Source organism: Hesperophylax consimilis, chromosome 19, assembly GCF_061612785.1.
Source record: "Hesperophylax consimilis isolate HC1 chromosome 19, BYU_Hcon_1.0, whole genome shotgun sequence".
Taxonomy (NCBI): Eukaryota; Metazoa; Arthropoda; class Insecta; order Trichoptera; family Limnephilidae; genus Hesperophylax; species Hesperophylax consimilis.
Window position 1 is genome coordinate 10,968,771 of NC_142854.1, and position 144,179 is coordinate 11,112,949.

Consider the following 144,179-nt stretch of genomic DNA (forward strand, 5'->3'; position numbering starts at 1 on the left):
AGTCCTCCATCACAACACAAGCAACATTTTCAATTTACTGTGGTGGTAGTAGGAAATTTTCAAATATTGTCAGGTTATTCGTAACCTGGGAATGTTTGTCTTTCTTTTTAAAAAATATTAAAAAAATATATATGGGTGTGTGCGTATATGGGTGATGTTCCATCGTATCAACACTTCAAAGAAGCTTTTATCGTTATTATCCGTGTCAGTTTATTTTTCAGGTTTCCACATCGTAGGTACAAAAGAATTGATCACAAATTCAATAAATGCTACTATAACATCAGGGATGAGTCATTTAGATACCTACTCGCTTGTACCTAGATTACACACAGTCGGCAATACCTTAACACGCAGTGCCTATTGTATTTAATTGCGAGGAATATATGTAGATACACAAAGAATTTAATGTCTTCAATAAAAAATATGGTATATTATACTACAAAACTTAATGGTTCTTTGTTTCCGGTACTTGACGGCTACACCAAAACTAAACGCAGAAAACCACATGAATCTATTATACTGAAATACTGGCAATAATGGATTACCGCGCGCAATACAATCATCACGTCTGCCCTGATGCTGTCCGAAACTTTTAAAAAAGGAGGACGATAAATATAAATGTACTACTGTTTTTTATATGATCAAATTATATTTATTCCTATTTCGCTATACCTTCCTAATATATGTATACGTCTCCTAATATGTTGGTAAGAGCCCTATTTGGGCGTATACAATAAAACCTATAAATAAGTAAGAATAGATCTAATTGGCCCGGTAATTGGTACGGTAAAAGTGCATGCCCTATTTTTGTACAAGACAGTTTTCAGGCGCATAAAAGGTTGAAGGAACCATTAATATCAGGCCAGATTCTAAATTATGAGATCGTACCTACATCAGAAATATTAGTCTATATCAAACATATATATTATAAAAAGAAAGCCGTGTTTCCCTACCCGCCTAATTTTCTTCATAACTAGCCACTGCCACCCACTGGTGGTTATTATGGTATATAATAGCTCTTGGTGTCACATCGAAAGTAAAAGAGTTTGGTGGGGGTGGCTGAGCGTGGGTGGGAGCGGGTGACACAAATGTGGTTTCTTAACCGCGAATGCTTCAGATTATTTCAGGACGGGCCCGCTGACTTGGAAGGTTCTAGACAGTTCATGAAGGTTCTCGAAAACTCTAGAAGGTTCTGGAAGGAGAAACTTCAAGAATGTTCTATAAGGTTCCAAACTGAGTTGTGTAGTTTGTTGGTGAGTCTAGAAGGTTCCGAAAAGTTCGTGAATGCTCTTGAAAGTTCTGGAAAGAGCTACAGCAACGCGTGGAGGGGTACAGTTAGTATTATCTAAATTATCAACTTTATATAGCGCCGTTTTGTGATAAAATCCTTCAAGGCTCAAGGGAAATAATTATTTGAATAAACTCACAGAGACCATAAAAACAGCCAGAAAATCATAGCCGTACATAAAAAATAAACAATTTTACCCCTGAATAGATTCTTCATTCTATAGATAAGTATATAAAACTTAACTCTGGATTTATGGTCAAAATACCCATGCTGAATAATTATTGTTTCTTTTATAATTGCTAAAAACACTTCTGTGGCGTGATTCTAATTTATATTCTCGTAAAATAAATAATTTTGCACATGCCACCATTTAACCAAAAATATGACATAAAATATAAATAAAATAAAATATAAATATAAACAAATGGTTTTTTCGTTTGGATAAACAAGGGTTTTTAATCAATAGTTTTATCAAATATCTAGTAAATGCTATAAAATATTTTTAAAAAACATGTTATTAAAGAATTTTATTTTTCATTAATTTACAGGCAACTTTGTCAATTTTTTGTTAGTCAATAGTAATTATTAAAAAAATGCGATAATTACTGCGTTAATATAATTACATATTAAATTAAAAATAAACATCGTAAAATAAACGTTAGTTTGTTCGAAATTTAAAAATTTTATACGATAAATTTGTGTTCCAACATAAGTCGATAGTTTGTAATCTCTATAATGAATAATATAAAACCAAGTCGCTATCCGCGTCTGTTTTTGATAGAGTTTTCACTATCATTTAGAAAATTTCTTCCGGAAGGTTTGTGTGTATAAAATATTCATATTATATTTATAGAAAGTAGAGAAAAGTCGATGTTTTATAATCAAGTCGTAAAAAATATCTTTTCGGGCGCTTACATTAGTAACGCTTGCTAAACCTTACGAGATACATCAAATAATGTATTACAGAATTTAACATCTTAAAAAGGCATACAGAAAAGTCTTTGACGGTTTATATCTTCTATCTTCTAAGCAAAACCCCCAGCAATACCGGGTATACGTCAGATAGATTAAATTGAAAAACCGTCAAAATGTTTTTTTGTAATTTTTATTTTAAATTTCATCATATTTACCCCCCACAAATTATTTACCAAATTTGCGTCTAAATTCACGAAATATCAATTTATTTTATCGCCAATATTTTATAATTGCAAAAACATATATTGTCTTCAATAATTAAATATAACAATGTAAGGTTTTAATCATTAAGTTATTCCAAAAATAAAATTAAAATAATGTACCTACCTCCTAATCAAAACAAAATTAATGCATGTAAATATTTGTTGACTTTCAAGAAAAATATATCAATTTCGGTGTATTTTAGCCAAGATTTGATGTATTTTTTTTAAAAGATAAAGTTTAGACGCAACATGATCTCTTCAAAAATTGTCTATAGTGAATTGTGCATTTTAGGGTGCAATCAAATTAACATGACATTGGGCTAATCTGTTTTAGCAATGGGGTACTACATGTATACAAGTGACATATCTTTGGCTAGAACGGTTTGATTTTTTTGTGAAATTGTTAGGTTAGTTTTTCAAATAATAACGCAGGTGTAGGCAGAAAGGATGGGACCCCACATAATTCCATTTTGTATTGTGTGCATACGTCGTCTAATACAGTGTTCCGCAAAGCGTGTGCCGCGGCACACTGGTGTACCGTGGTCATCAATTGGTGTGCCGCGGAAAAAAATCAAGGTACTGTGAAGATAATAAGAAAGCAAATGGGAGCAGATGAGGGATAATATCAGTCACTTCTGTTTCATACAGAAGTATGATGGCTTTCTAGCGGAAAAGTGCTTTTTGATTTACGAGCTAAAAATGAGTCCCAGACGTTTTTAGAGGCCCAGGGTTCAAATTTTGCTTCTGTGTTTAAAAAAGAAGAATAGGTAGTAAATCTTGCATATCTGGCGGACATATTCGCTCATTTAAATGAGCTTAACAGAAAAATGCAAGGCAGGAATTCTTATATTTTAACGTCTTCGAGCAAATATGAAAGCTTTCGCGCTAAGTTGGTATTATTGATCAGCCACGCTGTCAATGGTAGTAATGAATTGTTTTCAAATGTCATGGCTTTCGATTCAGAAACAAAGTGCAGGCTTTGATAGTAAAACACTTGGAGCTATTAGCAGAAAAAATGAACTGTTATTGAAGTGAAACTTCTTTACGCGCGTCATGCAATTTCGAGGACCGGAGTAAAACCGACTCATGACCGAAACGAAAATGCGGGTACCCCCACCACCGATTAAAGTTCATTTGATCTAGTCAAAGTTTTGAAGTAACATATAAATGCTTCTTAGCTCATCCCGACAACTGGCGTTGGTGGTGTAATGGTCAGCATAGTTGCCTTCCAAGCAGTTGATCCGAGTTCGATTCTCGGCCATCGCACATTATTTTTTTGTTTTTAACGCCTTTTTCATTCAATATCTTATTTTTTAGTAGGTCAGAACATTTTTTAAAAGAAAATAATATTGCAAAATAATAAAAACACTTATCTCACTGTGATAAAACATTACTCCGCTAGAGCGCGCTTTGCGTTATTGTGTTGGATTAAAATTATTATCTAATCCGTATATTATGATAATTGTATTACATTTATTTAATTAATTTATTTATTTTGATAATATGTAATAATTTACAGAAAAAAAATTAAAACTATCTCCCTCTGATAAAATATCCGTTCGCTAGAGCGCACTACGCGATCTTGTGTGGGATTCTATTTCTGTACATTGTACATTATTTTTAAAAATATATTATATTTTGGGTGTGATGTAGGTAACATTATAAAACATAACAAGCTCTCATATTTTCAGAACCTACATAATATAATCAATTTATGCGGCTTTGCTTACAGTTGGTGCTCAGCGTGGTTGGCTTTCAATCAGTTAAGCGAGGTTCGATTCTCGGCTGTGGCATTTTTGAAGTGAAACCTTGTTGAGGTGGGGGAGCCGCTCACGAACGTTCTCTCTCTTCTCTTCTTTCCTCTCTCTCAGACACCAGCGAACTGCGCCACGCCAAGCATCAGCTGAAACTAGAAGTTTCACTTCTGTCTTGCGTAGGCTTGACACACCCACTTTTTTTTCCTAAGTGTGACCTATAACCTATGGATTGGGTACGAAATCCACTCTCGGATAACATTTCCCTTGGACACTTACCGATAAACGAGCAGGAATAATTCATAGAGTTAAAAACTGATCGGACATTAAAACTAAAATTTTCCAAAGTAGAGCTAGCACATTTTTGGCTGCATATAAAAAATGAGTATCCACTGCTTTCAAAGCATGCTGTTAAAATATATATCCATTTGCCACAACCTACTTTTGCGAATTGGGATTTTCAACTCTTACTAATATTAAATCGAAAAAAAGAGAACGCATGAGGACAATCAATGAAGAGATGAGAGCAGCCTTATCAACGATTGCTCCAAATTTTGATCTCCTGTGCTCAGTTTCAACAGGCTCACATTTCTCACTAAATATCTTTTGATATTAGGTATATTGATTTTAGTAATAAATAAATATTAAATAAAAAAAATTCTTTGGTGTACCTCTAAAATTTCTTGATTTGATAGGTGTACCTTGAACTCAAAAAGTTTGCGGAACACTGGTCTAATACACATTGTAATCATAATCCAATAGTTGGAATCATCGCTATAATCATACTGAAAATGTATCTCACTACTGAAGCAATTATTTTATGTTTATTTTTCGGAATAACTTTATTGAGTAAAACCTCAAATTGTAATATTTAAATATTGAAGACAATATTAGTGATTTCTAAACGAAAATCTGAAACAGAAAAATCAGAAAAGGAAACAATATTTAATGAAAAAAACCTACACTTAGTAAGACACCACTTTATTTTTGAATTAATAACAATAGCCAACCGGGTTTCGCTTGTCCCAAGCTTCATCAGGACTAAATATCAACTAAAAAGTTGATATTTAGTCCTGATGAAGCTTGGGACAAGCGAAACCCGGTTGGCTATTGTTATTAATTCAAAAATAAAGTGGTGTCTTACTAAGTGTATGTTTTTTTCATTCAATATGTCACACCCCAAAGTATTTGCTTCCTTCGGAAACAATATTTAATTATCTTCAATATTTAATTATTTTATGTTTTCTGTTGGCAAGCCAATAAATAAATAAATTGTGTTATATCAACTCTTGCTTGACATGACCATACTCAATTCCTAAAAAGTCTCAACGTAATCTAATAAACTAAAACGAGTCATGTACCTAATGAAGTCCATCAAAAACATTTTCCCTTTAAAAATACTCAGATCCATATATTTTGCACTGTGTCAATCCATTGCCACATATGGAATACTAGCTTGGGGAAGTGCTACAAGAAAGACAATTGACCCAATTCAAAAAATTCAAAAGGCGATAATTAAAATAATCCTAAAAGTACCATTCGACATAGAATCAAGCGAAATTTACCAAACATTAGAAGTCTTGTCAATAAGACAACTTTAGCCAAATCTGCATTACTACACCTCCTCCAACACAAACTCCATATTCCAATTCAACCAAAAACTTCGTTAAAAACCAGATCCTTAACAAATAAAACACTAAACATACCTATAACACACACCACACACGGACAAAGACAATTAAATACTACGCTACTAAACTGTTTAATTGTATGCCCATTACTCTGAAGCAACTACTAACTGCAAATACATCCGCAAAAATTCACAAAAAACACGTCACAGCCTGGATCAAAAACCAAGATATTTTATTTTTTCAAAACATAATAATTCCTAACCAAACATAACTAAACCATAAAAAGTGTATAATAAATAAACACGTTTTTCGAGATTTTACCAACTATTTTTTTTTTTATGTGACACCTCACAAGAGTGTCCCTGCCTGTGCAGTGTACAGACAGGGGAACTATGTCACCACCCGGTTGGGCGGCGTTGTGAGGCGGAATAAGGTAGGAAAACTATACTCACACTTACAATCCAAATATATTCACTTAATATTTATATTAATATATTTTTTTTACATATACATTATGAATATTCAATTTACAAAAACTATCAAAATTTTATGAATATTCAATTTACAAAAACCAAAAAAAAAATAATAATAATAATTAGAATTAAAACTTGTAAAAAATAAAAACTTTCTTCTACAACACATAAATACTTGTCACACCTATACATAATCACGTAAACACCTCAGCACAGGTTCTCCTAGTGAGGTGTTCACGAAACATACAATATTAATCATATACAGTTTCACCTTCTCAAACCTACCTTACACACAACATATTATTATAGTTATAAGTTTGAAATGTATCATGTACAAATATAAATAATTATGTGAACACTGTAAAAATTATATAGAAATAAATAAAATAAAATCTAAACTAACTTAAACTTTATCAACATTATTCCAGATAACACGTTATGACAGTACGTTTTTGTGATTTACTTTCTCATTTTAAACTTTACTAACTTCGGTAAACTTTTCACACTTGATTTTAACTTAAATATCTAATGGAGACAACCATTTAAGTCGGGGGTTTGAGTAAACATGCACCTAAAGGTTTTTAGGGTTTACTTTAAGTTATTTTGTAGTAGCGCGTGACAGGTCCCAATGGAAATTGTTAGAGGAGGCCTATGGCAAGAGGCAAACTGAGCTTCGGGAGAAGTTCAGAATAAAAGGCTTATTATTATTATTAAGTTGTTTTAATAATTTATGCGTATTTACAATCCTTCAAACATAAATTAGATTTTAGAAAAATGGAACTTTAATGCATCTTTTTCCACTTCCCACAACATAAATAGTTATTTCTTGTGGTAATTAAATTGAAACCAAGTGCTATTTATATATTTTTTTACGTTTTAAGAATTCGACAAGTATATCCTAATTTCTTTCAAAGTTGTACTTTAAAATATACAGACTACAAATAAATTTTGTCAATCACAAGTGCTATGAAGTTTTGCACATTGACCACGATAAGTACGTAACGTACATTCAAATTTTAATTATTTTATTGGCAGGTATGTTTTTGATGAAAACGATCAATTGACGTACTAATAAAAAATATTGAAAATGTACTTACAATTTCCAAAATGGTGCGTTGAATTTATCAGCGAAAATAATTATTGAATATTGTAGTTTGATAAGACATCCCACTTTAAACCACTACACATCACATTTGTTTGCACATCAATCGGTAACACTAAAAAAACAACTTCACAACACCATTGTAGTTTGAATTTCACTTGTTTGATTTTGTTTTACCATTTTTGATTCACATTTCATACATATATAACTTTGTCACCAGAGCGATGCCGAAAAATTTGTTTTCATTCGGACTTATAATATTATAAATAATTTATACATCTAACATTTTAATTCTTAGACGACACCATTAAACTAAAAATAATATTTCCAGGTGGCAGGAAAAAACACAAAAATAAACCAGCTGACGAAGTTTACGTGCGAACTTGACGAAAACTTTTTGGAGTGCGATTTTTTCGGCGCTTTTCTTAAATTTGAATTACGTAATCTTTTGTATAAAAAAGCCGTTTATTTATAGGCACATCTCGTTCCGCAGAACTTAGAAAAGTCAACGCAAAAATTTATTAATGACCATCGGTATAATAGAGATTCTCTGGATGTTGTCGCTTTTAAATTTAGACAGATACTGAAAGGTCTTCGTGAACGGAGCGGGAAAATCGAGTCTCGACTGCGCAAGCTCGCATATTCAGCAAGTTCTTGTTTCATTGGCCCGTCTTCACAATGCTAGGACGAGAAGAAAAGCAACAAGCTATTTTCCAATCGAACACGTTGCTTTAATTAAAGTAGTGACATCTATTTAAAAACTACCAAAGCACTTTTACACGGCGGTGACATCTATCGGAAAATATTCAAAGCATATTTATTCTACACCAATGACATCTATGAAGGGACGTTCACGTCACATTTATTTTACAACAGTTACATAACTAACTAACTAACCATCGTCTCACACTATCGTCTGACTCTTGACATGGCCCGACTCGAGTATCTGATTCACTTGATCGTGCCATGTCTTCCTCGGGCGTCCCCGACTTCTGCTACCATTCACATTTGCATCATATATCCTCCTTACACTCCTTCCTTCGCTCATTTGCTCTATATGCCCAAACCATCAATCAAGCGTCCCTTTCTTAATCTTACTCATTACGCTTACATCAGCCTGACACTCTTTGCGGATCTCCACATTCCTCACACGATCACATATGGTTTTACCACACATACGCCTCAGGGATCTCATTTTAACAGCATTCAATCTACTTCCATCCTTTCTTTGCCACTTCCATGCCTCACTTCCATACATCAGGGTAGGTACCAGCACTCCATTGTGGACTGCTAACTTCGCTTTTTTGGACAACTTAGAGGAAATGTTCAAAGCACATTTTACAGAACTTCAGAGACATAATGAAATAATGTTAAAAGCACGTATTTTTTATTGCAGTGATGTCTGTAAGAATATGGTGAAAGTGTAATTTTCAATTTCCGTCTCCAGACACACTAGCAAATAAAACTGCAGAAGAGTTATAATACCCCCAACTTCTGACATTTCCCATACATTCTGACGGCAGTGTGCTATACTAGCGCCTTCTAGCGGCACGAGTTGTGTGGCTTGGTTTACATTCATATGTTTTAATGGATTTTATGCTTAGATGAATTAAAAGCGAAGATAGATTACTGAGACAATGCGCGTGGTTGCACTTAACTGGGTCCAGTAGACAAGCTGGTGATGTACTGCGTTTAGTATCGCACATACGCACTTGTGAATTTCAACTAATTCAACTAATTTCAACGAAAGGCAACTAATTTCAGACCTCTGTGCTAGTTATTAACTCTTGACAGGTCAATATGCTAAACAAAACTTTTATAACCAAGTGGGTCTTCCGACGACCCCATGCATTTTTCTGTCTTATGGGCTTTTAAACTGTAGAAATCCGAATTATTCAGTCAATTATTAATGGTAACTTATGTATTTGCGAAGAAATACGTAAAATACCAAAATGATATTTCAAGTATTTTGGGTACTACCTACTCCCCCACTTGGCTGCGGTTTAGTAAACTTGTTTTATTTATTAGCTTTTAAAAAAAATCTTATCTCCATATCTTCCAACGGTTAAATCACATACTCTTTAGTTTATTCGTTTTTTTACACGCATTTTAATGACTGTATGCATGTACGGTCGGTTCCATGCTAACTCAACACAGTGACTATTCAACACACTTTTAAAAAGTGATATAAAGTCATTAAAAACCATGAAAAAAATAATTTATCCTAACCTACTTAAACCAGTTAATAACGTTTTTTTATTTTTCGGAATAACTTTACTCAGTAAAACCTCAAATTGTAATATTTAAATATTGAAGACAATATCAGTGATTTCTAAACGAAAATCTGAAACAGAAAAATCAGAAAAGGAAACGGTCACATCTGGGACTCGAACCCAGGACCCTTGTCTATCCGGGACAGTGCTCTACCAACTGAGCTAATGGGACCCTATTCCCCTCGGTCACTTTTAACTGTATGTCATACTTCGAATAAGAACTACTAACATTGTCTTCATTTTTTCACCGCACATTTTTATTGGCAACTATCTTTATGTATGATCGCAAGATTCAACCCGAACTAAATGCAATCCAGACAGCGTCTTTTTAGATAAACCTATCTTATTTTTTATTTTTAATGTGCGACATCTGTTGACTTTTCTGCAAGTCTAGAATGAATATTTATTTTTCGGAATAACTTTATTTAGTAAAACCTCATATTGTAATATTTAAATATTGAAGACAATATTAGTGATTTCTAAACGAAAATCTGAAACAGAAAAATCAGAAAAGGAAACGGTCACATCTGGGACTCGAACCCAGGACCCTTGTCTTTCCGGGACAGTGCTCTACCAACTGAGCTAATGGGACCCTATTCCCCTTCGATTATTCGAAGTATGATACAGTTAAAAGTGACCGAGGGGAATAGGGTCCCATTAGCTCAGTTGGTAGAGCACTGTCCCGGAAAGACAAGGGTCCTGGGTTCGAGTCCCAGATGTGACCGTTTCCTTTTCTGATTTTTCTGTTTCAGATTTTCGTTTAGAAATCACTAATATTCTCTTCAATATTTAAATAATGTTTTTGTTTCATCACTTTACATGACTTTATATAACTTTTTAAAGATGAGATGAATTATAATTTTGATGATTTATCTGGTCACCGTACGGTCATACCTGATATGTATATTATACTTTTATTTTATTTATTTTATTTATTTTATTTATTTTATTTATTTTATTTATTTATTTATTAAACGCCATAAAAGGCTTTTACAGTAATGTGATACATTATATTATAAGTTCACAGTGATACATAGGCGAATATTAGTATTAAATTGAAGAACACAACAATATGTATTTAAAACGACATTGAATGTGATACAGCTGAAATTTTCTTAAGGCATAGAATGCTACAATAATAGAAAACACTTCATTTAAACAGGATAAAATATACAGAAAAGGTGACTTGCCAAAAGATATAATCTAGCAAAGTATTATAGTAGCGCAAATAGTAGTGAGTTTATTGTTACTTTGATTTATTTACCATTTTAAGTACTATTATTTAAATTCAATATTAATTACAGCGTTGGTATTTTGCCATAACTTATTAGGTTTTTTTTTATAGATACAACAGACGTTATTTTTCTTATTTTTTTAAACTTCTGTTTTATATCTTCGGTTATAACTGAGGAATCAATTTTTGTGTGCTCAGCGTGCAAATGCACATTTCATACTAGCCTGTGGGGGTATCACGGAGAACAGTTACCGTAAGACTCACTCTGGAAAGGCGGCACTACTTAAGGCGATGCACTACGTCGTTTAATATTTTAAATTGAGCCGCTATCAATAACAACCCTTACGTAGATGGCGATAAGGTTTAAATTCCCGCTTAACCCATCCGCCAGTTTTGATTTATGCAAAAAAAAAACATGGCCAAAAAGTGCCTTTTATTTTATTTTGTGGATGTTCAGGCATAAATATTTTTTTTTCGATCATTTTATAAATAACTTAATTTGCCACATTATACAATAAAATCATAACCGAAAATGGGTTTGTAAGTAGGAGATTTTGAACTTTAAAGCAGTTTTCATAGGCCTATACATTATTTTTTTCTGGGCTTTCAAAAAGAATTATATAAAAAAAATACTCGATTGTTTCAAAGGTTAAGATGTATTCTACTCGCAGTATTTAATTAAAGCATCTGGAACATTTCTAGGCGATTAAATTTTCAAACAAAAAAAAACATGATTTTGCATTACCACGTATGACATCGCCTTTAATGTAAACAATGGAAAAAACACGAAAACACCTGTGGGAGTTTCGAGCGTAGCAGAGACAATCAGCGGTAACGAAAATTTGGAGGCAGTCAAAAAAATAAACAATTAAGGACCGATGACCACCGCACAGGCCCAGAAAAACTTGGAAGATATGCAAGGGCTAGTCTTGGATAAGACGTCTAATCTCGAAAGTAAACAAAATGACATCTTGGAACAAAAAAGAAAATTCTAAAAAGCATTCAATTCATGAGTGCACAATACAAGGACTTCCTAGGCAATATTAATGTGCTGGAGAACTGTCTTGAAACACAGGAGCGGGCTAGGCAAACAACTTAGAAATCAGAGGCATCCCGGAAAATAAAGGAAAAATACTTCAAGACGTGAGTTTTAACATTTGCCAAAAAACTAAGTCTAACATCCAAATCAAAGACGCTATTCATCGTGCAACAAAAATAAATAATATTCATCCGAGAGAAATTATGGTCAAACTCAAATCGAATATAGCTAAAGAACAGCTGATAGAGGATGTGAAATCATGCAACAAAAACAACCCGAATTTAGAAGACAAACTAAATACCGCAAACATTGGAATTTCTGGACCGATTTCGAGGATCTACGTTTCCGAGCAACTAACATTTCGTGGCAAACAATTATTTTGGAAAACGAGGCAAGCAGCGAAAACCAAAGGTTTTCGATTCACGTGGTCGAAGGCCTGTCTGGTGTATATTACATGAGATACGGGTACTAATGCAATCTGGATATCTGATGAAGACAAGCTTGTAGCTTTGTGATACAATTATTGAAATAATAACACTAACGAGGTATGTTCCGTCTCGCTCGTTTCCAGGTATATGCAATAAATCAATAACTCGGCAAGGCATCGAATTAATCAGTCTCCTTTATATTATTAACCAAGTTTTAAAACGATTAGCGTTAATTAAATATTTCACTACACAAAGTAGGTACGAGCACTCCCCATATTGATCATTTATACTTAGTATTTTGTTACCATTTACATATCGTCGGCTTAGAGTGTAAACCTGCTAACGGCCAAATATGTAACTTTACAGGAGAGACAAAAAACGTTGTTAAAAAAAAAATTAATTTTAAGAAACGGTTCTAATACAGTATTGTGTATTTTTTTATTCTTTATAATATAAATCAAAAGAAGAGTTATTAAATTCAGTATTTATTTAATAACTAACCCATTTGTGATAAAACAGGTTTTCGTAGTGCAGTAACATTATTAATAAAGGATTTGGCAGTTTTTCACTCTTAATATTAAACTACTTCATTTTTTTTAAAATTATAAGTAATGTTTCTAAATACAACGTTTTGTTAATATAGATTAGGAACACCTTTTTTCGGTCTCAATATTATAATATTGATAGATTCTATAACTTTGGAAAATTACCACATAATTTAATTCTAAAATTAAATGCTCTATTATAATAGCTTCTGTTAATCACAAAATTTGTCTCTTATCAAAAAAATATTGAACTCTTAATATTTTACTCTCTAACATAAAGTAACAGTTACACGTTGAAAGTTTGTAACCTGAATATTTCTAAAATAAAATCAAAATAAATCACATTACAAACCAGTCAGTCTCAATTATTAATAATACGAGTAGTGACTAGTCATGAAGTAAATTATCATAATAATAACGAGTCTTCAGTTAAAATGCTTTTTAAATATTGCAAGTCTTCAAAATTCCTTTTTGTAATTTTTATTTTTGTTTGAAAGTGATTTCTAAGGGAATCAAAAGGCTATGCAATTACAGTCGGTGATTTTCTTTGCGGTAGTATTTTCCATACATCAGTGAATCTCAATTTAAAAAATACGTCACCGTTTGGAGTGTACTGAAGAGCTGTAATATCAGTAACTTTAGCGTCACATTTACCACCTCCAGGAAGAATGCTTTTTAAAAAATTTACTTCATCAAAGCTTTTGAAAAAAGTATGGTTTAAGTAAGTTACATCATAAGGTCTAGGGTTTTTCCTTGCCAACCTGCAAATAGATATATACTCCGCAGGAACATTGATGTTTTTAATTTTTCGAAGAAAACTTCTTCGGAAAGGTTTTCACTTTGTGATGGCATTATTTATTTTAGTAAAAAGACAAATAACTTTGTTTACATCACTTTATTTGTACACAATCAACATGTTTCGTGAACAATGTTCACTTCCGTATACGTTTGATCCTGAAGAAGTGAACATTGTTCACGAAACATGTTGATTGTGTACAAATAAAGTGATGTAAACAAAGTTATTTGCCTTTTTATTAAAATTGATGTTTTTGTCTCTAAGAGGAATGTATGCTGTCCGCTTCCATTTGTGTGTGCCCAACTTCTAGAAATTCTTGTTCTATGATTATGTTGTGGTTTATAGCCGACAATAGAAATGCATTAGACGTTACACAATTCCTGTTTTGATACGTGCAACCATCGCTATAAACAATGATTTTATTTGGTTTTGCTTGTCCATTTCGTCGTAAAACCTTGTTCTCAATTCAACTGACCCATATACTTGCAAACTCTTTCGAGTTTAAACCTCCTTCGGTTTCATTCCATTATTAGCAATAGCCATCTTTGTTCTTAAAATTAAGGCAAGATTGTGTATTTGGAGCTTTGTTCTATAGTATAAACTACCCTTTTTTATTTGGGAGCCATCAGAACCGCCTGCAAGTCAACCGTAAACACACTTTCTTCAGCTTTATCTTTTTCTTTTTCTGCTCGAGCTTCTTCTTTTTTAAAAAAAATACGTACCTTTGCAATATCTCAATCCTCAAACCTCCGTTTGCACAAATAACACCGAATTATGTCATTATTTGTAAGAGCACGCGCGCTGTCATCGAAAACTCTATACAGAATGGCGGTTAAGATGGACTTAGCAGCAGACTTTTGACGCCATGGATTTGGCAGTTTTACTTATCACGCGTTTTTGCCATTTTTAAGCCAAAACTGACACTAGTTGTTTTTCCTAGCTTGTGTATTTTTTTTCTCTTTCGAATGGTATAATAAACGTAAAAACAGTCAAAATGGATTTAGCAGGTTTACACTCTAAGCCGACGATATAATAAATTGTTATTACGATGATTCTACGACTTTAAAAATTCAGCATTATATTATCAAATCACTGTCAATTTATTTACATACTCACCTATCTATGCAACTACTTTGGGAATAGTTTTTAATTTTAATAATTGGTTATTGGTACACTGTTAACTTGTGATATTGGTAACCATTCTGGTATTTTCTGTATGATAAATATTATTGATGATCGGTATAAAATTTTTTTTAAAACCTATATTTGGGGCTCTTACAGTCTAAGAATGATACATCAGAACATAAGGAGCATATCTAAACCTGACGATTTCCTAAATTTTCTCTATCAATTTAATACCTCATTCTATGTCATAATTTTATCTGAATGCCGGATAATAATAGATTTTAATTTTAAAAATATGTTATTGGTACACTGTTACTCTGTGATATCGGTAACCATTCAGGTATTTTCTGTAACATGAATATTATTGATGATGTGAATAAAATAAAAAGTATAATTGGGGCTCTTACCGTCTAAGAATTATACATCAGAACATAAGGAGCATTCTTTTTTAGTAGTTGGAAAAAAATATAATAGCGTTGATAATATTATGTTAAATTTTATTTTTTATCTTCCAAAAGGCTATTTTATACGAAAGATGTAGATCTAAAGTCACTTTTTATTTCAAGTTTAAAAATGTTATTTTTGTTCCTATTAACTTGATCTTCATTGTTGTTATTATTTAAATTTAAATTTACGAATCTTTTGCGGGGTTTTATTTCGATTACTGTAAAATAATGTTTAGCCATTTAATAAATAAAAATTTTAAATTTTAAAATTGGAAATTCATATGTCATACGGCGTATATTCTGGTCTAGTAATGTGTAATTTCTATCACCTAAGAAATTCTAAAAATATAGTACTATAGGTTTCATAATAATATGTTTTATACTGATTTATAAATGTGGAAATTCTAACTATACAATTGTAAATAATAATAATAATAATAATAATTTATTATCTTTTTTTGTGTAATGTTCTAAATGTTCTCCAAAATGCCCTGGAAAGAATCTCAGACTTGTGATGTCCCGAAATAAACCATTCATCTGTTCTGAATGCAATTACTAATGTTATCCAAATTGACCCTGGTAATAAATTACATCTTTGCGATTCTTTCAAGGATAAAGAAACCATCCTGTCACTTCGAATGCAATCAACAATGTTCTCAAAATTTGTTTTGACAGCATCGCCATTCAATTGTAAGAATATTATGTAGGTACTAAATACACAATTTGGCTGTCCTGAAACGGGAATCCTTCCCAGTTGGACAGACAAAGGTTCATTTTGTTTTGTATTGTTTGTAATTTTTATATATATATATATATATATAAAATATAAGAGATAAAATAATAAAAAAAATAAAAGATATATTCTTCAAATACTCTTCTCGGTAAGAATGGACGCCTAATAATTTGGTTAACTAAAATGGGTCAATCATCTCACAGAACTTCAGCTATGTATATAGTCCGCACTTCTTGAGGACCAGCTCAAATTACAAATTAAATCTAGTGGGCACTATTTGATCAAATAAGCGGGAAATCCACAATTCGAGATCTCGACCTGTTGGCAGTTCTAAGTTTTGTTTTGATGGCCCTCTGACACTTCTATCGTACAAGCCAAAACCTACAAAGATGGTTTAGCTTTTATCTTCTTGTGATGAAAATGCAATAATTAATAATTCAAGTGGCAAACCAGACATGATTCATTTCTACAACCAAACAAAAGGAGGAGTAGAGTCATTTGATCAAATGTGCTCCTCAGTGTCGTGCAGCCGCAAAACTAATAGATGGTCAATAGATGTATTCTTTAACATGGCTTTTGTCAATTCTGCTGTAATTTATGGCCACAACATGATCAAATAAACACTCAAACAAAAATAATTCATTTAACAACTGCGTACAGATTCGGTCAAGCCTTGGATGGAGATGAGACTTGAAACTCCTATTTAAAAGTATAAGCCAAATTCTCTCGCAAAACCTACTGATTCAGGTAATAAACTTCAGGCAGGAGAACCAGATCCAAAAAACGTAAATACTGCGCTTTTTGATGCTAAAAAAAAGAGAATGTCGAAATTAGTGATATATAGGTATATTTATCAGATATATTTATATTATGCTGTAAGTGCAAAAAGTCAGTATGTTCTGAGCACAAAGTTGATGTCCGTGTAGATTGCTCTAAAATTATAGCCACTAATTAAAAGTATGATTACTTTTAATGTTTGCCCTAAGGATAAGAAATTAATGTTAAAAAATATTAGATTATTTAAAAAAAAAAATGTATGTTCAAGTTGATTTTTAAGAAGATGATTTTTTGTTTGAATATAAGCATTAAGGTGGAAACACATTATTAAAACCCGACGCGACCCGATGAAACGCGATGCGTGTTGAGTCGAATCAAATGTATTGTTTTCTATAGACCAGAATCACACTATGAACATCCGACGCGGCGCCATGCGCGCACACGCCACACAGTGGGCTGAAAATCGCCTTTCATTTTTTTTTTTTTTAATATTTACTCCACACAGGAGGCCCTGAAGAAAATAATTTCCCTCTGGGCCTATGTCATCTTTAGGGATGCTGTGTGGAGGGTCTTTTTTTGGAGAGGAAGGAGTGAACATGGGTCTTGAAGAGTCCCATGTTGTAGGAGGGAGGAAACACAGAGGCCGGCAGTTCGTTCCACAGCCGAGCTGTTGAACTTAAGAACGAATCGTAGAAGCGACCCGTTCTCATGTGACAAGTGTCAACTGTGTACAAATGTTGGGCGCGCGTTTGGCGTGTATCCCGACTACGCACCGGTGCCGAAGGGATCAATGACGCTAGTTCCTCAGAGCATCTTCCATTGTAATACCGATAGAACAAGGACAGCATACCTACCTGACGCCTGTGCTCTAAAGATTGCAGTCCGTTTGTTAAGATTGGGGAATCTATCAAACGGACCGCCCGTTTCTGCACAGAGTCAAGGGTTTTTTTCAGGTATTTTGGGGCTCCAGACCAGAGATGGCTGCCAAATTCGACAGTAGGGCGCACTTGCGATTTGTACAGGGTGAGCAGTTGTGTACTATTAAAGTATCTGCGGGCCCTGTACAGTACGCCCAGCTTCTGAGAGGCCAACTTTACTCTGGCTTCGATGGAGCCCCCGTACCTGAGCTGGTCACTTATAGTTATACCAAGCATATCAATGGAAGGCCTGTTCGGAAGATTGCTTCCGTTGAAGGAGACTAGATTATCATTTGGATCCCTTTTAGACGTAATCAGACAGGATTGGGTCTTTGAAACATTAAATTCGACGAGATTATTTTTACCCCAGGAGGAAATACTCTCGAGATAACCGTCCATTCTCTGCTTCAAAGCCCTCCGAGCCGTTGGAGTTTGTGTGCCCTTTGGGGGCTTGTCAAACAAAAAGCTATCATGAACTGTACTGTCATCCGCGTAACAATGAATCGGTGCACATGTCAAAAGGTCATTGATGTGCAACAAAAACAAAGTCGGAGACAGAACCGATCCCTGTGGGACGCCAGCATTTATGGAGTGCGAGGAAGAGGTGAAACCGTCAGCAACCGCCTGAATCGACCTATCCCTTAAAAAGTCAGCAATCCACGTACACAGGGATGCGGGAAGTCCGTAAGAATGCAATTTGTTGACAAGTCCTCGGTGCCAGACCCGGTCAAAGGCCTTGGATATGTCTAGTGCGACCGTTTGGGTCTCACCGTGACGTTCCAGGCACCGCCCCCAAACATGCGTCACATACGCGAGAAGATCACCGTACGAGCGGTTCCGCCGGAATCCGTATTGACGGTCGTTGATAATTTTGTTCTTCTCGAGGTATGTGAGCAGTTTGTCGTTGATCACACGTTCCATCACTTTGGACAGAACTGATGTGATCGCTATGGGGCGGTAGTTGGCCGGGTTGGAGCGGTCACCTTTCTTGGGAATAGGGTGAATTACCGCTTTTTTCCAACCAGAGGGCACAGTGCCACACTTCAGGGACATTTTGAAGAGCTTTGTCAAAACTGGAACTATTTCCGCAGCACACCTCTGCAATACCAGGGCAGGTATTCCATCAGGTCCACTAGCTTTGTTAATATCGAGCCCCCGTATGACGTGGAGTACATCCCGATGCCGGATCCTCAGCTTTTTCATATAGAAGCCGCAGTGAGGAACCGACGGCGGAACAGCACCCCCGTCGTCGAGGGTCGAGTTTTCCGCAAACATTTTCCCTAATAAGTTAGCCTTTTCGGTGGCGGTGTTTGCTAGTGAGCCGTCAGGTCTGGTAAGAGGTGGCAAACTGGGTTTGCAAAAATTTCGACCTATTGAGCCCGCAAGCGACCAGAATGCTCTGCTGCCATGCGGGCAGGCAGCCAGCTTTTTGCTGATCTGCAGGTCGTGTTCGAATTTTGACCTATTGATGATTCTCTTGCATTCCTTTGCTGATTTGTTGTATGCTGATCTGCTTTCGGGCGTTCGAGATGTGTTGTAGGCTCGGTAAGCCGCGTTTTTTCGTCGAACTGCTTCGGAGCATTGTCGACTGAACCACGGTTTTGAGCCCACACCAGTTTCTTTAGTAGTCGATTGTATGAAGCCATCCATCGCCGATTTGATGACTTCACCAATCTCCTGGGCACATCTTGAAGGGTCCGAAGTCCGAAAACAAACAGCTGACCACGGAAAAGCGTTGAAATGGGCCCGCATACCGAACCAATCTGCTGACCTATAGTGCCACACTTTTCTCCTCAGCCTCTCATTGGTTGGTCTGAGGCTAACGGGGATTGATGTCGTCACTAGGCAGTGGTCAGATGATCCCAGAGGCGCTGTGACGTCAATCTTATAACCGTGTGGCACAGTAGTTAAGAATAGGTCTAACAGATTGGAGCGGTGAGTCTGGACATCAGGAACCCTTGTAGGCTCCTGAACCAATTGCTCTAATCCGTAGCAAATGGCAAAGGATTCCGCCTGTCGGCCAGCCGAGTCCGTTGGGCCTGAGAACTTCAACCATAGTTCGTTATGAACGTTGAAGTCCCCCAGAACAACAAACTCGGCCGAAGGGTAGCGGGGCAAGAGATCATCAATAGTATCGCTCAAATGTTTGAAGAGCTCGGAAGTGTCTGATTCGCTATGGTTCGGTGAGCGGTATAGACATGCGTAGAATCTTGCCGTACTGGCAAGATTGACGCGCACCCACATTACGTCGAATCTGGAGTTTTCCAGACTCAATAGTCGCACACAGTTGACGTCAGCTCGACTATAGAGGCAGACTCCTCCTTTCAGTCGGAATTTGCTTGCGAGGGTAAAGCCCGGGCAGTCCAGATAGGAGGAGTCTGGCGGCTCGGCTATCTGAGTTTCGGATAGGAAAAGAAGGTTGGGACGTTGGGACAAAAGATGGTGATGGACGGAATTTAAATTTGTGTGCAGGCCGCGAATGTTGGCAAAATTTACCAACAGTTTTGGCCCGCACCGGGGACGCCTGCTACTCGCCGCTGTAACGATGTTAAAATTGTTGTGTTGTATGTTCATGAATTTTATTTTTTTTTTATAAGGGTAGGAGGTGAAAGGAAAGGTCTGGAAAGGAAAGGTATGAGGGGTGGGTAGGAATCTGGGGTTCAGGCTGTCCAGGAGTGATGAGCGTTTGGTTCCAGCCCACCCACTGCGGTGCTAGGCGATAGGCTGGGAGAGTCCGGCTGGAGAGGGCATCCAATGCGCCCCAAACGCTGCTGCTGGGTCCCCTCCGGTCACGAACCGGCACAACAGCAGTGGCGGGGTTTTTTCACTCGCTGATGGGGCAGCCCACCCTTAGTCGTGAGCCTGAGGGTCGGGCCCCTGTACTATCGAGCGGCCCGGACAGCGGTAACCGGTTGTAAAGGGTCTCCCTCAACCAGCATCTCCCAACCGGCCCGCCACGCAGAAGGTGGGCCGACGCACCCGCCACCAAGACCTGGGCAAACCTTAACCCATGAACCCGGGCACCCCTGCTAAGTCACCAAACGTAGCGAACCACTTGGGGTGACCTGTGGCAGAGGTGTTGGTAATCCAATAAATGGTTCCCAGGGCGGCGGTACCCATTCCCGCCTACCAAATTGAGTCTCTATGTCTCATAGACATAGAGACTTGAATTTTCAAGGGTATATTTTTTGGCTAGAAATGGATTCTGCTGATCATTACTATGCTATAAAATGTCGTACGAAGCAATTGCGTGTACAAATGAAGGAGTTATAATTTTTTTAAGAAAAATTTGTATGGCGCTGACATTAAAAATGAGGCTATCTCTTGAATCATAAGGTTGGCCGTTCTATCCTTACACACAGATAATACTACTATTTATTTGTATTTTTTGACATACTTCATATTGTGGCGCAAGGTGCGATTTTTTTTTTTAAATCCTAAAGTGGAAAAAAATACTTTTTTTTGTTGATGATTCATTTTAATGCTTAAATGCTTTACATAAATGCTTTGTCTAGTTTACAATATTTTATTTACACTGCAAGCCAAAACACTGTGCACAGTGGGCTGAAAATCGCCTTTCATAGACATAGAGACTTGAATTTTCAAGTGTATTTTTTTTGGCTAGAAATGGATTCTGCTGATCATTAATATGCTATAAAATTTTGTATGAAGCAATTGCGTGTACAAATGAAGGAGTCATCATTTTTTAAAGAAAAATTTGTATGGAACTGAGATTAAAAATGAGGCTATCTCTGGAATCATAAGGTTGACCATTATATCCTTACACACAAATATCGCACCTCCGGTGCTAAACTGTCACTTATGCAAATAATGTAATTTTTCAGGAGAAGCGTTTGAAAATTCGACATCCTATTATAATGTATAGTTCTTCTTGTCTAAAAAATGAACTAGTAATTATTTAAACTACAACTTTAAACTTCATATCAAACTAAAAGCAAACGTCTCACAACTTTGTAATAAAAAAATATAAACATTTTAAATTTACAACCCTCCCAGAAGTGACATTATGGCACTAGAAAACAATTTACCAGGCAATTATGTCATAACAATCAAAACACGATATCATACTTTTCTAAAGTTTTATTAATTAAAATATCAAAGCAGTATAACAAACTTTCTTAATTCTACATATAGAACTTTACTATTAATCAGACTTTTTAATATCAGTCTTCTTACCATTTTACGAACGGTTTTCAGCGACGTTTCATATTAAATCAGTCATTGGTCACGTATGGTTCCTATTTAAATACTATAATTACGCAATTAACAACAGTATCAAATAAATACAATTTCTTTTACTTATTATTATTATTTTAATTAGCATTAATTTTGTACTAATTGGGTACTCTTAAAAAAACAAAAACCTTAAATTTATTGTCACATTCCCAGGAAAATCAGGGAGTCTTTAACGATGTGGTTTCAATAAACTTGTTTTCCCTGCAAGTGGAAATGTGACTTTATAGAATGTTAGAAGCACAAAAAATTAAATGAGATCATTATAGAAACTTTCATAGTATCTTGGTATGATATTTGCCTCCACTGATTGCAATAAATCACGCTTTTTGCGTTCTGTAATTGGTATTTTTGAAGTGTATGCTTGCTTGAAGGGAATGTCATCTATTCTTTGGGCGTTGCCTCTAATTCCGCGTAAATTTTTTCCTCTTGGTTGAATTATAGCTTTTGCTTCCTCCCAGTTTTCAGTTTTGTAAGTTGTTCGATATTGGTTATTTTCACAATTCTTTGTGAATTTAATGCATTTAATATCACAAGTTTTGATTACATCTCCGTTTAAATTTTTGCTATATTGAACTTCATGTTTTCCTCAAGTGACTTCAAATCAAAGAAATCATCGTAATTCATTTCTTTTACCACAAATGGTTTACCAGTCTTCTTCGCCCCACGAATCAGGAACATTGTTACAATTGTTAATCGAACGAAAACTTTATACCATAAAACATAAGGGTTGGGGAAACAATGTCACTACGTACACAAGTATCTTTATTATTTCATGTCACAACCAACTTAAGTGTTGTTATTGCACCAAAATCATAAAAATGAATTATCACAATTACCTTAGTGGCGTTGTAGCTCCAGGAGTCTGCTATTCGTGCGGGGTGCCGCGCGCAACTAACCAATCAAACGTTGTTTCTCCCAGTGGAGGTTAGATTTGCACCAAAACCATAACGACATAACTACCCTCACGCGGAAATTATACGCAATACACAAACGACGATGACACACCAAGTAAACATCATTCTTTGTAATATACCCGAAAGCACTGAAACGACTGCGGCCAACAAATTAATAGATGACAAAAACAAGGTAACGGTTTTAATCTCTGCTCTCGATGATACCGCAAACCGTGATATGCTACGTGTTTACCGCATTGGAAAACCAAGTGTTGAAAAACCAAGGTCCCTTAAAATAGAATTCAATAACTCCACAACATCCAGAACATTACTAAGTAAACGTCATCTTTTAAAAAACAACACAAGGATATACCCCGATGCTACAATTTTTCAACAAAAACATCTAAAAAATCTAAGAGAAGAACTGGAAAAACGAAGGACAAATGGCGAAAATGATATTACTATAAAATATGTAAACGGAAACCCTAAAATAGTGCAAACACCGCCAAAAAACGATGCAAACTCAAGATATACTACCAGAACGCGCGGGGACTACGCACCAAATTAAATGAACTACGTTCTACAATATCGCTACACCATTACGACGTATATGTGCTGACAGAAACTTGGCTCGACTCGGAAATAAAATCAACAGAACTCGGACTCAACAACTACAAAATTTTTCGCTGCGATAGAAACTCTAAATCCAGTTCCAAAACAAGGGGAGGCGGAGTACTAATTGCAATAAAGAAGAAATTGATGTCAAGAAAACTCAAAACAAAAAATAATACACTCGAACAACTATTTGTACAAATTGATACCACTGTAGAAAAGGTAATAATTGCAACTTTATACACACCGCCACTATCTGATGCCGGAAACTATCGAAGCCACAGCGAAGACGTTGAAAATCTACTCTACAAATATCCTAACTCTAAAATTATTATTCTCGGGGATTACAACCTCCCTAACCTAAAATGGAAAACAAGTGATAGTGGTTTCATTGTTAATGAAAGTCAAAATGATCGTGCACGTGAGATTTTAGATATGACAAATTTTTTAAATCTTTTACAACATAACTTTATATACAACATAAATGATCGCTTACTAGATCTAGCAATATCAAATTATCCTAAATTGTTCATTGAGAAATGTAATGATCCTCTGTTACCTGTTGATAACCATCACCCCCCTCTTTATATTAAGTTAAATATATGTGGCGTCGAGCCGAAACCCGTTGAAAAAACTCTCAACTACAAAAAAGCAGATTTTGAATCTATAAATTCTCATCTTTCGCATGTCGACTGGTCTTTTTTGTCTGATGTTAATACTGACGATTCCTTAGAAAATCTATATTCAATATTCTCCACCACTATCAAATCATATGTACCACTATTTACTCCTAAAAAACATACATATCCAACTTACTTCTCATCAGAACTAATAGCCTCACTACAACAAAAAAAAATACTTCATAAAAAATTCAAAAAAACTCTGAAGAAAATCGACTATACAAATTTCAGTGAAAGTAGGAAAAAATGCAAAGATCTCTCTAAAATCTGTTATAAAACATATATAAATTCTATCGAGAACACAGCCTTAAACTCAAACAATCTCTGGAAATTTATTAAAAAAATAAACAACGACAGTACAGACTATCCTCCAGAAATGCACATGGACGACAAATACGCCAACAATACGCAAGACATTGTAAATCTTTTTTCTGACTTCTTTAAAAATGTTTATGATGATGAAACACTAGAAGAAAATATTCCTTCATACACATTCAAAAAAACCACACATTTAACAGACTGCTACATCACCGAAGAATCTTGCAAAAAAAAATTAAATTCCTTAGACATAAACAAGTCTGCAGGCCCGGACACCATCCCGCCAATTTTCCTAAAACAGTGCTCCTCCGTATTGTCTAAACCACTAACCATTTTATTTAACCACCTACTATCCTCTGGATATTTTCCCGTCTACTGGAAATCCAGCTATATTATTCCAATATTTAAAAAAGGTGACGAGACTGACATTTCAAACTATCGACCAATATGCATACAATCTGTATTACCCAAAATCTTTGAATCTTTAGTTTTGGAAGAAATATATCCTACACTAACAAAATTAATAAATGACAAACAACATGGCTTCATTAGAGGTAGATCAACTACAACAAATTTACTACTGTTTCAAAACTATATATTGGAGTCTTTTTCTAAAAATAAACAAGTTGACTGTATATATACTGATTTTTCGAAAGCCTTTGATAAAGTGTCTCACAAAGTACTGATCCAAAAACTTCATGCTATAGGAATCAGAGCAAATATGTTAAGCTGGTTAAGTAGCTACATATCTGGTAGAACTTTACTTGTTAAAATAAAATCTTTTTTATCTAAACCATTTTTGGCCACTAGTGGCGTACCGCAAGGTAGTCATCTTGGCCCAATTTTATTTATTGTTTTTATAAATGACATAGTCAACTGCTTTGAAAATGTCAATGTACTGCTATTCGCCGACGATATTAAATTATATAAAGAAATAACCTCATTAAACGACTGTCAAGTTCTTCAATCTAATATAGACATGCTAAATAAGTGGTGTTCACAAAACAATTTATATTTAAATGTAGAAAAATGCAAAATTTTGACCTTTTCCAGAAAAAAAACATCACAATTTTTTGGCTATTCAATAAATAAAACAAATTTAGAAAGAGTAAAGGAAATGCGAGATCTTGGCATAATAATGGATGAGAAACTAGACTTTACGGCCCACATTCAACAAACTGTGAATAAGGGTATGAAAACATTAGGTTTTATATTAAGAACAATTAAAAACTTTAAATCTTTACAAATCATAAAACTATTGTACATATCCCTTGTTAGAAGCCTGATAGAACATAACTCCATAGTTTGGTCACCCTTCTACAATGTACATATTCATAATGTTGAAAGAATTCAAAGAAAATTTCTACGCTTCGTCAATTTTAAACTTAACATCCCTTTAGAACACATAAATTACCAGTCATTATTGAATCATTTAAATATTCCGACATTAGAAAACAGAAGAAAAATAAACGACCTAACCTTTTTATTAAAATTATTGAACTCTAAATTCGATTGTTGTGAACTCCTGCATTTAATAAATCTACACATACCTACACGAACAACTAGGCAAATATCAACATTTTACATACATACATCTCATTCCAACTATAGTTTTCACTCTCCAATACAACGTTTACACAGTCTTGGTAACAAATACTTAAATAATATAAATGTATTTGACAATAATTTGAACTTGGCCAACTTTAAACGGAGTATGTGCGAACTATTTTTACATACTTTGTAAACTATTGTTATCAACTAATTTTATACCTTCTTATTAACATTATCGTTGATTTGGAGGATTTTGGCAAATTTTATATTTTTTGTCGCACTTATTGGCACTCTATCATACCTAATTTTTTAAACTCTTATATTTTATGTAACCTATATTTTGCTAAATCTGACATTTTTATATGTAATCTATATGTATTTTTTTTTTATATAAAATGTATAACTAAAAAAATAAAGATGTACATTATTATATGTAAAAGCCCTATGGGCGTTTAAATGAAATAAAATAAAAAAATAAAATAAAATAAAGAGGTACATCAGTTATTTTTTCTCATACTTAGATCAATTTTAACAAAACTTGCATAAGTGACAGTTTAGCACCGGAGGTGCGATATACTACTATTTATTTGTATTTTTTTGACATACTTCGTATTGTGGCGAAACTTGTTATTTTTTTTTTTAAATCCTCAATGTTAAAAAAAAAACTTTTTTATGTTGAAGATTCATTTTAATGCTTAAATGCTTTACATATGAGTATGCTTTGTCTAGTTTACAATATTTTATTTACACTGCAAGCCTAAAAGCATTTAAGCATTAAAATGAATCATCAACATTAAAAAGGGTTTTTTTAAACTTTGAGAAATTTGTATGGAACTGAGATTAAAAATGAGGCTATCTCTGGAATCATAAGGTTGACCATTATATCCTTACACAAAAATATACTACTATTTATTTGTATTTTTTTGACATACTTCGTATTGTGGCGAAACTTGTTATTTTTTTTTTAAATACTCAAAGTTAAAAAAAAAACTTTTTATGTTGAAGATTCATTTTAATGCTTAAATGCTTTACATATGAGTATGCTTTGTCTAGTTTATAATATTTTATTGACACTGCAAGCCTAAAAGCATTTAAGCATTAAAATGAATCATCAACATTAAAAAGGGTTTTTTTCAACTTTGAGGATTTAAAAAAAAAAAATCGCACCTTGCGCCACAATATGAAGTATCTCAAAAAAATACAAATAATAAGTAGTATTATCTGTGTGTAAGGATAGAACGGCCAACCTTATGATTCCAGAGATAGCCTCATTTTTAATGTCAGCGCCATACAAATTTTTCTTAAAAAAATTATAACTCCTTCATTTGTACACGCAATTGCTTAGTACGACATTTTATAGCATAGTAATGATCAGCAGAATCCATTTCTAGCAAAAAAAAATACCCTTGAAAATACAAGTCTCTATGTCTATGAAAGGCGATTTTCAGGCCACTGTGTGGCGTCGCGTGTTGGTAATGTGCACGGTGCATATCGGGTGTCGAGACGTGGCGTCGCGTCGCGTTTTAATAATGTGTTTCCTCCTTAATGATTTGTTTTGTTGTAATAAATATCTGCGATAGTAGTTTTCATTGATAAAACTGTGTTTTATTATTAGTTTATATTCCAACCTTAACTTTTCATCGAAAAATAGGGCACAAGTAGGTATATTTTGGCCTATAGGCTGTCATTTACATGTGTACGCCTCTGAGACGTATGTTAAGGCTTTTTGTACCTATAAAATAAATTAGGCTTCTAGGGTTAGCTCTAGCAAGATAAAAATATATAAAATCATAATAATGATCTTTACAAGTAAATAGTAACTAATAAAGAAACAATCGAAAATGGACCAAATGGTTTATTCAACAATGGGACAATGGGACCTAGGTCTTTTTCATATTTATGATGATAATATTGAATAACAAGGTGATCAAACCAAAATGTAAGATTTCCTGTTTTTAAGTAACAATAATAGCCATAATAAGTTATGTCCTTACATTGACCATAGTTTTATATTCAAAACAATAAGAAGTTGAATACATTTCGACATTAATATTTTAATCAAATTTACGATGGAAATTTTGGGTTGCGCCTGTTTTGAATTTTTGAACAGTTTCAAACATATAAAATATTGGATACAAACGTTCCCTTCTTACCGACACTTGACGCACAGTCGCAGTGACAGGTAGCGCTCTCGTAGCGCCGTTGCGGTAAAATTAGCAACCGAGTTGAAAGTTCCAACAGGGCACCTCCGATCGATGATATTTGTGTCGAGATATTACATTATACCAATTTTACTTTATTTTCCCTTTTCACGCGATGTTTTAAGTGTCTCGGTGAGTTCATAAAAACCAAATGATGTCTATTTTGAATAAATCAAATCTGTGTCACGATTATAGTGGAAAGTTGGGGAAAGTTTCTGTCGTTGTTTTTCAGCGTAAATGACAGAACATTTTTTAGCATATGTGTCCGAATTCTAATGTAAGTTACGTAATTTTGTTGCAGTTTAAAGGATGTCTTGGATGAAAAGGCCCCGCGGAAGCCCCGCGCCTGTAGCGGGGGCTGGCCAGTCCATTTTTAGCCCCCTTCAGGTGAGTTATTATGACATGACAACCTCTGCCCTGATAGGTTATGTTTGTTGACACATATTGCCGTTTCGCTACTCCGGTTCTAGCCCGCACTATCTGCTGACGTGCGAACGGATACAGCAAATTAAATCAACTCCGCACTTTGTGTACAATTTGATATGGAGGTCATCCTTTCGTAAATAAATTCAATCTGTTTTATTTCTGTAGTGGGCCGTGAAAATAGACCTGTCTCAGGTGACACAAGTAGAATAACTTACGTGTTTTCGGCACCATAGCATTATTTATGTTTATATTTATATAAATGGAGAAGAAAAAAGTCTAAGCAAAAATACAATCAGTTGATCCATTGACATATTTATTAGTCACAACTAAATATTTACATGTTTGGCACATCAAACATTAAAACTGCAAATCTGTTTGTGATGTCTGAAGCAGCAAAATCTCTCTTTTCTCTCTGGAATATCTATGTGAAATATTTTCAGCTTGCAGCGTTATTAACATAATAGTATTAGTAATAGAATTCTGATCTTGTTATTGATTCGTTTCCTCCTTGCTGAGGTTCGTATCCCCAGAACTACGCTGCATGGAAAGCCAAGGACCACCTAGTTCCGGGCATAACTGATACTTGTTCACTCCAACCACCTCCATCTTTTATTAATGCAGGCCGTGCTGTAGAAAATTTTATTTATTTATTTTACTGTTTATTTGTGAAAAACACTGATTCCAATAACATTTCACAACATTTACAATTACAAATAATCATATACCTACGAGTAAATTATTAAATCATCTTGTTAAAAAAATAGTTTAGTATGGTGTAGTACTAATCCCTGCTAACCTATACTAACTATACTACTAAATATAAAAAGATAAAGTAATACAATAAGATAAAGTGTAATTAGGTTAAGCAAACAATACAAGAAAGGTACTCTCATATAAATTGACTTTAAGGTTATGATGCAGTAGTCTAAGTAGTAGTTTAGTTTGGAACAAAATTCTGTAGGGATTGTGTGCATTTTTCTGAAATATGAGGAAAATCAGCACCCGGATGAGTCCTTGGTTGTATTTGTTATGCTTCTGTCACTCCTATATCTTTTGCTCATGGTGTCTTTTTGTCATGCAAATCCTACACATATTGGTGTTGGTATAGAATTCTGTTCTGATACCAACCCTAATATGTGAAAAGGCAGATTGCCAGAGGAATGATGAAGGTAGACTGAACGCAGAAGAAATAATGAATGAAGCGAATGTATAATAAAAAAACACAACTTTTTTGCCAAATTATATTTTTGTAAATTGTACCGTCCTACCAGATATATATTTATAAAAATAGTGTACAATGTCATATGTAGTGTCCCCAGAATAGCTAGTTAGATTCAGAGAAATGATTTTTTAAATGTATCCTTAACCTTTTGAACGCGTTAATTTGCTACGTTTTATCTATACCCGTACGCGGTACATATTTTCAAATACCTATGCACGCAATTAAATGTCAAATTATAGCATTCTGGCATGATTTATTGGACTATATAGACAGAACTGATTATTCTCCACAATATGAAAACAAATCCTCGTGTGTCAACACTCTTAGATGTTTATAAAAACAAAAACATAAAATTGCATACAAAGACATACCGTATCTTTTGAATGTGGTCCCGCCATTCACTCGGCGTGTGTGTACTTAGGCCACTGCGTTGATAGACACAAGTGGGACACCATGATCACTAATAATTTTTAGTTATGAAAAGTTATGAATGACATACTAGTACTAACGCCATCCGTTGACAAAAATGTAAACTAAAAGGCGCGAAGAGGCGCACTTGATTATCGATCTTTTTTTATAAGATACAATTTTATTTTTGAGAAATTCTTGTAGATGTCAGCATCGTGATAGTTCTACGAATGTCCAAGTGAGCAAGAAATACATTTATGACGAAAGAGCGCTGGAATATCGGCCGTCAAAGTTTCCGTATCAACTGTTGATTCAGCAGCGTGTGAGTATGGGCTTTTTGCCGTAACAACAGTTGATACGGCCGCGTGCAAAGAGTTAAAGATACGCAGGCGTTCGAGAGGTTAAGGATGTATCTGAAAAGAATTCAAGGCCGATGCTAGTGTATTTAACCCTAGATAACTAATCGCTCGTCGAGGCGATGACGCGCTACTCAGCGAAATTCGAAATCACCTACTTCCCCCCGCTCCCCGACCTTGACTCTTTCATTACCTTTCTAATTTGAGTAAACAGAGCAGCACGTGACGCGATTGCGGCCACACGCATACTAGGACGTGCCCTATGACCATCTCGTCGTTCGCTGGACAAAAGTTTAGTCATAACAACAATTTTTATTTTTAAGGTACATACATTCATATATTTATTGTTAATGTTGGCGAATCTTCTACAATAGAATGTTCATTATAAACCTTACTTTTGTGTCATGTAACAAGTTCCTATCTTAATTAAATATTTTTGATTTATTTCTAGTGTTTTATTGCGTAGACCACTCGACGAAAGTGTAGTTACAATGAAACAATGAAAACAGTTTAGTTATCTAGGGTTAACAAGATTGAGGAATTTATGCCTACTTTGGATTTGTAAATTTGGTTGTATGATTAATTTTATGCTCTGCTAATCAGGATTGCCATTAGATTTCACTTGTGGACCGCTTGTCTCACTTCCTTTGATAAATCATTACACATATTTTTACCATACATTCACACTGTATATAAATTCTTATCAGCTATTAATAGTTGTATAAATAGATATGTCTTATGAAATTCACAGCAGAAACATTAACTTTTCGTTTATCATCACATTAAATTGCATTATGTTTGTGTTTAAACACAGTGATTTTCTTACAGACAGATGCAAAATACTTTTATTGACACTTGTGAATATTTGAATTTCATTTCAAATTGCTGCAAAGTTTTGTTTGTTGCTTACAATAGCTTATTACAAGGCTTCAGGCACATTATCTTTGCTGAATTGTTATAACTGACAATGTGGCAGTGTTGGAATACAAATGATTTTTATTTAACAGGAGACTTTTAACAAAGCTATTATATTTTTTGTAAACAGTGCTTCTAATGCAGCGATCACACGAGGACAATACAATACCGTTTTGTCCCAGCTGCAGACCCACTGTCCTAGTGTGAACAGTAGTTTGGAAGACAGAACAATCAAGACATTGTCCCAAAGATAGACGGTCACCTATCTCTGCAGGATATTGACTTACCCCCCACCACCGAGCCCGGCCGTGTTGTCTTCGTGGCCGTATTTCAGCTTAAAAATGTCACATAAATGGAACACTACAATACATCTTGGCACAAAAGACTGATAGAAAATAATATTTTTCGTGAACTCGCTTGTATTATGTGTCATTGTGTATCCATTTTGACAGCGTTTCGCTTTTGTACTACGGTAGAGATGTTGTATTTTCCTATTGTCCTGCTCTGCACAGTCGAGGCTGTGCACGGAGCAGGGACAAGACACTATTGTATTGTCCTCATTGTGATCCCAGCATAAAGTACAATGAACCTTTATTACGGCTATTTAACAGATTTGACTAAGCGAAATCTGTTTTCCTCATTTTGAACCAACTCCAATATATATTTACAATTATAATTATGTAAATAATTCAACAAATCGAATTGAAAGGTCTTGACTTGTTTTTCGATGGAAAGCTTAATACTATTTAAGATTAAATTATTCATTAAGTTTTACATACTTAATCAATTGATTTCACTCAAAGGTCATCAAGGATTATGCTAACCATAAAGCAGAAAATCTGTTTGTTCGTTTCTGCAAAAACTATCAATTGCATAGTTTTTTCTAGGTTAATGCATATATTGTAGTGGTAAGGCTGAAGCGTAATGAGTAAGATTGAGAAAAGGACGCTTAGATGGTTTGAGCATGTAGAGCGAATGAATGAAGAAAGGAGTGTAAGGAGGATATATGAATATAATATATGAAGCGAATGTGAATGATAGAGAAGTCTGGCACGCCCAAGAAAGACATGGCAGAATCAAGTGAAGCAGATACTTAATTCGGGTCATTTCAAGAGCCGGAATAATATAAAAGTTTGTGTGAGACGATGTATTTTTATTTATTTATAAATACAAGATATTTGACATAGACATTTACAGATAATATATATATATATATATATGTATATATATATATATATTAAATCACCACACTGGGCGTCCAATACGTCCTGGGCGTTTTATGGTGACCAATGGAACAAAGTTATTTTGTTTTATGAAGTCTAGTGTAAACATATGAATTAAATACAGTCAAACTTGGTTATAATGATCACGGCAATAGTGAGTTCAGGCTTATCTACATATAATTGTTAACTGTTATAACGAGGTCGACTCAATGATATACCGAGCAAATAATTTTGCAACACAATTTCTAAATACACAAATGTGTCTTTGGGTCTCAAAAAATAGTAATTATTCTCGAAGTAAGTAGTAAGAAACAAGGGGCAGACATTTCTTATCCCGTTAGGGCCCGTTCCCACTTCCGATTCAAAAATGGAGGCGGGTCCCATTTTAAAATCGAATGCCCTAGGATGTATGGAGCTGTTCACACTTGTCCGACCATCACACTTGATCGCCAGCGCAGCGCGTCCGTTTTAAAATCGTGTCGGAACTCGCTCGCTCATAGTTTTGTATGGAGCTGTTCACACTTGTCGCCTAGTCGTTCCGGCAGAGTCCCCGCCACACCCCGACCCCTCCCCGCCCGCTCCCAGTCGCAAGGAAGCAGGCACGCTGCGTGCTTGTATTTGATTATTTTGTTAAGTAAATAAATTAAAACTATAATAAAGGATAAGGAAATAAATCCGGAAAATTTAATCCCACTGGTCGAAGAAAGAGTTGTGCTGTGGGATAAAACGACAGTAGGGTATAAAAATAATTCATTAAAATTATCGGCTTGGCGAGAAGTTTTCTGTTTATTCATGCCGGATTTTAAGAAATAGCCTTTCTTTAGGACAAATGCACTCTCTCAATTTTGTATTTTGATATGTTAAGCTCTCTGAAACTCGTTCCAGTAGATGGTTAAAGGAAGTGATAGACATTCTAAAATAACTAAAGAACTTTAGTTCATCACTTCTCAACTCACCAATTAACACTTGGAAAGTTCCCACAGAAAATCTTTCAGCTATGATTGGGTGAACTCAAAATTTTCTTTTCACTTTTTTCCTTCTTTTTAATAAGTACCACATGACAACAAGAGCTTCATCGTCGTCCATTGCGCACAATCGTCTACTGAGCAAATAAAATGTTTTGGTTGAATCGACAATTATTTTTTTTCGTAGAGTTGGATCCGATTTTAAAACGGATCCGTTTTTAAAACAGAGGTGTGAACAGGGCCATACGGCATCTGATTTTAAAACGGGAACCGCCTCCAATTTGAAGACGGAAGTGGGAACGGGCCCTTAAGGACAGATTCATATTTTAGTGGCATTACCTGTGTAAGATTTTTGGCCATGTCAACCATTGCTATCCATGGGCACAATGTAAAATTATTATAAAATCTCCGAAAATCAACGGACATTTGAGCTTCGCAAATTTGTTCCCTTTTTACGTCTTCTTTTGTATTACAACTCATTGTCAATTTTGTTTTAAAAACCAATAAATATGTTTATGAAGGTACCTAGTTACGAGTATCTACATCCCTCTGCACGGGATAAATTTATGATAGTGATGCACAACTTTTTCAGTAAAGGGGCTGCTTTGCCTATTTTTAAAATAGGCCGTTAAGCTGAGGGGGAGGGAGTTGACAGGGAAATTCAAGAGTTAAGGTTTTTGTTGGTTTTTTTTGAATTTCGTGTTACACAAACTGATTCTTAAAATTTGGTTCTATTTAGGAAATGCGGCTTAAGGCGATGCCATACGTAGTAATGTAAATCATGTGTTTTTGGTATGAAAATTTGGTCGCCTAGAAATGTTTCAGATGCTTTAATTAAATACTGCGAGTAGAATACATTTTGTCCTTTGAAATAATCGAGTATTCTTTAGACAAGTCTTTTTATAAGCCCAGAAAAAAATAATGTAAAGGCCCATGAAAACTGCTTTAAAGTTCAAAATCTCCTACTTACGAACCCATTTTCGCTTATGATTTTATTGTATAATGTGGCAAATTAAGTTATTTATAATATGATCGAAAAAAAATTAAATATTTATGCCTGAACATCCACAAAATAAAATAAAAGCACTTTTTGGCCATGTTTTTTTCTTGCATAAATCAAAACAGGCGGATGGTGTTAAGCGGGAATTTAAACCTTATCGCCATCTACGTAAGGGTTGTTATTGATAGCGGCTCAATTTAAAATATTACAGGACATAGTGCATCGCCTTATATTAACATAACTCTATAAAAAAATGTTTTCATCCAGGGTTTTCAAGAATTACACCAAAAATATAGATTTTTCTCTATAGCCAAGTGGACCGTTGGAAATTGACATGCGGGTCGCAAGAATGGGGCCGCAGGTTGTGCATCACTGGTTTGTGACAAGTAGAATTTTACAGCCGAAAACCAAAACTATCCCGCAAGCTAGTTTTTTATAACAAGCGCGATTTTACAAGCGGTAGGTACAGTACGCACAAAGTAGTGATAATAAGATAGACAATTTAGTGATACATATTCTTTTTGAAAGCCTTTAACCAGGTGATGATAGTTGTAATGCGTTGATTGTTTTGAAAAGGAAATTGAGAAGCATGAAAGAAAGTCTTCAAAACAATCATTGATAATAAATTTGTGTAATTAAAGTATATTTTTCTAATTATTTTTTTTAATGAGTAATACCTACTCTATTTTGAAAATGTACTGTACTTTTGTGAATATATTGATAGTAGAGGCAGGTAGGTAGGTATATATGACTTAAAAAAAAACCTATTTTGGATATAATGATTAACAGCTACAAGGAGCAAATTTAGTAGGCCCCCTCGTGCTCGTTATAACCATATTTGACTATACAGGGTGTATCGGCAAGTACCCGACAAACTTTAACCAGCTATTCCTTAGCACATTTGGAGTAAAAAATGTTATGGGCTCTTTGCTGTCCGGTAACATTTTTTTTCCATTAAAAACAAAAAATAAATAAAAAATCCACACTCCGTCACTGTCATTTGCATTGTTTCTCGTGTTCAACAGCTGTTATTAGCAAGTGTGTCAAAAAGTGTCCTCGCTCTTTCGTACACACTAAATAATAATAGTTAAAAATGAGACGAATGGTGCCGTGCCATTTCATTGTGATTGTAAAAGCGCGCCAACGTAGGTACGTACGTACATTATTCAACGAAACTCGAACAAAATATTGCCAGATGGGTTTTCAAACTTTGACAAAGGATAAAACATTGGTGACATGTGGTGAAAATATGAATAATAAATTTTTTATTAAAAAAAAATGTTACCGGACAGCAAAGTGCCCATAACATTTTTTACTCCAAATGTGCTAAGGAATAGCTGGTTAAAGTTTGTCGGGTACTTGCCGATACACCCTGTATACCTACATATATGCACACGCACATGAACGCGTGCATGCCTGCATACAGACATACCCACATATATATCTACACATAGTTAGTTTGTTGTATTATATTATAGAGGAAGGTTCAAACCGGTTTTCCTCAAAATAAGGAAAATACATACAAATAGGATGGTTTTTACAAATTTAAAACTGTTGGCTACATAAGTTTTCTTTCATATTGGTATGAATCACACTTTTATTGATTTTCTGTTCTGTTCAGTCTCTTGTACATATTTCAAATTGAATTAACAAATTATGGCATAACATCACAATGTTGCAAATTTGTTTTGCAAATAAAATATACTGCTTATCAGTTGTATAATAATTATTACATAAAAGCTTACTACCAATAAAAACTAGCAAATGAACAGGTGAGAATCTCACTTGGTTGTTTGGATTATACTTTTCCTTTTGTCTCTCAATATTCACTATTATTAGGGTGCCGTAGATACACCTGTTCTGAGCATTCGAAACTCTTATAATAATGTTTGTTTTTTCGTATTTTACTTCGTTGCAATAAATCACGATTTTGTCACTTGACAATACCTAAGCGATGGAATTATGCAAATTTATGTATGTTTAAGTGTTTCATGTTTGTGTTTCTATATTTAAATTTTCTTATTGTTAGCGCAGTTGTTCTGAAGCTAGTATTCAAGATATTTTAATGAATACACTGTCCCATATATTTTAAAATAGACATGAGCATAATTTTTTTTTTTCTCTAATTATCAGCCACCGTTGCCAGGAGCTCAATCCCAACCAAATCAACAACCAACCTGGATGGGTCAGCAGCCCCCTCTGCCTACACCTGCCCCGACTAGCTACCCTACTCACCCTCAACAGCAACCGCAAGAGTTCTGGCAACAGCCGCAACCCACTGCCAACTACAACAACCAACCCCAACAAACTTACTCCCAACCCAACTATCAAACCCACCAACCGCCTGTTCAGAATCAATACCCAAATGATTACTACCAGTACGACCAACAGCAGTATACCTCTCAACCGTCTTATCAACCGCAGCAGAACTTTCACACTTATCAGAACCAAGAGTATAATGCTCCGAACACAGCTCAACAACCGAGCTTCCAATCGGTACAGCAAAATCCGGCTGCGGCGGGAGCAAGACAGCAAGGAGTTCAACCCAATCAGTGGGAGACAACCGAGGCTGATCCTTGGGATTGGGGTTGGCAGGATGAAGCTAACGCTCAAGCTCAGCAAAATTCTAATCTATCTCAGCACAATTCTAATCAACCGCTGAACACGGCTCAGCAAAATTCTAATCAGCAATCAAACTTGGCTCAGCATGGTTCTAATCAGCAACCGAACATAGCTCAGCAGAATTTGAACCAGCAACCCAACCCAGTTCAGCACAATCATCAATCGCAATCGTTGCTAACCCGCACGGCCAACCCTGCTCAGCAAGGACATCAGAATATCCAGCAGGCGCCTCCGGCTAATGCCAACATTTTGGCTGACAGTTTTGCGAACACTGCAAATTCTTGGAATTGGCCTGCAGAAGAAGTGGCCCAACCTGATGCGGTTAGGGAGCCTACTCCTCAAATGCATTCGCGGAAGTCTTCTGAAGATAATGTGATGCAGAGAAATGTCCATGTGCAGAAAGCACCGAGTCCCAGGCCCGCTGATATGCCGTACCTTTCAACGGCTAGCGCATTTGCTCACGTCGATTCGGCTATTACAGAAATACCGCAAGATGATAATAAAAATATCCAATTAGATGATTCTTTCTCTATCGCTCCCGCTGTTTTGCCTGTTTCTGAACCTAACATTAAGACTTTGAACGATCGCGAAGCGTTGAAGGAGCACAATATTCCTAATTTGGCTTTGGGTCGAAGGTTTCACGCTGATAATCTAACTCCGCAGTGGTCTATTGAATCTCAACCATCACAAGATTCCAGCGATGGCATTTTGTCACATACGGAGAGCAGTAATAGAAGTGAAGATCCATCAAGGAGTTCCAATAAGAGTAGTCCCGGTTTCAACACCAATGATAATACTAATTTTAACTATGCTCAGCCAGCTGAGAATACGTGGGATCATCCTTCAGTTCACGACCCGTCGAGTTTGGGGCGTGTTCAAGATAATACTGTTAACCAAGAACTCGTCAATAGTGTAAGGACTTTAAGCATCAATAGGGAGAGTGTTTCTCCAGATAAGAGTATTAGGAATACACAAGGTGATCATGTTTTACCTCAGGCTGATTATAAGTTGCCGCCTCAAGTGTTGACTCCTCCGGTAGCAAACCTGGCGCAACCTCCCAGTAATAAGAGTCCCCAGTTACCTCCGAGCGCTGCGAGCTTCGCGCCGGCTACCACTCCTAACCAAAATCCATTCAAGAGGTCCGGGCAGCTTTCTCACAGAAATTCCAATAACCGAGTGACACCCATGCAGATGATGCCCACACCAGACAATGTCATGCCTCCGATAGATCCTCACTCTGCGCAGTCTTCGCCGTTTGCTCAGCAAGAACTGACTCCGGCCATCAGACAAAGTTCACCGAGCTTGGTGAACCCTCACAGTGTACCGGCTCCCGCCAGAAATGTACAGCAAGCCTATTCAACGGCAAACCTCGAAACTACTCCGGATAATTCAGAAAGGCCCGATATTCCGCCTCCTGTAAACTTTAGACCGATGCAGTACCCTCATCATGTACATCAGAATACGGTTGAAAACTTTGAAGTTGCTCCGAGCAACGACCGAAATGAATACTTGCAAACTGGTCATCTTTCTGACCCCGCTTACGACAACACTAACTTTGCCGACGAAGATGTATCAAGGAATGCTTTGCAAGAAAGCTACTCACCTCCCGGATTCAGGAGAATGGTTTTAGGGCAACCAGAATCTGAATTTGGACAAAACTCTAGTTTTATTAGTGATGAGCCACCTCCGGGACTTTCCAGAATGGTGCCTGGTCAGTTGACTGATTCTTCTAATCTCTATACCCAGCCCAACGATGACTACTTGGATAGACAGATCGATGGCCAAACTACTGAAAGCAGTTCTACCTACATGAACAGAGCTCCAACTGTATATAGACAGGTTGACGGACAACCTACCGGTGAAGATTCAAACTACAATCAAAACCTTTCTCTTTCTAGAAGCTCTTCCGATCGTAGACCAGTTGGTTTGGACAGAATGGTGCCAGGAGAATCTAGTAGCTTCAATGTCCCAACTTTCCAAAGCCAAAACTTTAGCAATGCTGGCGATGAGAGGGTCGTTCCAGGTTTTGGACAGAGCAATGCTTCTGAACCGAGAGAACAGAACATGGACGGATCGGACTACTCCGAAGTCGACACTAATCAAATACGAAGTGTGGTAGGAGCTGTGGAAGTTCCAGAACCTAGAAACGTAATTCTTGATAATCCATTGATTCAAAATGTCGTTTTAGAACCTGAACTTGTGCAACGTGACTTAGATATGGAAGGAGAAAACCTGCAAGATCTCAGCGCCATCTCTACGTCCGAGTTCCCAATGATCAGGGATCAAAACATGGACGGGGCTGATATCCAGGACGAACCTTCCAGCAGGACAGTGGATATTTTGGACTCTGGCTCTGAAAGACCCGGCAGTCAAAAACTGTCAGTGCCCAACAGGGAACAAGCGCAGCATTCCGAACAGAAAGACAGAAAATACCGAGATGATACGACGGGAGACGAATCGGAACGTGACCGATACAAAAACAATCGGAAAGAAAAGGAACGGCTCAAATCTTCCAAAGAAAGAGATACGAGATACGGCGACAGGAGAGACGAAAGGAGAACAGATAAAGACAGGAGAGGAGAAACAATTTCAAGAAGCGAACGAGAGAGAGGGGACGACGGATACAGAAGGGGCAACAGAGACGCAAAATATGAAACAGAAGATACAGACTATTATTCTGATAAAGATAGAAGGTAACCCATTTTTTTTTGTTATCTGTTATTTTCTTTTTACCAATCAACTTATCACAAGTTATTTTCAATCAATCAAATATTCTAATCTTGAACTACTGAATGATTATGTAATAGTCATAATTTTTGATTTTCTTTAAAATTCATTTCATTCTGGGAGCAAAACAGATTTTAAAACGATTGAAATCTGTTAAATTACTAACAAAAAATAATGTTTTTTTAAATAATAGCCACATTGAAAATGTATGCATTTTATAATAATTATAGGCCATTTAGCATTTGTCTATTGTGTTAATGTATGATATTAAATCACATGTCATTAATGAAAACGCTCACTATCGGTTATTATTTGAATACTTACTCTGTTATGTAATGCACTTGCAGTTCGGGTTGGAACAAGTGTTAGCTGGCCCCACTGGAAGCTCTTAAGCTCATGCTTGTTTTTCAATACACTTTAAGCACTTTTTGTGAATTTATCAGAACGAGCAGAAATTATGAAAAAATGATAACTCATTTCTGATACTTGAAAATGCAACTTTTTTTTATACCTGAGTACAATACATATCAGTTACTTAGGTGATTATTGCAACTGAGTCCCAAACTGTCCAGAGCCAGTGTGAATTTTGTGGCATGTTGTGGGGCTGAAGTGAGAAGTGCTGGTTACTAAACACAATTGAAACTCCCGAGCAACATTCTGACGCTGAATTGTGACTTCGTAAAAGAGACAGATAGTAATAACATTGAAATTTTTAAAATATTTTATTCTTATTCCGTTTAATTTGTTTTTAGGCGTTACCGTGAGGGATCTTACCCCTCAGGCAAACCCCCGAGACCAGAAACCTCTAGAAGAGAAGAGGACAGTCGTCGGTCTTACGACCCGTCCAGCAGGGAAGAGCGCGACGGCAGGAGGCGTAAAAACACCGACCCCAGAGATTCCAGATACGATCCGAGCGATCCGAGATACGACCCGAGAGATCCCAGGAATGACCCCAGATACGATAGCTACGAGAGTGAGAGGGACAGCACCATAAGGAGGAGAGACAGGGATAAGGAAAGATATCAGAGCAGAGAGGAGAGAGACAGAAGATACGCAAGAGATGAGAGGGGATATAATAGTTTGAGAAAGAATAGAACTGGTAGAGATGATAGAAAGAGAGGTAAGTTATTATTAAAATAACATTAAAGATTATTTTTATATGTTATTGATTAATTTTATGTATTTAAAGAACATACTTATTTAATTTGTTGATTTACCAATGAAATATCATGGAATATTAATAAAATAAACAATTTTTTTTTTTTTTAATAAAATTTATAAAAAACTTCATAGCTGAGATTTGAACCCCAATCAACGGCTTGAAGGCAACAGCGCTGACCATTTCACTACAAAGTATTGTAAGATCGGCGGCATAAATGCGTTATATGTACTGAAAATATAAGAATTATATTGTATTTTTGAGTTTTAGAATGTTTCAAATAACCAACATTTTTTTTAAAATTATTTTAATATAGATCATAGTTACATTAATACATACATATTTTGCAAAATATAATATTTAGGTTCATAATTGGTCATGTACACCTTATCAGAAAAGAGGAGCTCTTGTGCCTGATGTTATTTGACATTATATTATTATTATTTTTAAGTTTTTATTCCAGATAAAAGAAAATTACATTTTCACTTATTCAACTAGAAATAACTAAAATAAATACACTTTTTTAATTACATTACACATAAATACATAACATTACAATATTATTCACTTTCAGTGTTTTGCTGATTGAGCATAAAAATGAACTATTTTTTTTTCATTTTTAATGTTGTCTGGAAAGCAATTATATATGTTGCCCCCCTCCTAACCAATATATGGTGTATATAACCATATATAATCATTTTGTGAATGTTCTAGGTTCAAAGTGAAAATATTTTTGATTACTTTATCTTGTTTAATTTTTGTTTTATTTTTTTTATTCTTAATTGGGTATAAGTAATTCTGGACCCTTTTTATGTTATCTGTGATATTTATCTTGAGAGTTGATATAAACATTTTTAGTATATTATACAAACATTATTGTTGAGGATTCCTGATAACAAATACGAATTACTGTATATTTTATGTAGAGCAAACAATTTTAAAATACACAATTTTTATGATTTGTTGCGGACCTGATTGCTTGAGAGTATGAATCCAGCAAGTCTGTAGTTTTTGTCACAGACATGAGTTATATATATGTGTATTGTATCTACGTACAGTTAATCCCACTTAGAATTATTTTTCCTTGTAAGAGAGTTTCAGTGTATTTGTAAATAATTTTCCAGACCCCAGATACCCGCCGCGCCCTGACTCGCGGGACCCAGACCCTACCGAGGATGAGCTCAACGAGTCGACCGTGTCCAAGAGAGACCGAAGGAGTGTTGACCGAGACCGAGACGGGGATCGGAGCAGGCAACCGAGACACAGGAGAGACCGAGGATATAATCAGCAGTACTATGAGAGTGAGTTTGCCTTCAATATGAACTCTTTGCTAAAATCAGGATATTCAACAGTTATTGAAGTGAAACTTCTTTACGCGCGTTATGCAATTTCGAGGACCGGAGTAAAACCAACTCATGACCGTCATGAAAAACCGTGATCATTTCGCTATAGGAGCCTAGCCAATATTATATACCTAGTTTAGGTCACTCTCCAAACTCAGCTTCGCGGTCTAGAGGCAGAGCGCCCGATTGTCGTCGTGAAGAACCGAGGTTCGATCCCCGCTTTAACTAATTTTTTTTTTCTTTTTGTGATTTTTTTAATAATAATTTTTTTTAAAGTGATAAAATGCTCTCGTGCTGCGACTTTTCGATATTTTGACTATCTGATATTTTGGTCGAATACGTAATAACCGCGGTCTAGAGGCAGAGCGTTTGACACTCGTTATGCAGGACCCGGGTTCGAATCCCATATTTTTATATCTTTTATTTTTTTTTTATCATCGATTTGTAATAATGTAGTAAAAAATTACATAAATTGGTTAATTTACCTTTACTTTACTTTACGGTACCTATATGATATTTTGGTCGAAATATAGCTTACAAATCGAGCCGGTAGAGTCGCTCGGTATTTTGATTAATTATTTTTATTTTGAATCATTAAAATTACTAATCAAGGCCGATAACGCCGCGTCGCGCGAAATATCTCTCCTCGCGGTCTAGAGGCAGAGCGTTCGACACTCGTTATGCAGGACCCGGGTTCGAATTCCATATTTTTATAACTTTTAATTTTTTTTTTATCACAATATGCTACTTATAAATATGTCAATAGACAGAAAAAAAAGATAATGAAATGAAAAGAGAGAGAGAAGAATACTAAAAGTTTCACTTCCGTTGTGCGTAGGCTTGCCACACACTGTATTTTTTTACTAAGATAACCTTATGTTATATACGGAAAAATAACCTACTAGTGGCTCAAGAACACCAAGTAAAACTGGGTTGCTTGGTTCCTAAAACAAATCTCATTCGCTCAACGCCAATTCTGGTACATCGCTCCGAAAATATGTAATACACTGAATACCGACATAAAGTCGTACATATAATTCTAACTCCCTTTTTACTAGCCGAGTAAAACATTGGTTATTTGAAAGGGGACAAACTTTCTACAAAGACTCCTTAAACTCTTAAAACGTTTCAAAAAAATAATACATATGTATAAAAAAAAGTACTTACTCTATCACACCTTCTTTCCAATTTCTTCAATATTAGTTTTCTTTATTTCTCCCCTTACTTTTAATTTCTATATTTGCATTTAGTTTTTTTTATTCTTGTATGTTTTTATCTTAGATTTTCTTACTCTAATATTATTACTTTTTATCTGTTTCTTATTATATTTTATCGATGAAATGTTTTATGTATGACTACCACAACACGGGCATTAGCCTAGTGTAATAGTCAAAAGAAAATGTACTGCCTCATCTAAATATTTATTAAATAATAAAAAAAATAATAATATATAATAATTTAGTTAATTATATAATAAACCTTGATAGATTTTCTTCACCTTAACCATTGAAGTCAGAAGAAATGGACATGTCATCAATGGAAAATCTGAGTATATCATTTCGACAAGCTGGAGGCAAACCGCATGATAAATCTTTTTGGCGCCAGAAGAGGCATTTTGACCGTTGGTGATTTTTTTTTTTTTTCAAATATGCATGTCCAAAAAAAAATGTATTTACGTTTCATCAATGGTCACTCAGTTGAGTAACTGTTCGACCCCAACCCTGGCTCTGACTGTCCAACACTCACTGTTTTATGTTTCAGGCTGACCAAAGGTCAAAATGTCATCAACATTTTATACTCAAAGTACAATAATTCCCAATCAAATTCTGATGAGTCGTTTTGTCCGTGTTCAGGGTATGGCTACTCCATGGATCCCTACCAGCAGCAGATGTACCAACACCAGCAGCAGACCTACCAGTACTACGAGAAGCTGCGTCTCAGCAATCCGCAGGCCTATCTGGAGATCTACAATAAGTACATGGCGGGCAAGGGGCTGCCCGCCAACACCCAGCAGGACCCCAGCGGGTCTATGGCCTACGGAGACGGTATAGCTTTACTGTTCATCATCATGCATTCCAAGTATTCTCGGCTCCTTAGACATTCATTTCAAATTCTCGGGACTTCCCGTTGCAGTCCAAACTTCTTCCACGCGATCAATCAGTTTTCGTTTGAAAGACCATCATTTAGAATTGAAACATTGTTTGAGTTGGCTTTAGTCATATCAACTTATATAATTGCCTAACAGGTATACTCGTGGGAGATTCCATGCACTTTTTTATACTCCGAAAGCGAAGACTTCTGCCTATCAGAACGTGCCAATCATCAGAGCGACTCAACTGATTAATGATTCTGCATTGACCATCGACATTTTTATCGTCATTTACAGACAGTTCAGCAAATATCTTTTGATGTATGTGACAAAATAGCTAAACTTACGACCTTTTACACTTCCATGTACCTCAAGTTTGTAATCTTCTCCGTAATAAATTGTTGCATAATCGTTTTGTGGAGAGTATGAATAAATAGATAAATTAATGTAAGTACAAAAGTATTATGTATGGTGATTGATTTTTCGGATATTATGCCGTGTTGCATAATAGTTGCTTCCTGCTCCTTTAGCCAACACTTTGGACAGTCTTTCAGTGTCCATTATCAAAAGCTTCTTTGGTGTTTGTCTCCCAATCCTACATGCAATTCAAATTTAATATATGTTACAGGTTATGCATTGATGCCGGGATACGAATCAGTCTCCGTCAACCGGCTGGGAGATGAACGTGGAAGCGTACACTCCGGCCGATCATCGGCCAACGGCGAATTGAAAGAGAGGTAAGAAATTTGATAAACGCTTCGACATGCTTTTAAAAACCCACCGTGATTGTGAAATTTTTGAAAGTGAACTGTTTGTTGATGTTTTTCATCTGCACGGTTATTTTTATTTCATTTTATTCTGACTCTTAGTTCAGTACTGAGATGTTAAAAGGTGATTTGACACGAAGGACGATAAGCTCCATTTTTATTTGTTTTTACATTACTTGAAAGGTCCTCGTTAAACCTTGATTCTAGCTCTGTTTCAGCTTTATATCAAATTGTGGTGAGCTGACAAACGTAACAACACCACAGTTGTGCTTTTTTGCTAAACACAACTGGTGCAAACTATGAAATGTACCTAGAATCAGTGTTTATTGGGGACTTTTCAAATGTTAAAAAAAAAAACAAAATGGTGCTGGCTGATTGGCCATTTGATGAAAATTGTGCAATATTAACTTTAATTTGTAGACAATTCCCTATATCCTTCTCAGTACCGAGTTAATTACAAAACAAGTTCAATTCTTGTAACATTTATTTTCATTTTCAAAGAATATCATATTTTTTTGATGTTTTAGCAAACTTTCCAAATTAAAAAAAAAATTGCAGTCTCATTATTTAAATTTTGATTGCTATATTTTATAAACGTGTCATGTGCTGTCTTATATTACATTACAGTTTTTATTATTTTTGCACGGGGTTTTGAAACACGCTTATCAAGCATTATACGAGCATGTGTATTGCATGCAGCATTATATTCTAAATACATATCGTACATTGATACACCTTTCCCAAATCCTGAAAATACCCATAAAACTATAATTAATCAATCAAAGCTTGGCAAATTTTATAGCACAATTTTAGTGAAAAATACGCATGTATTCAGCGATGAGTCACCACCATGAATATGTTGGTTTAACTGCTCAGTTCTCTGGCATATTTTGTCAGAAGGTCGCAGTATTTCCGCTTTGCAATAAAATCTAATTAAATGGAATATTTCTGAACACATCCAAATATAGCTTTCTAATTTTATTATTAGAAATAAACATATAATTTTTTATATAAAGGGTTTTCCAATAAGAGTTGTTATTTTGATATTCAATCGTAAAAGATCAATGGTTTCGTTGCTTGTGTGGCACGTAGCGCCGTCTTGTTGCAAGTAAACGTTGTCCAGATCAATACCATCCAATTCCGGCCATAAAAAATCATTAATCATCTCTCGATAGCGCAATCCATTCACCGTAACTGTTGCTCCAGCCTCATTTTCGAAAAAGTAAGGTCCAATGACTCCGCCGGACCATAAACCGCACCAAACAGTCACACGGTGAGGATATAGAGGTTTTTCAACAAAAACTGGGTTTTCCGAGCCCCAGATGCGACAATTTTGCTTGTTGACGAAGCCACCGAGGTGGAAATGGGCCTCATCACTCAAGATGATTTCCATTTGATTCACTCAAGTGAATTTAAATAATTTCAATGCGTTGTTGAAGCGTGTATCGTTCCATTTTTATTAATGGCGTAGTTTCTACTTCTCAAATGTCAAAAAATGACAGCTTCAAAAGTAACATCTACCGAAATAGCGGGCTATTCAAAATAACACCTCTTATTGGAAAACCCTAATTAAATTTTTTAATGAAAACGTAAAAATGGCTCACATTTTTACTGAATTAAAATTATTGATAACGAACAAAAACAACACCTTTTATTAGACAAATGTATTATAAACGTTAAAGTCAACAAAATTTTTTGCAGTTTCATCTAAAAATACATTTTATTTCTTCTTTGGTTAACTTTTGGATTATAATATAAAGCGTGGTGTTTTCTCTTTCTAACACCGTTTATTCATGTTTCTCATCATATGAGTAAGGGAGACACAACGATTTTTATGAGACCATAAATTAGAGCGAAAAAATTTGCCAGAGGGTTAATTATAGTTTTCATGTATTTTTCTATCCACATTTTCACTTTTATTTGCAATATTTGTAGTACATATTAAGCAATTCAATAAACATCTGTTATTAATTTTGCCTACTGTATAAATATGTATACTTTATTATTATACAAATATACTGCTGTTCAATAATATATTTTACACAAGTAATAAAAATTCTTTTTACATACTGCATTTTTGTACATTAAGGTACACATAGATACTGACTGCGATGCAACTTGTAGTTGCATCACTCTTTATGCTACTCTTTAAAACTGGTTTCCGTACACGGCGCTACCAAAATTATACTGAATTTTTACATGTACAGCCGTGTAATTAATACTAAGTCAAGTGACTAGCAACGAAGATAATAATATTGGGTTTCTTTACCTTTATAATGCATTGAAAACTATCTAAAAGAAGTTTTCGGTGTTCACCCACAAGACGAAATAAATATTAATTACAGGGCATTCGTCGCCGGGAATGATGTCAAATTGATGTTTTTCCAACCTCAACTCTTACCTTCTTCGCTAAATTCTTTCTTACGTATTACGTTAAATTATAGTTATACAAACATGGATTATTTTCCCACATCCAGAACAAATTTTGCAACTAGCGTAGCGTATTGCCAGCACTGTCACTAGCGTGCAACTGACGTCAAATCTCTAGTTGACGTATCGTGTACGAAAACCAGCAAAATAGTACGGCACTCACGAGCAACACGAATGCTATGTGCACAAAACTCATGTCGCTTGTGAGTATCTCCATTTACGAATGGCCTTATAGTGTCTGCCCTTATAAGAAAGAAAATACAGTATCTCAAAATGATTTCCATGACAATTTTTATTCACTGTGTAAAATAAAATATATTATTTTGTTTGTCAATTTGTGGTTTGCGAAAGGTCAAAAACACTTTTATGGCAATGGTTAGACAATTTCAGTGCTTTCGAATTTGTTAATCGTGAATTCATTTCATCCATCCAATAAAAATATCCAACATACTTGTCTTGTCATGTTATGTCATCGCTAAAACTAAACTCCAACGTTATCTGTTCACCGTGAATGTATTATTTTCAAACGCAAACAAACTGTGTATCTCATAATACTTGTTTGAATTCATGTCAATGCAATTTTAGTGACTAAAAATGAACACAAAGTAATATTGAATTTTTAATATAATATTAAGCGTCATCACTCATGTATATAACTACCTTTTTTTTACTGTTAAATAGATATTTCAACATTGCGTAGCCTAAATTGACTTTGTAAAGCCGAAATGGATTGTGTTTACCTGGAAATTCCAGACAGAAAAAGCTGTCCAAATTTGTAGAGACAGTTGTAGAGCTTTTGTTCTTTCAAACCAATAGATTATCAGCTTTATTGTTAAGATTGGGTCCAAGTGGAGAAGGGGTGTGGTAAAGGAAAGGGCAGGAATTAAGGTTAAGGTTAAAGGGCTGGAATAGAATCATTACATTAACTCCACATGGGAGACCCTGGGGAAAATAATTTCCCTAAAGGCCTATGTCATCTCTGTGAATGCAGTGTGGAGGCTCGGAGTGATTGTGGAAAGGAAGAAGTGAACCTGGGTCTTGAAGCGACCCATGTGGTTGGAGAAAGGAAACACAGAGGCCGACAAAATCGTTCCACAGCTGAGCTATTGAACTCAAAAACAAGTCATAGAAACAACCGGTTCTCATGTGACAAATGTCAACTGGTAATGTGCACCGGTGCCAAAGGAATCAATGATGCTAGTTCCTCGGAGCATCTTCCATTGAAATACTGATAGAACAAGGACAGCATTCCCACCCGACGGCTGCGCTCTAAGATTATAATCCGTCTGTTAAGATAGGAGAATCTATCAAACGGACCGATCGTTTCTGCACAGGGTCGAGGGTTTTTTTCAAGTATTTTGGGGCTTCAGACCAGAGGTGCTGCCAAATTCATCTGTGGGGCGCATTACAGAATTAGCAGTATACTGTTAAAGTATCTGCCGGCCCTAACTTAATAACTTTGCGTACACCAAGCATATCAATGGAAGGCCTGTTGGGAAGATTGCTTTGAAGATCAGTTGAAGGAGCACCACAGGGGCACCCACGCAGTCAGAACTTTAGGCATCCTATCATCTGGAATTCTTTCTGTGTCACCAGCCCGTAACAGTCTTTGGGACCCACAGAACCTTACAATGATCTCATGATCTGCATTATAAGGTTTCAAGTTCATGTTTTTTCTTAAATTTAGTAACACTTCTACGTTAATTTAGTCGGTTTGGATAGATATCTAACATTTACCTTCAGCTAAGCAGGTGAGTTGATATTTTTGATGGAAAATTATCTATTAGTGAATACATAATATTATGTACCTTATCCATTTGCCAAAAGGTATTGTTGACCTATCTTGACCTCAATAATATTGTCCTTAGCATAATTTCACGCCGTTCATTATCCAAATACTGTTGTGTGTGTTATCCAAACCCGTCCTTGTGTAGAACGCTCCTGGACACGAGCGGCAATTATTACTATACATTCAGGCGCATTGACCCGGGCGCGGCATACCGCCTGCCCGCATCTAATCAGCGAAGGAGGGGCAGCGGGTCCATGCACAGCCTGAACACGGACCACTCCGGCAGTAGGTGGGTTACGGGGGCTTCCGTCCGAGTAATGGGACAACACTCACTCAACCGTCTTAGAAGTCTGTAGCGAGGGTATCATCCGTTTTTAGGAGATGGTTGATAAAGTTCCACTCAGAGTCAGCTATAAAACTGATGTAACTAACTAACCATCATGCCGTTTCCCTGGACGAGTGCGCAGATAGGTTAGACCTCATCACAACTCTGTTTTGGCACACTCTGCTTCAATTCAAGTATCGTCTCATACAAACTCTTCTGTTATTCTGACTAAATATGGCATGACATGACCTATCTCGAGTATTTTATGTCTTTCTCAGGCATCCCTGACTTTTTTCACCATTCACCTTCGCGTCACATATCCGCCTTTTACTCCTTTCTCCGTTCATCCACTCCACATGTCCAAACTATCTTGTCCACCACGCTTCTTCTGCCTTAAACTCTTTCAAATTATTAAATAATGACAGCCTTAGTTATTTAAACCAGAATAGAAGACAGTTTCAGAATCACCCTGTACAAATGACTCAATTTAGACATCACTTGAAATTACTCTAAATATTTTAGTGTTGCACTTTTTGATATCGCAAACCAGGGTTACTTTTTCCCTTTTTTGTGACACATGGCTTTACAGCCTCTATGGATTGCACACCCTTGCTGAATAGCTACCAGTATATTCTTCTAACCTTTCTCTATGCTACCTTTTTCCTCTCGTGACATTCCTTATCCAGTCGAATGCCAATGGGTCTCTGGAGAACAAGCGACCATTCTAATATTATCCTTGTTAGAATTATTTACAATTCGATTTTGTCCTTTATGCTTTGAAAAATGTATGAAGAATACAATCAGAATCCTTAGATTCCACTTGATGGAAAATTATCTATTAGTGAATACATAATATGTATTTGTTTTTATATATTTGATGAATTAATGACAGTTAAAAAATAATTTTCTCTTTTCTTCTCTGGCTTTAATACATAATGTACTTGTTTGAGAGATGCTGAAATATGCTAGACCATTTGCATGACAGAAGTAAGATTATTATGATTTATTTGTTAATGTACTACAATTGGGCAAATCAACAAGAGTTTTTCGATGTGAGTGTTGTTTTGTTACTCGGAATATAAAACTAGGTTTCTGAATGGATTCAAACTGGAATTGTAAATATTCATGTGTAATTGCTAGATTTTATGTAAGTTATATAATGAGTTCAATATATATTTTTTATATTTTATCATCATTGAATAATTTGTGAGCGAAAGAAAAAGGGAATAAATAAAAGATGTTTCGTATCTCGTAAATGGGTCAAAATATAAAATTATTGCTGCAACGAATATTTGATTCAACACTGTACCCAAGAAGCATATTATGGATGCAAGTCCAACACACAAAATGTTCAGGAGAGCTGAAAAACTATGCTTTTTAGCAAATCTCTAACTTCCAGAAATTTATATCAAAATGTTTGTGGATATTTCTGGTGTGTGATTTTCTAAAAAACATAGTTTTTCTTGTCTTCTTAACATTTATTTTTGAGTTGCATCTGTATGCTTCTTGTGTACAGATTTTACAAAAAAAAAGATTAGGCATACTCGTTTTGATTTTTCTTTCGCACACTGATATATCTCATTGTTTTTCTATCGCGCACAGATATATCTCATTGTTTTTCTATCGCGCACAGATATATCTCATCGTTTTTCTGATACGCTCATTTTCTAACATGTACATATTAAGTGAATCCATCCACGGACTTGAGGTTTCATTGACAATATATACTACAAACTTATAAGTTTCATATAATTTCTAATTCAAATCACATTAAAAAAAGTTGATGTTCAAACGTCAATTCTATATTGATTTATTTTTAAGTTTTGTAATATTTCTGTACATAATATTATTTTTTTTTGGCTTTTTTGAAGGTAGGATTTTTATACTGCTTTTTTTCTAGTCAGGAATATGGTTTGTATGATTAATTATTTTTTATGCTTTTCATTGCTTATTTCATTTGCATTAGCGCTGGTTGCTTTTCATTCCATTGTTATTTTGCTTTGTACAAATAAATAGTTTAAGCAAATAGAGCATTCCGCAGGAGAAGTTACATGTATTTTTGTAAAATTATTTAAAAAAAGATTTTTGTTTTATGACTTTGCATAAAACTGTTTAGTGGCTTGGAATATAAATTAATAATTTTATTAGGATTTTTTTTGCTAAATTTTATTTTTTATTCAAATAATAAAACAGTAAATTTTCTTCTTCGTTGGTGTTTTTCTGTTAGTAAATAATAATAATGGATAATGTGAAAAATAATCTAAAACTTGAAAATCTGTTTCTACGGCAATTTTCTTGCTAATTATGAGTACCTACTGCATTGCATCCACTTGAGCGATTTTTGGCATATTATGGCAAATTCCCAAAAAGTGTTCGCTTATCATGGTGTGTTAAATTTATAGAACCTAATGGGATAAACGGCGAATTCTAGGTGAATTCATTGGCTTTAAACCGCAAGCAGTTCATGTGTTTCCATGTTAATATTTTAAAGAATGTTAGTTAAATAATATGATAAATGTGTGTAAACAATCAATCGCTCGAGTGGATTTGTAAATTTTTAATCTTTTTAAAAAAAATATAATTTTTCCATTTTTCATCGTTTATTAAAAATTGTCTCTAATTAAGTTATTTTCTTGTCTAGGGATTTCAACACTGACTCAATCAACTTGGGTTTGGAAAATTCAACGGTGAAATCTGAGCGAATGACTCCGGTGAAGTTTGCAACGGCTCACATTAAGGTATATTAGATATTTTATTTCCCGTAATCACCGTAATTGTATCAGTTTCTTGCAGCTGGTTTCCTGCTGTCTCCCTCCAGTTCCTTAGCTCTCAAGTCCAAGGATGCCGCCACCTATGTTTAGGCCTCCCAAAATGCCTTCACCGTTCGAGTTTAAGTTCTGCCTAGCAATATTTTCTCGTATGCACTACACTTTGGCTATGCTTTTTAACCTTTTGAACGCGTTAATTAGCTCCGTTTTATCTATACCCGTACGCGGTACATATTTTAAAATACCTATGCACGCAATTAATTGTCAAATTATAGCATTCTGGCATGATTTATTGGACTATATAGACAGAACAGATTATTCTCCACAATATGATAACAAATCCTCGTGTGTCAACACTCTCAGATGTTTATAAAAACAAAAACATATAATTTCATACAAAGACGTACAGTGTCTTTTGAATGTGGTCCCGCCATTCACTCGGCGTGTGTGTACTTAGGCCACTGCGTTGATAGATACAAGTGGGACACCATGAGCACTTAACATTTTTAGTTATGAAAACTTTTTCTAAAACTGAACACTTAAATTTTATGTCACTCAATATAATAACAAAATTGGACTAACGCCATCCGTTGACCAAATTGTAAACTATAGCACTCGAAGGCGCAAAGAGGCTCACTTGATTATCGATGTTTTTTAATGAAATACAATTTTATTTTCGAGAAATTCTTGTAGATGTCAGCATCGTGAAAGTTCTACGAATGTTCAAGTGAGCGGGAAATAAATTTATGTCGAAAGACCGCTGGAATATCGGCATTCAAAGTTTCCGTATCAACTGTTGATACAGCCGCGTGTAAATATGGACTTTTTGCCGTAACAACAGTTGATACGGCCGCGTGCAAAGAGTTAAGGGCCCAGCACTCTTCAGTCGTAGCTTTGCGCTATTCTGATGACTGTTTTATAGCGTTTGAATTTGGTCCTTTTCAAGGATTTAGGATTAGAAATGTCTTTGGAGTTTGTGCGTCCATTTATAGTAGCATCTGTTTGCCAGGGTGGTTATTTTCCTAGCTTACGTTGTTTTACAGCTTGACAATTATTCAGTCAGAATCTATCTAAGTTATTTTACTTTTGACTCTAACGGCAAACTCTCATCTAGCCAGAACAGTTGCACCTATATAGGCTACTTATATACAGGGTGTTTCAGCATGTGCCCAACAAACTTTAATCAGTGAATCCTCACCTTATTTGGAGTACAAAATGTTTTTCTCCTGTGAGAAAATGATTTTTCACCTCCTCCCGAGTAACCTACCAATCCCCCACCCTGACCCTAACCGTCCAATTCGTACTTTATTTTTATTTATCATATTTAAACACGTTAATTCAATTCCAGGGTATCATATCATCAACAAACCTGGTGACAATAAACCCCTGCTACCCCATGGATGGACAGCCCGCTATTGTGGAGATTCTGGACCTGAACAAGATACTCATCAATGACCCAGTGCGCTGCGAGCTCACTGCCTATCCTGGCCCTCTTGTCAAAGGTTGGTTTTTGCTTTATATGCTCTATACTAGTCATTCATAATGTACAGGAAAAATGGCATTACTCATTTTTTCTTAACATTTATTTTTAATTTTGCTAAAAGTGTGTGTTTCTTCCACACAGTTTTTAATTTTGTTTTAACATGTAATAAAGAATTTCTTTGATTTGAACATTTTAAAAATGCACAAAAGCATTTTTATTTTTTTAAAGTTAAATAATTTTTCTTTGTACCACCCACAGACATATGAATATATAGACTAGAAATTAAAGATGAGGGGTAAAATCAACTGTTGAAGAACGAAGGGGGTAAAGCTGACTGTGATTCGTCAATAAATCAATCTGACAGTATATAGGCATCTCGCATTATAATATCACCATTTAGTTCTTAAAAGTAAAATCTGCTTTTGAATGAATATACATTTTTACATGGGAGCGCAAATTACTCGCCACGTTATGAACAAATTCGGCAAAATAAATTTCTTCTATTTTCAGAGTCGAATATTTCGTTTACGTATTTAGTTAAGACACTTTTATAAATGTTCATAATTTACTTCCCAGCAACCAACCAGCTTTGTGTTTCGCGTCCATCTCGATGTGATAGTATATGTTTCTACAACTGATCCATATTATACGATGTGAATAAGCTTAAAATAAAGTAAAATAATGCTTATATATGGAATGTAATACGACAATTGGGTTTATTCTCTTTTTCACATCTATTTTTACAAGTTTTCATACCACAAGCCACCATTTTGCCGTGTTATTTCGTAAAATGAACCGATGATGCCTCGACCATAGTTCGCACAAGAATGATGACGTCACGTTTTCTAAATTCACGGGAGGCCATACGCGAGCCCAGCCGGCTCCAATGGAACCGGTATGGGGAGTGGGGAATAATACGCTTTTAATCACTTAGGGTAGGTCTGCTAATATTCATATGTCTATGCATTACTCATTTTTTCTTAACATTTATTTTTAATTTTGCTAAAGGTGTGTGTTTCTTCCCTACAGTTTTTATTTAGATTTAATATGTAATAAAGAATTTCTTTGATTTGTACATTTAAAAAATACACAATAGCATTTTAATTTTTGTAAAGTTAAATAATTTTTCTTTGTACCACCTATTGTCATCAAAAATAATCCAAACGATTGCAGCTCCCTACATTTTCGTCCATAATTTCTTGGATATACTGTATATAATTTGTTATATATCCTCACAGGTGTCACTCATAAAAAAACAGTAATTGAGTACTGCGAGTCGAAGATTCGCGACGCCCTGGATTCTCTGTCCTCTCCGCTGTTTGCCCACAACCAGACCGGTCACAACGTCCACAACAGCAGCAGCCATCAAAACAACAACAGCAGCAGTCACAACAGCCACAGCGAGAGACAGCCAGTTGTGAGCGCCGCTTCTCTGCCGGCCAACGCTGATCTTGGAAGCTACGTGCTGATGTGGGAACTGCTGATTTTGCTGTTGAGGCAGAACGGGGTACGTCATATAAAATACATTTATTATTTGTTATACAAAGGTATTATGTACACAACTCTGTTTTTACATGGTCTTGGTTTTGCACACTACTCCAAGGGTTTCCAACCTTTTGGAAACCAACTACTTTTTATTAGATTCAATTCTAGATGCGACCGTGTCTTTTTCTGTTTCAAATTTTCATTAGAGAATCGCTAGTATTGTCTTCAACGATTATATATTTTAAATGAGTTATATATTTTGAAGATGTCTTAAAAACAAACACCATTTTAGAAACAATATAAAATCACCTTATTGATTCCAATAAATAAATTTGTATTATTAATTTCGCATTTTAAAACTATGGAAACATTAAATATTACAATTTGAAGTTTTACTCATTATGTATTTCCAAAAAAATAATTAAATACTTTGGAAATTTTGAAAAATTAAATAAGAAATTTCCAGTGCTTCAAGTAAACAACAAGGCTATTTCGTTCTTCCGCTAGGTTCCATGATAACTCAACACAGTGACTATTCAACACACCTTTAAAAAGTGATATAAAGTCATTAAAAACGATGAAAAAAAACAAAATTTAAACCTACCTAACCTAACCTACTTAACCCAGTTAATAAAGTTTTTGTTTCATCACTTTCCATGACTTTATATAACTTTTTAAAGTTGTGATGAATTATCATTTTGATAATTCATCCGGTCACCGTATAAACAATGTGTATAACTTTTTATGGCTGTTTATATTTTTACATACCTATTTGCCAATTGAATAAAATATACACTATGTTTATTAGGAAGACTGAAAGTGTTGACCGGTCGGTGGTTGAGTTGACATCGCGCTTGGATCCCACCCAGGCGTAGTGTGTTCAATTCCTCTGCTGGCTAAGTCCTCCATCACAACACAAGCAACATTTTCCGCTCACTGTGGTGGTAGTAGGAGATTTTCAAATATTGTCATGCTATTAGTAACACGGGAATGTTTGTCTTTCGTTTAGAAAAAAAAAGTTTTGTTGTGCAGAAGGCATTATTATTTTACGAGAACCATTCACAACAAAGGGTATTTACTAATTGGCGTTATGTTTTCAGATGGTGGTAGGCACCGACATAGCGGAACTCCTGGTGAAGAACAAGCGGCAGTTTGAGTGGCGCGGCACTGGGGCCCCGGTCAGGCACCTCAGCAGGAGGGGCAGCACCTCCTCGGTGACCAGCCGCTCAGCCGAGATGCCTGTTGAGGAGGTGCCTCCACACCAGGGAGAAACACAAGGTACAATCAAATTAATAATAATAAGTATTTATTTGGGGAGGTTAGTTCAGTCCCACTATAACCATACACCGTCTCCCTTTCTGTAATTTGCCAATAATTGAATCTGACGGTGTTCAGGCTACTTGTATTATAATATCGCTATTTAGTCTGCGAAAATAAAATCGGCTTAAGAATTTCTAATCCTTTTTACCAAACTTACCTACAAAACCCAAATCGGGTAAACTATAGTTCTTGGCTTGTTGAAAATTGAATATTTAATAATTTGAATATTTATTCACGAATAAAATTGTATACAACAAGGACATACACAAACATAAAACTAGGACGTACAATCAAATTAGGCTACCAAAGAAGGACAAAGCGAATACCCAGAATAGTATATTATATAAAGGGATGAAATACTATATCGCACTGCCGGAAAACCTTAAGTAATAATAATAATAATAATAATTGGATAATTTGTAGAGCGCCGTTTTTGTGAAAAATCACCTCAAGGGCGCTGAAGTCTGCCCCAATTGAAAAGTTCAAGATGTTGTGTAGGAGCCACATCAAGCAAGAAAAAAAAAACATAGTTTATTAATTAATTATTCATTTGTAAACTTAAATGTACAAATTACTAAAATAAAAACAATAAATAAAAAAAATAAAAATAAATATTTTATTACCCTCTTTAGCTAGACACCTTTACAAATGTGTTATAATTTACCCACCTCACTCATTTTTACCGTCGCTATGCCAGGTGGTTTGGTTAAATATTAATATTCAGATCCTGCACAGAAAAGTCTCACAGTAGACTGCCCTGCAAACCCTTGCTTTACTTTAGCGAACTTTACTTTTCTGCGTAGGACCTGGTCATTTAAATATGTGATCTTCGGCGGTCTACGTACGACTGATGTGGATGTCCATGAGTCCAACAGATTCCATACAGAGTATACATACATTTGATTATAGTATAATTTATAATAAGAGACATGAAATGAAAAAAATAAGTATGAAATAAAGCCTTTGGACTGTGGTATTTAAATTTTCAACAAACATCAAACCCAACCTAACCTAGAGACACCTAACCTAACCTAACATATTTTTAAAATAATATTTTTTCACCAAACCATTATGTAGATTTTTTTTAAAGCTTTAATAATATGAGTTTTTTAAAAAGCTTTAATAAAATGAGCTTTTTTAAAAAGCTTTAATAATATGAGATTTTTAAAAAAGCTTTAACATATAAGCTTTTTTTAATAGCTTTAATTTATAATAGCTTTAGTTATATGAGCTTTTTAAAAAGCTTTAATGATATGAGCTATTTTTAAAACTTTAATAATACAAGCATCATAATAAGTTACTATTTAGATCTGATGTTATTTAGTTTTGAAATGTTATACATAAATGTACAGTCAATTTGTTCAAAAATAAATGAATTATAATAAGTATAAGTTAGTGGCGAGGAGATGCATATGGAAGAATAATGTATTTCCACAGTGCAGTGGAACTCTCATGTAAGTTTTTCCTTTGTAACAATATCCTCGAGAAAATTGGACAAGTGCATAGTAATTTACAATGATTGTTTTCCCAGCTGACGGTGCGGAAGATTCTTCTAACGAACCCTCGCTGTCGGCCAGAAGGACGGAACGAGTGCAGCAGCCATCCTCGTTGGTCAGAAACACCGCCCGGAGGACCTCCTCCAACACCAACATCCTGGAGTCATCCTCACAGGAGAAGTACATCACCGACAGGTTCCGCGAGTACCTGCTCTTTGGCAGTGGGAAGGAAGCGCTGGGTAATTATTACACTCCCTACAGCCCAATACATACCCCAATTGGGGATTCCATGGTTCCACTGGCTCCATACAGTTGAAACCCTTCTGCGGTAATCACCCAAAAAAATTAAAAAGAGGCGAGATCATGTTTTAGGAGCGGGGAAATACAAATGCCAACAAGTCGTTCCGCAGCTAAGCTTGAAAATGATTCATAAAAATTATCTCAATTTATGCGCCAAAGTCAACTGTGTACAAAAGTGTTGTTTACTTAATGTGCCATTACAGAAGAGATTACAGTCAAACCCTCTTATAAGGTTCCCAGATAAGAGGTTCCGTTTTTCAGTCCAACAGAAATAAAACAGCTGAAGGTTTTCCCTTCTAGGATTTTTTTTCTGGTCCCCAGGGAAACATTGTATGAGAGTTTCATTGTAATCTGTTATTCATGCATGATTATAATTTGTAATTTTCCAGAATGGGCGATGAGCCACGGCCTGTGGGGTCACGCATTGTTTCTGGCGTCCAAGATGGATCGCAGGACGTACGCCAACGTCATGACGAGGTTTGCCAACGGGCTGGCCGCCAACGACCCGCTGCAGACGCTGTACCAACTGATGTCCGGACGCCAACCTGCTTCCGTTACTGTGAGTACTCAATTTGTCTTTGCACGATTTGAAATATGTAACACAGTCAACAAAGGTAATGGTGATATCCACTCTTATTTAGAATCCTAGATTTTTCCCACTTTTTTGCATACGCTATCCCATAATAGTGTGAATACAGTATGATGTGTTTAATTGTTGACATCCTGGAGTGAGTTTCATACAATAAAATCTATCTCCCATTTTCCAATACATATATTATGTACTGTATTGTTATTCTGTGGAACATGTCTCCCGTGTAAAAATAGAATTAAGTGTAGGAACTTCAAAGGAGGATTAGTATGAGTTTATTGACAAGGTTTATCAACATATTTAGTTTGCCAAGATCGTGACAAAGTTTGTTAACATCATGCATAAATACCTTTGCCAATACCTTTGCCAGCGTCCTGTACATATGGCATATGAATATGAATAAATAGTTTTGTCCTCTCAAAAACTCAATTCTATCAAGAAAGGCCACAGACATAGGAATTAATAGACGAGAAGATAATGGCGAGGGGTAAAATCAACTGTTGAAGAACGAAGGGAGTGAAGCTGACTGTGATTCGTCAATAAATCAATCTGACAGTAAATAGGCATCTCGCATTATAATATCACCATTAACTTCTTAAAAGTAAAATCTGCTTTTGAATGAATAGACATTTTTACATGGGAGCGCAAATTACTCGCCACGTTATGAACAAATTTGCGAAGTCCAAATTCGGCAAAAAAATTCGGTTCTATTTTCAGAGTCGAATATTTCGTTTAAGTATTTAGTTAAGACACTTTTATAAATGTTCATAATTTACTTCCCAGCAACCAACCAGCTTTGTGTTTCGCGTCCAGACGTTTCTCGATGTGATACATATTATACGATGTGAATATGCTTAAAATAAAGTAAAATAATGCTTATATATGGAATGTAATACGACAATTGGGTTTATTCTCTTTTTCACATCGATTTTTACAAGTTTTCATAGTACAAGTCAACATTTTGCCGTGTTATTTCGTAAAATGAACCGATGATGCCTCGACCATAGTTCGCACAAGAATGATGACGTCACGTTTTCAAATTTCACTTGAGGCCATACGCGAGCACAGCCGGCTCCAATGGAACCGGTATGGGGAGTGGGAATAATACGCTTTTAATCACTTAGGGCAGGTCTACTAATATTCATATGTCTATGAGAAAGGCGTACAAATACAAAATTGTATTGTTGATATTTCGCCAAGATCATGACGTGGTTTCCTAACATGATTATGATGACCAACATCACGCCACGTTTTGCGAATATTATAATGAGATTTTACCAACATCAAGAAACATTTTGCTAAGATCATAATTAGGTTTCCCAATATGGTGACGAGCTTTTGCCAAGAACATGATGAGGTTTCCCATCACGACAACAGGGTTTTACCAGCATCATGACACATTTTGTCAAGAAGATGATGAGGTTCAATATATTCCAACGAAGATTGATCCACTGTGATGATGAAACTTGCTCGGAAGTGGTATAATTAATGATTACATTTGTGTTGTAATAGTGTGTCCTGGATGAGAAGTGGGGAGACTGGAGACCACATCTGGCCATGATTCTATCCAACACTTCGCAAAGGCCAGAACTGGACAGAAAATCCATTACTCAACTAGGTAAGACAGTCTACATATTAACCAAACAATCCTTTGCTATCTCTTCTATTTTAGTGAAGAGAGATTCTTTAAAATTCCAACTTCTTAAAAGTAAGTTGAAATATTTTTGGTATTCCAAGAGATAACTAATTTTTATTTTATTTTACCTTCATATCTGTTGAACGGCTCTAGATTATAAATACACCTTCTTCACAACGCACCCCAATTACGAAAGCCATACTCCCCCTGATCCGGGTTATTGTACCAGTATTCACGTTAAAAATAAGTAAATTATATAGCACCATTTTATTAATTTAATCTCATAGGCGACACGCTACAATCCCGAGGTGACACCTACGGTGCCCACTTCTGTTACCTGATGTCCCGAGAGGAATTCCATCCGTCCCGCCTGCAACTCCTGGGGCTCGCACCCCCCCTGCCTGCTGCAGGACGCACTCCGTCCTATGCCATCATAATGACGGAGATATACGAGTATGCTTGCACGCTCAGTCAGGACAACTTCACCCTGGGACACTTCCAGGTAACTTATCCTAATAACATTTGAGTCGTGTAATTTCTATACCCGCTATATCAACTTTCATTGATTTGCAGAAAACCGCAAAAAAACTGTCACATCTCTAGCGTACATTAAAAATTTTTATATAATGAATTGGAGTAATAAAATTTCGAAAAGCATTTATTTTTCTAAATATGTCTAGCAATAATTAAGTAATTTCGATAAATAAAATGGATAAAATGGATTATTATCGGATTACAGCTAGTAAATATATACAAAACACATATGCTAAGATGGTACATTTTAGTAAATCGGACATTTAGATAATGGCGGACATCTTGACATTTTAGCTTGGCATTCCAAGGGTTAATATACAGATCTTATGTACTTACTGCTACCATCTGTTTTTATTTTTACCGCCATATTTGAATATCTTCGCCGCCATATTAGCTTTCTTCTGTCATAAAAAGAGAAACTAATCGACATCCATAGGGAACGGGCATTCTAACAGATTTATTGGAATTGAATGAATTTGATAAGCGTGCAAACTGATATATTATTGGCATTATCGATCTCTTATTTCAATTTTAGAATTACTATTGTTCTTGATTAATTAAAATACATGATAACAAATAATTATAAGCAATAATTAGTCGCATGAAATATCAATACAAATTAAAAAATCTCCCGAGTACAAATAAATGCCGCCAACGGGAATTGAACCCGTGCCTTCTGATGTCCGGTCAGGTGCTCTGAAACCACTGAGCTATGTCGGCTTATTTCCAACCCGCCAAATGATTCAATATGTACTAGTACCTCAATCAACAATTACTGCCGATTATATTTTTTTCACCTGTAAACAACCAAATTTATTTTTGTAGGAAAGGCTTTGTTAGTGCTAAATTTCTCACTAGATGGCGTCGAGACATATTATATCTTCATTTATTGGTGAAATATTTTTGACTTGTAAAATATTATTATTTTTTTAATTATTAACTAATGTTTACAAGACAAGGTTTTATGCAAAGCATAAAGGATAATTATGAGCAATAATTAGTCCCGTTGGGGGCATTTATTTTTACTCGGAAGATATTTTCAATTTGTATTGATATTTCAGGCAACTATTTATTGCTTATAATTATTTGTTATCCTTTATGCTATGCCTAAAACCTTGTCTTATAAACATTAGTTTATCATTAAAAAATAATAAAATATATGAATTAGGTACAGAAAATGAGTTCTGAATAGCTCAGTGGTTAGAGTGCTGTAGCAGTAATACAGATCCTGGGTTCGATTATGTGACCGTTACATTTTTATTTTATGTTTCTTGTTCTGTTTCATGTTTCGTTTAGATTTATTAGCATTATCTTCTTCTTCAATGATAAAAATATATTAAATTTTTGATGTTTATAACCTTCAAAAGTTATTCCAATAATTAATCTTGAGTAAATTTTATTTTTAAGCTTTGACTATCTATAAATAGTATAAAATAAAGTCGTTATCCGCATCTGTCTGTGCGCTTAGTTCTTCTAAACTACGCAACAGATTTTCAATAATTTTGAAATTTCTTCTGAAAGGTATGATTTGAGATTTTCACGGCCAAAAGTATTATAGTGATTTGTTTTTGGGGTATTATGCCATGTTACGCTATCTCCTTCTTTAGCCATCGTTTCGGACAGCATTGCAGTGTCCATCATCAGGGCACATCCATTACACATCTGCCCTGATGATGTACACTGCAATGCTGTCCGAAACTTTGGCTAAAGAAGGAGATAGCGTAACACGGCATAATACCCCAAAAACAATTCTTCTGAAAGGTTTATTAATACATGCACATTATATTTATTTATAGAGAGTAGAGAAACGTTAATGTTTAGTAATAAAGTCATAAAAAAATATATTTTCGGGTACTTACATTGTTAACGCTGGCTAAACCTCATGAGATACATCAAAATAAGGTACTACGGAAATGTATATCTTAAAAAGGCCTTCAGAATATCTCTTATCTTTCAAGGATTATCCCCAGTAACGTCAGCTACATGTCAGCTAGTCCTGAATAAGGAAATCTGTTTTCTTCACACTACTGCAATCACATCTAGGCACAGCGGCCCCCTGCCGTTGTTTCTACCTACAGTCGGAGGCGGTTTACTTCCGTTCCCCGCGAGCACTTAGGCCATAGGCCCATTGTACTATCTCCCATTTTACCTCATTCCCTTGCCAGTAACCCGGTCCCTTTTATGTAGTTCACCAGGGCTGTCATTGGATATGTGGCGATGTCTTCTGGTTCCACACTGTGTCTTCCCAGGTATCTGAGCCTTATTCCCAGCAGAGCGGGACATTGGCACCATAGGTGAATTGGAGTCTCTTCCTCCTCTTCACATTTCCTACAGATGTTGGTGTTTTCCACTCCCAACAGTTGCATGTGTCTCCTGAGATGGCAGTGTCCCGTTAATAGTCCTACCAGTTCCCTCAGTGAGTTTCTGTCCATATCGAGTAGTTGCCTGCTTCGGTTAGGGTCCGGTCCGTATATGAGTACTTTAGATTGCCTCATTCCGGGTGCCTTCTTCCATTCTTTCCAGTGTTGGGATTTGACCCACCTCTTGATATGTAGTTTGGTGTGGCAAGCTGCTACTCCAAAAGCATAACTTTCATTGCGATAACTCATGCAGTTTGGTCGGCACGCTTCCATCACATTTCTCTCTTTGTTTCAATTATCTATGTATGTCACTAACACGTTTGTTTTGTTTGCTGTAGTTCTACAAATATCTTCTGGCTACTCGACTGGTGGATGTGGGACTCTATGAACGCGCCCTGTTCTACATGGAGAGTATTTCCAACGTGGTGGCGCAATCACCCCACCAATACCAGACCTCCTTCGTGGAGAGAGTCTTGGAGATGGCTGACCGGTAAGATTTTTAACAATTAATTAAATTAGTAACCAATTCACATATACATACAAGTATACATACATAAAAAAAATTCTGGGAACTTATTATTTTACTAGCCTTTTTTTTTTTAAGAAAGACAAACATTCCCGGGTAACGAATAACTCGACAATATTTGAAAATCTCCTACTACCACCACCACAGTAAGCGGAAAATGTTGCTTGGGTTGTGATGGAGGACTTAGCCGGCCGAGGAATTGAACACACTACGCCTGGGTGGGTCCCAAAGGCGATGTCAACTCAACCACCGACTGGTCAATTATTTTGATCTATTTCAATAATAATGGTTCTTTTCAGGTTGAAGTACTACGACCCGGAAGAGAATGTTGGAGAACTGTTGGAGGACGCCGATCAGTACGGTGAAGGGCAGTACGGTCAAGAAGGGCATGTAGGTCAGGGAAGGACCAATGAAAAGAGTTGGGTCACCAATCTTAGGAGGGTTCTTAATGATTTGAGTGTAAGTCGAATGTTTATTTATTATAATATTGTTTATTTAAAAAAAAAATTATAGGTATGTTGCAAAGGTGTGTTCGGTGTTAAAAGTAAACCATGTAATATTGTAGATTTATTTATCGCGGCGCGGAAGGAGTAAGTTATTTTGATTAGCGCTTAGTAGACTGACTAGGTACCTTCCCGCTGTCGCTTCTCTAAGGTGCCAATACGATTCAAGTTGCACCTAAGAAAGTTCCCGAACATTCAAGTTGCTATGGCTACAAACATTGCCACCTGTAACTCTGAGCAACTGCCGAAATTTCCAGTATGTTCTATGACGGCCTAGGTACCTTAACGCTTGGCACTGTGTACTAAGTAGTACTTGACACAGTCCGACTCGAGTAGTGGCATATCACTACAGGTAAAGACTCTCAAACGAAAGATGTGAAACAAAAAGATTGTTAATTGTTTCTTTACATTGTATCTTTTTTTATGTTAGAATTTTTTACCTCACTAGGACAAGCCTGTGTTGAGTTTAATAATTTTACAAAACAATAAAAATAACATGTAGGTACCCAGTTCGTAGAAACATTAATGTTACAATATTGTCCTCGATTATAAATTGAGAGGACAATATTGTAACATTAATGTTTCTACGAACTGGGTACCTACATGGTACCTATTAAGCTAATTCCGTCGCATTTAGGAATTGAATCTAGGAACTAAGCCAATCTTGGTCTCAGCCGGTCCTGGCTTCAATTCCTAGTTGAGACCGAATCTTTTTCTGATTTTAAATTGAAATTTATTGTTTATTAATCTTTAGATTACATACTTGTATTCTCTAAAGCAAGGCTGCCCAACCTTTTTAGCAGTTGGGCGAAATTGACGATTTTGAATCACTGGCGGGCCACTGAATACCTATTTCCATGGGGGGGGGGGGGGTTGTTAGAGAATTTCTATAAAACATAATTCCCCACAAAAAAAAAACTCAATAAGTGCTCCGCACAAAATATTCCGCACACCCGAACATCATATGTGATACCCCACAGCAATTTTTCGAATTCCATAATTCCATGGGGGGGGGGGGTGGCTACAGGATTCCATTTCGACGCAAAAAATATTATGTCGAAAACCGGTGTATTTTTGTTTCAAAAGTAAGTTCAACAGGTTAGATTTTTTTCGTCGCTGATTCTCGTTCTGAGTAGCCTAAATAGCGATAAATCCGTCGTTGGCAACACTGGTGACCGCGCGCAAGCTGCATTGTTTGTTTTACCGCAGGCCCGCGACACTTTTTCAAATTGGCGGATTGGCGAGTTTTTTGAAAATGTTTCACGCGGGCCACTTATAATTCGTTCGCGGGCCACATTGTGGCCCGCGGGCCTGGGGTTGGGCAGCCTTGCTCTAAAGGCTGATCTCCCGCACTCTAAATGTTTTGTTTTTGAAACATTTAAGTACACAAAAAACCTGCGCGGAGAATGTGTATGGCCACACCCCAATGTTTCAATGTCTTGTAAAAATGTTTAGAACAAACAAAACATTTTGTGCGCAGGAGACCCGCCTTAATACACTTAGCATGTTTGTGTTACAAACATTCTTATTTCTTCTTTTTTTAAATGTATGAAAACAAACCATATTATGTTATCCCATTTCCAAAGTCACCAAATATTATGTTATTTTCTCATAGAACATATTTTTTCATACCCCTTTATTGCTACATAAATCGAAAATAATCTCACATGCTCTCTGAAATGTAAATGTTTTATTATTTGATAGACTTGTGTGTGACAAACTGTCTCTTATTAACAAAATAATATTCCTTGAATGATTGAAATAATGTGTAAACAATATCCCATGACTATCATCTAACACCATTATCGCAAATTTCAGAGTGGCGCGATCCTGCACGAACCCCAATCCTTGCAATCGCAGACCCCCGTCGAGTATGACCAACCAAACATCCAACAATCACAACATCAACAAAATCCAAACAACCCAATCTATCAACAACAGACAAGCACCAACCAACAGCAGTGGAACCAGAACTCTTTCCAACAACAACAACAACAGCAGCAGCAGTTGCAACAACCAGGTTATGATCAGTTTCAGCTCCAGCAACAGTTGAAGATACAGCAACAGCAACAATTAGAGCAACAGCAACTCTACCAGCAAGAAGACAAACTACCGGAAGGTCTAGAAACAGATGGGATCCCACAGATGTACGACCCGACGGGGCAGGGTGGCATTGTAGCCCCTTCACCCTCCTCTAACTCCTACATCCCGCCCATCTCGCAATACGGAAGCTATGGTGACCAACATCAGCTGCGGGAAGGTGAAACAGATCCTCAGAACAGCTACGGAGCTCCGGTTTCTTCATCAGACAGCGGTTATTGGAACCACGATCAGCAGCAAAATAATTACGGCTATGAGGTAGGAATTTGATTTATCTCGCATGGTTTTTTGTATTATTCATGAGATTCTGTCAAGTTTTATTGTGTCAAGTATGTACCAAATTTTACTTACTTTAATGTGAAACCGCACAAAAGTCAGTGAGACTATGGCAACCCCAATCGGGGTATGTTGTGAGGCTGAAAGAATCGGGGAAGAGGAAGGTGGGGAAGTACCTGGCTATTCAGCTCTGGTCACCAAACATGGCCAAAGCCATATAGAGTATCTTCCACTCTGGAACGTGCCGCAAATATACTATATATGATTTTAAATGAGTACATTGTGAAATAACACAAATTAATGTAATAAAATTTATTTGCGCACGCCGGGAGTTGAACCCGTGACCTCTAGCTTGAGAGCCTTACCCCTCGACCAAGGAGGCCGTCTATTTACTAAGTCTAGTGTCCAATTCATCACTGTGTTAAGAAAAACATTATTGCTTTTCTCAGGAAACTAGAAAAAATCGGGTAAACAAAAGTTCAGGCTTGTTTTCAAAATTTAATATTTTGTTACACTATTTAGTTAGACCCTTTACAAATGTGTTTGTAAGGTAGTTCGGTTGAAAATGAACATTCAGATTGTGCGCAGAAAATTGCCAAAATGTATTGCTCTGCAAACCGTTTTCTTACATTAGCGAAGTTTACTTTTCTGTGTAGCGTCGGGTTATTTTAATGAGCGCCCTTCAGCGGTCAACGTACGACTACATGACTACTGACGTAGTTTATTTGAAGCATTCTCGAACCCCCCCAGGGCCAAAAGTATGATCACGTGGTTTGTCTCCGTGGTTTTTGAGATTTTGGTCATTCAGGATTTTGCTTTCGACACATTGTCCTGCAATCAAATATAATCAAGCAAGAATTTGTACTGTATCGTTTGTATTTCTTTCAAATTAATAAATTATGGAAACCAACGTACATGGTTCAATCATTCTTATCTGCAAAGATTAGGTGATATCTGCCATGGCGTTTAATATGATCCTTGATATAATTTGTAAATTAATGAACAGTAGAATAGAAAACCTGAATGCAGAGGTTCCTAGGATTTTTTTAACATTTCCTTGTGCAAATTAATGTTTCCTTAAGTGCAACTTAAGTACAATGTTTTCAGTAGAACTTATATAATTTATAATTTGCTAGTGATTTTGCATTGCTTTTTGTTGTGAGCTTTTGTTTGTTTTAGTACATAGTTTGAAACTAGTGAAATTAATTTGAAATGCTTTCATTGTATGTAATTCAATATTGAAGGATTCGGGACCAACCCCAATTTTTCAGTTTTGAGCTTCAGTAATATGTATGTAATTTATAGAACATAGAAATGAACACAGCCTCAAAATATAGTTCATTTGTAATGCATTATCAGACTTTCTTAGTAATATGTATGTAATTTATAGAACATAGAAATGAACACAGCCTCAAAATATAGTTTATTTGTAATGCATTATCAGACTTTCTTTCGATTCGTACATGGAGATATTTACAAGCGACTTGAGCTTTGTGCGTAAGTATCCACCATACTATTTTGCTAGCGTTCATACATGACGCAACGCATCGACTATGGGTTGCACGCTACTGACAGTGCTGGTAACACGCTACGCGAGTTGAATTCGCAACTACTATTTGTTTGACAGAAATGATGTCTGAACGTGATTTGAATTCTAAATTTGTTTTATAGATGAAAAATATCCATGTTATTATAACTATAATTTGTCAGAATACGTTCGAAAGGATTTAGCAAAGAAGGCGTGGAAAGAAAAATCTATTTGACTTCATTCTCATGTAGTTCTTTAGCAGTGACAAATGCACCACAATTAACATTTATTTCGTTAATTGGATGAACCAAATCTTTAAAATATTTTTTATGCTTGTAAATATGAAGAACAATATTATTGTCTTCGTCGCTAGAGTCACTTGAATTATTTCCACGGCAGCACTTGAAGAAATGATTCAAAGTTCAGTATAATTTAGGTAGCGCAGTGTACTGAAACCAGCATTAAAGAGTAGCATATCGGTAGGCTACTTGTGGTTGCGTCATAGTCACGTAGCTTGCAAGTTTCTCTGTGTACGACGGACCTTATTTTATATCTTTTCATTTCATTTAAAGTTACATACTTAACCCTTAGTAAAATTTGGGACAAGCAAAACAATTGTTACTTTTATAGAATGTTTTTTAAGATTTTTGATTTTAGAATTTCACTCTTTGAAGTTTTAAGAAAGATTGATAATAATAGAAATAAATTATACGAGGGTTTGGTGAGAATTTATGGGGTTCTCTTATCACATAAGCAAATAGAGGGAGTGATTTTTTAGTAGATAGTGGACATATTCCTCCACATAAGTAGGATTATTACTATCATGCCCCTGGTCCTTCATTTATAACCTATCAAATATTTGTAACAATAAGGTCAATTTTGCTTTGTGCGAAATTAATGAAATATTTGTAACAATTCGAAATTCTTTCTTGAATAGATAATCAATTTCATTCGCCTGTTTGTGGCACAGGAAAGGTGTTATGTAAATTGGCGACATCTGTTTTATTTCACATCAGTGTATAGATTTATTACACTTATAGGGATTACAGTGAAACTTGCTTAACCTTTTGAACGCGTTAATTTGCTCCGTTTTATCTATACCCGTACGCGGTACATATTTTCAAATACCTATGCACGCAATTAAATGTCAAATTATAGCATTCTGGCATGATTTATTGGACTATATAGACAGAACAGATTATTCTCCACAATATGATAACAAATCCTCGTGTGTCAACACTCTTAGATGTTTATAAAAACAAAAACATAAAATTTCATACAAAGACGTACCGTATCTTTTGAATGTGGTCCCGCCAATCACTCGGCGTGTGTGTACTTAGGCCACTGCGTTGATAGACACAAGTGGGACACCATGAGCACTTATCATTTTTAGTTATGAAAACTTTTTCTAAAACTGAACACTTAAATTTTATGTCACTTAATATAATAACAAAATTGGACTAACGCCATCCGTTGACAAAATTGTAAACTATAGCACTCGAAGGCGCAAAGAGGCTCACTTGATTATCGATGTTTTTTAATGAAATACAATTTTATTTTCGAGAAATTCTTGTAGATGTCAGCATCGTGATAGTTCTACGAATGTTCAAGCGAGCGGGAAATAAATTTATGTCGAAAGACCGCTGGAATATCGGCATTCAAAGTTTCCGTATCAACAGTTGATACAGCCGCGTGTGAGTATGGACTTTTTGCCGTAACAACAGTTGATACGGCCGCGTGCAAAGAAGTTTTCATGTTTTTCGGTTCCTTGAAATTCCATACAAAAATGCTGCAAAAAACACGATTTTTTCTCACATACGAAGTTTTAGTTAAACCTGCTTCCAACCTAAGAAGTTTTTAAAGTTTGACGGTGAATCCACCAAACTAAAACTAGTGGCGAAACATTCCTGAAGATGTCCCTTTTTTCCGAAAGTCATTGAAATATAACTTTGTTATTATTATTATCTGCATTACATTTGAGTCGTATAGTTCCTATCTACGATAAGTCCACTTTCGTGAAATGTTGGCAAATTGATATTTTTTAATTACAAGGTTTTTTAAATAAAAACTAGATAATTATTTATTAAGTGGGCTTTGTTGTCAAACTACGGATGTAAATAATAAGATAAAACCATGAATTTCTTAATAGTTTAGGAGTAATTACGTAAATAATGATGGACTTATTGGCATTTGAAAATAACTGTCAAATTAATCGTATATAGGAACTCACAGCCTGTGACTTATCGGTGTTTGTTTCTCAACACCGTTGACATGTGAATGACAAGTATAGGGCCAGCAAAAAATTTGATTTAAAGGAAACGAAAATATTTAATAATTTATTTTTTTTCACAAAAGTTAGTTAAGAAAAGTGCATAGAAGAAAAATAAAATAAAATACAAATGTACTTACGTAATTTTTTTTTTCGAAGTTTTTTACAAAAAAATACGATGGATTAGAATATGTGTTTACAAAAAGAAAACCTAAAAATAATTTTTTCATTGTTTTCCTAAAAAAATAAACAAAATATTTTTTGTACTCTAAACAAAAGTAAACAATTATTGCAATATTTAAGAATTAAACAAAACCAATTTATAGAACGAAACATAATATTATTATAAAAAAGTAATTGCAGATATTTTATGATTACGATTTTTCTGTATTTATCACAAAATATTCAAAAACTATTGTGCCAATCAACTAAATTATAGAACAAAACACAACAATATTATAAAAAAGGAAATTATATAAGCAAATATTTTGTGATTACAATTTTTCTGTATCAATCACAATAAATTCAAAAGCTATTGTGCGAATAAACTAAATTATAGAACAATATATATTATTAAAATGATTAAAGAAATGTAAAAATTTTATGATGATAATATTTTTTTGTATTCATCTCGATAAATTCAAAAACAGATATTTTTTACACAAAAATCGAGGATTTTTAATTATTAATTCTTAATAAAAACTCGTGGTTTTAAACAAAACAAGTGTATTATTTTTATTAAAAAAACATTTGTTAATAGTATTGTGTACCTTACTTATTATTAGAAATAATAATAAAAAACTGTAATAAAAAATACACTTGAAAACAATAGATACAAACTTAAAAATTATTAAAAACAACTGAGCGAAGTTTTGGGATCACCCAGTAATGGCCGACTCTCAATGAATGATTCCACTCAAAATAGGAGATTTTTAAGGACCTATTACGGCTATCCACGTGTTTTTTCCAAGATTCCTTGATGATCACACGCTTTCTAGATGTATTACCCGCCACTTGAACAACATTTGTGGTTAGATCGGACATTATTTAGCTGTAAAAACGTATAAAAAGGCAGACACTTTTACAAAACAACTGCTTCAGCGGCCATGTTAGAATTTGAAAAATGCTTCCCCCCCATTGGCTGCCTGGACGAAATCTTTCTCGCTCATTGGCTGCCTAGACGAGCGGTGGACTTATCGGCTTTTGGAACATACTGCTAGGTGGATTTATCGTTGTTTGGAACTCATTGCGATTTTTAAATCCACTTTTCGTAGGATTTTACGGCCGTTTTGAACTCATTGATATTTGATTAGTGTGCTAAAGAGCCGCTAGAGTAAAACTGCATCATTAGTTCATTTTTGGAAAATAGTGGACTTATCGTAGATAGGAACTATACGACTCATTTAAAAGGTTTTAGAAGTTCTGCAATCTTTTTTCAACAGTCATAAATGTACAACTATGTTGAAGCAGATAATGCGAGTTACACAGTGGCAGCTTGAGATTTTTGTGTTTGCTATGATTGAAAAAATATGAAAGCATTGATGTTGTTGTAGCTAGAAACATTAAAGTGTTTTTAATTTAAAAATACATAATACTAATTTGAATAATTTCCAAATTTGCATCCTACTTGAGAAGTATTTTTTGTCCGGTCCCTTGGGAAACTTCTTAAGAGAGTTTCTCTGTATCTGTTTGGTGCCTTGGGAAACTTCTTAAGGGAGTTTCTCTGCATCTGTTTGGTGCCTTGGGAAACTTCTTAAGGGAGTTTCTCTGCATCTGTTTGGTGCCTTGGGAAACTTCTTAAGAGAGTTTATCTGTATCTGTTTGGTGCCTTGGGAAACTTCTTAAGAGAGTTTCTCTGTATCTGTTTGGTGCCTCGGGAAACTTCTTAAGAGAGTATCACTGTATCTGTTTGGTGCCTTTGGAAACTTCTTAAGAGAGTTTCACTGTATCTGTTTGGTGCCTTGGGAAACTTCTTAAGAGAGTTTCTCTGTATCTGTTTGGTGCCTTGGGAAACTTCTTAAGAGAGTTTTTCTGTATCTGTTTGGTGCCTCGGGAAACTTCTTAAGAGAGTTTCACTGTATCTGTTTGGCGCCTTGTAACCTTGAAGTCTTAAATGCTTGAACTATATATAAAGATAAGTGTTTCCATTCAATAACTTATCCAATGTGCGTATGTAATAACTTTATCTGTCAATACTCCTGCCCATTTGTGTTAAGGTTAGCCGACGCTAACTGCATTCTGACACTGCTGCACTCAACCCGATGCACTATTATTGTAAATAGCGTAATTGCCCTGGCCCATTGCCAACCACCGATACAGGATTTGCAAGATAAGTAATCCAAGTGCAAATATGTATGTAACATGGGGAGATTGGAACCATTAATAAAATCATTTATTTTTTAAATGTTAATTTCAAATAGGAGGAAATTATGTATTATTTTAGGATGCTGTATTGAGGGTCAAAAGAGGTGCTGGGTATGAAGGGTAATTTCAAACCTAATATGTACATACATTATTTCCATGCATTTCGGTACACCTTTTTCTGCTGAAATAATAAATTTCTCTCAAAAACTCTCAGTTAAAATCTTAGTATTATCTTTACACGTACATACTATTACCATCTCGCACTTTCCATCATGATCTACGTAGCTTTAAACTATTAATTTAATTGTTATAAAATTAAAAATCCCAAAATGTTTGTTCAATATTTTCTATTTACTTTTGAATAAGAAAACAGTGTTGAAATATTGTTATACATATTGAGATTGTGTTGACTTTGTTTATTCTAGCTTTTAAAAAAGATCTGTGTTTTTCAGTAAAATATAGTGAAATATAAAATTAACAAACACATTTATGTTTATCAAAAAAATGTTTTTCTAATTTAGTTTTCATATTTACTAGGCTAGGTATTTTTTAATGCCAAAGGGTCAGTCTTGTTTTTTCTGTATCGCTGGTTTCTATATCAACACTTCCTATGTGCCATCCCGCACCAGATGTGCAACTCGTGCATGTGATGCGACGCGCTCTTGACCCAGTTTTCACAATTTACTTTTGTGTCCTAGTTTCGTTTATTTTTAGCCATGGGATTTGATTTGATTGAGTATTTACAGTGGATTAAATTGATGGTAATGATAAACTCTTGTGTTTTGTTGTAGAAATGTATTGTTAATAATATTGTGTCTTTAACTAACCTGTGATTAAGATATCATTGACAGGGTTTTGTCAATTATTTATATTTTATTGTTGTGCTATCTCATTCCTTTAACAGTAGTTGTCCCTTTGATAAAACTCATTGGGTCTCCTGGTTCCACAATGTGTCTTCCCAGGTACAAGAGCCTTGTTCCCAACAGAGCGGGAATTGTAACCATGGGTGAATTGGAGTCTCTTCATCCTTTTCACATTGTCTGCATCTATTGGTGTTCCCAGTCCCAACAGCTTCACGTGTCTTCTGAGATAGCAGTGTTCTGTTGGTAGACCTACCAGTTCCTTCAATGTGTTTCTGTCCATATTGAGAAGTTTCCTGGTTCATCTAGGTCTGGTCCATTTATAAGATTGCCAGAATAAATTTGATGTTTATCCCACAAACAAACAAGTGCTATCTCTCATAATATTTCATCCGAATTCTTTGGCAGTATTTCAGTCCTTAATGAAGTCCACCAGCGTTATTTTTGGTGTGTGACACGATGTCTCCTGGGACACCAGCTTGGTATTAGAATCGTTGCGTAGATGAGCCTTCTTGCCATCAATTTGGGACATTGGCTCCAAGGCTCTATACGTGAATGGATGTTTCTTCATATCCTATTGATGCTTTCTAACCCCAACAGCTGAATGTAGTGCGTCTCCCGAGATGACTGTTTTTTTGTTAGTACTAGCTCCCTCAGTGAATTTCAATCCATAACGAGTAGTTTTTTTGGCTGTTTGGGCTTTGAACCATCTCTAAGTACTTCAGATTACTTCAGAGTACTTATTATTCTTTATTCCGGGTTCATAAGTTGTATGCGGCCGGCATGAACAAGAATTAAATTACTTTTTCACAGATTCTTGAACAATCATACTGTTAGGCTCTTACTCCACAGGGATAAGCTAGTATGTTGGCAGAGGTTCTTACTCATGCACATGTTTCTGACATTTTGTAAACTTGTTGGTGACGCCAGTCTCCGGTCAAAATCTTTAACACTCCAGCGTTTTAGGGTCACATATTACCGGGTGTCCATATTTTATAAAAGTGTTTTTTATCTTTTTTTTCTATCATGCGAAAATACATAATTTTTTTGATGTTATATAGAGAAATAATAATTCTTTCCAGTTTGCCTCAAATATTTATACTGGATATCATTAATAAAATCCTAGAAATAGCCAAAGTGAATAATACACAATTCGCGCCGCTATCGTAACAATCGGTTTACCTTTAAAAATTATTTCTAATTACTTCTATTAATGAGATAAAAGTGAAGTTACAGTTTTCTTACGAATTCCCCGAACAAAATGAATGTTTTTCAAAATATTGAGTTCTCTCAATTTTTCTACAATTAGAGTTAAAAATTTAAGTAAAAATGTGGATAGCCCTTTTGCCAACATTTTTCACGTTTGATATTCAAATTTTATTATTTAAAAATCTAAAACAGTATTTGTTTTTATGGAAAATTATAAAAATTGATGCATAAGTGCATTTGAAATACACAGAAAACATTACAAGCTGAACAAATGTGTTGAAAGTACTGAAGGGTTACACGGCGGAACAATTAGTAAATGTGATAGTCAAGCAAAAATGTTCTCGCATCTCAATTCAGCCATTTTGTAACAATGCACGTGCTTTATATCAAATGCTTTAAACAAATCAGTCAACAAAAAATGACAGCTACAGCAGTTGTGATTCAGGTTACGAGAGATGGTGGCTGTGCACGACAAGTTGTTTGCGACGTGAATACGCAAGATTGATATTGGATTCATGCATACTCTTATGGGAGAAGGGCCTTACACATCAATGTTGTAGTTTTAAGCATGCTTTTTGAAGTATTTTAACATTTTTTGCCATGTGCTTCATGCATTTTATTATCTGCACTTAATTTTATATAAGCAACTAATTTGTGACCTCAACCTTTATGTAACTCCTCTTGCTAAGTATATTAGTTAATCAATCGTTTAATTTACATATCGTCGTTGCAAAACCATTTCCGTATGAATTGTAAATGCCCAATTTCCAGGAGATATAAAACTTTCTTCATTTTTATGCTTGGTAATAGATTTGCAGCGATAATGTACTTGCTTAACGCATTACAAAGGCACGTTTGTACAAAATAAAAAATTATGATATCTTTTTATTGTAAATAAAGATATTAACAATTTGCTGTCAATTGCCCTTGAATTTTTGTGGTTATAATATTAACCTTTTGTGTATTTTATATTGTTTTGCACTTTGTAGATATTTTTGATAGTTTTTTAATTTCATTTGATTTACTCCCGTTTACTTCAAACATTAGATGTTTTCAGTTTTTTTAACTTTTATTTAACCAATTTTTCTAATGAAAGTTTCACACATTTAAATTCATTTTGTTATTCTCATATCTTGCCCTCACACTTGGAACTGCAGCCTAAAAGCGAAATTGAGGAACCAATTCCAGAGAGCATTGTAAGTACGAGTAATGTAGATGTTTCGCTATTAGCCGCTCGGAACTCCTGTAAACCTACTGTCAGCAATACAAACCTCCCATACTCCGTGGCCAGCACGTCATTTAACCAACCGTCCCGTCCCCAAAGTAAATCTAACGTTAGCCTTAGAAAAATGCAGAAATTTTCGTTAGATTCTTCTTCTTGCGCCTCGTTCGCGATGTTAGGGGACGATTCACGCCAGCATTCTCCCGCACGAGATACAGGCTCTCTCGGACTCAGTGGAAATATCTCATTGGGAATATCTGGTTTGCAGAGTGCCGCCGCCAACTCGTCCAGATTTCAGCCGAGTGATTCCGTTTCGCTTGGGACTTTTGGAAAGGATTCGTCAGACAAACCGAATATGATTCTGCGGAAAAGGATATCGGCGATGGTGCATCCGACCAAAGAAATAGCCAGCGCCGCTTTCGCAGAAAATAGACACACTAATCTACCCAACGCTACCGCTTTCACATACGAAAGGACGCGCAGGCCTTTACAGAGGAACCTAAGCAAAGAACGTAACTACGATTCGATAGAACACAGCAATCTCTCGTCAAATAACTCTTCTATTGGTTCTTTGCCGTCTTCGCCCGGTATTGGACTCAAAAAGACAAACATGGGAATCAGCGATTTGGATATACAACTGGCCAATCCTCACTTCGATTTTGATAAAACTCTCGATCCTGACGGGGAATCTGAGAGATTCAATCATTACGTGAGAAGAAAGGGAAGAAAAGATTTGATCAGTAACACCGTAGATATGTGGGCGCGGCAATCAAGCCTTGATGAAAACTCAACCTTGACAAAGAGTCATCCAGAAAATGTGTTCAAACCTCTTATCTTCGGAGGAACGTTTCCCATTGATTCACCAGCTTCTCCCCCGCAAAATAACAATCAAACTCCAAGCATCATCGTGTCCAAAGAAGATCTCAATTCAACGGACAACAGTTCGGTATCATCCATGGATACTCAGCACGCATTGCTGAAGCAAACCATAGAAAAAAGTCTTGATAATTTTGAGAAGGCCCTGGCCAAAAGGCAGCGAGATCTGGAGATCCAGCGGAGAGAGTTCTCTGCCAAGAAGATCACTAAAACCTTTAACATTGACGAACCGATAACTTTCAAGCAGACCTTTGGGGATAATTTGGAACCGAAGATGGGACAAAGAATCAAAGTTAAGAGATCTATAGCCGTCCCTAAAACTTTCAGCATTGATGAACCAGTTTAATTTATTTTTCCTTGTGGTCTCTTCTCTGTTTCAAATTAAATTAATACTATTTTTATGTTATTTTTTTTTGCCCCATTATGTATGTGGTATGTTTTTTGTTTTAACGGATGTAATTTAGAAAATTTGAGGTATTTCGAATAATCTCGCAAAAAATTTGCCTCAAATGATCTATTCATTGTATCATTCTTTTCTTTGGTTCTGGAATAGTTTTGTTTTTTTTTGCTGTCATTATTAAGCTTTAACAAGGTTGTCCCAAATTTGACAAACCAGTAATTAGGTAGGAAATCATTTGATCAGGTAATTTAATTTATCTGAAAATTTTCAAGGAATTCAGTGAACTTGGAGTTAGTCATTAAGGAGTTAGATTCCAATGGAATTTATCGAGGAATCTTAAAATATCTTGAATTTCTGAATTTAGCGCAGTAAATTGTGATTTTTTCAATTTCTTGACATAAATCTTTCTTCTTCCCAAATGTACCTTTTTTAATTTAATTCATATCAATTATTCCAAGAACACAAATATTAAAATCATTGAAAAATATAACCCATTATTTTTGGTGATTAAAATAGAATCCTGCTCCAAGATTGATTTTAATATAATCTGAAATTTTTTTTTTTTTTGGCCTCCCAAAAATAAATAAATAAATTTCTATTTAAAACTTTATCAAATAATTTTCTCACTAACTTAAAAAAAACCTTCAAATGTAGCTGATGCATTTCCAAAATTATGTATGTGTTTTTTATATCAGCTAACAAATGTTATACAGGGTTTTCCAATAAGAGGTGTTATTTTGAATAGCCCGCTATTTCGGTAGATGTTACTTTTGAAGCTGTCATTTTTTGACATTTGACAAGTAGAAACTACGCCATTAATAAAAATGGAACGATACACGCTTCAACAATGCATTGAAATTATTAAAATTCACTTGAGTGAATCAAATGCAAATCATCTTGAGTGATGAGGCCCATTTTCACCTCGGTGGCTTCGTCAACAAGCAAAATTGTCACATCTGGGGCTCGGAAAAACCAAGAGTTATTGTTGAAAAGCCTCTCTATCCTCAACATGTGACTGTTTGGTGCGGTTTATGGTCCGGCGGAGTCATTGGACCTTACTTTTTCGAAAATGCGGCTGGAACAACAGTTACGGTGAATGGATTGCGCTATCGAGAGATGATTAATGATTTTTTATGGCCGGAATTGGATGGTATTGATCTGGACAACGTTTACTTTTAACAAGACGGCGCTCTGTGCCACACAAGCAACGAAACCATTGATCTTTTACGATTGAATATCAAAATAACACCTCTTATTGGAAAACCCTGTATTTTGATTTGAACACCCAATCACCAACATGGACTTGGCTGAGCGTATTGCCGTACAGATACACATCAATTTAAGCCTTTTGCATAGAATAACAGCTATGCATTGAATATTAAGGGTTAGAATCGTTACTATAAACAATATAGCTTTATTATTATTTTAATGATAAGTCGCCTGAAATAACAATACAAATTGAAAATATCTCCCGAGTAAAAATAAATGCCGCCAACGGGACTAATTTTGCTCATAATTATTTGTTATCCTTTGTGCTATGCATAAAACCTTGTCTTATAAACATTAGTTTATCATTAAAAAAATTATAAAATTTTACAAGTCAAAAATATTTCACCAACAAATGAAGATATAATATGTCTCAACGCCATATAGTGAGAAATTTAGCACTAACAAAGCCTTTCCTACAAAAATAAAGTTGGTTGTTTACAGGTGGAAAAAAATATAATAAGCAGTAATTATTGATTGAGGTACTTGTACATATTGAATTATTTGGCGGGTTGGAAATAAGCCAAGTGGTTTCAGAGCACCTGACCGGACATCAGAAGGCACGGGTTCAATTCCCGTTGGCGGCATTTATTTGTACTCGAGAGATATTTTCAATTTGTACTGATATTTCAGGTGACTAATTATTGCTTATAATTATTTGTTAAATATAGTTTTATGCTTTCCAAGATATTAATTAAAATATTTCTGCTACATACATATATTTCACTTTAATTTTGTATGTGTATTGGCACTGAGTCAACACTCCTTTAAATCATGTTGGTGAAATGGATTTGAGCTAAGTTAGTGTTTTAGGTTGGTGAAAGCAACCGCTAATATTTAATTATTTTAATTTTGTTTTTATTTTCACAAAGTTTTATGGCAATCTGTAGTGCATAAGTATTAAATAAATTATAGTCAAGATATATTTTTACTAGTCTTAGCTTAATAATGTTGTACACATTGTAAAGTGGTACCTTGCCTTTATTAATGTTCAGTGATTCATTGAAACCTCTCCTTATACCTTATTAACTTTGTTGATTTATTTGTTTCTGATTACAAACTTACTACAACAGCAGATCATCGCTCTTATTATATAATTGGTTAAGGCGATGCACTACATAGTAATGCAAAATCATGTGTTTTTGGTTTGAAAATTTGGTCGCCTAGAAATTTTCAGATGCTTTAATTAAATACTGCGAGTAGAATACATCTTGGCCTTTGAAATAATCGAGTATTTTTTAGATAAGTCTTTTTATAAGCCCAGAAAAAAATAATGTGTAAGGCCTATGAAAACTGCTTTAAAGTTCAAAATCTCCTACTTACGAACCCATTTTCGGTTATGATTTTATTGTATAATGTGGAAAATTAAGTTATTTATAAAATGATAAGAAAAAAATTAAATATTTATGCCTGAACATCCACAAAATAAAATAAAAGGCACTTTTTGGCCATGTTTTTTTCTTGCATAAATCAAAACAGGCGGATGGTGTTAAGCGGGAATTTAAACCTTAGCGCCATCTAAGTAAGGGGTGTTATTGATAGCGGCTCGATTTAAAATATTACACAACGTAGTGCATCGCCTTAAAGGAAAACATCCAACTCGTAATTTATAATGGACAATTGTTATATATATATATTTGGATTACTACGTTAACGCATTTATTGCAATGGGACTTTGCGTTATGCATTTATTTATCACCTTTTGATAGAAAGCTGACACTGACCTAGAATCCTCGTTTAACGGGGACCTTTCAAATGTTAAAAAACAAAATAATGCTGATTGGCCGTTTCATGACAATGTTACATTTAAATTTTTGAAAAACAACCCAGCTTTAGTGTTGCCGTATGAATCACATACTATTATGATAAAATTGTGTAAGAATTTTGGGGTTTGCATATATTTTATAGTCGGGGCATGTATTCCTTTCACAACAAGTAAAACTGTTTTTTTTACCTGACCGTTGGAATACATATTAGCCTTGCCTTTTTTATCAGTACATGTGTAGGTAATGTGCACAATTTTGTTTTTATATATATATAATAATAATAATCTTATAATTTATTTAATTTAACGAATTAGTTGAACAATCGTATGAATTGTTAAAATCAGTTAACACTACATTTACACATATCGTTGTCCAGAGTAGAAGAAAGGTTAAAGACCACCATACACGATTGAAAGGGCTTTAGCTATGTTTAGTAAATAGTCAGGTTCTCCAAATCTTTCTATATTTCACAACGTTCTCCAATATTGAGGGTTCTTATATAACACATGAATTTTGATTTATAATCTAGCCATATATTCTAAATACCTCAGCAATAAATATATGTTGATATAGTAAGCAATTGTTGACAATACATCCCATTAGCTTATTTATAGTAGCGCAGACCCATGATAAATCATGAGATATTACAACTATTGTAGGATTTCTGAAAGCTGAAAGTATTTATAAAATATTTTCCTGGGGATCACATTGCCTTTGAGAAACAAATATTGTCCCTGTTTTTAAATACATAAAATTACATTTTTTTGTTGACAAATTAGAGAAACATCAGAAATTTATCTTTCGAATGAACTCCGTTGGTATACTTGAGAAATCATCTGTCTAAAAGTTAACCAAAATTACGCATATATAGAATTATTTATTAAATAAAAATAAAATAATTTTCTGTTTATATGTAGGTACCGTAGGAATTCACACAATCATAAGTTCCAATTTCAAAGCAAATTTGAGAAAAAATTAGTTCATTATATGGCTATATTTCACATCACAAAAAAAACTAAATTAGTGTGTTTAATTCATTCTTATCACTGAATTGCATTTATTAAATGTCCCTCATCTTAATTCCAATTTTACATTCGTTATTATTAATTTTTCATCGGTAAAAGTGAAATAGTACAAATTGATAATATGAATTAAACATTTCCTTAAAAATTATAAAATGAAAGTCTTTTGGCCTTTTTACATTGTGATATCATATTTTGAGATTTCCAAATAAATTAATGACAGCATTTTCACAACATGAAAAAATCTATTAAACAGATCTTAGAATATTCTTGACAGGTTATAATTATTACAAAAAAAATGTATCCGTGGCTTGCTTCTAAAAGGGTCAATGTCAGTTTTTCAAAAAAAATGCGATTTTGCCTCAAAATCGGGATATCTTCTGAATTATAAAAGAACCAATGTCAAATTCTGCATATTTTTCGATTTTCATGGCCAATGTTATATTAGAAAATCGCATATCTTACCAAAATACCAAATTTTGCATAGGCCTCATGAAATTTTAAAAAAGCAAGCCACAGACATATATTTGTGCATATTTTATGTGCATATATTGGAAAATGGTTTCATTTCGTAGGTAAAATTAATTTACTCTGCAATAATTAGTTTGAAAATATAATAATAATAATGCACAAAAAAGCCTTTTTAACTGATGTTTTAATGTTCAAATCGTATTACTTTGATTTTTATTAAGTTAAGCTTAAATTTTTTTATGATATTTGTTCAACTACATATTATATTATTGTTATTTGTACTAAAAAATGCCTTCTATAGAATTTTTGTTTTGATAATATCACACTTAATATCGATGGCCTAGTGCACACACGTGCAAAGGCTAAAATTACAAATATTGAATATTGCTAATTTATTAAGAATCTCTTCTAATTATTCGTAATCCGGTTAAAAAAGAGATTGCAGGCCCTTATCGAATGAATTGATAGGTTTCCCAGCAAACTTTTAGTAAAATACGAATGTACTATCACAATGTCGGAGTGATTGGAACGAACGAGTGTTCATAAAAATCCTAAATTTTCTACATTTCGTCAGGCAAAAGCAGATGCTTGAACAAGTGTTCTGATATGTTGGGCATTTACTAAAAGTTTATAAGGAAACCTGCAATCCCGTTCTTAACTGGATTACCAATAATTTTAAGAGATTCTTAATAAACTAGCAATACTCATTTTTCTCCATGTGTAAGAGTAGCTTTAAGTAAAAACAACTATCAGTTTTGAAAAGGATTCATCAAGATTACTTACTTCGTAAATAGATGTTTCGTGGGAAATTTACATTACTTCTTTCTTCTAGAATAGACAAAAAGCAGATATTCACATTAATTTTGTTGCTTTACATCTTAAAATTAACCTGGAGTATTCTTATAAATTGAATTTTCAAATGACACTTAACACGTGTGTACGTTAGGCCATTGATGTTATTGTATTTACGTAAAGTGTAATAGTACAGGGTTTTCCAATAAGAGGTGTTATTTTGAATAGCCCGCTATTTCGGTAGATGTTACTTTTGAAGCTGTCGTTTTTTGACATTTGACAAGTAGAAACTACGCCATTAATAAAAATGGAACGATATACGATTCAACAATGCATTAAAATTTACTTGAGTGAATCAAATGCAAATCATCTTGAGTGATGAGGCCCATTTCCACCTCGGTAGCTTCGTCAACAAGCAAAATTGTCGCATCTGGGGCTCAGAAAACCCAAGAGTTATTGTTGAAAAGCCTCTCTATCCTCAACGTGTGACTGTTTGGTGCGGTTTATGGTCCGGCGGAGTCATTGGACCTTACTTTTTCGAAAATGAGACTGGAGCAACAGTTACGGTGAATGGATTGCGCTATCGAGAGATGATTAATGATTTTTTATGGCCGGAATTGGATGGTATTGATCTGGACAACGTTTACTTTCAACAAGACGGCGCTACGTGCCACACAAGCAACGAAACCATTGATCTTTTACGATTGATTACCAAAATAACACCTCTTATTGGAAAACCCTGTATAATAAATCGATATGTCTAAAATATTTCAATGTAGTTGTCCAAACAAGTGTAATATTATAGCTTCACTGCTTTTCAATATTGTAATAAATTTGTAAAATTTTGAATTTGTTTCTCTTTATTTCAAACTGAATATTATTTATATGCTCATAAAATTGATACAGAATACAACAGATATCTCTTCCTTATGTGTGCGTTCGTATTTACATTGTAAGATGTTTATAACCAAAAGGTTAAGTACAGATAATTTAAATTCACTTCACTCCATTGTAACGTGTCAGTTGCCTTTCAAACTGCCTAAACAGAAATCATTGATCCCACAGGCCTCTGGCATATTCTGTCGAAAGGTCCGAGTATTTCTGCTTTGCAAAAAATCCAAATAAATAGGATGTTTATGAATCTATCCGAAAACTAAATACTTTTTTTGAAAGGTGACGAAATACTCTTTCAAATGTTATTGTTAGAATTTTTTTTAATGTAAACATAAAAATATTTTTTAAATGGCCCCCTTACGTTTTTACTGAACTAAAATTACTGAAGGCGGAAAAAAAAACACTTTTTATTAGACAAATTAATTATAAAAATTATGGTCACCTCACGTTTTTGTCATTTCGTATAAAAATAATTAATATAAAATTCACAAAGTTTATTTTTTTCAATTTTTTTTCCTCAAATGTGGTCAGAACTTTAGGTTCCATAGATTTGGTCTACATTTGAACTCTGCTGTGGTTAGCTTCTGAATTTGAATTTTGAACTTGGGCAATTTTGGGAGATATTCTTCACAGACAACAAACAAACGTAGTCTTTTTGGGAGATATATCTCCCAGCCTGACACGATTTAAACGGAGCCAGAAAATGAGAATACGGCGCTTTCGGTTTGCATACAATAATTTACCATAGATGCTCTAGAAATTTGAAATAATTCTTTGAAACAATATTTACCATTAAAAAAGTTGTCAATATTTGCAATTTTTTTAATAAATTTTATACATAAAATGAAAAAAAGTTAAGTGACAATAACTTTTGTTACACCTTTGTCTAATTAAATATGTTTTTTTGTTTTATGTAAAGTGGTAATTACAGTTTTCATAATAAAAACCATCAGTAAGCCAATTTAATATTTTTTAAATTGCGTATGTCGATTTGTAATACTAAAATCTGAAAGAGTCATTAATCTGCTTTCAATGAGAGTTTTTATTTTGAAATACATTAAAAAACATATAATTTATCTGGAATCGAATGTAATGAGAAAATATTTTCCATGCGACCTGCATTCAAACAATTTACATGAAAGAAGAACATTGCAAAATGTCAGACGCTTTAGGGGTTAAAGTTTATTTTTTTTTTTTAAAGAAAGACAAACATTCTTTGGTTACGAATAACCTGACAATATTTGAAAATCTCCAACTACCACCACAGTAAGCGGAAAATGTGTCGCGATGGAGGACTTAGCAACCGAGGAATTGAATGCACAACGCTTGGGTGGGACCCAAACGCGATGCCAACTCAGCCACTGACCGGTCGAATTATATAACAGGACAGGCAGACTTCTATTTGTATTTCAAAAATTATAATTTAAATCAAATGTATACCCATAAAGATAGTTTTCTTTAAAAATTTGCTTACTGAGATAGTGTTGGATAATCTGGGTTCCATTAGAAAGAGTAATAAATCATTTTAAACAAATAAAAATGTTATATTCTGTTTCAAATTCAGATTAAAAAGTCAACTTGTTTTAAAGAAAGTTAATACAATGTATTCTATTAGTTTCTTTCAAAACCACCTACAAAGAAAATTGTATGCACAAATAAGGTTTTTCTTTATATTTATAATACTTTATGTTGAAATCATCACAACCATCTTCTGTCATAAAAACCTACAGGAGGAGCAAGGAAAAAAACATTGATTCCCAAACATACAAAAAATAATTTGAAAAGTTCAAGGTATAATAAAGTTCCATTTCTCAAATAATAGAAGTCTTCAAATTTAATTGGTAGGTATTATTTTTCATACAAATTATGTGTGTGTTTCTAAACAAATTAAGATTTTGTAATTTTTTATTTTTTTTCATTGCTTTTTCATCTTGATAAAAAAATTGTCCAAAAATCTGTCTCCTGTTTGAAGGTGCATAATACCCAAAGGTTCGTTTTTGATGCGCAAGTACTTTACACGAAGAAATTTGTAAATTTTAGATTGAAACTTGGTTATGGTGACATAAAGCATTCCCTGCAATCTTAACTATAATATTTATGTGCTCTGTTCCCATGAAATTCGCCAAGCTTTTCCATACAATTTTATCTCACGGTGTTATTTGCATAATGAACTATAAAATATCCACTTAACTGTTTCTAACCGTTTATTTATTTTTAAATTTCAAAAAAACTCAACATTTTGTTAAAAAAAAAACTTTATCTTAAAGAGCTAATACATATTATATAAGTATTATTTTTAAGTCTCGCAATTTGCAAATGTGTTAAAAAATCAATATCTTTGTTTCTACATTACATTCAATTCTGTTTTTACACTGTCTTTTTTTATATGATTTGAAATAATACTCTAAAAAAAGAGCATACACTCTCCAATGACATTACAAACTACACATAGCCGTAGAGATTTCAAAAGTGGCAAATGAAAGAAAACGTTAATTGTCGTACTTTTGATTATTTCGATATAGTACATAGGTACTAAATTGTTTCCTGAAGATTTTATTTTCAACACCATTAGAGAAAATGAGAAAGCGAATGTAGCAACACATAAGTATAAGAAGGATGGACATAGTGTTTTGTATTCGTCTTAGTGTAAGCGAGTAAGCGCAGGGTCATCTCATTCACACCTATTTATGTAGGTTGTACTTTTTCGATGCAACTTTTAAATATGAAACCGCCACCCAGTCCTATATCTATTTCGTTCACACACACCTATTCTTTGAATTTTTATCTTTGTCATACATGAACAACATTTGAATTAAGAATTTACTTGAAGGAGTGGTTTGTTGCTTGCCACATTTTGTGAGACAATAACGTATCTTGATGTTTTGTAATATCATTGCCTATCTCCCGTTTACCTATATATTATCTACTGTATTTTTTTTACACTGTTTTCTGTGGAATGTTTCCCCGTGTAAAAACAGAATTAATTAATAAAGTATTCAATTTAAATTCATGCGCTTTTTGTATTGTTTGCCATATAAAATTCTAGGATCGGGAAGGAATGGATGCCCTGGAACCGCCGCGTCCTCAGATCTCCATGCCCAACATGGCCCGGGGCAAGTCTCCGTATGACGAGGACCAGGAGCCGGCTGACTCCAACTCCTCGAGTCAGTTGGCGCCAAAGCCAGCCGACGGGAAGAAGGAAGCAGCCGTTGGAAAGAACCAGAGTTCTGGATGGTTCGGGGGCATCTTCAATAAGTTATCTCTCAAGCCCAAGAATCAGATGATTCTACCTGATGACAAAAATCCATCTGTAAGTTAAAAAATATATTATTTTATTATTTTATAAGCAATAATTACTAGCCTGAAACACTCATCCACATTGAAAAATCTCCTGATAAAAGATACATGACGCCAATATTATATTCTTTAGGTTTTGTATCTGAGGAATGTGTATAATAATGAAATTTACCCTTTTTTAATGTGAATACCGTACAAAAGTCCAGCTTATCAGGGGTGCCCGTTTCATGGGGTGAGGTTGGTCCAGGTCTTGGTGGCGGATGCGTCTCCTCACTTACTGCGTGGCGGAACAGATCGAGAGAGACCAGTTGAGGGAGACCTTTCACCTCTTCAGCAGGACTCTCTCGAATCAATGCCTTGCAGCACAATGGGGGAGATGGATATGTCACTCCTGGACACACTGACCCTCGGATTCCTACTCCATACCTTACAACTTTTCCTTCCCATAACTTCCTCTCCTTCCTTTATTTAAATATCTTCCACACAGCATCCCCAAAGATGATATACACCCTTAGAGAAATTATTTTCCTCAGGGCTTTCCATGTAGAGTTAATGAGAAAAAAAAAACTGTCTGGAACTATTTTTATTAAATTTCTTTTTTTTTTTTTTTTTTTTTATATTTACTCCACATAGGAGGCCCTGAAGAAAATAATTTCCCTCAGGGCCTATGTCATCTTTGGGGATGCTGTGTGGAGGGTCTTTTTGTGGAGAGGAAGGAGTGAACATGGGTCTTGAAGAGTCCCATGTTGTAGGAGGGAGGAAACACAGAGGCCGGCAGTTCGTTCCACAGCCGAGCTGTTGAACTTAAGAACGAATCATAGAAGCGACCCGTTCTCATGTGACAAGTGTCAACTGTGTACAAATGTTGGGCGCGCGTTTGGCGTGTATCCCGACTACGCACCGGTGCCGAAGGGATCAATGACTCTAGTTCCTCAGAGCATCTTCCATTGTAATACCGATAGAACAAGGACAGCATACCTACCTGACGCCTGTGCTCTAAAGATTGCAGTCCGTTTGTTAAGATTGGGGAATCTATCAAACGGACCGCCCGTTTCTGCACAGAGTCAAGGGTTTTTTTCAGGTATTTTGGGGCTCCAGACCAGAGATGGCTGCCAAATTCGACAGTAGGGCGCACTTGCGATTTGTACAGGGTGAGCAGTTGTGTACTATTAAAGTATCTGCGGGCCCTGTACAGTACGCCCAGCTTCTGAGAGGCCAACTTTACTCTAGCTTCGATGGAGCCCCCGTACCTGAGCTGGTCACTTATAGTTACTTATTAGGAACAAAAACTTTACACATTTTAAAACATTACTTATGAGCTTAATTCGTTCCAGAATCTTACTTGTTATGTGAAACACTCGTTAAGCGAAACAATTTTTCCCATATATATCAATTTAAAATACTATAAGACCTTTATATATCAATGTAGAATACTATACCAAAATATAATTTTTTCTTATTTTTAACGTTTATTCAAATAAAATTACATACTCATAAATTGTTAAGGAGAGTAACAACCTGGAATGCGATTTCGATTTGCAAAATATAATAATCGTAATAACTAGTTTATTATTTATGAATTTATGACAAATAATTCATTATTTTTTAGTAGAAAACTATCTACAGACTATTTGTTTTTGCCAACGCTTCAAAATTTGGTGAAAATGTGACACAGCATTATCATTGAATAAATTTGTAGAACTCATAGCCACCTCCTTATTGTGGTGATGCTTCTCAGTGTATGATGCAACAGTTTCCCGTTTCTCTTATTCCGTCAGAAGATTGTTGCTCTGCTACTTCCTCCTCATCCACTAACAAACTCTCCTCTTCTTGCTGTGAAACACAATGCAACTCTATAAGCTCTTCGGCGGTCAGCTCTTGATTGTACTCTTCCACAAGATCAGCAATATCGTTGAATACCTCCAGTCCCACGGTATTTGCCAAAGACACAATCTCACTGACCGTAGACTCCACATGTACTGTTTCAAACCCCTCAAAATCACATTCGACAACGCTGTTTGGCCAAAGCTTCTTCCAAGCAGAAGAGAGGATCCTCTTCGTAATGCCTTCCCACGCCTTGTCAATCATCTTGAGGCAAGTAACGATGTGAAAGTGATCTTTCCAAAACTTTCTGAAAGTGAGACCGATCCCTTCAGCGACCTCAAAACAACGCTTGAAGACTGTTTTAGTGGAGAGTTTCTTAAAGTTATAAATAACCCGCTGGTACATAGGCTGGAATAACGGAGTGATGTTGCATCTATCTTCTAAATTTTATCCTTGTTCATGAGGATAGTGCAACTTGTTGATCGATCGATCGTAGACTGATTGAATGTGCTTGCTAGATCAGCCACGCTCACCTCATTCTCGCTTTTGAAATGATTTTACTTTTTATTTCTACAGTTACTTTTATTCTCTTATGACTCTTTTTTTGGTTTTTTCTTCAGGGACATTTTTGCAAGGGTTATTAAACTTAGCACAAACAAAATTACAAGTAAGGTCTGAACACAAGCTGAACTGAAAAATGTGTGATCACATGCGACACTAACGTTCTGGCAGAACGAGTCCCGCCTCACAAGGGAGCGACATGAAGATGGGACTTGTCCTTTCTGCGTCACTCGTTATGCGGAATGTCGCTCGTTAAGGGAGCATTTTTTTCATCATCTATTTTGCTCGCTGTGTGAATTACTCGTTATAGGAGGTGCTCGTTATGAGAGGTTACACTGTATTTGATAATGTGGGACTCACTGTAAAAAGATATTATGAAATATTATATTGTAATAATAAAAAAAAACGATTATAAATAATGATGTGTGTATTGTAATGGTATTGTGTATTACATATATTTGTTTTATTCTTTTACGTTACAAAATTGGGACTTCCAATTGGGGTATACTGTAAGGCTGTATGGAATGGGGAAGGGAAAGAGTTCGGTAAGAAGAAGTTAGAAGTATCTGGTTATTCAGATCTGGTCACCAAACCCAGCTACGTTCTGATCACCAGGGCGATATTATATTGTAACTGATTGTTCTAAAAATTAGAATGCTGCTTACTTTTCCCTTTTATGAAGTGAAATGTTTGTGTTTAATATGTTTTAGATCGTTTGGGACTCGGATAAGAAGAAGTGGACTAACCTGGACGCAGACGAAGATGAGCAGCAAACCCAAGTCGGGCTTCCTCCCAAAATGTCCGACATCATGCGGCCTAGCGCTAACAACAATAACATAAGGTAACAAACATCATTTCATTTTTATACAAGTCTTAGGACGGGTTGTTACAAAGAATTTGAACAATTTATCAAGTTTTGTTATTTTCAAAGTATTCCAAAACAACTGGCCCATGATAAAATAATAACAGAACTTGAATTTTAACTTGATGAAATTTGATGAATTGTTCAAATTCTGTGAATGAACCCGTCCTTAATATCACTGTGCAAGTATACAGATATATGTACTCTTTTTAAAGGTTTACCAAGAGACCGGATATATACTGCGGGATAAACTAGGCCATCTTTGCATGGCTCACTGTACTCCAGCTGATTCTATATTCGTAATAACTTACCAGTGGTTTATACTACATTGAATACTCCACTGCTCAACATAAATACTCAAACAGAGCAATAAGCCAAAATATACTTTATTTATTTTTATTATTATTCCCAATTAAAATTTTCGGCAGAGAAATATTAAATTTAAAAAAAAAATAAAAACAGAAATTGCTCCTTTTATAGCCCAGGAAGATGACACAAGTTGTAGTACCCGTAAAGAGTATATGCGCCACATATTTAAAACTAAAGCCAAAACATGGATAAATCTATAAGAAGAAAGAAATATTCCGGCTAACGCCAGAAAGATGTTGGTAAACACTTACGTTGTATCACCACTAGACTATTGCAATGGCATATATACAAGTCTCCCTAAAATATCCAGTTACAGATGTCAGTCAGTTTTGAATGCTGCAGCAAGGCTGATAACTGGTGTTTCCAAATATTCCCATATCTCACAATATTTGCAGAACCTTCATTGACTTAAGTGCCCTGAGAGAATCCAATTCAAACTCTGCTGGATGGTTTTCAAAGCCGTACATGACATGGCGCCACCCTACTTGTCGGAACTGTGCATTCCAAACGATGTTAATGTTAGGCAAGAAACCCTTCGATCAGCATCTTCAACAACCATAGGTAGACTCTCAGTACCTATGCACAATCCCAATACCAATTTTGGAGGCCGAGCTTTTGCAGTAGTAGGCCCAACAGCTTGGAACAAACTCCCTTCACATTTGCGAAAGATCGACAGCTCATCTGAGTTCAGAGCAAAACTAAAGACTCACCTTTTCAACTTGTTGTATTCAGAATGATGACCTTTTTTTTATTTTTTATTCCTCTGTAGTATTTTATTGCTCAGTCCAGGGGATTTTTCTACTTGACTAACCACTTTAATGTAATAACCGTTTATTACGCGTAAACTATTATATACCTTACACTGACACCACAGGCAAAAATCATAACAATCTATATTTGTAAACGTAAATATGTATGTTAGTCGTAAATCTCTAGTTTAAGTCGTAGTTGTAAGTCGTATTATAGCGGTATTGTGTAAATACCCACTCGGTCATAAAAATATGTATAGTTAAAAGTCTTAGTTATAAATCACTCGATATTAATCTTAGTTATAAGCCACCTGTTATAAGTCTCTAGCTAGTGATAAATTAAGTTGTTAAGCGCCCTTGAGTGATTTTCTCACGAAAACGGCGCTATACAAATAATCCAATCATTAATTAATGGGTGATCACACTTCTGGACCTCTATTCTGTAATTATGTGTTGTTACTTTTAGCCTCAGGATTTGAACCTCCTTTTTTTTGCTTCATTCCCATGCATACAATGTCTCGTACATATTCTGTTTTCTCTGTGAAGACTGCGCAAGATTCCCAATTGCTTTCGTTTGTATGGAGCCGGTGGGACTATATGCATCCCCAATTGGGGTATGTTGTGAGGCTGAGGGTAGTGGTGAAGGAAAGGAGATGGTGAAAAGGAAGGTGAAGAAGTTCCTGGCTATTTAGATCTGGCCCTCTAAACACGACTTTCATATCTTTGATCCCCTATTGTGCCAGAAAAATGCAACTTTTCTTTTTTTGATATTACAGCTACCAGCCACAAATGCCACTGGGGCACACGCCCCCCCCTCCGGGCTTCTCTGCGCCCCCAGAGCAAGGGGCCCTGCCCCCCAACCCCGCTGTTCCCATGCCGAACTTATTCAAGCTGCAGAAGGGAAGACGTAAGTTGCCATCATTATTCTTTGAATACACTCGGCGTCACAAAAATCGCACCTATTGCAAGACAATAATGCGATCGTCTCTTTCGGATGTGCAGCCTAGTCGACTAAGGATCAAGTTTAGTTTGCCGTGCAACATCACAATGTCGCATCACTGATTGCAGAAGTGCCACCACTTGAGCGGTTTTGTCAGCAGTAGTGTCCATTATAAGGGGTTGTTTTCTAGCGGTAATTATTCACGTGTGGCCTTTTCAACGTTCGGAAAGTGAATGACCTACATTTGACTTAAACTGTTCCTTTAACTGAACTAAACTGACTTAAACTGTTACGCCCAGGAAGATGGCACAAGTTGTGGCACCTGTATAGAGTACTTGAAAAATTAATATTGTTTATGAAACGAAACTATTGTCTGATAAGAGGTCATTAAATATACTTTCAGTTGATCAATATTGTTTGGTTTAGATGTATTGGGGCTTGGGGAAACTTACACTTGAAACTTATTGTATTATGCCGAGTGAATAATAATTAGTGAGCTCTAGAATTCCATGGACAGTCAGGCGCACTAATATATCCTTAATGGAAGAGCAAGGCATCTACAATAAACTTGTAGGAGTCAGACTATGGTCGTGACTCCTCTACAAGCTGAAGAGTGATGAACAATTTAATAGGCAGGTGGTCGGCAAGCTTTTTACTACATAGAGACACACATAATGAACACGATTATATAACTAGTTATTCCAATTGAAATAGCGCCTTATATAGTAAAATATCAAGACCCCACACCCGCAGTCGGTGAGATTGACCGCTGGTGAACCCCAAGATTGTCGGCGAATGGATTCCAAAGTCCAACGCCTCGGGATAAAGCTGAGCGCTGCATCAGCAATTTGGTAAATTCCTTCTCCAGATAGCAACCAGCTGTATATCGTCACTCAGTGATCCTGCTGCACAACATTGGTCCCACGACCTTGGCGTGTGCTCTGAAATTATTGACCTCCTCAAGCTATCAAATGTTACAATAACAATACAAACCGAACCAATCCTCAAATTGTTGTTTCAAAGAGTTTCTCATAATTGCTTTTCTTCAGATCTTCTCTTACAATATAATTGAGTTTTATTTCAAATCAGTATCTGGGGTGGACGCTATTTTTAATTTAGGAAGATACAGATACTTTAAGGTCCTGCTAAGCCAAACATATTATGGCTTATATGTGCATATTTATACTGTGGAATATAAGTTAGGAATAACGGGTACTGTAAATGGCTTATATTATGTATTTATTTAGAATTTAAGCCACGAGTGCCATTTACATACATGAAAGTTATTGACAGTTATAGTGTTTTGTAAACACCTCATTTTAAGCGCACTTGAAGTGGAATGACACTAAACTGCGCTATGTAAATGCCATGTTATTATTATAGGAGAACCTGTTCTGAAGTGTTCACATATTTTAGTTAAATCATTGATAGTATTGCAGTAGTTTTTTTTTGTTAGTGTTAAAGAATTTTGTAATGTACATTGTGTTGCATTATGTTGGTTTTGGTGTTACATGTTAAGTTCTGGAAAAAATATGTACCTTTTGTTTTGATCCAGACCGAACCCTTTTGTTTGATTTTATGCTTTTTTGGTGTTATTAATGGATGAAATTTTGCAGACATCAAGAAGTCGTATGTAGACGTGTTCAACCCTAGCGGGGCCCCCATAAAGCCCCTGCCGCCCGCCTCAGAGGTGCTAGGGGCCTCCTTGCAGAGTCCTTTGCCTACCTCCTACTTCGTGCCGGGGGCCTCAAACAACAATAACGAGGTAACTTATTATGTAAAACCTCCTCTGCCCAAATAAACAACTATTCTATACAATATGGAGAGGAACGCAATTCACTCGCGGGCCTGTGTCACATAGGGCGATACTGTCGCTGCTATGTTGCTGTGGTAGGTGATTGTCCCTTCCTTGCAGCCGCTGGTAGACACAGAGTTACTGGAACTTAGTAATAAGTGAAATATCTACAGTCTAGTGATTTGAGATGTCGGATGAGACAACAGTAGCGGCAACTAACATGTGACCAGCAAATTCGCGGGTTTCTGGCGATTAGAATCGAACATGCTCTAATCTAGTCGCCGCTACGTTTAGTAGCTGCTAGCTGAGTCACTCCCAGCGAGTATCTTGTCACACAAATTTGTCACTACTTTTCAAGTAGCAGACAGGGCAGGGTTTAGGCAGCTAGTAGCTGTTATAAGATGAAGAAACTCCAATTCACTTATGTTGCCAATGATTGCTAGTGCGTAGTCTACTATCAAGAGATAGAGGTAAAACAATGGAAATACACAGAATTATGGGCCCATGGCTGTGCTCATGGGATCTACCCAGACTTTCTCTAATCAAAAATATTTAATACTTTAACCCATTTGGTCTCGGCAATTCTTCAGCTTAAGAAAACCTAACTGGCAATAATGTTTCACAAATTCATTTATTTCAATGCCAAAAGCTTCACAGTTTCTTTTTTTGTCTTCATTAATATATTCGGTTGTCTTCTATATGATAAATCAACATTTGCTGTGACTATAGATAATAAAACAAATGGAGATACGGCATGGAAGCGCGCTAAATGTCACTGAGCCACAACCATATTGCAAGGACTACCAGAGCGGCTATGCAATAAAAGTTATACATTTGATGTGTAGGTAGAAACAAAGATGGAACGACACGCACTGTGAGCGTGGTTTCATTCTAATAATGGTTAATGGCCAATATCCCTTGTTTCTATTATCTATGCTTGTGATAGATTGGCACTGTAAAGCATTTAATGCTAGATATGCAAACTCTAAAAATTGCTCATATAAAATTAGTTTTTAATTTGATGTAATTTTGTTTTTCAGGGAGGAGCACCAACATTCTACAATCCAGCAAATTATTGAATATAAAAAGTTGAAATGAATATACATAGATCCCATATATTAAATATTTAGTCCAATTTGTTAAAATATTAAATGTGTATGTATTATAATAATTTTGTCCAATATTTTAATTTTATTATTTTGTGCTTTTAGTTTGCAAAAACAACGGCATCTGAGAAATATAATGTAATTTTTATTTAATGTAATGATATTCTGTAATTCCATAATTTATTATCTATGTTTATATTTTTTCATTGCATATATATTTTTTGCTGGCTAGATAACTCATAAGTAATATTGATAAATAAATAATATCACTGTACAGTGGAAATTGTTGATGAAAATATGGGACAACAAATAATATTATTGATCAATTTGGGTTAATAGAAATAAAAATAAGCTCTTATGATGTCATAATGTTTTTTTTTTGTAAATAATTGCTTTTATGACATGTGTTGTTAATTAAATTGTAAAAATTAAATTGGCTACATAACCTATAAAATATTCAATATTTTGCCAGCCAAATAAATTCATTGGTATATTCATGATCGATTAATTTGAGTCATTAACTTCCGTCGTTTCCAACTAAGCTGAGCGATTGTTTAGCTATAATTTGAGTCATTACCATCCGTCGTTTCCAACTAAGCTGAGCGATTTTTTAGCTATAATTTGACCTAAATCACATTCAAACGCTCCACCTAGCTGTTTTTGTGAGGCTCAAACGATAGTGGTGGAGGGAAAGGAGATAGGGAAGATGAAGAACCTTTCAGTCACACAATATTCCCAAATGGGAATGCCATAGTCCTACTGGCTCCAGTGCTACAGTTGGGAGCAGTTAGGATTTGTTTGCAGTAATCACATCATTTATATTAAAAAAATTGTTTATTTACACTCAAGCGATAGTGAGTTTAAATTTAATAAGACGCCTTGGGCTATTTCTGGCCGTTGGATTAGGGATTCGATAGTGCTCATTTTAAAAATTACACCTCCCAATATATGTAAACATTTAAACTGCGTACTGCGGTTTAAAGCCAATGAATCCACCTGTATTCCACCATTTATCTTATATTTTTAGAATTTATAAAAAAAAAATTAAAAATCGCAAATTTGTAAACACGCGAATTCTGTATGTTAGTTACCGAGATTAAAAAAATTTATATTTTAACGTGTAACATGTATGTTAAATTTTTAGATAACAATTTAAAATGGCATGCAAACTACACAATATAAAACATTATCTTGAATAATCTACGAGAGGAATGTTAGCGATATCTTTTGGTATTCGAAAGAAGTTTAATCAAGCTAGCCACTAGGTAAATGTGGGAAGTGTAAAATAAATTAATTATTATTTATAAAAGTCACCTATCGCTACTTATATTTGTGTAGCTGTCGCTCATTTTTAGCCGAATATGGGTAGTTATCGCTCAAGGGCATTGGTGGTGCTTCTCAAATATGGGTTGCTATCGCTCTAGTGACCAAACATGTCTAAAGCTTCAATTCAAGTGGTGGATCACATTTTTTGTTGTGTTTAGATTATATATTTTTTTTGTTAACCATTTTTCTAGTAAAAACTATTTCCACTGTATTAAAATTATATTTTTTTGATGCTAATGCAGAATTTGTTAAAAATGCTTGAACGTGATATATGAACTAGATTGTTTGTTTGAAAAAAGGTTATATAATTTACTAGTATTTAAATCATCATTTATGTATAGTTTAATTCATTTTTAAAAATATTATCATGGTTGTTGCAATAAATAATTAAACATAATTTGTTTTCATTTGACTTTATTATTGATCAAAATTAAATTTTTCATTGTCATTACATATATGTATATACAAAGATGATTTTATTACATAAATTGGGTTTCATTGAATTTTTTTTCTTCCTATTGCCGACCAACTAACCACCAAGCCATTCCACAGGGGTAGGCTGAGAGGATAAACTGCCATAGCTCTGTTTTAACAGACTCAAGTTAATTGGAGAAACGACTCATTCTCATGAAGTCGACATCAAACCAATCATTTTACAAGACCCACTGGCGAAATGATCAGGTTGAATGTACCTGATCGCGGTTCCATGGTAATTCAACACAATGACAATTCACCACACCTTAAAAAGTGATGTAAAGTAATGAAAAGCGATGACAAAAATAACCTAACCAAGTTTTTGTTTCATCACTTGTGATTGTGAGTTTTTGTTTCCGTTATGCTAAATTGTCATTGTTTTTTCCGGTTACCATAAATTGTGTAGACCGCGCGTCTTGAGTCTCTTTCTCGCGATGCAGAATTAAGATGTTTAATCTGAAATGGAATGTCACTGCAGTTCCTGGCTCCAGTTACCAGAGACTGAAACATGGAACTTATTCTTTATACAATTACTTTCGGAACAAGGTTAACAATTTTTAGTGGCAGGAAAGTTTATAGTATGCTGATTACAAATATGATCTAATATGGATATTAGGTACAAACTTACCATCTCTGTCGCGAGAACAAGATTCCAGATGCGGTCTACAAAATTTATAAATATATGGTCGCTCGCCACTCCATTTCACATCGCCGATAAAATATTTTTTGAAAAGTAATTTCACAATGAACCCAGGGACCAATAGTCTATCTTGCTGGGAATAGATTATGATTGAAAACTCTTTCTTTTTTTATTTTAACCATATTGATTTCACCATTACTGAGAATGCCTGCAATATTAAAGTATAATAAAAAGGTTTTCCCATTCATACCAGCTTCAATTCTATCCATGTTTATTTAATTCCCATCTCCACTTTTATTAGTTACATATAATTTTTATTTTTTTTATTGACAATGATAAAACGATGATTAAAAACGTTCCAGTTTCTGCCTGTAGAAGTTCTAGACTTAATGAGCTAGTTTGGTAAGATTGAGAAGTACAACATGAAAATAATTATTTTTTTCAAAATTTCAAATTTTTTTAAAGATTTTTTAGTTTGGAGAGGAAAAATTATTTTTAGCTACAACAACATCAATAATTTTGTATTTTTCAATCTTACCACTCTACCTCATTGAAAAGTGAAAAGTCACGGAACGCTACTAGTTTCCTCAGCTCAACCTCAACTACCTTTTAATATCACCACCTTTTGCTTCTATATTAATTTCTTCTTCTATCATCGCCTCGTTGTGGATTCACATTGACAACGATCGCTTTAAAAAAGGGCCAGTTTCAGCCAAACCTCGACTACCCTTTAATATCACCGCCTTTCGCTTCTATAATCATTTCTACTTCTATCATCGCTTCGTTGTGGTTTCACATCGACAACGATTGGTTTTAAAAAGGGTCGTTCTCTGCAGCCAAACCTCAACTGCCCTGATTCCTTGTTGCCCCCGAAACCGCCTCCAAATCTCCTGGGCTTCCACCCCGGCATGATTCTCTCCAGTTCATAGTCCACCAGGATCTCAGAGTTGTCGATGAATTCCTTGTGCATCTCTTTGTGGGCTGTACGAGCCGATTTTGAAGAGTCATATTCGACAAATGCATAGCATTTCGACTTGCCCGTGACGATGTCGCGGACCAATCGGCACGATACGATCTTGCCGTGCTTTGAGAATTGTTCCACTATGGTGTCCTGGAATTTAAAAGACAAATGATTTATAATAACTGAAAATATTTTTGTATTTATATTCAGCCCATAAAAGAGTGAATTTGGATCTTGAAAAGACCTATGTTGTAGATAGGAGGAAACACAGGAGGCAAATCATTCCAGAGGCGAGTTGTTCAACACAAGATCTATTGAGTCGTATAAGTGACCGGTTCGTATGTGACAAATCGTCACTTTGGTTTGACAAGGTTGTGACTGAACATTACCTTATTCTGAGTTATGGACTTCCAAACATTGCGACGTCAATTTCTCGTAACGTCTATAGCAATTGCTAAATTTATGTTTTGATCTAATATATACAATTTTAGATGAAGAAATTTTAAAATTGGATGTATATTTTAGATTCTAGAACATACCTACTTTCAAAATGCTTTCAAGTGTCGAGTTGATCAACTAAAATCAAAATGCCTGAACCCGCCATAACTGACAGTTAGAAAGAAAATGTTTGGATTTAAATAATGCGTCGCCTTTTTGTTCTACTGTGCCTTTATTTTCATTATTATTAACCCTTCAGACCTCTACAATCTGACCGTTATATTTGATGAATAAAAGAGGCAATAAAAGCATTAAACAATCTTACACAAAAAATGAGAGAAACAAAAAACATTTCAAACAAAATTAAAGATTAAAGAAAAAAAAAGCGATACTGCAAATAAACTTTTATCTTAAAAGAATAAAAAATATATGCAGTGCTAATATTATACACAACCATACTAATAATTATGTACATACATATTACCTTATTTCTTATTACTCCTTTATTTTCATTTACTTATGTTTGTTTAATTTAAATTAATTTCAATACAAGGTGTATCGGCACGTACCCGACAAACTTTTACCAGCTATTCCTTAGCACATTTGGAGTAAAAAATGTTATGGGCACTTTGCTGTCTGGTAACATTTTTTTTTAATAAAAAAATTATTATTTATATTTTCACCACATGTCACCAATGTTTTATACTTTGTCAAAGTTTGAAAACCCATCTGGCTATATTTTGTTCGAGTTTCGTTGAATAATGTACATACGTACCTACGTTGGCGCGCTTTTACAATCACAACGAAATGGCACGGCACCATTCGTCTCATTTTTAACTATTATTATTTAGTGTGTACGAAAGAGCGAGGACACTTTTTGACACACTTGCTAATAACAGCTGTTGAACACGAGGAACAATTCCAATGACAGTGACGGAGTGTGGATTTTTTATTTATTTTTTGTTTTTAATTGAAAAAAAATGTTACCGGACAGCAAAGTGCCCATAACATTTTTTACTCCAAATGTGCTAAGGAATAGCTGGTTTAAGTTTGTCGGGTACGTGCCGATACACCCTGTATAGTCCATTTTATTTACATACATATTTTTTCCTCACATTACCAAGTACTGTTTTATAAAAAATACTGCTAATGTATCAATAACAAAAAATCTGAAAAAAAAATATTATACTGGAAAGGTCAAAAGGAATTTTAAGAGACTTGATAGCTCTACGATTATGGGAGGCCTTAGTGAACCCCCTTTGGGTGATACGTGACTTTTACCTTCAGGTACATAAGGGTTAATGTCATTTTAAAATTTATTTATCAATATTGACAAGTATTTATCAATTGAACGCGGATATGTATGTAATAATATTTCAATCTTATCACTACACCACTGCATACTACTTGGAAGTTATCAGATAAAAATTATCATTTATTAAAATTGCTAATAAATTCATTATAAAGATAATCTTAGAAGACACCAGTTTACAATAAATTTTTTAAATGCATACAGGGCAATTCTGATTCGCATGTTTTACAAAATAATCAGTGATCATGTCCGAAGTATTAAAACTAGTTGTAGTGGGGGATGGTGCAGTGGGAAAAACATCTCTGCTGATTGCGTATCTGAACAAAACTTTCAGCAATACGTACGTTCCCACCGTATTTGAAAACTACACTGCTGCAATCAAAGTGAAAGATACGGAGCACAAGATACAACTTTGTGATACGGCCGGACAAGAAGATTACTCTAGGTTGCGCCCGCTTGCGTACCCCAAAACAAACGTCTTTCTGTTATGCTGCTCCGTTGTGATGCCCAACTCTTTCATCAACGCTAAAGCTACCTGGTTGCCAGAACTAGTACATTATTGTCCCAGCGTCCCTTTCATCTTGGTGGGCACACAGATGGACCTAAGAGACGATAAACAACACCAGGTGCAAGGGAATACCATGTCACATGAGGAAGGGGAGAAACTGGCTAAGAAGATGGGAGCCATCATGTACATCGAGTGCTCAGCCAAGACTCAGCATAACGTGAAGGAATTATTTGAGGAAGCGCTTATTGTGGCTTTGAATGGACCTAAAAAAGTTGCTAAGAAGAAGCTATGTGTACTCCTTTAAGATTTCATGAGTGCAGAATCATAATATAATATTCGCTTAACCTTGTTTTAATATTGTAATTATCAAAAATAAATAAAGTAAACTGTATATCCGCTATTCTCTCAGCTTAATTGTTATGTATTATAATATATAAAGAACAGTTTGTGACTTCAGGAAACTACATATTCCAAAATGTACATTTTCAAATAAAATTTGTAACCTTTGTCATATTGGTCATTTATGCGATCGTTTTAAAAATTAAAATAATGTGTACGTAATAATTTTTTTCAAACTTTGTTGCATTATTGCAGTAATTATTGTTCAAATTTTTTTTTAATTATATATAGCCAAAAGAAAAAACAAAAAAAAAATTGCCGTAGAAGGGGTAATAAAAAAATATATATTTGTAAAAGTATTGAACGACTAAAACTAACAAAATAACTAACTATCATGCTGTTGTGCTAATGGTTTAGTAGCGCGGGGTAGGCAGAGAAAATGGACGGCTACACAATTCTGTCGTGGTACACACTCCTTGCTTCGTACACATTCATTTGTTGTCTCATACATATATACTCTTGTATTTTATTCATTTGTTGTCTCATACATATATACTCTTGTATTTTATTCATTTGTTGTCTCATACATATATACTCTTGTATTTTATTCATTTGTTGTCTCATACATATATACTCTTGTATTTTATTCATTTGTTGTCTCATACATATATACTCTTGTATTTTATTCACTTGATCATTCAGTGTCTTTCTCGGGTGTCCAGTTTTGAAAATTTATGTTGATTTGTTTGATCAGCCATTGATTAAGACGTCCAGCCCAGAGTGGCAGATACTGTCAGTATTGCTCTGGTGAAAGAAAACAGAAAAGTTGCTAGAAATTAATTTATCTTTGTTTGGTGATAAATAAGAGTAGTAAAAAAATAATCAATTACTGAAACCAATCTTTCAATTTGGGAGGCGGTTTCTTCTCCTGATCCGGCCCGCCAGGTGGGCCAGATCAGGAGAAGTGTGGGGAGGTAATGTGAAAAAAAAAGACTGATAATCGGCAGCTCTGCCAAATTTGACAATTGATTTGTGACAATTTCAAATGTGACAATGTCAAATGTGACAGTTGATTTGTGACGATGTCATATGTGATGGGTGGTCCTCTTAATTTTTCGTTTATGAACTAGACTTAAAATAGTTTTTATAACTGTTGTAATGTAAATGTGAATATGTTTCTCAATATTACTTAATAAAATATATTAGTATTTGTACTCGAAAAATGTATGACGTAGCGGTAGAAGTGATGAAATGTATATTGTTTAAAGGGTGGGGAGGGTTAATACTGTGCATTCTGTCTCATGTTAAATAAGGCGTTTTTGATTATTGAATATTTTCATTTAATTACTATCAAATACGAGGGGTTAACCAAAAGAAAGTCTGAAAGTAGTTGATTTGAAAAAAGAGTAGGAGTGGGATCCGCTTCCAGCAAAGGACTCGGGTTCAAGAACTCATACCTGCTGAACCTACACACCGCTAGTCAATATGCCAAGCACTGCACTGGAGAAGTCATCCTTCCGGCTGGTATGAATTTTTTGGTGACTGTTGTCTTGTCAAAAAATAAACTCGTAAAACTCAAATGTTTGTGGTTCTCAAAATGGAGAACAAACTCTGAATAGACGACTCCTCTCGCATCGAAAAAACAAATAAAAATTGTCTTGATGTTTGATGAGCTTTTTTGGGCGAGATTTGAATTCTTCCATTGAATTGATTGTTGCTTTATTTCAGGGTGTTATCCATAGCACCATGATTCATTACCATGTGATGGTAAAATAAAACAACGAGCACACAATACAAGTGTCCAAAAAAATTCACATTAGCCGAAAGGACGACTTCTCCAGCACAGAATTTGGCAAACAATCACACAACATTACTTTGATTTCTTTTGGGTACCCCTCGTAATTGACTATTGTATTTAAATAAAAGATTAAATATTTGTGTATTTTTATTATAAAATTCACATTATGAAATAGTTCTCCCAAGTTACCACAGCTATTCTTTAAAACATAATAACATAGCATAGAGAATGGGGAATACAATTTGTAATTTTTTTGTTATATGATTTTCTTAAAAAGTTAAAATTAATAACAAAAAATTGTGTTCAGCATTTTCACAAAGTAATTTTTAGAGAAAGATACATTGCTTCTTAACTATTTTAGGTTTAGTCAAGACCGTGACAACCGCTTCCTTAAACAATGTTTTCACATTAAATTGTGTTTTAGCCGAGCACTCCACGTACTTGATGGCTCCCATCTTCCGGGCCAGTTTCTCTCCTTCCTTCCGTGTCACGAATTCATTTGTCATATTGCCCACAAAGTTGTCTCTCAGGTCGATTTGTGTGCCCACCAAGAAGAAAGGGGTCCCAGGGCGATGATGATTTAACTCCCGTTTCCAGCGTTTATTAGCGTTAGCGAACGAGCTGGGAATCACAACTGAACAGCATAAGAGAAAGACGTCCGTTTGAGGGTATGCAAGCGGACGCAATCTATCGTAATCTTCTTGCCCAGATGTATCGTGAAGGTCTATCTGGTAGTCTACACCCTTCACATTCATATGAATGGAGAAGTTATCGAATACAGTCGGGATGTACTTTTCACTGAAGGTTCCTTTGGCAAACGATATCAGGAGACAGGTTTTTCCTACTAAACCATCACCCACAACAACTATCTTCACTTTTGAAATTGACATGATCACTGATAATACAACTCAATTAACTTATTTTGTAAATTTTTTTTTTAATTTGACAGAACATATCAGCTATCACTGATCTTTCAATGACTACTAAATTATCTGCATTATAAATTAAACATTATCTCTTTATTGTTAATTTCCAATTTTAAGATAAGATTAAAATATTAGGGTTGAGTTATTTGAGAGAAAAAAATTATCATCAATTAATGATAATAAAAATATCCAGTGAAAAATAATGCAATAAAAAAAATTTATTCACGTAGATCCAACCTTTTTTGACTTGTGAACCTCTTGGCAATCAATTTTGCTGAATTGTAATCCTTATGCAAATAAAACATACATAATTGTATTTTATGTAGTTGTAGTTGGTATTATTTCAAATGTATTGCTGAAGTTTGCAAAGAAAAAAAGTTTGTGGAGGGAAAATAATGGTGTAAAAGTATAAAAGTTTTCTATATTGCTTGATGGATGAACACAAAGCTGTCTGGAAGCATTCTCAATCAAAAAATATTTGAAATCCAATTGTTTTCTTCTTCTGGTTAACAGAACCACTTTTCGAAATCAGATTTAAATTACATTTTTTTGCTTATTTCCCGAAACAGATGAAATTTGTGCTGAGATCAGAAATTATGGAAGGTTTCAAAAACCTTCTGTTGACCATTTTCGATACTATCTTAACATTGCCAAATATAGATTACAATTTATTAATGGGAAACATATCCGATAACAAGTAATAAGATAAAAAGTACAATCAATTACAGATGTAACTTGGAAGTAAGATGGCCTTCGAAACAAAACTTTCATCTTATCTCTACTCAAATGAAGCATCCTACGAGGTAACCATCTTACTTGTGCGTGAAAGAGAACTCAGTGAAACACCTTATTACATAAATAGAATGTTCTGTGTTCTGACCTGCGTAGTTCTGGGATTGAGTCTGGCTACAAACACCGTGTGGTGGGGGTTCCCAAACACATGTTTATTTGGCACATAGACCGAATGCAGGGCTCGCCAGATGCCATTGTCATGGGGCTCGGTATCCGTTCCTGAACAAGAAAAACACCAACTTAGAGTTTCCAGTCTAAACTAGATATGATTGAAAAGTGGATTAAATCTAATGAGGTATATAGATAGAGCCAGCTTTGGCGTTCGAAGTATGGGCAACGCATATCGGATCATCATCTGATGTAAGATATCTCGGACATCAGTCAATTATAGCGCTTGCTGGGCACAAGTCTCTGGCGAAAACTTCAAAATGCCGACATTCACGCTGTTGTACAAGTCGTACTAGAAAATATAGGGAAAGCGATGGCATAACCTTTCATCGGTAAATAGGGTTTTAGCATTTTGACGCTTTTAAGGTTAAAACAACTATTTTAAAGTGTATTTTTTTTTAAATGTGGATATTCTTTCTCACTTACTTAACAGCTAAAAACATTATGTCCTTGCTGTATTTAAACCCATGTACCAATGTTGAAATTAATTCCAAACATATGTTTACTCTTAGCATACATCAAATGGGCTAATTTCACAAAAAAAAAAACCAACAAATTATCCCGGCGTTTTCCGCAGCGGTAGGCAGAGATGCTAGGCCACCACACAGCTGTATCTTGACACACACTCCTGGCTTCATTCAGTCATACATTATCTCATATATATCTACTCTTCAGATATTCAAATAACAGAAGAGTAGATATATATTAGATTATCTGTTATGTACATAATATTTGAAAATAGTTTTGCTAGGATAATATGAATCGCTGGCTCAGCATACTTAATGTGCTCAAGAGCTATTATAGAGCTAACTGTGGCTTTTCCTGTTGCCATTTCTCTTACAGCTCTTTCTACCGTATGCGGAGTAATGCTGTTAGTGCTAATATTATCAAATCAAATCAAAAATTATTTATTGTAAAATAAAAATTACAAAAGGTGTAGCTTATGGGTAGACCCCATTTCTTCCAGCTAACCACATTTATTTATTTACAATGTTTATATAATATTATTTGTTTTATTATAATAATTACAATGTTTATACAGATAAAATAACAATATACCAATGAAAAAATAAAAAAATACAAATATATATACCAATAAAAATAGGCGTTTCATTTACGTGAGGTATTCACTCAACGTGTAGTGACATTTATTAACAAGGAAAGTGTTTAGTAACGATTTGAATTTGTGTGTATCTTGTATTTGTTTAATGTTATGTGGAAGGTTGTTATATACTTTAATGGCCATGTAGTATGGTCCTTTTTGGAATATTGTTTTGTTTGCTTTTGGTATTAGTAAGTTTTCTGTGAGCCTTGTAGCGTATTTATGTGTTGAGTTTTTTAGTGGGAACTTGTCTGTAGATGATCGCACTAACATGCATAACTCCATTATATATATGTCTGTGACTGTCAGAATTTTCAGATTTTTAAACATAGGTCTACATGAATCTAAACGATCAGAGTTTGTAATTTTTCTTATACATCTCTTTTGTATGATGAAAACATCTTTAGCGTTTACCGAGTTTCCCCAAAAAATAATACCGTATTTTATTATTGAATATACATAACCATAGTATGCGGCTATTACTGATTCGGTGTTTAATATTTTTCTCAAGGTACCCAGAACATAAGAAAAACTACTGATTTTTGCTACAATTTTTGAGACATGTTCTTTCCAGTTTATGTTTATATCTAATTCTATTCCCAGTAGTGAACAGGTTTGGGAAGGTTCGATAATATTATTATTAATGTTTACATTTATATTTATAGCTGTAGCTTGCACTGGACAAAATTTTAAGATTTGGGTTTTGTTTGTGTTGAGTGATAGATGTTTCCAGAGTGGAAGATACTACCAGTATCGCCCTGGTGTAAGACCACCATTCAGAATTGAAACGTTGCTCCAAATGGCTTTAGCCGTGTTTAGTGACTAGATCTGAATAGCCAGGTACTTCCCCACCTTCCTCTTTCTCTTCCCCACTTACCTTCAGCCTCACAACATCCCCCAATTGGGGATGCCATAGTCTCACTGGCTCCAGACGGGAGTAGTTGGGACTCTTGTGAGGTATTCACTATAAAAAAAAAAAAAAAAAAAAAGATGTTGCGATAACAGCCAGTTTGCTATGTTAGTTTTCAAACTAAAATTAACGTTCAGAGATTTTTCCGCTACTCTTTCACTCGCCATGGAAAGGAAGTTACGAAATTCACTAGCGATATCTTCCCTTCCTTTTACTCCATTCACACGAAGAGGAGTTTTCATATTTGTTTTCAATTCTGAAGAGTATTTTTGCCAAAATTTATAGAAATCTTTATTTATTAGTGAGGTACCATCTAGATATACCATCCATTCGCCGTTGAATTTCTCTTTGTTGGCATTTTATCAGAGCTACTTCGAAAATAGTTTGGTCCTTCTTCCTGTATTCGAGAGCCGGCCCTGAGAGTGGTTTTCTGGCCTCAAGGCATCAAAGAAAGGCGCGTCTCGATTCTGCATATTTGGCTGCAATCATATGATTCCATCCCAGGATGTTTCTATTTTTTCGATTTGTGTTATTAAATGTGGTAGAGGCAGCACTTTGCTGCGCGTTTCTTTAATTTATTTGATTTTCATGTGATTTTGTCGCTGACTTTATATAAAGTTCTGATTGGTTATCTTGAATTATTTTTAGAAGTTAAGTTAATAGTTTTAGTATATTTTATTATTTCAACATTAGATCTTGGATTCCATCTAGAAGGATCAATCATATTATCACTACACAATTCCAAAGGCTGGTAGAAATTGAAGGTTGAGATTTATTATCATTGGCAAGTGATCAGACCAAACTGCATCATATTGGACATCTACGCTAGCTACAGCGTTTTCCAGAGCTTTGTGATGACACAGTGAACTAGCCAGCTTGTGGTACTATGGGCATCACTCACATATGTTAAACTATCGCAGTTCATCTACTTCATATCGGCACAAACATAGCCAAACTCTTTTGCAAAATTTATCTAGTTCTCGGCCAAAGAATTTTGGGATCTGCATTGAAATCGTCTAAAATAATCGCACTCGAAGAATTTATTTAATTGTATTATTTTTATTGCATTTACCTTATTCAAGCAGTTTGTGAATTCCTCAAGATTTTCGGGTTTGTTTGTCGGCATATAAACTGTAAAAATTAATATTTTGCCACTGTTTACAGTTACTTGTATTGCCGCCAGTCTTGATCAGAAAATTGGGGATGAATTTTTGAAAATATGTTTGTTTCTGTTGGTAGAACCCACGTTTTCTGAAGCAGTATTATATCATTAGTTTCGCATGAATCTTGTGTAAAATGCTTTGTCCGTCGAATCAACCTATAGTTCTGAGATACAATCGACAGAAAATTTTAATTTCTATGTGGATCAATTGTTAGAAATCTTATCTTCTTTGTTCAGCGTGGAGATCGTTTTTTTTAAATAAAGTTTATGACCATGATACCTAGGGGCCTACTCTGTATCTTTCGGTTTAACAAACCAGTAAGTTTGTGGTTTAACCTTTCCTTGCTGGTGCTGTCAACTGAGTGAATATTGGATCTAATTAATCAAATATCTCTGTAAATATACTAAACACAGAGTTCAAATTTTAGTTATTCCTCCGCAATACATTTATGTATTGCATTAAGTAATTACAATATATAAATATTTACCGGGTGTATAGCACCGGAGGATGAGGAATTATTGAACATCATAAGGGAAGGGTTAATGCGGGTTTGTGACGTGGCTAAACCTGCGGCAGGAAACTTTCGAAAGATACAGAGTGGGCCCCCAAATTGCCGAAGTGGCCAAATTTCTTCCTTGATAATTTCTGAGAATTTTTTAACTGTTTATTCCAATTTTATAAGTCGCAAACTCGCCTGATTTTGCCAGGTATGTATCTATTTTACAATGTACATTGTGGGAGATCAATAACCCATTTATTTCTTCGGATGGAACTGGCAAAGAAAGGATGAAAGTAGATAGCGCCCCTGAGGTGATATCTCACAAAAGCGGCGCTATACAAATTGTCCAATAAATAAATGCTGTTGAAATGAGATCCCTGAGGCGTATGTGTGGTAAAACCATGTTTGATCGTGTGAGGAATGTGGAGATCCGCAAAGAGTGCAAGGCTGATGTAAGCGTAATGAGTAAGATTAAGAAAGGGACGCTTAGATGGTTTGGGCATGTAGAGCGAATGAGCGAAGATAGGAGTGTAAGGAGGATATATGATGCAAATGTGAATGGTAGCAGAAGTCGGGGACGCCCGAGGAAGACATGGCACGATCAAGTGAATCAGATACTCGAGTCAGGCCATGTCAAGAGTCAGAATAATAGAAGAGTATGTATGAGACGATGTATGAATGTGAATGAGGCAAAGAGTGTGTGCCAAGACCGAGTTGTTTGGCGGTCCGTCCTCTCTGCCTACCCCTGCGGGGAAACGGCGTGATGGTTAGTTAGTTAGATGTTTCCTGATCTAATCGGAAGGCAACTATGTACCTCTGTTTTGGAAGGACCTTTAGCCCGGAGCTCTCGTTTTTTCATTTTATTAAAATAAGTGAGTTTTTTCATTTTTGTAGGTAATTTCTCTCCAATCATTTGTAGCTTCTGATGTTTGATTAACAGGGCTCTTCAGATAATTTTTTTCTGTTGGGAGCGCTTATTTGCTCTCATCAGATCGGTTTTATCACGTGTACTTGTCCCTCTGTGAGATTTATTCCACACATTGTTTTTTTGGGTGGGCTCGTTTGATTTAACATTGTTTGAGACGTTATCGGTAGATGGCATCGTTTGCTTGATGTTCGCCTGATGATTTAGTCTGCTACAGGTGGGCTTTAACTTTCTCGCATTGTTAACAGATGTCGTTGTATCATCTCTGTTTATATTCAATGAATATGTTGTTTTAAAATCTTGCAATTCTTGTTGAATTTTTGTAAAGTCTTCGCAAGTTGCAAAGTTATCATTCAGTGCATTCAGTTTCAGATCATGCATATCGTTCTTCAACATTGTTATTTCTTTTAACAGAGTAGTTACATCTACATGATCAAACGTTACTGGCGGAAGTTTATTAATGTCTACAACAACAAATTTCTCTCATGTATTTAATCAAATCAATGATGACCTTTTCTTTTTTCCCTCATGATTCTCCTCATTGAGGGGCCTGGAGGTTGGAACAGAATACTCGTAAGTAGATTTCTTGGTATCGACTACCATCTTGTTCTGAAAACATCACACACTTGGGTTGGACTAATGTCATCCATCACTTCAACCTTTTGTTGAATGAAAGCCAGAACTTTGTTTATGACGAATCCGCAACTACATAGATTTGCCATGTTTATTTATCACTTGTGTGCGTTTCCAGTTTGGTTGTTTCGTTTATATGCTTTCTATTTAAAAATTCTTATCCGAGTTGTTTAAAAAAAGGGCCGTATTCTCATTACGAAATAATAATTTGATGAAACTAACCCAAAAAACGAAATCTGAAACTGATTCCAATAAAACATTATTGGTACAATGCTTTCCCCACGTACATTTTCGGTATGCAGGATTCATTTTACAATCTCAAATACAGTTTGTATTTTACATTAAAATTTGCGAAATTTTTTGATTAATTATTATAACTGTTTTCAATTCACGGGTGGCCGCTGGAGAACATTCTACTGGTCGGCAAATGGTGAAGGGACCCAAACTTTTCGCGAAGTAGTTTGTCTGTCTCATTTACTCTACGCTCGGCCAAATGAGCACGACCGAGATGATAGATAGCTCGCCGCTTGCTACCGGCGAGTTATCCCCAGACACCGCCTTCCCATTATCCGTGATGTTCGAATAGGAACACTGTTTTCGGTTAATTTTGCTTATATTGCTAACTCTAGTTATATTACCTCAATGATTAAATCCCAGTGGCCAGAACTGTAAAGAATTCATAGAGATGTACAGTTAGAGATAATAGAGAGAGTGATAATATCTTGTCCAAACGCGTTCCACTATTAGAATGCAATGTAATACGATAAGCGGTGCGCGTAGATTGGATTCGATAGTTTTAGTTAGAGCGTTGTCTCATCTAAATATAATACAAGAATTAGACAATCTAAAGCAGGTGTCCAAGCATTTGACACATAGATTGTTGATTAAGTGTAGTGACTGAAAAAATATGTTGATAATCACCGTCAATCGATCCAATTTTCAAAGGATCGTATATTTTGGCGAAAGGACTCCAAGAATCTTTTGAATGACGCGATTCCTTGTCTCCTGTCGATCTCGTCTTATCCTTAAAATAACAATTATTTAATGTAATGCAAAAGACAACAGAATAATATTACATTCTTTCAACAAACTTAATAATAGCATTACCTTGGGCATTGTCAAATTACAAAATACTACTATTTTGAGGTTAAGTTGTTAGTTGTCGTCATAAATAAACCACTCACGGTGTCGTTCATAAATAAACCACCATTAAACCACTCTGCATTCACCATAAATAAAGCATCCACTCTGGCATCCACATTCATAAACATAAATAAACCACTCTCGTCCTAGTTGTTATCATGTTTATAAATAAACCACCATAAACAAACTGAAACAAACCAACTACTAGATCGATATTGTACTGAACTAACTGAACCGATTGTTCCTAATGTTTGCCATAGATAAAAGTCTGTAACTGAAAAATATACGTCACTACTACACATACTCACCATCGACGAGGATAGAAACTATAAAAAAGGCGTAACCATAGACAATATAATTCTCATTCGAAGCCAATCCCATTCACTAGCCTAAAATTTTGTTCTGAGATGAACAATCAACCTGTCGTAAAAATAAACTAAAATGACTTAAAATCCTTTAAATAAAGGAAGAACATTTATAAGATTATCAAATATGAAATGTTTTTTTACGACAGTAACGAATTTTGATATTTCTCTGCTTTTAACAGAAAAATGAAAAACACAGAAGATTTTTGTATTTCGTAATATATTCTAATCTATCAATCCGTATTGACCATTTGCGAAAAAGACTAGGGTACTCCTTAAGGGACTGGGACACGGTCAAGCGGCTTGATCGCAAGCACGTAGTTTTTTTGTCTATTGTTGTCTATTATTGTCTATGCTTAGCGGCTTGCCAGCCCGCATCAAGCCTCTCCGTCAAGCATGGCCACGCCTTCCTGTGATTTCGTGGTGGTCAAAATTTTATTGGTTTATTTATGCATCTATGTATATGTACTTCTATGCCTCAGCGTTGATTGAAAACGACAGTTTTGTTCTATAAAGTAGAAAATAAAAAGGTATTTGACTGGAATCAATCTTCTATATAAATAAAATACTCGCTGCTGACGGGGAAACAAACCAGTCTGGTCTTGTCGCTCTATTCTATTCATGTATTTTAATAATAAGTATCAATATTTTAGAATGTCAATAGTTTATCAATATTTTAGAATGTCATAGTCTCACTGGCTCCAGATGGGAGTAGTTGATACTCTTGTGCGGTATTCATACAAAAAATATGTTTTCTCCATTGAAAATTTAGAAAATTATTTATTCTACAGTTTGATTATTAATGACCTTGAAAACCGCTCTCATAATTATTAAAAAATACTAAAATACTTATATATTCATATTATTTCCTGTATTTATAAACATATTTTAAGATTATTCACACGATCTGCATTTTTCTTTTAATTTTAACTTACCGTTGTATATCATGTTAATAATACTATAACGTTGTATATCTTTCATGTACATATCTATCTATAATGCTACTAATAGACATTGTCTATATTTCAAGAATGCTTCTAACAATAATCCTGATACTGTCGATACGGTCTCTACTTTATTTTATTCGTATACTTACAAGCTATAAGCAAGCTGTTCATATTATTTCCTCTATTTATAACCATATTTTAAGATAATTCGCACGATCTGCATTTTTCTTTTAATTTTAACTTACCATTAAATAATGTTATTATTTTTATTTTTATTTTTATCTCTATTTTTATTTTTATTCTTATTTTTATTTCCTATTTCGTTTATACCTAGTTATCTTATAAATTTTGCTAAAATGGTCTGTTCTTTTTTCAATATTAATTTTTGTATATTTACAATAAGGAATGTATATACTACCCAATATAGAAGATACACTCCTACACTCTCCTTACCCATCTTTATCTCGCTATCCCCCCTCCTCCTGTACTTGATGCTCACTTTTGTACATTATTATATCAATTTAATATCGTACATGTCATTCATAATACACTACTCTTCAGTTTTACTCATATATTATAACCAAATTGTACCCAACTATTACTCAACTAAATTACAATGTTAAATATTATATACCAAAACTGTAGAGGATTACGAACTAAAACTGAGATTTTTCACAATAATATTCTTTTGAATGACGATTGCTTCATTTTCGGTATATCTGAGTCTTGGCTTATTGATTCTATTTTAGATCCGGAACTGGCACCAACTGAATTTTACAGTATTTTTAGACGGGATAGGACAAATAACATTACAATTAATAGCATTAATACCCAATCAGATTCTCGTCGAGGCGGTGGAGTCATGATCATAACTCATAACAATCTTAACGCATACCCTTGCGAAGACTTGGTCTGTAATGCTGAATGCATCTGGGTAACTATTCCCCCGTCTAACTATACTTCAAAACGTACCATCCATGTTTCTTGTCTATACTTACCACAGGGACATGGATATGAAAATGCTCTCAGTTCATTCCTTTGTTTGCTTCCTAGCGTCAAAGATCAAAACCCAGATGATATTATTCTCGTAATTGGAGACTTTAATATGCCCACCATAACATGGAAACCAAAAGATAAAAATTCACAATTAACACCTGAAAATTTAAATTCAATTACTTCCTTACTTACTGACACAATCCATTACTCTGAACTGAACCAATACAATTCCATCAAAAATGCCAATAAACGTATACTAGATTTAGTTATCTGTATTGAGGAATGCCTTGTATCTCAAGCATACAACCCTCTTGTCAAAGAGGATTTACACCATCCATCGCTCAAAATCATACTAAAATTAGACACACTTCCAACTATCAATGCTCCACCAAAAGAAATTTATCGGTATGATAAAGCTGATTATGATTTAATAAACCAACACCTGTCTAAAACAGACTGGTCTTTTACTCACGATAATGCTGACGTTGACGAAGCAATTTATACTTTTTATGACACTTTAAATAACACCATTAATCAGTTTGTCCCTAAACGTTTCATCAAAAAGAAAAAATTTCCCAACTGGTACTCACCTCCCCTAATCAAAATCATAAATGAGAAACAAAGACTACACAAAAAATGGAAATCAAATAATAATCCAGTAGATTACATAGAGTTTTCTATCAAACGAATACAACAAAAACACAGAAACATTGTTACACCCAATATATAAATTCAGTTGAGTCTAGTATTACAACTAACAATAAAAGTCTCTGGAATTACGCTAAGAACAAAAATAGGACTAATGGCATACCACAAATCATGAACCTAAAATACGAGTCAGGCACCGGTGCTCATCAAGTGTGCCAACTGTTCTGTAAACACTTCCAATCTACTTACGTAAGCGATGAGGGCACGGATGATCCCAGTAATATAGATAATTCTACCTGCGTTAATAATGATAACCCGATCGGGGACGTACAAATAAACAACTCATTGGTCAATAAATACTTGAATGAATTGGATGTTACAAAGGGTGCGGGCAGTGATGGTATCTCGCCATATTTTATCTCAAAATGTGCCAAAAATCTTGCATTTCCTTTAACTAACTTATTTAACATATCTTTAAAAAAAGGAATATTTCCTACAAAATTCAAAGAAGCCATTATAATCCCCATCCATAAAACTGGTTCAAAAAGTAACATTGCAAACTATCGCCCAATCTCAATACTCACAGTACTTAGTAAACTCTTTGAGCGTATTGTGTACGATCAAATTTATATAACTATTGTCCGCAGCATACAAAATCAACAACATGGTTTTTTACAAAAAAGGTCAGTAATAACAAATTTAGTCAACTTTACTGAATACTTAACAAGCAATATGGATAATGGACACCAAGTAGATGTTATCTACACAGATTACTCGAAAGCTTTCGATAAAGTTAACCACTCTATCCTCATTAAAAAATTACACCAATTAGGAATCCATGGCAACTTACTTAGGTGGCTAACTTCATATCTGCAGAAAAGGCTACAGTGCGTATCAGTTGAGGGAACTAAGTCTAGTTTCTTAACTGTGCCCTCTGGCGTACCGCAGGGTTCCCATCTGGGACCATTACTGTTTAATGTATTTATATTTGATATTTATAAATGTTTTTTACATGCTAACTACCTTGCATATGCAGATGAAAAAAAAATATACTTAGTAGTCAAATCTATCAATGACTGCATAAAACTTCAAGAAGACCTAAATCGTCTTTTTGCATACTGTAAATTAAACAAATTAATCATAAACATTTCTAAGTGCAACAAATTATCTTTTACGCGCAACAAAAATAAAATTTATTTTAATTATAACTTTCATGATACACATATCAATGAAATAGAATCAATCCGTGACCTTGGGGTAGTACTGGATGTAAAACTAAATTTTATCAAACACATTAACGAAGTAATCAACAAAGCCAATAAAATGTTGGGATTTATAATTCGCATATCTAAACCTTTTCGCAATATTAAAACCCTTTACACCACGTATATCCGCCCCCACTTAGAATACTGCACACTAATTTGGGCACCGTTCTACCAATGCCATATTGACAGAATCGAAAGTGTGCAAAACAAATTTTTTAAACACATAAATTATAAATTTAAATTACTCTTTGCAAATAACACCGAATCCTTAAAATTTCACAACTTTACTCCACTTCAAACACGTAGATTAATATCTGATCAAATATTTTTATACAAAATTCTGAATAACGGCCTGGACTCTCCTGAACTCGTAAATTATTTAACAATTCACATACCTACAAGGCCAACCAGACAAAACCATTTTTTTCATTTGCCCACGTGCAGAACCAACCTTAGAAAAAATTCTCCAATCCCCCGTATATGCGCGCAATATAACACGCAATTTAACAATATCGATATTCTTAATAATACTCTTGTGAAATACCGAAACGAATTCAAGCGTACGACCACAAACGTTAATTAAATCAATGCACAGTTATAGAAAAGGTACAACATGAGCGTCTCCTGTCCCCATCCCATCTTCCTCTGCCTCTTGCCCTTTCCTATTCCTTCTTCCTTATAATATATTTATATGATTCTTATTTTTATTTTTTGTTAATTTCATTTTCAGTTAATGGTTATAACCAATTACAATTTTGTATTATATCACATTAACCAACATAAGCATAAGAAACTATTTTGGCTTACCTCATATTTAACCTCTTGTATAACTTATCCTGTATGAAATTGCTGTTTGTTTCTTACAATAAATAAATAAATAAACTTCCAGAATTTTTAAATTAGATGGATTTCTACAAATTGAACACAAAAACAATAACTAAGTACCTATTTTATAATAATTTTATTCAATTTATATCATTGTTTATGATACGTGATATTTATTTGTCTATTTTCGTTTGTCTATTCCCACAAAAATATAAATTCGCATCAAGCCCCGCCGCCAGCACGTAGTATTGCGCAATGCTTGCAAGCCAGCTTTGGTACACGGTCAAAATGCTTGTCACAAAGTGCCATAGACAAAAAACTACGTGCTTGCGATCAAGCCGCTTGACCGTGTCCCAGTCTCTTTAAAACTCGGAAACCGATGTCGAATCGATGTATTGTCCGTACATCCTTTCACATCATTTGACGGCCGGCGTGGTCTAGTGGTATACGCTTTTGACTACAGATCCGAAGGTCGCGGGTTCGAACCCGGCGTGCGCAAATAAATTTTATTTGATTAATTTGTGTTATTTCACAATTAATTTCACAATTAATTAATTTAAAATAATATATAGTATATTTGCGGCACGTTCCAGAGTGGAAGATACTCTCAGTATCGCCCTGGTGTAAGACCACCATTCAGAATTGAAACGTTGCTTGAAATGGCTTTAGCCGTGTTTGGTGACCAGATCTGAATAGCCAGGTACTTCCCCACCTTCCTCTTCCCCATCTCCCTCCCCTCCCCAATACCCTCAGCCTCACAACATACCCCAATTGGGGATGCCATAGTCTCACTGGCTCCAGACGGGAGCAGTTGGGACTCTTGTGCGGTATTACTGTAAAAAAAAAAAAAAAAACATCGCACTTAACATTTTTGACATTTTCATGTTTTGACAGCGGCCTATAAACATGCATGAAGTTCGCACTGGTTTGTGGAAAATATACGTCACAGATACACAGCCATAGAGATTTACCATGTCTTTTTTTCTGACCCACTTTTTTCTCGGAGTTATACCCCCCTGTACTGAACTAACTGAACCGATTGTTCCTAAATTTTAACATAGATAAGCCAGTGTCTCTAAAAAATACGTCACTACGCGTCATAGACACCATCGACTAGGATAGAGGAAACTAAAAAAAAGGCGTAACCACAGACAATATAATTCTCATTCGGAGCCTACCCCATTCACTAGCCTAAAATATTATTTTTAAAATAAAAATGTTTGAAATGTCGAAATATTCCCTCACAACAAAAAAGATCCATCCGACAAAGTGCTATCATGCGAAAATGACCTTAAAGTATCTTTTTTAAAGCTCATTTTCTCAGGACAACGCATGTCAGGTGAAATCTTGTTCTGAGATGAACAATCAATCTGTCGTAAAAATAAACTAAAATTACTTGAAATCCTTTAACTCTAGAGTGGGCGCGTCTTTCCGTAAAACGATAGTGGGCGCGTGGGGAGCATTTACCGCTCGTTTTTGTGGACCATTTTAAGTAGGAATACTGAAAAAAATTTTTTCTCAGGATTTAAGTAAAACACAAATAAAGAATTACAAATCGACATATTTATTGAACTCTGTTTAAGGAACTTTGGTTTTCAGTCGACTTCACCCCATTCACTAGCATAAAATATTATTTTTAAAATAAAAATGTTTGAAATGTCGAAATATTCCCTCACAACAAAAAAGATCCATCCGACAAAGTGCTATCATGCGAAAATGACCTTAAAGTATCTTTTTTAAAGCTCATTTTCTCAGGACAACGCATGTCAGGTGAAATCTTGTTCTGAGATGAACAATCAATCTGTCGTAAAAATAAACTAAAATTACTTGAAATCCTTTAACTCTAGAGTGGGCGCGTCTTTCCGTAAAACGATAGTGGGCGCGTGGGGAGCATTTACCGCTCGTTTTTGTGGACCATTTTAAGTAGGAATACTGAAAAAAATTTTTTCTCAGGATTTAAGTAAAACACAAATAAAGAATTACAAATCGACATATTTATTGAACTCTGTTTAAGGAACTTTGGTTTTCAGTCGACTTCACCCCATTCACTAGCATAAAATATTATTTTTAAAATAAAAATGTTTGAAATGTCGAAATATTCCCTCACAACAAAAAAGATCCATCCGACAAAGTGCTGTCATGCGAAAATGACCTTAAAGTGTCTTTTTTAAAGCTCATTTTCTCAGGACAACGCATGTCAGGTGAAATCTTGTTCTGAGATGAACAATCAACCTGTCGTAAAAATAAACTAAAATGACTTGAAATCCTTTAACCCTAGAGTGGGCGCGTCTTTCCGTAAAACGTTAGTGGGCGCGTGGTGAGCATTTTGCCGCTGTTTTTGTGGACCATTTTAAGTAGGAATACTGAAATTTAATTTTTTTTTTTCTCAGGATTTAAGTAAAACACAAATAAAGAATTACAAATCGACATATTTATTGAACTCTGTTTAAGGAACTTTGATTTTCAGTCGACTTGATGAAATTTAACATTTTAATTTACTTATTTAAGTTATCCTTCTATAATATTTATAAAAATGCAAAAAAATAAAAACATTAAATATTTTCTAAATCTACAGGATATGCTTTGGCGAAAAAATCTTCACATAAGTATGTGCAAATGGTCATTGCACAGGAATTTTGAGCATCTGCAACACCCTTTTTTCGTGCTCCTATTTTTCTTTGATGGAAATATACTGCATTTGCCTTCGTTCTTTGAAAATGATGATTGTTCTTTACGAACAAAGCGAGCAATTTGGTTCCTCAGAGGAATATTTAAAGAGTCTACAATAGACCTTGCGGTCATATATGGCTTAACCAGGACCATCGAAATCTCCTTCAAGTACTGTCAGCGTAGCATCAAATGTTTAGTATTGGCTTTGTAAATTATTTGGCTATTTATACCGGCAATATTCATCATTGAAAAAAAACAACCTCATTGTTCTGGACACGTATGATACAATAAAAGGGCTTTTTTAGTTTTTACAATAAAAGTATCATAAGTTATAGTCTACATTTCAACTTTGTAAATAAACAACTCTTATTTACTGTAAGCATAATAGAACGTCCAATTGCTATAGACTTGCGATTATAATGATACGTAATAGAACTATGGGAATTGGTAGTGAGACAATGAAAGATAAGGATGTTGTTGTTGTGGTGTTTATTGAGAGTCAGTTGCGGTGACGAGGAGATGATGTAGGACAGATGTTGAATACTCCGGTTGCTGCGATGATGTGGTGGTCAAGCGCGGGTCAGTGAGTCGACGCCGGGCGCTGGTGACCGGAACACGATGAAGGTCAGGTACTGGCGAAGAACGTAGATATTCAGGCACTCCAGTGCTGACGAGACGGCCAAAGGTGCGGTGGACCTTGTAGGCGGTTGAACGGGCGCGGTGTGACCAGTGAGGATGCTGCGTGTCCTCGTGGTGGTCATGATGCGTGGAAGAAACGCTGGTCAGGGACGCTGGGACCAGGGCGCTTGTAATTCGAGTAGCGCTTGCCAGGGACGGCGATCCGGACAAGGCGCTAAGATGATGTCCCGATAGAGTCCATGATGGTACGGGCGAAGCCGGGTATATGTCCTTCGCGGAGGGGCGCGGGGCCCCCCAGTTGTCACTCGTGAGATTAGTAAATCGTTGGCGGCAGATTGATGACTTACTGACTACTGACTGATGTACTTAGGTCCTCCACCGCTTATATAGCTGCTGATTCCTTTGTTCTCGTGTGCCACGGGTTGGAATAGCGTCTGGACTTCGAAACCGCAGGACCGCTGACTCGGTTTATTGTGTGAGCGTTTGTATCACCCTATATGCAAGTCAGCAGTCTACGTATGGTGGTACCGAAGTTTCGTAAGAATGATTGCTGTCTCGGCTGTTTAACACATGCCGTCTGGTTATGATTTTATGACCCTAGAAGCGGTGACATAACCGCTACAGAACATTCACCTTATCATTCTACCCAAAATACTGTAATTTGTTAGTGTCCGACTACATATTAGTTTCTTTATTTAGAATTACCTACTATAATACTCACAAGTAATTCTTATATTTAGTTTTAAGTGTCACTTGTATTTTTCATAATAAGTGAATAGTTTTCATTTTGAGAAAATAAATGTATTAAACTGTAAATAATATAGAGCACAATTTTAACTTACGTGAGTAGGCGCGCAGTGAGCAAATCGCCGCCGGACGACACTTGATGGTAACAACCTCCTTCTCAAGCTGCCCCCCGCTTACCGCTGGCGTCCAATCTTTCGGCACGGGTTGCGAACGATAGTGGGGGCAGCTACTAAAAAGCGCAAAGTTTACGCGCAATAGATTTAAGAATTATGAACGTTTTTTGCAGAGGGCGGCAAAATGCTCATAACTTTAGGGTTAAATAAAGGAAGAACATTTATAAGATTATCAAATATGAAATGTGAATCTGTGCTTTTTACGACAGTATCGAATTTTGATATGTCTCTGCATTCAGATTTAACCAGCATTTTCCATGATGTTTGCTGACGACAAAGCTGTGGAAATTATATGAAACCCTTGCAGGAGAATTTGAATAACTTCTAGTGCTGTGGCAATAATAATTAACACTTAAATTTGTTATTCTTTAACTAATATTTATAAGATGTAAGCCACCTACAGTACGCTTCAACAGTGTGGAATCCTCGTTTGAAGGAATATTCTGAATCCATCACAAAACAAACTAGTGGTGAAATATAAATGTTCCCCTTTTTCTTAAAATATTTTTAATTAATTTTATCCATGAAATTTATTAAATATGTTTACAATACTAGAATATTGTAATCATTGGTCTCAAATTTTGTATTTTTCTAGGTAAGACAAAGGGCATTATGAGCTGCATTGGTCCGACGGCAGCCCTTTCTCCCAGGAAACAGAAGACGCACTTGGAGATTTTGAGGACCAGACGGCAACTGCGATATGTATAACATTTGTATATATATATATATATATATATATATATATATATATATATATATATATATATAATTATATATATTTATATCGCCATTGGTTGGGCAGGGTTGCGGGGCGGATTAAGGAAGAGGTTGAAGGAAGGGTTTTATTAATGCGGGTCTTGAAGAGAGAAATGTACTTAAAATTTGTGCATTTTGTGTAATAAAATTATGCAACAATTTTTAAATCATTTTTTATTAAGTAATTTTTTAAGTGGATTCAAATATATAAGGTAGGTTATCTATACCAACAAAATAGGAATAACATTCCAATAACATCACCGTAATGTTTTGCAATACAGAATTAGAATCATTAGCTTTGGTTGGAGGAGAAGTTCAAAACATTTTGTTCACAGTTAAGTAATAATAAATACGTGTATTGTAATAGGATTAAATCAATCTGTAATGCACAAAAAAAATAATAATAATGGACGGAATGTAGCGAAGCCGTGTTTTAACTTAATAAACTAAAAATCTCCAAGCCTGGAAATTTGTTGGATGAAATACTTACTCAAATTTAATTTAAAATAAACCGAATGCTACGCAAAGACAAATTATAAACATAAAAATGAAATAAAAGCTGAGGTGAAGTAAATCGCAATAATAAATGCCAATTGTCTCAAAATTTTATTTGGAAAGGAATCAACTATGGTATCAATCTATCGATCAAAAGTTTGTCTTATTGGAGATTTACATCATTATTCTGGATAATTGTGATCCCTAAAAAAATATCTAAGGACTCTCATGGTCTTTTTTTAAGCCTTATAAATGAACTCACTCGAAAAATGAACAATTCCAAAACCTGCATTGACCATTTAGAATAAAACATAAAACACAAGCAATCTGTAATGCGTGAACTGACAATAACTGAACACTTTATAACAATCCTAGTAATAAACATATAAAACACAAGCGATCTGTAATGCGTGAATTGACAATAAATAACCACTTTATAACAATCCTAGTAATAAACTTAACCCTTGGAACCTTTTAAGACCAAATACGTCCCAAATTTCGTTAAATTTTACCACTGTGCGTCGCTTCGGTACGCAAAAGCGCGCGAAATTTGAAATTGGTTTTACACTCTACACTCTTTACTCGTTGTTTTGTTCAGCTGCGTTATTTACATATTTTTGGCAAAGATATTATTGCATGGTTGTCTTTCAAATAGTATTATCATATAAATCGAATAAATTAAATAATTTACAATACCTTCTTATAGTTAGGAATTATTGAAACAGCAGTATTTTTTAATTTTTTTTTAAGTAAAGATTACTTAAAGGCTTGTAAAAAACATTTAGATAAATTACATTACAAAAGACATTGCATGCATCGAAAAAATACAAATGAATTCCTACTCCATGAGTATATCTTACCTAATAGTCTAATCGTGTTCGATAATCGATGATGACCGATTTATAATATTTTTTTGTATATTTATATAATGATTGTAACTTATTTTATCGTGTGTTCATTTTGCAATGTATATTTGTTATTATTCTTTATGTATATCTGTTTGATTTCTAAACATAATAACATAAAATAAACAAATATTTCTTGCGTTATTGTTTCTAGGTACCTAATTATGAAAAAAAATATTTGAATTAACCCAAATATTGAAGCATGTTTTTTATTTTGTTCTAGGCCACTGAGCGTACCCAGTTTTTTTTATTATCTTTCCTCCCCATTGTATAAAAATAGGAATTAAAAAAAACGATTACACGTAAACTGATTTTAGTTGAAAAAATTTCACAGAACAGAGCGGCACTAAGATAAAGAACGTCTTCATTCCGCCAACGCCGGGCGGTAACTAAATACAAAAGCGTGAAACCCTTACGTAGACATGATGAATGCAAGAGAATCATTAATAGGTCAAAATTCGAACACGACCTGCAAATCAGCAAAAAGCTGGCTGCCTGCCCGCATGGCAGCAGAGCATTCTGGTCCCTTGCGGGCTCAATAGGTCGGAATTTTTGCAAACCCAGTTTGCCACCTCTTACCAGACCTGACGGCTCACTAGCAAACACCGCCACCGAAAAGGCTAACTTATTAGGGAAAATGTTTGCGGAAAACTCGACCCTCGATGACGGAGGTGCTGTTCCGCCGTCGGTTCCTCACTGCGGCTTCTATATGAAAAAGCTGAGGATCCGGCATCGGGATGTACTCCACGTTATACGGGGGCTCGATGTTAACAAAGCTAGTGGACCTGATGGAATACCTGCCCTGGTATTGCAGAGGTGTGCTGCGGAAATAGTTCCAGTTTTGACAAAGCTCTTCAAAATGTCACTGAAGTGTGGCACTGTGCCCTCTGGTTGGAAAAAAGCGGTCATTCACCCTATTCCCAAGAAAGGTGACCGCTCCAACCCGGCCAACTACCGCCCCATAGCGATCACATCAGTTCTGTCCAAAGTGATGGAACGTATGATCAACGACAAACTGCTCACATACCTCGAGAATAACAAAATTATCAACGACCGTCAATACGGATTCCGGCGGAACCGCTCGTGCGGTGATCTTCTCGCGTATGTGTCACATGTTTGGGGGCGGTGCCTGGAACGTCACGGTGAGACCCAAACGGTCGCACTAGACATATCCAAGGCCTATGACCGGGTCTGGCACCGAGGACTTGTCAACAAATTGCCTTCTTACGGACTTCCCGCATTCCTGTGTACGTGGATTGCTGATTTTTTAAGGGATAGGTCGATTCAGGCAGTTGCTGACGGTTTCACCTCATCCTCACACTCTGTAAATGCTGGCGTCCCACAGGGATCGGTTCTGTCTCCGACTTTGTTTTTGTTGCACATCAATGACCTTTTGACATGTGCACCGATTCATTGTTACGCGTATGACAGTACAGTTCATGATAGCTTTTTGTTTGACAAGCCCCCAAAGGGCACACAAACTCCAACGGCTCGGAGGGCTTTGAAGCAGAGAATGGACGGTTATCTCGAGAGTATTTCCTCCTGGGGTAAAAATAATCTCGTCGAATTTAATGTTTCAAAGACCCAATCCTGTCTGATTACGTCTAGAAGGGATCTAAATGATAACCTAGTCTCCTTCAACGGAAGCAATCTTCCGAATAGGCCTTCCATTGATATGCTTGGTCTAACTATAAGTGACCAGCTCAGGTATGGGGGCTCCATCGAAGCCAGAGTAAAGCTGGCCTCTTAGAAGCTGGGCGTACTGTACAGGGCCCGCAGATACTTTAATAGTACACAACTGCTGACCTTGTACAAATCGCAAGTGCGCCCTACTGTCGAATTTGGCAGCCATCTCTGGTCCGGAGCCCCTAAATACCTGAAAAAAACCCTTGACTCTGTGCCAAAACGGGCGGTCCGTTTGATAGATTCCCCAATCTTAACAAACGGACTGCAATCTTTAGAGCACAGGCGTCAGGTAGGTATGCTGTCCTTGTTCTATCGGTATTACAATGGAAGATGCTCTGAGGAACTAGCGTCATTGATCCCTTCGGCACCGGTGCGTAGTCGGGATACACGCCAAACGCGCGCCCAACATTTGTACACGGTTGACATTTGTCACATGAGAACGGGTCGTTTCTACGATTCGTTCTTAAGTTCAACAGCTCAGCTGTGGAACGAACTGCCAGCCTCTGTGTTTCCTCCCTCCTACAACATGGGACTCTTCAAGACCCATGTTCACTCCTTCCTCTCCACAAAAAGACCCTCCACAGAGCATCCCCAAAGATGACATAGGCCCTGAGGGAAATTATTTTCTTCAGGGCCTCCTGTGTGGAGTTAATATAAAAAAAAGACGGCATAGAGTTTATTTCACAATGGCAAATTCAATATTTACCTCCCCGAAAATCGATCAATATTCGTGTAAAAAATAAACAACGCGAAAATGCATATTTTGTTTTATTTTGTAAAGTTCTGGTACATATTAAATCGATAAAATTTTCTTCGATAATCGAATAAAAAAATGAATTTCCCACATTACACAATAGAAAAATATCCCACATTATACAATAAATAAAATATATGGTGTGGAAATGGGATATTTTGCACTAGACAGTTTTTTTTTAGGCCTGAGACTTTATTTTTTTCTAGGCTTATAAAAGGTCTTATCAAAAAATTATCGTTTGCTGACAAGCCCAAAATGTGTTGTACTTGCAGTATTTAATTAAAGCATCTGTAGTATTTCTAAGCAATCAAATTTTCAAACCAAAAACATCTGATTTTGAATTACTTGGTATTGGATCGCCTTAAGGCGAAATAGGTAGACTTGACCTGAAATTTGGCATTTTTGAGGCCACTTTTAGACGTATGGACACTTTTCTAGAAAAAAACACAAATTGATTTCGAAAGATCGTTATTTTATCTTGTAAAGTAAGATGTAAAATTTTGAAAAATAATATTATTTTCATATCATAATAAAGTGTTACCGTTGGACGATGCGCAGATTTGTTGCATTTTCAAAGGTGAAGTTGTATTATACAGCACATATTTCAAATCATTGAATAATAATGTATAAACAATCAATAAATTATCTATCATATGTATGTATAAGAATTTTGTTTTTATTTCAAATAAAATTACTAATAAATAAATCCGAGCACGCGTTTTGTGACGAAAATCCCTCAATTGGACTATTTATTTATGGTCTTACAAATTGGTATAGTTCAGATTTTTTTAGAAAAATAATTTACCAAGACATAATTGAAACATTAGAAATAATTTATGACCAAAAAATATATTCTTAAAGTATATAATAGTAATTAATTTCGATTCGCGTTTGTTGTTTGTGTCTTGCCCCGGCGCAAGCCGAAATTTTATCATTTCCCGCTGCGACAGGGCGGCGAGCAGACGTCTATTCCACGCCAGTCTACTTGATAACATTTTAAAGAAATTCCTCGCTTAAAAATGAGGAGGAAAATACCCTCGAAAAAAAGTTTTATTAGATAGCACAAATTACGACATCAAAAACGTACGTGGGAGATATATTTTCAGAAAAAACAAAGGTTACTGATATTTAATTATCCGTGTACATTGTTCGTACTTATATGCTACAGGGTCGTTCGAAAGAATCAGTCAGAATAAGCACATATTTTTATAACATTTGGCGATAATTTTGTGTTGTTTAATTTCCAGGGAAAAGAATCAACTATGGACAGGAGTTTATGTCTGTTATCGTTTTTTCATGTATAAATGTTAAAACTTATGCCAAAGTACGTAAAACTGTTTGTGATTGGTAGTCAAAAAGTGACACGAACCAAATGAATTTCGATTCGTGATGTGCGATTCAAATCATTTTTTTGTTCATAATTTCTATTTTATTGTCCAATTCACTATTACATTGGTATAATTCAACATATTTAATGTTTTTTGTGTTACTTTTTGTCAGTTTCATAATGTCATATTGTGAATTGAGCTTCTTGTTTTAGGAAGAAAAAACAAGGTTATTTTTGACATACAAACCTATGATTTTTACTCGTGAATTTAATAACATTTCGAAAATTAGACGAGTCAGGTCGCTCCGTTAATCATGAAAACAAATACATGAAAGCGATACAATATTATGCAATCGCATAACTACATATGTAGGTAGGTACCGTAGAAAATAGTTGGAAATAAAACCTAGTTTTAATATATAAACTACTTCAGTTGTAAGGAATAAACCCTCTTTTCAATGTCATACATATCAAATCAAGTAATACTTTGAAGATAAGTATTAGAAATAAAACTTACCGGTAATACCTTTCGGACAAACGAATAAATAAGTAAAACAAAAGATTTTTACTCACCTTTGGAAAACTCGTGTAAAATATTTAAAAAAAAACAAATTAAACAAATATTTGAAATTTTTTTAAATGTATATTTATATACCTACATATTTTATATCTACCATGTCAACAAACTGCATTTGTATTTATTTATGTTTACGCACTCCGACGTATAATTTACAAATATGTATGTAACTACTTATAAGGAAGAAAGCTACAACCAAGAATTTAACAACAATAATTGTTATTTCATCGGAACCATGCTGTAGTTTTCACTGCCGCGCGAGTGTACGGCTCGCAGCGGAATGAATTCGGTATTTCTGTCTCGGTCTAAAAAAACGTCCGATCGCGAGATCGTCTTTTAACGAAATTTGAATTCTCGTCCGCTGGTTAAATCGCCTTAATATTTCCGATTGTGTACGTTCATTGCTTTGCGACATGATGAAGGCAAATTTGACGTTGTATTTTAACAATTTCTTTACTGTACAACTACCGCCCTCTAGCGACAAAAAATGAAGACATTTTGACAGTTTGAGAAAATTCGCTGGCATATAACAAGCGTTTAATGTCAGTTTAAAGTTGATTCGCCAATATTGACTTGTTTTTTATTTTTATATTTAAGTATTGATCAATTGAACACGGATATGTACGTAATAATATTTCAATTTTATTACTACACCACTGCATAGGTACTACTTGTAAGTTATCAGATAAAAATTATCTTTTTTTATTGTTTTCAACACTGCCTACCAACAAAGGCGAATTATGCGCGATGTTCATATCGGTGTTCTGTCAAAATGATGTGTCATCAGATGGTCATCAGGTGAGTGGTTCATTTGTGGTCATTAGGTTTGCCAGATGTCCGGTTTTGGACCGGACAGTATGGTTTTTTGAACGGCTGTCCGGTCTAGAAAACTTTGGAAAATCGGACATAACCGGACCGGAATAGAATGTCCGGTTTTTTTGAAAATACGCGACACATATACCTCACTTACGAGTTAATTTACAGAGCAAAAGCCGTGAGCGATTCTGGCGGGTGGTAGCAAGACTTGCACAAATCAGTTGAAAATGGTACAATATGTGGGCAGTGTTCCCGTCTCCAATGCCTTCGTAGAAAGAGTTTTTAGTGTAAAGGGTAATGTATGGACTGAAGAAAGAAATCTACTAGGCATGAATACCGTAAAATGTGAATTATGTTTTCTTAATTTTAAATGTCAGTTGTCAATTTAAAGATACAATTTCAGGCAATAAACGATTATTTAAAGAAGTAGCATCTAGTTGCAAAAGGTGATTTTATGCTTACCAATAGCAATAATTAATATAAGTTTAGTGTTTACTAAGTGTTTCATTGTGTTTACCCTCAGAAATTTTCTCTGTTTGTTTTGGCTAAAATCAAAAGAGTATATGATTATCAAAGGACTCTTTGATTTTCGACAAATTGTACCAAAAAAAAATAAAGCGGGGACCCCTTGATAAAAATGTACGGTTTTTTTATCTCGACCATCTGGCAACCCTATGTGTCATGGGTGTGTCGTATGACAAATTTTCTCGTAAATTACTATTTACCTAAATAATATTAAATGTCAAGTTGTTGTTTATTGTCATTAAGTTGAATCAAATGTGACTTGAATTGAATCAGTGACCATGACGGAATTAGTAAAACTAGTTTTAGTGGGGGATGGTGCAGTGGGAAAAACATCTCTACTGATTGCGTATCTGCACAAAACTTTCAGCAATACGTATGGCCCCGTCTGCGAGTTCGAAGAATTCACCACTGTAATCAAAGTGAAGGATACGGAGCACGGGTTACAACTTTGTGACACGCCTGGACAAGACGATTACTTTAGGTTGCGCCCGGTTGGGTACCATAAAACAAACGTCTTTCTCGTATGCTACTCCGTTGTGAAGCCCGACTCTTTCATCAACGCTAATGCTACCTGGTTGCCAGAACTAGTGCATCATTGTCCCAGAGTCCCTTTCATCTTGGTGGGCACACAGATGGACCTAAGAGACGATAAACAACACCAGGTGCAAGGGAATACCATGTCACACGAGGAAGGGGAGAAACTGGCTAGGAAGATGGGAGCCATCATGTACATCGAGTGCTCAGCCAAAACTCAGCATAACGTGAAGGAATTATTTGAGGAAGCGGTTATTGTGGCTTTGAATGGACTTCAAAAAGTTGATAAGAAGAAGCAATGTGTACTCCTTTAAGATTTCATGAGTGCAGAATCATAATATGATATTTGTTTAACCTTGTATTAATATTGTAATTATCAAAAATAAATAAAGTGAAATGTATATCCGCTGTTCAAATAAATGATTCAAATAAAATTTGTAACCTTTGTCATAGGCCTTTGGTCATTTGTGCAATCCCTTTATTAAAAATTAAAATACGATGTTAATTAACAATTTTTTTCAAAAATGATTGACTTTGTTGCATTATTACAATAATTATTATTTAAAAAAAATTGAAATGCATTTAACCAAAAAAAAACAAAAAAATGGCTGTAGAATAGAGGTGAGGCTTATTTGTCGCACCCAGTAAAAGTATCGGGTATTTCCATGCGATACTTTGTACTTGTGACCGATCTCCAAAATACCTGGTTCGAAAATACTCATAAGTAATTTGGAACCAGATATTATGTTTTATAGAAATTCTCTAACAACCCCCCCCCCCCTGTATTCTGAATCAATCCTCAGGTCGGTATTAAATACTTTTGAGTATTTTGTCACAGGTATTTTTACCAGGTATTTCTCTGTACCTGTACTCATTGTACCCAGTAACGAAAAGTACTCATAGGGACCCACCTCTACTGTAGAAGTGGTAATAAAAAAATAATAATTTGTAAAAGTATTGAACGACTAAAACTAACTAATTGTCTTGCCGTTGCGCTACAGGGGTAGGCAGAGAAAATAGACGGCTACACAATTCTGTCGTGGTACACACTCTTTGCTTCGTACACATTCATTTGTTGTCTCATACATACATACTCTTGTATTTTATTCACTTGATCATGCAGTGTCTTTCTCGCGTGTCCAGTTTTGAAAATTTATGTTGATTTGTTTGATCAGCCATTGATTAAGACATCTAGCCCAGAGTGGCAGATACTGTCAGTATTGCCCTGGTGAAAGAAAACAGAAAAGTTGCTAGAAATTAATTTATCCTTGTTTGGTGATAAATAAGAGTCATAAAAAAATAATCAATTACTGAGATCAATTATGGAGGCGGTTTCTTTAAAAAGTTTATGGAGTTTAGTTTAACAAGTTTATGGAGGTAACGTAAAAAAAAATCAAAATCAGCAGGTGTGTCAAATGTGACAGTTGATTTGTGACGATGACAAATGTGACGGGTGGTCAAAAAACTGACCATTAATTCGTCGTTTGAACGAGGCTTAAAATACTTTTAACTTGTTTTATTATTTGTTTCTCAATTTCACTTAAAAAATATATTATTATGTGTACTCAAAAAATGCATGACATAGCGATAGAAGTGATAATGTTTATTTTGTTTATAGGGGGAGGAGGGCTAATACTGTGCATTCTGTTTCATGTTAAATAAGGAATTTTTGACTCTTGAATATTTTCATATAATTACTATCAAATACGAGGGGTTAACCAAAAGAAAGTCTGAAAGTAGTTGATTTGAAAAAGGAGTAGGAGTGGGATCCGCCTCCCGCAAAGGACTCGGGTTCAAGAACTCATACCTGCTGAACCTACACACTGCTAGTCAGTATGCCAAGCACTGCGCTGGAGAAGTCATCCTTTCGGCTAGTATGAATTTTTTGATGACAGTTGTTATGTGTGCTCGTCGTTTTTGCCTCAAAACTCCAATTTGAGAACCTCAAATGTTTGAAATGTAGAACAAACTCTGAATGGACGACTCCTCTCACATCGAAAAAACAAATCAAAATTGTCTTGATGTTTGATATCACTTGATGAGCTTTTTAGGGCATGATTTGAAGTCTTACATTGAATTGATTGTTGCTTTGTTTCAGGGTCCATTTCCATAGCACCATGATTTGTTACCATGTGATGACCCGTGATGAAAAAATTCACACCAGCCGAAAGGAAGACTTCTCCAGTACAGCGCTTGCAATCTTGGCATACTGACTGGGAAAAGATAGTACACGATCCTACTGGCAGAACCAGGTACTAAAAAAACTAAGCCCCCCAAAACATCAGTTAATTTCATTTGGGTACCCCCCGTAATTGACTATTGTATTTAAATAAAAGATTAAATGTTCTAATATATTTATTTCAGTAATGCAATAGAATTTATTCTTTCAAAATTCATAAAGTTGTTATGTTAAACAAATTTAAATTTAATAAATTTGGATTAGTTATTTATAATTTATATTTATTTAAGTTTTTAAACCAGCATGACTGGGAGGATAGTGTAATCCCATATAATATGGCAATATTAAATAATAATATTTACAACTGTTACATTAAAGAGAAAAATAAGAACGGAAATAGGTAATTAAACATAGACTAAATACAACTAGACAAGCCGTAATCATTGAAAAATAACCTCAACACAATTTTGGTTTGGTTTTCGTGCACATTTATGAACGCATTGTGTCGCAATGCAAAATGGGCACTGTGCATTGCGTTTTACCTTTTGTTGGTCTAAAATCAAAATGAGTGCTAAAAATATTTGAAATCCATGGGGGGGGGGGATTGTTAGAGAATTTCTATAAAAAATAATTCCCCACAAAAAAAATTCAAAATGAGTGCTAAAAATATTTGAAATCCATGTTACGGAACTTCGCTGAGAAAAAATTCCGCGCACGCAAAAACATCATTTGTGATTCCCCACAACAATTTTTCGAATTCCATGGGAGGGGGGGGGGGGGGGTGGCTACAAGATTCGATTTCGGACGCAAAAAATATTATATCAAAAACCGGTGTATTTTTGTTTAAAAAGTTCAGCAGGTTAGATTTTTTCGTCGCTGATTCTCGTTGTGAGTAGCCTAAATAGCGATAAATCGCCTTCGTTGGCAACACTGGTGAGGTGGGGTTTGGCGGGTTTTTTGAAAATGGTTAACGCGGGCTACTTATAATTCGTTCGCGGGCCACATTGTGGCCCGCGGGCCTGGAGTTGGGCAGCCTTGGTCTAGAACAATGATACTCAACCTTTTTCTTCTGCGGGCCACATTCATATGTTTGTAAAGCTACGTGGGTCGCAACACTATACTGGTATGACAAAAAAATATCATGAAACCCACCACCCCCGTTTTTTTTGGAAAACCATTTGAGTAACCGTCAGTGTTGCCAACGGATCTTGGCCTAATATCGCCGTTTTTCAAACATTAAGTAGCCTAATGTAGCCGAATTTCAGTTGCAGTAATTCTAATGAACTCACATAAATTCTGCCCACATATTCTACGTGAATTTGATTCCCCCTTTTATTATTCGAAATCCATGGGGAGGGGGGTAGCTACGGAATTCCATTTCGAAAAATTCCTCACATTTTTCCGGTCGCAAAAAATATTATATCAAATACCGGTGTATTTTTTCAAGAGGTGTTTGTTATGTTTAGTAGCCTAAATGGCGATAAATCGCCTTCGTTGGTAACCATTTAACTTTTCAGCTGTCAAAAATTTATGTGTTGCCACGAGCAAAATTATTTGAGCGCATATTTGTCTCTCAAATCTTTGTTTTTTAGAGATAGATCTAGCTCGTGCAGTAGCAACACTCTTATACCAGATCTGATGTTGACACGACAACGACTATCCTCTTCGGGTTTCAATGTCAAAGTCGCAATTAATCTCAAATTAACGTGATATAGAATGCCAGATTTTGTAAATCATGTTCCTGATATTAAATGTATTGAGGGCCGCACAAAATAGCTTGGCGGGCCGCATGCGACCCGTGGGCCGCAGGTTGAGTATGACTGGTCTAGTGTTAAGCTATTTTGCTTGTCAGCTATGCTAGGCAAGTTCATTTTTTCAATCACAAAAATAACCCAGTTCCAAATATTTTAGATTGTACCTATCGCGGACTTTATTTTAGGAAATGTAATCAGCTATCTGAATACAAAAAATATAAATACCTTACCGATAGATTGAAGGCAGCGCATTAACAAATATCAGAAATTAATAATAATTTTTGACCGGTCGGTGGCCGACTTGACATCGCGCTTCGGTCCCACCCAGGCGTAGCGTGTTCAATTCCTCGGCTGGCTAAGTCCTCCATCACAATACAAGCAACATTTTCCGCTTTCTGTGGTGGTAGTAGGAGATTTTCAAATATTGTAAGGTTATTCGTAACCCGGGAATGTTTGTCTTTCTTTTTAAAAAAGTTTTAATAAAAAAAAATTTAAAAAAATAGAATTTCACTAACGACAAGTAAATTTTCTGACGTCATCTTTCAAACTAGTCACAATCATGACGTCATGCAGTGCGTTATACGCTTTTAACGATTACATATAAACAATACTACATGGCACGAGCATGGCACATGATAATTATTGATGTGTTGGTTAAAATCACACGTTTTACTTGATACGCGCAAAAAACTTATAGAAGTATGGGTTATTTTTTAGTCTTGTCTCTAATTCAGGGTTGTATTAAGTCCAAAATTATTTGCGTGTTAAATTATTGGAAAAAATCGAGTCGTTGAGTTTATTTTGTGTTTACTATTTTAATGACATTTTTCTTTTAATTGAAAAAATATATATTACAAAGTATTTATATATACATATTATATATTACACTTACCTTTTTTATTATAACTATTGCTGTAGAGGTGATGAAGGTGGTGGAAGATATGTTACACGAAAAGGAACGTTCATGTAGGCTTAAAATGTTAGGTACAGGAATAAATATTTTCTAAATACATTCCGATAATTATTCTTAAAATGTCTTATTTTCGCTTAGGTTTCCCCACAAACCGAGAAAAAATTGAGAAATGGATACAAGCAATCCGGATTCAATTTTGTGAAAATAACTGGGTAATATTTATTACTAGCTTTTTGCCCGTTGCAGGCAACTAATGGGTAAAAATTATTCGAGTAAGTGGATGTAAAAAATAAAAAATAATATTTTTTTGGTGTTGAATGTGGATGAAGCAAAGAGTGTGTTTCGACAATTTTGCTTTTTGCCCGAAACTAATGGGTAAATATTTGGTGCGTGTTGTAATGTTTGAATGTGAATAAAGCCAGGAGTGTGGTACTACAAAATTTAAAAAAAGAAATGTATATTTGGAGAAAAAATGGTGCCAAGGAGCTTACTGATCATTTTTTCACCGAGCCGTTCGGGTTGAAAAGGTCAAGACGCGTAATTTGATACCCATATCGTGAATACGGATTTTGTCACCGACATTCTTCAAAAGTTATTATTTTGAAAAAAGAATTGCTCAATTAACACGCAAAATTTAAAAACTTTTATAAATGTAATATGTATTTTGGCATGTAAATGAAACAATGAGTGTGTGACCACAAACGTATTAAAATATATGTATGTAAAAAGAAAAGGATATTTTGAGAAAAAAAAGTGCCAAGGAGCTTACTGATCATTTTTTCACCGAGCCGTTTGGATTCTGTAAGTCGAGACGCGTAATTTGATACCCATATCCGATGTACGGTTTTTGTCACCGACATTCTTCAAAAGTCCCAGCGAGTTTTATTTTGGAAAAAAACATCGCTCTACAAACATGTAAAATGTAAAAACTTTTATTGTAAAAAATTATATAAAAAAATAATCTTCAAACTTAATATATTTAAACAAAAAAAATTACCAAAAAAATATATTCATAACGCAATTAGGTACCTACTCGTTAAAAAATAAAGAGATAAAAACTTAAAATATGAATGGCTCCCGGGGCGACGGTACCCATGCCTACCTCTCAAATTTATTACAAACACTCAAACTGGAAAAATTTTTGATTTAAAAATGTTTATTTTACAAAACAATTATAATTTCTGCGCTCCTGGTACAAATTTTAAATTTGCGTGACGCTATTGATGTAGTTTTTCACTACGGGGCGACGGTACCCGTGCCAAATTATTTTTCCCCAACTTTATTTCGTTAATAATTAATAAATTTTATTTCGTTCAAAAGCATTATCGATTTTCAAAAGATTAGCCGTCAAAGTAAGTATCTACACAGATTTTATCGTTTCTTTGAAGTAACATCACTATGTAATAAAACATCTCTTCGGTGCTTGTCTATGATTGGCTGATTTCTGATTGACCAAAAGCCCGACTGTTGGCATTTTTTGTTAAAATAGCAAATGTCAAAACTTTAGCCGGTTATTGTGGGACATTTTGAACCGAGCGCCATATGTAGGACGGCCGATTAACGTTCCTAAACCTTAGAAGGATGAATTTTTTCGATAATTTTAACCGTAGACTGTGCCTTTTTTGACGGAATTCTATCATTAGGTTGACCGTGTTGATTTTATAAAAAAGAATACCACGTGGTTTCGTGTTGACCACGTGACTAATTTTTTTCCAATGATACCACTGTGCAAAGAAAAACAATTCCACTTAAATTAAAAATCTTTCCCGATAATTGAGGAAATTCGTAATATTTATCGTGAAATTAAAATTTTTTTTCGTGAAATTTAAAAAAAAAAATCAACGATACCTGATTAAATCAGACACGACGCTCGATCAAAATCAATCGTCTTTTTAATTTGCGTTAGAGTAATGCTTAAAACGAAACATTTTCGAGCAAAAAGGCGCATGCAATTTTTTTTTAATGATTTCGCGTTCGGGTGCGTTCGAAATTGAATAAAAATATAAACGGTGAAGGAAAAACAGTTTTACAGATCAATGGTGATCGATGAAAACGAAACATTGAGAAAATGCACCAAAATTTGGCCGTTTCGAAACCGTGCGTTTGGCAACACTCTCGGGGAATCGTCGATTTGAAGCTGGGTCAATTAAACTGCCGCAAATCAACTTTAGTGTTAGGCAATTTGTGTGTTAGGCAATCCTGGCGGTCGGAAAGAGTACTGCGCACTTTCGTATGGCGCGCCGCGAGCGCTTCCAGTTTCCGCCGCCAGATGCTACTCAAATTTTTGTCGACAAATTACCCCGAACGAATAAATTAGAAAACATTTTCATACAAACTCTTACTGAATTTCGCCCAAAACGCGTCCCGCCATAATGAACCTCGAGTCGAAGCGGCTCCGTGAGAGCGGCGGTCGCTTTTCGCTCGTCAGGAAATCGACAAAAAAACAATTGAATGGGACTTTTTTTCTGGCACGCCAAAACGAACCTCGAGTCGTATCGAATTGAGGGGGAGAGCGGTCGCTTTTCGCCTAATTTTCCCCACGCAAAAAAAAACAAAGAAACTGAGTATTAATATATGTATATATATTGTATACACGGTGTCCGGAAACTCGTAGTACAAGCGGGAAACTGGAGAATCTACACCACATGGGGAACCCAAAAAAACATAAAGTTTTTTGATTTGAGCATTTTCACAAAAAAAAAAAAAAAAAACAAAAAAAAAAAATTTTTCGGCTATTTTAGGGTTAAAGTTTTTTTCTGGTGTTTAGGGTTGAACAACAGATGTTTTAACCCTGCCGAGCAGAAATATTTTATGATTACACCGGGTTAAATGAAGGGTGATTTCAAAATATTGCTTCAAATCCGAGTTTCTTCATTTGTTTTACTTTCAAATAGTTTTAATTAGTTGGGTACTTTGATCTTCAGTAATAATTTATAAGATTTTGATTAAAAAAAAAAAAAAAAAAAAAAAAAATCAACTTCAAACTCGATTTACTCGATAACGAAAGCTCAAATCAAAAAAAAAAAATACTACAAAATCGACTCCAAATGTGATGTAGATTCACCAGTTTCCCGCTTGTACTACGAGTTTCCGGACACCCTGTATTTAAAAATATGGAAAGAAAGAGTATTTGCTAATTAACGAATGAACAGTTTTCTGGTTGAAATTTTAGTCATTTTCGAAAATATTAATTATCACGATGTCGGAACAGAGTTTTTCTAGTAAGTTTTTAGATTCTCACGGCCAAAAGCATTTTTGTTGTTTGTTTTTGGGGTGTTATGCCGTGTTGCGCTAACTCCTTCTTTAGCCGACGTTTCGGACAGCGTTGCAGTGTCCATCATTAGGGCAGATCCGGTAGATCCGAAGATGTGTGATCTGATCGGATCGGATCTACCGGATCTGCCCTGATGATGGACACTGCAACGCTGTCCGAAACGTCGGCTAAAGAAGGAGTTAGCGCAACACGGCATAACACCCCAAAAACAAACAACAAAAAGAGTTTTTCTAATTTATTTAAAAAAGGGATTGCGTGCCCTTAACGATTGAATTAACAGGTTTCCTGTTAAATTGCTAGTAAATTTCGAATACGTTAATTATCACGATATCGGAACACGTTGACCGTACCATCATCAGGAAACCATGTGTGCTCAAATCATTTTCATCCCAAACGTTTAGACTGCAATTTCCTTCAGGTACTTTATAATCTTTGTGCATGCTGTGTGGAGGAGAGAATGTAATATACCCACAAATTAGGTTTTGTTGCTGAATCTGAGAAAGGTAATTTTAATAACTGGTTGTTATTGTCTAGCTTTGATTAAGCACCATCTCTATATTTCACAAAAATGGCACTACAAAAATAAACCGAATAGGGATTTCTCTGAAATCGTATGACATTACAGCAGTTAATATACGAAATAAATGTCGGTCCGATCGGCATGCATTTGGCAAGGTTGTTGGCGCGGTTCATTCCAATCCTTGGGAAGGAAGGTACAATCATATTTTTTCCGTAGATATGTAAAGTTGTGCCTATATTAAAAAAAGGAGACAAACACAATGTAAAAATGTAAAAGCTTATTTAATGGGCATAAATAAATTGATATTATTACCATGCAACCCCCACACTCTCTTGTCCCGTCTCACCACACCCACTCTGAAGCTCTGTCCTCGTCTAATATGATTTCTCTCGCTTTATTTTAATATTATATTTTATAAATTATTAGTGTTTGTACCTAGACTAGTTTTTTATAATGCTGTCTTATAAACCTAACAAAGCGGTTAAAAACAAAATAAATTTTCATTTGATTAAAGTGTCAAGCCACAAAGTAAACGCTTTCTTTGATAATTATATACTATTTTATATAAATAATTTTGTAAATTCATAAAACTTCTACTCAATAGTAAATATGTGTACGTTTCCCGCTTTGGTTCAATATGTAGTGTACAGAGTCCAAAACATAAAATGTGAAAATAAAAATCATTTTGTGTTATTTATTAGTCCTTTACCTGATTCAGACCTGGTTTAACAAAAAAATGTTAGTTTGGTGACTTTGTATTCAAATTACAACAACAACTCGGTAACAAAATGAACGCTGCTCCTTGGTTACGCTTACGAGTTTGAACGCTTGTACAAGGAGTTTAAACAGAGTTGGGTTGTTAAGTTCATCTCCATATTTGTGAGGTACGCTATGTGGTGTCATTTTTAAAATGGATGTAACTAGACAGGGCTAATCTAGTATAATACATCAATGTAATTAAATTAAAATGAAGAAAACATCATAGATACCTTGTACATAATAACATAAAATAAAAACATCATATTTAAGTCAAATTTAAATTAAATTAAAAATAAAAGAGTGAAGTCGCCGCATCGTCTGCATCCATCGTTCATTAATTGGAGAGCTGAGCCACTCGGAAGTAGCCACGACGATGACATTTGTTGATTTTGGTTTGAAGTATGGTGGGGAATGAGTGCCCCCTCCCTTCTGTGTATATTATGGAGGCACTGCAGAACCTTGGTAGTTGTATGTAAGTGTTCTATCACTCATTGGCAGTTAGCCATACAAAGAGGCGATACCCTACCAAAGGTCACCTTTGGGCGAAGCCCAACAAAAAGCAGCCTGCAGGGACTAGCAGGAAAACTAGCAGAAAACCAGCCTTTTACTTTCTGGCAAATGAATAATAATTATTATTGTGTATAGCAATTCTTTATAACAATTTGTCGATGCATAAAAGTATTTCATAATACAACCAAATCAATATTTGCTGATAAAATTGAAAAGGGTAATTAAAATTTTTGTAAATTTAGCATAAATAATTGACACGATAAAATTTGTATTTTTATTATAAAATGCACATTTTGAAATAGTTCACACAAGTTACCAGCTATTCTTTAAAACATAAACATAACATATTTTAATATATTTTTTGGAAAAGCTAAAATTAATAACAAAAAATTGTGTTCAGCATTTTCACAAAGTAAATTTTAGAGTAAGATACATTGCTTCTTAACTTTTATAGGTTTAGTCAAGGCCGTGATAAGCGCGTCCTCAAACAATGTCTTCATATTAAAATGAGTTTTAGCTGAGCACTCTATGTACTTGATGGCTCCCATCTTCTGGGCCAGTTCCTCTCCTTCCTCACGTGTCACAGATTCCTTTGTCATCTTAACGTTGTCTCTCCGGTCAATCTGTGTGCCCACCAAGATGAAAGGGATCCCAGGGCAAGAAAAATTTATCTCTTGTTTCCAGAGTTCATTAGCGTTAGCGAAAGAGCTGGGTTTCGCAACTGAACAACATATAAGAAAAATGTCCGTTTGAGGGTATGCAACCGGACGCAACCTTTCGTATCCTTCAGCCCCACCAACTTCATGAAGGTCTATCAGGTAGTCTACACCCTTCACATTAATATGAACGGAGACGTGTTCGAACACGGTGGGGCGGGACACTTCACTGAAGGTTCCTTGGGAAAACGACATCAGCAGACAGGTTTTTCCTACTACAGAATCACCCACAACAACCATCTTCACTTTTGGAATTGACATGATCACTAATACAACTCAATTAACTTATTTTGTAAATTATGTTTTTTTCATTTAACAGAACATATCAGCTATCACTGATCTTTCAATGACTACTAAATTATCTGTATTATAAATTAAACATTATCTTTTTTTGGTTACTTTTAAGATAAGATTAAAATATTAGTGTTGAGTTATTTGAGATTTGAGAGAAAAAAAAATATCATTAATTAATGATAATAAAAATATCCAGTGATAAATAATGCAATAAAAAAAAATATTCACGTAGATTCAACCTTTTTTGACTTGTGAACCTCTTGGCAATCGATTTTGCTGAATTGTAATCCTCGTGAAAATGAAACATATTTGTATTTTATGTAGTTGTAGTTGGTATTATTTCAAATGTATTTGTTTGCAAAGAAAAAAGTTTTTGGGGGAAAAATAATGGTGTAAAAATATAAAAGTTTTCTCTATTGCTTGATGGATGAACACAAAGCTGTATGGAAGCATTCTCAATCAAAAAATATTTAAAATCCAATTGTTTTCTTCTTCTGGTTAACAGAACTAATTCTCGAAATCTGATTTAAGTCATTTTAAGCAAATTGCTTTTTTTTACTAATTTCCCGACACAGATGAAATTTGTGCTGAGATCAGATATTATGGAAGGTTTCAAAAACCTACTGTTGGCCATTTTCGATACTATCTTAACATTGCCAAATATAGATTACTATTTATTAATGGGAAAATATCTGATAACAAATAATAAGATTTATTTATTTATTTATTGTAAGAAACAAACAGCATTTTTTTACAGGATTAGTTATACAAGAGGTTACATATGAGGTAAGCCAAAATAGTTTCTTATGCTAATGTTGGTTAATGTGATATAATACAAGATTGTAATTGGTTATAACCATTAACTGAAAATGAAATTAACAAAAAAAATAAAAATCATTTAAATATATTAGAAGGAAGAAGGAATAGGAAAGGGCAAGAGGCAGAGGAAGATGGGATGGGGACAGGAGACGCTCATGTTGTACCTTTTCTATAACTGTGCATTAATTTAATTAATATTTGTGGTCGTGCGCTTGACTTCGTTTCGGTATTTCACAAGAGTATTATTAAGAATATCGATATTATTAAATTGCGTGTTATATTGCGCGCATATACGGGGGATTGGAGAATTTTTTCTAAGGTTGGTTCTGCAAGCGGGCAAATGAAAAAAATGGTTTTGTCTGGTTGGCCTTGTAGGTATGTGAATTCTTAAATAATTTACGAGTTCAGGAGAGTCCAGGCCGTTATTCAGAATTTTGTATAAAAATATTTGATCAGATATTAATCTACGTGTTTGAAGTGGAGTAAAGTTGTGAAATTTTAAGGATTCGGTGTTATTTGCAAAGAGTAATTTAAATTTATAATTTATGTGTTTAAAAAATTTGTTTTGCACACTTTCGATTCTGTCAATATGGCATTGGTAGAACGGTGCCCAAATTAGTGTGCAGTATTCTAAGTGGGGGCGGATATACGTGGTGTAAAGGGAATACATGGTTTTAATATTGCGAAAAGGTTTAGATATACGAATTATAAATCCCAACATTTTATTGGCTTTGTTGATTACTTCGTTAATGTGTTTGATAAAATTTAGTTTTACATCCAGTACTACCCCAAGGTCACGGATTGATTCTATTTCATTGATATGTGTATCATGAAAGTTATAATTAAAATAAATTTTATTTTTGTTGCGCGTAAAAGATAATTTGTTGCACTTAGAAATGTTTATGATTAATTTGTTTAATTTACAGTATGCAAAAAGACGATTTAGGTCTTCTTGAAGTTTTATGCAGTCATTGATAGATTTGATTACTAAGTATATTTTTTTGTCATCTGCATATGCAAGGTAGTTAGCATGTAAAAAACATTTATAAATATCAAATTTATATACATTAAACAGTAATGGTCCCAGATGGGAACCCTGCGGTACGCCAGAGGGCACAGTTAAGAAACTAGACTTAGTTCCCTCAACTGATACGCACTGTAGTCTTTTCTGCAAATATGAAGTTAGCCATCTAAGTAAGTCGCCATGGATTCCTAATTGGTGTAATTTTTTAATGAGGATAGAGTGGTTAACTTTATCGAAAGCTTTCGAGTAATCTGTGTAGATAACATCTACTTGGTGTCCATTATCCATATTGCTTGTTAAGTATTCAGTAAAGTTGACTAAGTTTGTTATTACTGACCTTTTTTGTAAAAAACCATGTTGTTGATTTTGTATGCTGCGGACAATAGTTATATAAATTTGATCGTACACAATACGCTCAAAGAGTTTACTAAATACTGTGAGTATTGAGATTGGGCGATAGTTTGCAATGTTACTTTTTGAACCAGTTTTATGGATGGGGATTATAATGGCTTCTTTGAATTTTGTAGGAAATATTCCTTTTTTTAAAGACATGTTAAATAAGTTAGTTAAAGGAAATGCAACATTTTTGGCACATTTTGAGATCAAAAATGGCGAGATACCATCACTATAACAAAAATATCCAAACATCCAATTCATTCAAGTATTTATTGACCAATGAGTTGCTTATTTGTACGTCCCCGATCGGGTTATCATTATTAACGCAGGTAGAATTATCTATATTACTGGGATCATCCGTGCCCTCATCGCTTACGTAAGTAGATTGGAAGTGTTTACAGAACAGTTGGCACACTTGATGAGCACCGGTACCTGACTCGTCTTTTAGGTTCATGATTTGTGGTATGCCATTTGTCCTATTTTTGTTCTTAGCATAATTTCAGAGACTTTTATTGTTAGTTGGAATACTAGACTCAACTGAATTTATATATTGGGTGTAACAATGTTTCTGTAAGTGTTTTTGTTGTATTCGTTTGATAGAGAACTCTATGTAATCAACTGGGTTATTATTTGATTTCCATTTTTTGTGTAGTCTTTGTTTCTCATTTATGATTTTGATTAGGGGAGGTGAGTACCAGTTGGGAATTTTTTTCTTTTTGATGAAACGTTTGGGGACAAACTGGTTAATGGTGTTATTTAAAATGTCATAAAAAGTATAAATTGCTTCGTCAACGTCAGCATTATCGTGAGTAAAAGACCAGTCTGTTTTAGACAGGTGTTGGTTTATTAAATCATAATCAGCTTTATCATACCGACAAATTTCTTTTGGTGGAGCATTGATAGTTGGAAGTGTGTCTAATTGTAGTATGATTTTGAGCGATGGATGGTGTAAATCCTCTTTGACAAGTGGGTTGTATGCTTGAGATACAAGGCATTCCTCATTACAGATAACTAAATCTAGTATACGTTTATTGGCATTTTTGATGGAATTGTATTGGTTCAGTTCAGAGTAATGGATTGTGTCAGTAAGTAAGGAAGTAATTGAATTTAAATTTTCAGGTGTTAAGTGTGAATTATTATCTTGTGGTTTCCATGTTATGGTGGGCATATTAAAGTCTCCAATTACGAAAATAATATCATCTGGGTTTTGATCTTTGACGTTAGCAAGCAAACAAAGGAATGAACTGAGAGCATTTTCATATCCATGTCCCTGTGGTAAGTATAGACAAGAAACATGAATGGTACGTTTTGAAGTATAGTTAGACGGGGGAATAGTTACCCAAATGCATTCAGCATTACAGACCAAGTCTTCGCGAGGGTATGCGTTAAGATTGTTATGAGTTATGATCATGACTCCACCGCCTCAACGAGAATCTGATTGGGTATTAATGCTATTAATTGTAATGTTATTTGTCCTAT

At 35.1% G+C, this 144,179-nt stretch overlaps 2 protein-coding genes and 3 pseudogenes across 4 annotated transcripts; 3 read left to right on the plus strand and 2 right to left on the minus strand.

The window, feature by feature from the left end:
* Positions 1–28,231: 28,231 nt before the first annotated feature.
* On the plus strand, positions 28,232–98,522 carry Sec16 (endoplasmic reticulum export factor secretory 16). 3 transcript variants are annotated; one of them, XM_089642919.1, is made up of 24 exons: positions 28,232–28,383; positions 28,553–28,638; positions 36,900–40,081; positions 40,868–41,235; positions 42,399–42,575; positions 44,471–44,662; positions 45,335–45,443; positions 49,838–49,981; positions 52,659–52,755; positions 54,134–54,287; positions 55,507–55,775; positions 56,854–57,031; positions 58,605–58,808; positions 59,259–59,428; positions 60,971–61,076; positions 61,382–61,596; positions 64,327–64,478; positions 64,814–64,973; positions 66,836–67,375; positions 87,379–87,642; positions 90,725–90,855; positions 92,771–92,901; positions 94,551–94,699; positions 95,770–98,522. In XM_089642919.1, exons 2-24 carry the CDS (start codon positions 28,561–28,563, stop codon positions 95,806–95,808), a joined length of 7,209 nt encoding a protein of 2,402 aa, XP_089499045.1. In that variant the 5' UTR covers positions 28,232–28,383; positions 28,553–28,560; the 3' UTR covers positions 95,809–98,522. The 3 variants fall into 3 exon arrangements, with proteins under 3 accessions (XP_089499045.1, XP_089499043.1, XP_089499044.1); XM_089642917.1 differs by lacking the exons at positions 87,379–87,642; positions 90,725–90,855; positions 92,771–92,901; positions 94,551–94,699; positions 95,770–98,522 and adding an exon at positions 77,114–78,156; XM_089642918.1 differs by lacking the exons at positions 49,838–49,981; positions 87,379–87,642; positions 90,725–90,855; ... (1 more) ...; positions 94,551–94,699; positions 95,770–98,522 and adding an exon at positions 77,114–78,156.
* A 152-nt stretch (positions 98,523–98,674) lies between these two features.
* LOC149414799 (U11/U12 small nuclear ribonucleoprotein 35 kDa protein-like) lies at positions 98,675–112,089 on the minus strand. Its single transcript, XM_089642920.1, has 4 exons — positions 111,857–112,089; positions 111,671–111,773; positions 105,438–105,568; positions 98,675–99,386 (listed from the first exon to the last, which is right to left on the minus strand). The coding sequence occupies exons 1-4, from the start codon at positions 111,863–111,865 to the stop codon at positions 99,012–99,014; spliced, it is 618 nt and encodes a 205-aa protein (XP_089499046.1). The 5' UTR covers positions 111,866–112,089; the 3' UTR covers positions 98,675–99,011.
* On the plus strand, positions 101,015–103,561 carry LOC149414800 (uncharacterized; annotated as a pseudogene).
* On the minus strand, positions 103,709–105,082 carry LOC149414801 (cdc42 homolog pseudogene; annotated as a pseudogene).
* A 16,365-nt stretch (positions 112,090–128,454) lies between the features above and the next one.
* Positions 128,455–129,945, plus strand: LOC149414802 (uncharacterized; annotated as a pseudogene).
* The last annotated feature ends 14,234 nt before the right edge of the window (positions 129,946–144,179 follow it).

Coding starts and splice junctions, on each gene's coding strand:
- LOC149414799 (XM_089642920.1), bottom strand. Junction 105,569..111,670: donor GAAAATTGGATCGATTGACG/GTGATTATCAAC, acceptor TTTCTTGTTCAG/GAACGGATACCGAGCCCCAT. Junction 99,387..105,437: donor TCAATCCCAGAACTACGCAG/GTCAGAACACAG, acceptor TTTAAATTCCAG/GACACCATAGTGGAACAATT.
- Sec16 (XM_089642917.1), top strand. CDS start 28,561: ATGTCTTGGATGAAAAGGCCCCGCGGAAGCCCCGCGCCTGTAGCGGGG. Junction 45,444..49,837: donor AACGGCGAATTGAAAGAGAG/GTAAGAAATTTG, acceptor GTCCTTGTGTAG/AACGCTCCTGGACACGAGCG. Junction 67,376..77,113: donor AAAATAATTACGGCTATGAG/GTAGGAATTTGA, acceptor TCTGGTTTGCAG/AGTGCCGCCGCCAACTCGTC.